The sequence below is a fragment of the Homalodisca vitripennis genome, chromosome 5 (assembly GCF_021130785.1).
Source record: "Homalodisca vitripennis isolate AUS2020 chromosome 5, UT_GWSS_2.1, whole genome shotgun sequence".
Classification (NCBI taxonomy): Eukaryota; Metazoa; Arthropoda; class Insecta; order Hemiptera; family Cicadellidae; genus Homalodisca; species Homalodisca vitripennis.
In genome coordinates this window covers 185,911,799-186,055,977 of record NC_060211.1, presented here as the reverse complement: position 1 = coordinate 186,055,977, position 144,179 = coordinate 185,911,799, and the positions used below count along the sequence as shown (strand labels likewise).

The 144,179-nt window shown below is 37.7% G+C and overlaps 3 protein-coding genes across 3 annotated transcripts; 1 reads left to right on the top strand and 2 right to left on the bottom strand.

Moving 5' to 3' along the window:
* Positions 1-67,501: 67,501 nt before the first annotated feature.
* LOC124363786 lies at positions 67,502-69,574 on the bottom strand. Its single transcript, XM_046819048.1, has 3 exons — positions 69,351-69,574; positions 67,827-67,963; positions 67,502-67,625 (listed from the first exon to the last, which is right to left on the bottom strand). The coding sequence occupies exons 1-3, from the start codon at positions 69,426-69,428 to the stop codon at positions 67,502-67,504; spliced, it is 339 nt and encodes a 112-aa protein (XP_046675004.1). The 5' UTR covers positions 69,429-69,574.
* Positions 69,467-104,085, bottom strand: LOC124363785 (rootletin-like). Its single transcript, XM_046819047.1, has 9 exons — positions 103,990-104,085; positions 97,093-97,266; positions 95,215-95,405; positions 93,357-93,522; positions 92,304-92,513; positions 91,666-91,812; positions 74,945-75,134; positions 71,000-71,114; positions 69,467-69,589 (listed from the first exon to the last, which is right to left on the bottom strand). Exons 1-9 carry the CDS (start codon positions 104,083-104,085, stop codon positions 69,586-69,588), a joined length of 1,293 nt encoding a protein of 430 aa, XP_046675003.1. The 3' UTR covers positions 69,467-69,585.
* A 14,247-nt stretch (positions 104,086-118,332) lies between these two features.
* LOC124363784 (isocitrate dehydrogenase [NAD] subunit gamma, mitochondrial-like) lies at positions 118,333-139,734 on the top strand. The gene is made up of 9 exons (XM_046819046.1): positions 118,333-118,617; positions 124,150-124,327; positions 125,363-125,481; positions 133,558-133,697; positions 133,866-133,985; positions 137,058-137,197; positions 138,022-138,038; positions 138,177-138,359; positions 139,480-139,734. The coding sequence occupies exons 1-9, from the start codon at positions 118,423-118,425 to the stop codon at positions 139,672-139,674; spliced, it is 1,287 nt and encodes a 428-aa protein (XP_046675002.1). The 5' UTR covers positions 118,333-118,422; the 3' UTR covers positions 139,675-139,734.
* The last annotated feature ends 4,445 nt before the right edge of the window (positions 139,735-144,179 follow it).

The window sequence follows — 144,179 nt, the reverse complement described above, 5'->3', positions numbered from 1 at the left end:
TACTAATCATTGTGCAGAAGGGCTCTATAGTGACCTATAGATATGGTAGAGGACAGGGCAAACAAATATTCATTTGCATTTGTAATTTAGCCAAATAAAATGTTTTCTAAATAAGGATTACATAGGGATTTACTAAAACTTATAGATGAATTAATGATTGTTTATGCCATTCTAGCTTCAGTCCTGATATAATAGTTCTGAGTGAGTGTTGGCCCGGCGAATGTGAGATCTGAGGAAGGGACGGGCTTTGACATTTACTTGACAGACCAGCAACAAAACAGGACTGACAGTCATTGCCACACAGACGTGCCATTACGCTGGGGCATTGGTCTAGGTCTAGAGAACAGTTTAGCCTTATTGTATTTTTCATAACTTTTCACAGCAATTTAGATTTTTAGATGAATAGACAATTATTATAAATAGTAATAAATCGTGTACCAAGATAGGTTGTAAAAAAGATTACCATTTAAAAACGACACGCTAACAAATAAATACTTACATACTTACTTAACCAGAATTATGCATTTCTATCACTTTAAACTAGCTAGCACAATAACTGGTTAGCCCAGTAGACCTCCCGCGGATCTGGCCGTAACATGGGCTCTTATGGAGTTATTCTGGACCAATGAGAGAGCAGCAATGGCGGCTAGGCCACGCCCCCTGCACCCCTTCCCACAACCACCATCGTCTCTGGATCAATGACAGGGCAGCAATGGCGGCTAGGCCATGCCCCTGCCCCCACCCACCCCCTCCTACACCCCCTGTCACCTCCTGGTCCCTCCCCTAGCCAATGGGAGATTGTCTCTTATGGGAGGTACATTTCGGTGTTTCCTAACCACAGACTTCCTGTTTTCCGACGACTTATCTCAACCTAGACTTCCTGTTTGTCACACACCTCTGACTTTCTGTACTGCTTAACCACCCGTCCACAGGTCCCGTGTCGAAGCCTATTGACACTCACCTTTTTGAGTACCTGAGAGTCTTAACACCCGCACCCGCGTATCTGATGGCTCCTACAGGAGTCCGACACAGTCCTACTGCCTCCCGCACTCCGAGCCTGGCGTAATGCCCATACCCGGATTTTGACCGCCTAACCTTTACCGGCCATGCACGACATATTCCGTCACCCATCTTTTTCGAGTACAGGAATGCATGAAAAACCGCACCCACATTTCTAACGGCCCTTGCCCAAACATTTCGAATGCCTCCAATACTCTTAACCACATATATTGCCCACACTGTTATTTATAACACTCCACTCCAGGACCTAGCCACCCATCTATACCCCCGGTCTCTTACAGACCCACACCTGAACAGTCCCTCACAGGGTTCCAACTTATACCCAAATCGGTACTCTGATCGCCTATCTTTTATCGGATGAATGATGATCTTTTAACCGTGTACTCGTACCCTACCGAGACCCTACACTTTTCGATTGCCTCCAGTACTCCTACCCGAGCGTATCGCTCATACCCGAATTTTGACCAATTTTACAGTCCAATGTACCACATAGGCCTGCAATCGCCCGTTTCCCGGACCTACACCTGTATTTCTAATGGTCGCTACAGAAAACTCACACTATGCTATTACCTCTCATACCTCGGCTCTTAACCACGGATATTGCACATACTACGATTTCTAAATCCCCGACCTTTACGTGTGTATACGCCTACAGCCTCCCACCTCTCTCGTGTACCCAAGCGTCTTCGGCCCTCATCCGCACCCTGCCGTGGCCCCACACTTTCCACTCCTAGTTAGGCATAAAGCCAATACCCAGATTTTTACCATTTTACCGATCAATGTACCACATAGGCCTGCAATAGCCCGTCTCCTGGACATGCTAAGACCTACTTTTCTAACGGATCCTGCAGAGGCTTCACACTTTCCTATTGTCTCCCATACCTCGGCTCTTAACTACGGATATTGCACATACTATGATTTCTCACTCCCTGACCTTTACGTGTGTATACACCTACAGCCTCCCACCTCTCTCTCTCTCTCTCTCGTGTACCCAAGCGTCTTCGGCCCTCATCCGCACCCTACCGAGGCCCCACACTTTCCACTCCTAGTCAGGCATAAAGCCTATACCCAGATTTTTACAATTTTACCGACCAATGTACCACATAGGCCTGCAATAGTCCGTCTCCTGTACATGCTAAGACCTACTTTTCTAACGGATCCTGCAGAGGCTTCACACTTTCCTATTGTCTCCCATACCTCGCTCTTAACTACGGATATTGCACATACTATGATTTCTAACTCCCCGAGCTTTACGTGTGTATGCGCCTATATCTCGTGTACCCTAGCGTCTTCAGGCCCTCACCCTCACACTGACGGGACAACAACACTTTCCAAATGCCTCCCGTACTCTTACCCAGGGGTATCACCCATACCCAATTTAGACCACCTACACATTACCGACTAGTATCCACAAAGTCAAACAGGCATCCATATAATATGTCGTACGCCACGTCTCTTAGCCCTTACACATACTCCACGACTCCACACTCTAAAGTGTTTACTACGCGTAGCGTCACATTCGAAAATTGTCTTCCCACCATTAATACCCTGTACTGGTTCCCACACATATAGTTAACACACCTTTACCGTATTAATCTCCATATACGAGTATTTACCGAGCACATCGCACAATCTTAGTTAGCCTTACCTTCGTAGGGTTCAAACTTGCATTTCGTTCAATTTCTAACATACCGAGGTCCCCATTAAAAAAAACCAGGCCTAACACGGGACTCTCATTTTACTGACAAATATTCATACATTACCTGAAAGTGTAATGCTAATATTTACCGAGTACTTTCCCAACAGGATATTCTCAGCCCGAGGTCCTAGTCTCAAGCTAACAGCTTATAACACGAGGCGTACCTTCTGAGCGACTACTATTTGCCGATCAATGCCCGTGCATATGTTTCAATACCTGGACACCTAATGTCTACGAAGTACTTCATATACTCTTATCCCACGCAAACCCATCACGGGACCCTAATTTCTGTTACCTTTCACTTGGATGTCTATCACTTCATTCCGGGACCCAACTCTCAAGCAGACTTAACCGGTAATTAAAAGAACCGTATTTCATTATTAACAAAGCACCATACATTTATTTCAACTACTGCTTAGACATTTAGTTTCCATATTAATCAAGTATTTTGTTTTCACTTAACCCACGCCTCCCTTTACGGCACTCCAACTTTTTATCCACGTTAAATCCACCATCACTTTCTAACGGCCAGGCTCTCATTTTCATAATATCAAGCGGGCGTAGCTTAATACGGAATACCATCCCATACAATTTAAGCTTTTACCGTGTGTAATTATATATGTCGCTTATACTTGGACATCTAAAGACCCATCATACCTCACTCTGGTTTCCTAGCTGTTCCCTTACTTTAATTTATTTATAAAGAGACGCAGTACAGAGGTATTAGTCCAATCGTCTCGAGACACCCGCGTTATACTAATGTTTATATTATAATCTATACTAGCACTTTATGAAATCTCGACCACAGTGACTTACCCATTGCACCGGCTCATGACACTGCTCGTAACGGACAGTTTGCGGTTTGCGGTTACCTGCATCCTCGGACTCTGATAATTCATTTTCTACAACAATATTAAAACTAATAACTATTATAACATCTTCAGTTACAACACGGGATATCTGCCATCCTGAATACAGTCGGAATAATACATAGGTACTGCATTCGGTGTGTAATAAGTTTTAATTTTTCTCCCGAGTGTGATGTAAAGAGCTTTAACTTATTTATAGTCTATTTTCAAAAACGTATACCGCTTCGTATACTTTGAATTTAGTTAATCATACAGGATGCGATGATTGAGGTTTGCGGTTACATGTAAAAAACCCAGACGAGTAACGGTACAGCTGCAACCGCAATTTTAAGAGACCTCATTGGTCAAAATAAGCGCGTCTCTGATTGGTCTAAAAATAGCCGCCAAGCACTCTGATTGGTCGGTGTTCTACACAGGCGGCAGAGATTTTCCCTGTCTCGCCAGTCTGGAGGTGGACGTCAAAGAGGTAAGACCTATGTCGCTCTGTTCCTTGATATTGCACAACATTGTGTATACAGAGTCGATATCAAGACAAGAAATTTTATAAAAGTAAATTAGCTTATAGGAGTTTTTATTACATTTTCAGTTTATTAAGTGCTTGTACTTTATTTAGCGATCACAGACATTAAACTCCTTTACACTGTGTGTGTTCTTAAAGTGTTTATACTATTGCTTCTTTAAATCTAATACAGTGTTATTGTGTTTTTATGAAAGTGAACAAGTTAATTCGTTGTGTTACTGTGTTTGTATCGTAGTGACAAATCCAACATAGATTTTCATTAATTTATTTGTGTCTCGTATTTATAATCAAGTTTTGTGTAATTTATTTCGGTTTATTACATCATAACCACAGTGCACTGTAAAAAAAGTTTACTGCGCCATGCGCACACTCCTACACACTTACTTAAAATGCGTGACGTGGTCTTCTTGTCATTCTTAGAACGTGACGTTGAACAGTCAACACCCATTCCAAAAGCTTGTATCAAAGCTGCTTGCTGTATTATTTTAGAGCTAATTACATACAACATGGATCCGTTAAAAGTTTTGCATACCGGTGAAACCTACTGTAGAAGGTTTAGAACATATGGGTCAGAAACAGTTTTTCAAGTTTAACCCAGTACCCAAAGGAGTGTCCGAACTTGATTGGATTAAAAAGGGTTTTGGGAGTATTCTCGAAAAGGCGAAAGCCGGTACTACCGAATATGACTACCTAGGCTTCACTTTAGATTCTCTGAATTTTTAGGACCAAAGATTCCGGATATATCGCTTAATAGACCTGCAAATCAAGTTCACGGGATATAATTATTTGGGATATATTTTGGAAAACTTAATCCAAAGTAATACGGAATTCGATTAAGTCCATGGACACATTTAGAGTTAAGTGCAACCCGCACCAATATTCCAGTAGGTAGTGGTGGCCTCAGAAGACCAGGTTTGTACAATAATTTCCAAGAAGAATGTAAAGCACGTAATGGTATCGTAGTCATTAAGAATAGTGATAATCTGTGTCTGCCCCGAGCTATAGTGGTAGCAAAAGCCTATGCCAAAAAAGATCCTCAGTTCAAAACAATAAGGCAGGACATGGGTAAGCGACAAACTTTTAGAGCCCAAAAAACTGATGACTAAAGCCGGGGTCCAAATTTCTGAACAGGGAGCGGGATCCCCGAACTTAATAAATTTCAAGAACCACCTCAAAAAGTACAATATTACAGTTTATAACTACGATAATAAGGGTCGAGATGTTTATTTTTCAGGTACTAACTCCGATGCTCAGTACAAAATAAACTTGCTGTATCACGAAAGCCATTACAACGTAATAACTAGCTTAACTGCAGCTTTTGCATGCCATTTCTATTGTGAAGCATGCCATGTCCCTTATGACCACAAAGCTGAACACAGATGTTCAAATATCTGTCCTGCATGTCAAAAACGTTTTCTCCACCCTGTAAAGAGGTGCATGGGGGAAATTTTATGCCCTGACTGTAACATGACCATGAAAAAAAAATCAGATCTGTTTTCGCAGCCCACAAGAGTCAAACGATGCAAGTCGGTAAAAAAATGTTTTTACAGTGCCAAAGGCTTGTCTTTCTCAACAGTCGTAAGTCAAAACACGTGTGCGGGAAGTTTTTTGTAAAATATGTAACGATTTCCATGCCCCCGAACCATCAATGTTACATGCGGGTCGACACAAACAAACCAAAAAACCAAAGACTTTCTTTTCATTTTCTTTGATTTAGAGACCCGTCAAGATGAAATTTTTAACGGAAGAATCTAGAGTTCATAAAGTTAACCTTTGTGATTTCTCAACAATTTTGTTGGAAATGTATTAATGGTAAATCTTGTGAAATGTGCAAAGACCGAACAAAGATCTTTGATAGTGATCCGCGTGAAATCAATTTATGAATTACGTAATGGAGGAGAGAAAAAAAATTCAAAAACGTATGTGTAAGGTGTCTCATCAACGGTCAGGGGGTTTTGTTTTTTCCAATGGGGGGTGGGGGGGGGGGGGGGTGGGGGGGGGGGGGGGTGGGGGGGGGGGGGGGTGGGGGGGGGGGGGGGTGGGGGGGGGGGGGGGTGGGGGGGGGGGGGAAAAATACTTTTATAAAAAATCGCATCATCGTTTAAAACGTGTAATATGGAAAAAATCTTCTTAAATTAAAAGTATTGTGTATTTTGTTACAAAATTTTGAAGGGTTTTTAAATCTTAGTACAAAAATGCTCATCGTTTTAAAACTGTAATAGTGGAAAATCTTTTAAATTAAAATGTAATTGTTAGTTTTTATTAAATATTAAAATGTTTCAAATTTTGTACGAAAGATCATCGTATTAAAACGTGAAATAGTGGAAAAATTTTTTAAATTAAATTTAATTTGGTTTTTTATCAAATTTGAATGTTTCTATTTTTAGTACGAAATGCTTTCCGTATAAAAGTTAATAGGGAACAATCTTCTAAAAATTAAAAATGTAATTTGTGTGTTTTTTTATCTAAATATTAAAATTTGGGTTAATACTTTAGTCGAAATGATATCGTTTAAAACGGAAAAAGGGGAACAATCTTCTTAAATTAAAATGTAATTTGTGTAGTTGTTTCTAAATATGAGATGTGTTCTATTTTTATACAAATCGCATCATGTTTTAAAAACTTTAATAGTGGAAAATTTTCTATAAATTAAAATGTAAGTTGTGTAGTTTTAAAAATATTGAGATGTGTTCTTTCTTTAGTAAAAATCGCATCATCTTTTTAAAAACGTGAAATAGGGGAAATTTTTCTATAAATTAAAATGTAATTTGTGTGTTTTATCAAAAATATTGAGGTTGTTTACAAACCTTTGTACAAATCGATCATCGTTTAAAAACGGTAATAGTGGAAAAATCTTCTATAAATTAAAATGAAATTGGAGTTGTTATTAATTTGGATGTGACTTCTTTAGTACAAATCGCATCATCGTATTAAAAGTGTAAAGTGGAAAATTTTCTATAAATAAAATTTAAAAGTTTGTATTTTATTAAATTTTGAATGTTTTCAACTTTATACGAAATCGCATCATCGTATTAAAACGTGTAATAGTGGAAAATTTTTATAAATTAAAATGAAATTTGTGTATTGTTATCTAAATTTTTGAGATGTGTGCTATCTTTAGTACGAAATCGCAATCGTATTAAAAGTGTAATAGGGGAAAAATTTTCATAAATTAAAATTAATTTTGGGGAGTTTTACTAATATTTGAGATGTGTTGCATATCTTTAGTACGAAATGCTCATCGTAAAAAAAGTGAAATAGGGGAAAACAATCTTTAAAAATTTTAAAATGTAAGTTGTGTAGTTGTTATCTAAATTTTGAATTGTTCTATTTTATACAAAATCGATCATCGTATTAAAACGTGTAATGGGGAACAATCTTTTTAAAAATTTAAAATTAATTTTGTGTATTTTATCAAAATAGAGATGGTTTTATCTTTAGTAAAAAAATGCATATCGTTTTAAAACGGAAAATAGGAAAACAATCTTCAAAAATTAAAATGTAATTGTGTATTTTTATCTAAATTTTGAGATGTGTTCTACTTTAGTACGAAATCGCATCATCGATTAAAAAGGAAATAGGGGGAACTCTTCTATAAATTAAAATGAAATTTGGGGTGTTGTTATCTAAATTGAGAGTGTTCTATTTTAGTACGAAATCAAAACATCGTATTAAAAGTGAATAGGGGAAAATCTTCTAAAATTAAAATGTAAGTTGTGTTTGTTATTAATATAGATGTGTTTCCCTTTAGTACGAAATCGCATCATCGTATTAAAACGGTAATAGTGGAAAATCTTTTTAAAAATTTAAAATTAAGTTGTGTGTTTTATCTAAATATTGAGATTTTTTAATTATTTAGTACAAATTTTATCACGTATTAAAACGGTAAAAGTGGAACATTCTTTTTAAAAATTTAAAATGTAATTTGTGTGTTGTTATCAAAATTTTGGAGGGTTTTGCATATTTTTTTAGTCGAAATCGCTCATCGTATAAAACGTGAAATAGTGGAAACAATTTCATAAAATTAAAAAAAGTTGTGTAGTTTTTTATTAAATATTGAGATGTTTCTACTTTAGTACAAATGCACATCGATTAAAACGTGTAATATTGGGAAACTTCTAAAAATTAAAATTTTAAGTTGTGTATTTTTTCTAAATATTGAGTGTTTCATATCTTTAGTACGAAATCGCACATCTTTTAAAACGTGTAATAGGGAAAATCTTCTAAAATTAAAATTTAAGTTGTTAGTTTTTATCTAAATATTGAGATTTTTGCATATTTTTAGTACGAAATCGCTCTCGTTTTAAAAGGGTTAATGTGAAAATTTCTTTTTAAAAAAATTTAAAATGTAAGTTGGTGTTGTTTTTAAAATTGGATGTTTCTATTTTTTAGTCAAATCGCATCATCGTTTTAAAAACCCAAATAGGGAAATCCAAAAAAATTTAAAAAATGAATTTGTAGGTTTCTAAATATTGAGATGTGTTAAACTTTAGTACAAACGCACCCTCGTTTTAAAAAACGTGTAATGTGGAAAATTTTTAAAATTTAAAAAATGTAATTGTGATTGTTATCAAATTTTGGAGATTTTCTACTTTAGTACGAAAGCTCATCGTTTTAAAAACTGTAATAGTGAAAACTTCTATAAATTAAAGTAAGTTGTGAGTTTTATCTAAATTTTGAATGTGTTGCATATTTTTAGTACAAATCGCTCCGATTTAAAATGTAATAGTGGAAATTCTTCTATAAAAAAAATGAAAGTTGGTATTTTGGTTACTAAATATTGAGATGTGTTGTACTTTAGTACGAAATGCATCATGATTAAAACGTAAAATAGGGGAAAAATCTTTTCTATAAATTAAAAATTAGTTGTTAGTTTTATCTAAAAATTGAGAGGGGTTTATTCTTAGTACAAATCCATCACGTTTTAAAAAAGTGTAATATGGAAAATTTTTTTAAAAAAAAAAATTTTTTCCCAAAATTATTTTTTTAAGTTATTTGTTTTAATTTAGTAAAAACCCCATTTAAAAAAAATTAAAATTTTTAAATTTTTAAAAAAAAAATTTTTTCAATTTAATTTTTAATACTTGGGTTTGCTAAATATTAAAATTTTATTTTAATAAAAAAAAAATTTTTTTTTTTTTTTTGGGGTTTTTTTACATTAATTTTTAAAAGGAATGGATTTCTTCTAAAAAAGTAAAATTTTTTTAAATAAAAAAAAATTTTTTAATTTAAAAAATTTGTCAATTAACTTTTTAAGGGAAATTTGTTACTTTTTAAAAATTTTTTCTTTTAAAAAATTCCATTTTTTAAAAAAAATTTTAATTTTTTTAAATTTTTTTTATTTTTAGAATTTAAAATTAAAAAAAAATTTAAAAACCCAAAATTTAAAATTTTTTTTAAAAAATTTTTTTTTTTAAATAAGGGTTTTTTTAAAATTTGTACAACCAAATTTTAAAACCCAAATAAAATTTTTTAATTTTAAAAAATTTTTTTTTTAAAATTGGTTTTTTTACTAAAGGTAACACATCTCAATATTTAGATAACAACTACACAACTTACATTTTAATTTATAGAAGATTGTTCCACTATTACACGTTTTTAATACGATGATGCGATTTCGTACTAAAGATAAGTAACACATCTCAATATTTAGATAACAACTACACAACTTACATTTTAATTTATAGAAGATTGTTCCACTATTACACGTTTTAATACGATGATGCGATTTCGTACTAAAGATATGTAACACATCTCAATATTTAGATAACAACTACACAACTTACATTTTAATTTATAGAAGATTGTTCCACTATTACACGTTTTTAATACGATGATGCGATTTCGTACTAAAGATAAGTAACACATCTCAATATTTAGATAACAACTACACAACTTACATTTTAATTTATAGAAGATTGTTCCACTATTACACGTTTTAATACGATGATGCGATTTCGTACTAAAGATATGTAACACATCTCAATATTTAGATAACAACTACACAACTTACATTTTAATTTATAGAAGATTGTTCCACTATTACACGTTTTAATACGATGATGCGATTTCGTACTAAAGATATGTAACACAATCTCAATATTTAGATAACAACTACACAACTTACATTTTAATTTATAGAAGATTGTTCCACTATTACACGTTTTAATACGATGATGCGATTTCGTACTAAAGATAAGTAACACATCTCAATATTTAGATAACAACTACACAACTTACATTTTAATTTATAGAAGATTGTTCCACTATTACACGTTTTAATACGATGATGCGATTTCGTACTAAAGATATGTAACACATCTCAATATTTAGATAACAACTACACAACTTACATTTTAATTTATAGAAGATTGTTCCACTATTACACGTTTTAATACGATGATGCGATTTCGTACTAAAGATATGTAACACATCTCAATATTTAGATAACAACTACACAACTTACATTTTAATTTATAGAAGATTGTTCCACTATTACACGTTTTAATACGATTGATGCGATTTCGTACTAAAGATATGCAACACATCTCAATATTTAGATAACAACTACACAAACTTACATTTTAATTTATAGAAGATTGTTCCACTATTACACGTTTTAATACGATGATGCGATTTCGTACTAAAGATATGTAACACATCTCAATATTTAGATAACAACTACACAACTTACATTTTAATTTATAGAAGATTGTTCCACTATTACACGTTTTTAATACGATGATGCGATTTCGTACTAAAGATATGCAAACACATCTCAATATTTAGATAACAACTACACAACTTACATTTTAATTTATAGAAGATTGTTCCACTATTACACGTTTTAATACGATGATGCGATTTCGTACTAAAGGTAAGTAACACATCTCAATATTTAGATAACAACTACACAACTTACATTTTAATTTATAGAAGATTGTTCCACTATTACACGTTTTAATACGATGATGCGATTTCGTACTAAAGATATGCAACACATCTCAATATTTAGATAACAACTACACAACTTACATTTTAATTTATAGAAGATTGTTCCACTATTACACGTTTTAATACGATGATGCGATTTCGTACTAAAGTTATGTAACACATCTCAATATTTAGATAACAACTACACAACTTACATTTTAATTTATAGAAGATTGTTCCACTATTACACGTTTTAATACGATGATGCGATTTCGTACTAAAGATATGTAACACATCTCAATATTTAGATAACAACTACACAACTTACATTTTAATTTATAGAAGATTGTTCCACTATTACACGTTTTAATACGATGATGCGATTTCGTACTAAAGATAAGTAACACATCTCAATATTTAGATAACAACTACACAACTTACATTTTAATTTATAGAAGATTGTTCCACTATTACACGTTTTAATACGATGATGCGATTTCGTACTAAAGATATGTAACACATCTCAATATTTAGATAACAACTACACAACTTACATTTTAATTTATAGAAGATTGTTCCACTATTACACGTTTTTAATACGATGATGCGATTTCGTACTAAAGATATGCAACACATCTCAATATTTAGATAACAACTACACAACTTACATTTTAATTTATAGAAGATTGTTCCACTATTACACGTTTTAATACGATGATGCGATTTCGTACTAAAGATATGTAACACATCTCAATATTTAGATAACAACTACACAACTTACATTTTAATTTATAGAAGATTGTTCCACTATTACACGTTTTAATACGATGATGCGATTTCGTACTAAAGGTATGTAAAAACACATCTCAGTATTTAGATAACAACTACACAACTTATATTTTAATTTATAGGAAGATTGTTCCACTATTACACTTTTTAATACGATGATGCGATTTCGTACTAAAGATATGTCACACATCTCAGTATTTAGATAACAACTACACAACTTACATTTTAATTTATAGAAGATTGTTCCACTATTACACGTTTTAATACGATGATGTGATTTAGTACTAATGATGTGTAACACATCTCAATATTTAGATAACAACTACACAACTTACATTTTAATTTATAGAAGATTGTTCCACTATTACACGTTTTAATACGATGATGCGATTTCGTACTAAAGATATGCAACACATCTCAATATTTAGATAACAACTACACAACTTACATTTTAATTTATAGAAGATTGTTCCACTATTACACGTTTTAATACGATGATGCGATTTCGTACTAAAGATATGCAACACATCTCAATATTTAGATAACAACTACACAACTTACATTTTAATTTATAGAAGATTGTTCCACTATTACACGTTTTAATACGATGATGCGATTTCGTACTAAAGATATGTAACACATCTCAATATTTAGATAACAACTACACAACTTACATTTTAATTTATAGAAGATTGTTCCACTATTACACGTTTTAATACGATGATGCGATTTCGTACTAAAGATATGCAACACATCTCAATATTTAGATAACAACTACACAACTTACATTTTAATTTATAGAAGATTATTCCACTATTACACGTTTTAATACGATGATGCGATTTCGTACTAAAGATATGCAACACATCTCAATATTTAGATAACAACTACACAACTTACATTTTAATTTATAGAAGATTATTCCACTATTACACGTTTTAATACGATGATGCGATTTCGTACTAAAGATAAGTAACACATCTCAATATTTAGATAACAACTACACAACTTACATTTTAATTTATAGAAGATTGTTCCACTATTACACGTTTTAATACGATGATGCGATTTCGTACTAAAGATATGTAACACATCTCAATATTTAGATAACAACTACACAACTTACATTTTAATTTATAGAAGATTGTTCCACTATTACACGTTTTAATACGATGATGCGATTTCGTACTAAAGATATGCAACACATCTCAATATTTAGATAACAACTACACAACTTACATTTTAATTTATAGAAGATTGTTCCACTATTACACGTTTTAATACGATGATGCGATTTCGTACTAAAGATATGTAACACATCTCAATATTTAGATAACAACTACACAACTTACATTTTAATTTATAGAAGATTGTTCCACTATTACACGTTTTAATACGATGATGCGATTTCGTACTAAAGATAAGTAACACATCTCAATATTTAGATAACAACTACACAACTTACATTTTAATTTATAGAAGATTGTTCCACTATTACACGTTTTAATACGATGATGCGATTTCGTACTAAAGGTATGTAACACATCTCAATATTTAGATAACAACTACACAACTTACATTTTAATTTATAGAAGATTGTTCCACTATTACACGTTTTAATACGATGATGCGATTTCGTACTAAAGATATGTAACACATCTCAATATTTAGATAACAACTACACAACTTACATTTTAATTTATAGAAGATTGTTTCCACTATTACACGTTTTAATACGATGATGCGATTTCGTACTAAAGATATGTAACACATCTCAATATTTTAGATAACAACTACACAACTTACATTTTTAATTTATAGAAGATTGTTCCACTATTACACGTTTTAATACGATGATGCGATTTCGTACTAAAGATATGTAACACATCTCAATATTTAGATAACAACTACACAACTTACATTTTAATTTATAGAAGATTGTTCCACTATTACACGTTTTAATACGATGATGCGATTTCGTACTAAAGATATGTAACACATCTCAATATTTAGATAACAACTACACAACTTACATTTTAATTTATAGAAGATTGTTCCACTATTACACGTTTTTAATACGATGATGCGATTTCGTACTAAAGATATGCAACACATCTCAATATTTAGATAACAACTACACAACTTACATTTTAATTTATAGAAGATTGTTCCACTATTACACGTTTTAATACGATGATGCGATTTCGTACTAAAGTTATGCAACACATCTCAATATTTAGATAACAACTACACAACTTACATTTTAATTTATAGAAGATTGTTCCACTACTACACGTTTTAATACGATGATGCGATTTCGTACTAAAGATATGTAACACATCTCAATATTTAGATAACAACTACACAACTTACATTTTAATTTATAGAAGATTGTTCCACTATTACACGTTTTAATACGATGATGCGATTTCGTACTAAAGGTAAGTAACACATCTCAATATCTAGATAACAACTACACAACTTACATTTTAATTTATAGAAGATTGTTCCACTATTACACGTTTTAATACGATGATGCGATTTCGTACTAAAGGTATGTAACAAATCTCAATATTTAGATAACAACTACACAACTTACATTTTAATTTATAGAAGATTGTTCCACTATTACACGTTTTTAATACGATGATGCGATTTCGTACTAAAGATATGTCACACATCTCAGTATTTAGATAACAACTACACAACTTACATTTTAATTTATAGAAGATTGTTCCACTATTACACGTTTTAATACGATGATGCGATTTCGTACTAAAGATATGTCACACATCTCAGTATTTAGATAACAACTACACAACTTATATTTTAATTTATAGGAGATTGTTTCACTATTACACTTTTTAATACGATGATGCGATTTCGTACTAAAGATATGTCACACATCTCAGTATTTAGATAACAACTACACAACTTACATTTTAATTTATAGAAGATTGTTCCACTATTACACGTTTTAATACGATGATGCGATTTAGTACTAATGATGTGTAACACATCTCAATATTTAGGTATCAACTACACAACTTACATTTTAATTTATAGAAGATTGTCCACTATTACACGTTTTAATACGATGATGCGATTTCGTACTAAAGATATGTAACACATCTCAATATTTAGATAACAAATACACAACTTACATTTTAATTTATAGAAGATCGTTCCACTATTACACGTTTTAATACGATGATGCGATTTCGTACTAAAGATCTGTAACACATCTCAATATTTAGATAACAACTACACAACTTACATTTTAATTTATAGAAGATTGTCCACTATTACACGTTTTAATACGATGATGCGATTTCGTACTAAAGATATGTAACACATCTCAATATTTAGATAACAACTACACAACTTACATTTTAATTTATAGAAGATTGTTCCACTATTACACGTTTTAATACGATGATGCGATTTAGTACTAATGATGTGTAACACATCTCAATATTTAGGTAACAACTACACAACTTACTTTTTAATTTATAGAAGATTGTCCACTATTGCACGTTTTAATACGATGATGCGATTTCGTACTAAAGATATGTAACACATCTCAATATTTAGATAACAAATACACAACTTACATTTTAATTTATAGAAGATCGTTCCACTATTACACGTTTTAATACGATGATGCGATTTCGTACTAAAGATCTGTAACACATCTCAATATTTAGATAACAACTACACAACTTACATTTTAATTTATAGAAGATTGTCCACTATTACACGTTTTAATACGATGATGCGATTTCGTACTAAAGATATGTAACACATCTCAATATTTAGATAACAACTACACAACTTACATTTTAATTTATAGAAGATTGTTCCACTACTACACGTTTTAATACGATGATGCGATTTCGTACTAAAGATATGTAACACATCTCAATATTTAGATAACAACTGCACAACTTACATTTTAATTTATAGAAGATCGTTCAACTATTACACGTTTTAATACGATGATGCGATTTCGTACTAAAGATAAGTAACATATCTCAACTTAGATAAAAGAGACTTTGAAATTCATTGAAGTAATTTTCAGGTCTTGGGTTCAGACCGGGGAGGAAAGCCAGGAGAGATGTATGAATAATGTATTATAGACTCAGGGGTAGCTTTCCCACAACCTTTTGAGATATTCTATTGACTTCTGGAATGCCTGGGCGTGAAGAGAGATTCTTCGTTTGAGGTGACTGATAAGACACAACAATGCCGCAGACACATACTTATGCACATATACGAGTACAGATTTGGTCTATCATATTAGCGCAAACGAATTGTTTACTCTTCTTAATAAAATTTGATCAATTTTCTCCCGTAAAACGTTGCTTTTCTGCTAGCCAAAGGATACACTTACAAAATTGTAACTCTTAGCGAAGTTTAATGTCATTTTATAATACTTTTTCGTTCAATCGTTGTATATAATATGTGTTATTCAAACTAAATATTTAATGTCATTTTGTACTACTAAACAATAAATGTAAAAAAAACAAATAATAAATTACAATTTAAAAATTGCTAATGTAGTATACTATTGCTAATATATGTGTTTCTATGTATCACGGTATCGATAGGAATAATTCTAATCAGTCAAAAAGTAGAAGTCTGAGTTTTTAACAACTGGAAAGATATATGGCACGAATACGAGTATTTGCAGTATGAATGTTAACTAATACTATATAGTACATGCTATAGTTTCTCTGAAAGCGATGGTAATACGAGGAATTTAGATTAACGCTTGTAACGATACGCACAACGTGTTTTATGTTTTTTCTTTTAGAATCATAAAATTGACTAATGATATCATTTAATTATATTACCGCTGGAGTTTAAAAATGTTTGATATGAGCTGTTTCACTTATTGTTCATGTAAAGATGTAGCCAATAAAATCATCGGCAAAGCTGTATATATATATATATATATATATATATACACACACACATATGGATAAAAAAATATAAACAATAAACAGATATTGGATTCCATAAAAATTGTATTATGTCCCCTAAATTAAATATCAGTGTTATTATTTTCAACGAGAACATTATAACTACAGTTCCCTTGAGTTGTAAGAGCAAAAACATAGAGAAGAATTCATATCGTGTACTGAGTATTGAGAGCGTATTACGGGTGGCGATGCTGAAGTAAAGTGGATTAATTTGTACCATAAATTACATTAATGTTTTGCCTCATACATGTTTATATTAATTTTATCAGCCGTCTTTACTAAACTTGTGCGTAATTAAAAGTTGGTTTGTATCAGAAAATACACATGCTGGAGAACCCGAGAATGAAAATTAGTATAATAAATAAGGATGTGATATAGACAACACTATACTTCTAAACTTTTTATTAAACTATTTAAATTTAGTTTTCTTTTAAATTTGCGAGCACTATAACTGTTTAACAACTATAACAACTGTAAAAACGGTTTATTAAGTTCTGATCACATGGAGTACCATGTAGATCTTCACCAGCAACTTATGTCAGGTTAGTATTGCATAATATCTCTGTTATTTAATGGGCTCTTTATACTGGTTTAGATAATATACTCCACGTTTTTGATGTTTATTCGTTACCTAAATTTATTGACCATACAATTTACATAAGCAATACACATTTACATCAAGAAAATACTCTTACATTTAAAAATAACGTGAAGATTTCATTTTGGAGCCAGTCCAGTATAAAAAACTAAAAACAAATGAAATTTGTACTGGAGACCTCTGGTAAACTGCCCCTCTTGCAATCGTTTGAGAATTTAACCGAATATGAGTGAGACCAAGAAAAGCTCAATAATTTATCGAGTTCACGGTACGGATCAGTGCGGTATAGTATACGGTATAGGTAATAGTATACGGTATAGTACCGTAGAAATAAAAATACCATTCCCGGTATAAATATAATACCATACACATACATTGTACGAGTAATAAAATGATCTGATTATCTGGTGAGGAGCGTGGCCTAGGCCCAGCAGCAAGTCATAGTCACAGTGCCATGCGGTTCTCTGCGACAACGAGTAATTAACCAGTAATTAAATATTCAACACTATTTATAGATCTTCGGGGTCACTGGTAGTCAGCGTCTATAAGCTGTGAGATGATTTCAATAGCTATTAAAGTAATTTGGAAGAACTTTGAAACATATGTAAGATTTAGTACTTCGAAGGAAACACGATTTTCCGGACATTTGCCCTAGTTAAGTGATACAATACAATTAGTAACACTACGTTTCGACACCTGTAATCTGATCTCTTCTTTAGTCAAATGACCAACTGAGATCTAGGTTAAAGTATACAGAACCTACTAGAGTGTTGGGACACGCATGGGTCGGTAACAACAACAGTAATGTTGTGTGTCTATTCCTTGCACACTTACTCTATAAAAACATGCACTTAACAATAACTACATTACTTATTTAAACTAAAGTACAGACAAGTAGATCAGTACTTACTGGCCAACCAAACAGAACTGACTAGAGGCCATTAGTAAATGGCGATCCTCACGGCAGAAACAACATGGTGACAAAAGAAGGAGGGACGGGAATGGACCCTTTTTTATTGCTGGTTCATGCTAGATGAACTTCTTAAAACTATAGTGTAACTCCGCATTGGTATATTACAAATCTCTAATCTGTGTGATACTTTAAGTTTTATTGTTAGTTCATTTTTGAAAATTGGCAACCAAAGACCTCTAATTTAAACCGATGGGTTGGTTAATCGGTTAATTTGCCAATTTAATGTATGAAGCCTCAATTAGTTTCCTTTAAAAAATGAGGTTTCCAATGTAATATTTTAACATTATTCCAATTCATGAGATGGTCGGATCAACAATGATGTGCAACTTTGGATTGTTCTGTCAAACCCTTTTGTGGCGTTTTCTTTCTTTTATTTCATTCTTAAATTTAATGGTATTTTCGTCTCGCCTACGCATTTCCTATTGAAACTACATTTTACACTGTAAACACAACCTTTGGAATCCTGAGTGCCATTTTTTTGGTTTTGTTTTAACGAGGCTTTGTCTAAGAGTATTGTGTGTTTTTAGCGCGGTTATAATGTTGAATTTTCTACCTACTTTCCTAATTGTCTCCAATAATCCCGCCACTTAAGGGATTGACATAGAGGCAAATTTATCACTGAACTGGATGCCTGAGTCAGAGATGTTTCTTCTTGTTCGTTTGCACTTGTTTATTACTGTTTGAGAGTACCCACTGCGTCTAAGACCCGATTCAACTTTCTGAAATTCCTCTTTTAATCTTTCTTTATATGATTATAAGCTTTTTTTGCTATATCAAATAATGAGCAGGCTACTCCTTGTTTGACAGATTTTTGATGGTTTGACTGATAATTGATATATTTTTCTGTGGATATTTTCTTTCGAAAAACTGTAGTCTTAAGGCCATCACTACCTCTTAATACACACATCCAAAAAAAGGAAGATTGTTTTGGACTTCCACTTCCATTGTGAGGCGGATGGAAGGAGACATACTATTAATATGATTCAAAAACTTATTCACTTCATAAGGAAAAAGAACAAAGGTGTCATCCAAATGCCTCCACCAAATCGCCTGCTTGAACTGAGCTAAAACCAAGTGGTTTTGCTCAAATTCCTCAAAAGAATATGTCGACTAAAATGGAAACAGAGGAGAACCCATTGCCATGCCTTCATCTTGACGATCAATTTTACTGTTTAGCTCAATAAATAATTGTATTGAGTTCATAATTCTAACAGTTCCGCAATTACTTGCACGTGAAGTTTAGTCCTTTATCTGTATGTTTGGTTTTGTTTGAAACGTGATATAATGATTAAGAGAGATTCTTGAACTGGTGCATTAGTGAATATAATTTCAACGTCAAAACTTTCTAGTTTGCCAGTTTTAATCAATTTAAGAGATTTTAACTTCTCTTAAAAATCCATAGAATATTTGATAAAAGAGTAAGTTTTTCCTACCAATGGCGTTAAAGTACCTAAAGGGACTTTAGACAATTCCCTGCAAGGTGAATTACGAGAACGGATTATAGGCCTGGGGATTTTGGGAAGGCCAAAAGGAATGACTGGTAAACCATCAGTGCGAAATTATAATAAGGAGAATCCTTAAAATATATCCCTTTTGTAATATACTTTGTTAATTATATAGTAATAAAATATGAAGTTTCTTATTAAATTGCAGGTGGGTGACACAAAATTTGTTTAATACACCAAGAAAGTCCTCCTGAGAATTGACAGCCTCTGTTTCACAGTGTGCTTGTTCCCATAGAGGATTGTACCCTTCAGATCCACACTGAGCTAACAAACTTTACAGCAGGGTGACAACGGAACACTTTCCTTCGTTTGTACAAATAAAAACTAACTTTATGTGAATAAAACGTGGACAATGTTCTCCTAGTTCCCATAGAGAATTCTACCCTTCAGATCCACATTGAGCTAACAAAATTTACAGCAGGTGATAACGGACAAATTCCTTCTTTGATATAAATAAAAAGTAACTTAATGTGTATACAAGGTAGATAGCGTTCACCTTGTTCCCATAGAGGATTGTACCCTTCAGATCCACATTGAGCTAACACACTTTACAGCAGGGTGACAACGGAACACTTTCCTTCGTTTGTACAAATAAAAACTAACTTTATGTGAATAAAACGTGGACAATGTTCTCCTAGTTCCCATAGAGGATTTTAACCTTCAGATCCACATTGAGCTAACAAACTTTACAGCAGGGTGACAACTGAACACATTCCTTCGTTTATAGAAATAAAAAATAACTTTATGTGTATAAAACGTGGACAATGTTCTCCTAGTTCCCATAGAGGATTGTACCCTTCAGATCCACATTGAGCTAACAAACTTTACAGCAGGGTGACAACGGAACACTTTCCTTCGTTTATAGAAATAAAAATAACTTTATGTGTATAAAAAGTGAACAATGTTCTCCTAGTTCCCATAGAGGATTATACCCTTCAGATTCACTTTGAGCTAACAAACTTTACAGCAGGGTGATAACGGACAACTTCCTTCGTTAATATAAATAAAAACCAACTTAAAAGGTAGATAGCGTTCTCCTTGTTCCCATAGAGGATAGTAACCTTCAGATCTACCCTGAGGTAACAAACTTAACAAACAAACAGAAAAGTGGTTAAGTGATACTTTTTTATTTATATAAAATAACATACAAGATAAAATAACATACAAGTTATGCTTCATTTTCACTCACTCACGTAAACATTTTCCCAAGAAATTAGTTTTATGCGTTCTTCAAGTACTCACGTATCTTGAGTGACCTCGTTCGAAGTTTTCATTGTACAATGTTACAATACCTAAGATAATATTCAGGCAAAATTAGTGGATCGGAATTTTTGCCTAGAAAGAGAGAGAAGGAGGTGAGTATATTAGGGTGGTCTAAAAATTACAAATAACTAAGTCGATTACTCGCAACATACATAAACAAGGTTTCAAATCAATCACACCCGTTTATATCAATCAATGATGTGGATGACAGGATGACGAATGGCAGACCGGATACGGATGTGAGAGCAGTTTGTGATGTTATACAACAGATGACAACGCTTATGACGCAATGTCGTGTATGACAGGATAACGAATAACAAACCAGATACGGATTTGAGGGCACTTTGAGTAGCGGTGTTATAGAACAGATGACAACGTTTATAGCACGCAATAACGTGTATGATACGATAACGAAAGATAGACCGGATACGGATATGAGAGTAGTTTGTGTAGAGATGTTATACAACAGATGACAACGTTTATAGATACAGGATGACGAATGACGGACCGGATACGGGTGTGAGAGTAGTTTTTGTAGCGATGTTATACAACAGATGACAACGTTTATAGATACAGGACGACGAATGACGGACCGGATACGGGTGTGAGAGTAGTTTTTGTAGCGATGCTATGCAACGGATGACAACGTTTATAGATACAGGATGACGAATGACGGACCGGATACGGGTGTGAGAGTAGTTTTTGTAGCGATGTTATACAAACGATGACAACGTTTATAGATACAGGATGACGAATGACGGACCGGATACGGGTGTGAGAGTAGTTTTTGTAGCGATGTTATGCAACAGATGACAACGTTTATAGATTCAGGATAACGAATGACGGACCGGATACGGGTGTGAGAGTAGTTTTTGTAGCGATGTTATACAACAGATGACAACGTTTATAGATACAGGATGACGAATGACAGACCGGATACGGATGTGAGAGCGGTTTTGGTAGCGACGTTATACAACAGATGACAACGTTTATAGATACAGGATGACGAATGACAGACCGGATACGGATGTGAGAGCGGTTTTGGTAGCGACGTTATACAACAGATGACAACGTTTATAGATACAGGATGACGAATGACAGACCGGATACGGATGTGAGAGCAGTTTTTGTAGCGACGTTATACAACAGATAACAACGTTTATAGATACAGGATGACGAATGACAGACCGGATACGGATGTGAGAGCGGTTTTGGTAGCGACGTTATACAACAGATGTCAACGTTTATAGATACAGGATGACGAATGACAGACCGGATACGGATGTGAGAGCAGTTTTTGTAGCGACGTTATACAACAGATAACAACGTTTATAGATACAGGATGACGAATGACAGACCGGATACGGATGTGAGAGCGGTTTTGGTAGCGACGTTATACAACAGATGACAACGTTTATAGATACAGGATGACGAATGACAGACCGGATACGGATGTGAGAGCGGTTTTTGTAGCGACGTAATACAACAGATGACAACGTTTATAGATACAGGATGACGAATGACAGACCGGATACGGATGTGAGAGCGGTTTTGGTAGCGACGTTATACAACAGATGACAACGTTTATAGATACAGGATGACGAATGACAGACCGGATACGGATGTGAGAGCGGTTTTGGTAGCGACGTTATACAACAGATGACAACGTTTATAGATACAGGATGACGAATGACAGACCGGATACGGATGTGAGAGCGGTTTTGGTAGCGACGTTATACAACAGATGACAACGTTTATAGATACAGGATGACGAATGACAGACCGGATACGGATGTGACAACAGTTTTTGTAGCGATGTTATATAACAGATGATAACGTTTATAGATACAGGATGACGAATGACAGACCGGATCCGGATGTGAGATCAGTTTTTGTAGCGATGTTATACAACAGATGACAACGTTTATAGATACAGGACGACGAATGACGGACCGGATACGGGTGTGAGAGTAGTTTTAGTAGCGATGCTATGCAACGGATGACAACGTTTATAGATACAGGATGACGAATGACGGACCGGATACGGGTGTGAGAGTAGTTTTTGCAGCGATGTTATACAAACGATGACAACGTTTATAGATACAGGATGACGAATGACGGACCGGATACGGGTGTGAGAGTAGTTTTTGTAGCGATGTTATGCAACAGATGACAACGTTTATAGATTCAGGATGACGAATGACGGACCGGATACGGGTGTGAGAGTAGTTTTTGTAGCGATGTTATACAACAGATGACAACGTTTATAGATACAGGATGACGAATGACAGACCGGATACGGATGTGAGAGCGGTTTTGGTAGCGACGTTATACAACAGATGACAACGTTTATAGATACAGGATGACGAATGACAGACCGGATACGGATGTGAGAGCGGTTTTGGTAGCGACGTTATACAACAGATGACAACGTTTATAGATACAGGATGACGAATGACAGACCGGATACGGATGTGAGAGCGGTTTTGGTAGCGACGTTATACAACAGATGACAACGTTTATAGATACAGGATGACGAATGACAGACCGGATACGGATGTGAGAGCGGTTTTGGTAGCGACGTTATACAACAGATGACAACGTTTATAGATACAGGATGACGAATGACAGACCGGATACGGATGTGAGAGCGGTTTTGGTAGCGACGTTATACAACAGATGACAACGTTTATAGATACAGGATGACGAATGACAGACCGGATACGGATGTGAGAGCGGTTTTGGTAGCGACGTTTATACAACAGATGACAACGTTTATAGATACAGGATGACGAATGACAGACCGGATACGGATGTGAGAGCGGTTTTGGTAGCGACGTTATACAACAGATGACAACGTTTATAGATACAGGATGACGAATGACAGACCGGATACGGATGTGAGAGCGGTTTTGGTAGCGACGTTATACAACAGATGACAACGTTTATAGATACAGGATGACGAATGACAGACCGGATACGGATGTGAGAGCGGTTTTGGTAGCGACGTTATACAACAAATGACAACGTTTATAGATACAGGATGACGAATGACAGACCGGATACGGATGTGAGAGCAGTTTTTGTAGCGACGTTATACAACAGATAACAACGTTTATAGATACAGGATGACGAATGACAGACCGGATACGGATGTGAGAGCGGTTTTGGTAGCGACGTTATACAACAGTTGACAACGTTTATAGATACAGGATGACGAATGACAGACCGGATACGGATGTGAGAGCGGTTTTGGTAGCGACGTTATACAACAGATGACAACGTTTATAGATACAGGATGACGAATGACAGACCGGATACGGATGTGAGAGCCGTTTTGGTAGCGACGTTATACAACAGATGACAACGTTTATAGCACGCAATGACGTGTATGACATGATGACAAATGACAGACTGGATACGGATGTGACGGCAGTTTGTGTAGCGATGGTATACATTAGTTAACAACATTCATAGAAAACGGAATTTTTATACCAATTAAATTATAGGTTCTCTATGTACTTTAAAAGAACCCGTGATCGTGTGTTCCCGACGCTCAATACGTTTAATGCAATTTTCATTATTTATTATTAAAGTGCTCCATTTTAAATTAATTTTTAGATAGTTGTTTACTAATATATACTGAAAATCATAGCCACAAGTTTTGAAATAAAATAATTAATGTAATAAGCAAAAATTTCAAAACGCAAATGCTTCTTTGGCAAACAGTTAATGTTTTTGCCTATCTGTCTGTCTGAATTTGTCTAAGCGTTATCAAATATATTTAAATTGGTGTTATTGGTAACCATGATAGAATAAATCGATTTGTTAACAAACTCTATATCCTTAAGAGATTTAAACATGTGATAAATTAATACATGTTTGAAACCAACATGTAAATGTAATGACTTTTTATTGAATCAAAGTGTGTTCATTAATAACTTGAGAAATCATTTCTTTAGTATGTGTTTAATATGTTGTAAATATCTAGAACTACTACTAATAGCGTTTACTAGCGAGAATTTGTTTAATATTTTGACTCAAACTGTTTGCCTAACGCATGAAGTTAAAATCGGGCTTGCATTTATCTAGTTTAAAACGGAAATAAATATTTTCGCCTGGTGAGCATAGAACAATTCTGCAGTTACATGAATGCAAACACGTATGATTATCTAACATGATAATGTATAAGCAACAATGGCCATAATGTATAACGGAGTTTAACGATATGAGTGTGTTGTTAAAGAAGGACGATGCACTAAACTGCTAGATTTCGAATATCAAGTCCACTAGTAGAATTTGTCCAAAACGCGATGAGTTTAGGATAATAGTTAATGAGACAGCAGAATTGAGGATAATCTACTTCTCTCAGACAAAGTCCTGCACTGAAAAGTTACACTTGGGAGGAAGTTTGCCAGACAAATGAGGAACTAAGTACGCCCCAGCGAGTCCAAAGAAATTAACGGGTTTAATTAGAGACAACATTAGGCTGGGCAAAGAGGAAAAGATTACTGCAAAGAAAACTTTTATACGTTCGATTGTAGCCGAGTTTATAATAGTATTAAAAATACAGTATCTTAGATTTGTTTAAGATACATTTATCGTCACATAAAATATCATATTAGCATTTTTAATTTGTGGGAATAAATTATTCCCACAAATTCCTTGATAACAGGATTTAGAATATTTGAGAACGTTACGGGTTATAAAAATATAAAACTGAGTTTTGAGGATTGAAATCTATGCTCTTCATCAAGTGTCAAAAAACCTTAATAAGTAAGGTTAAGAATCACAAAGTTTAATATGTAGCAACGATAGTCTCCAGAATCATGGATACGAACTGGAAAGTACACATACGAACTGTATGTAAGACTGAGAATCCAACGTGACTGGAGCAAGCGCCAACCTATCACCCCACAAAACATGCACACCGAACACCACGTCAGTAACCCACTAGCGTCGGTGAAAGACTGGAAAACCAATGTAGGCAATTCCTGTAGTAGCTCGGCACTGTCATTCAAAACCTGTGGATAGGATGGCGAAGATTGGAAAGGGAGTATTATAGTGCAGCCGTTCTTCGACTTTTATTTTAATGTTATCATTTGTTTAAGTTTTCCAGTTACTGTTGGTAGAAAAATTGCATAACTTTAACAGTGTTGACCGGTTTGTACCGGTTGAAAGCGCGAAAAGACAAATGCCTTTATCCCCACATTTTTTTCTTGATCTCAAGGTCATACTGTATTTTACATTTATATTGGATTATTCTTTGAACATTTACGATGCGATTAGGTTTCTAAGTTTTATTTATAAGAAGGTTGACGTTTTGTTTCATCTGCCAATTTTATGTACGAAGCCTCAATCAGGATTTGTATGAATAAACCTGTTCATGGTGAGTGAAGTTGGCTTCATGCCACTTCAGTGTTGATTTTCAAATCAGCAATACTAAGCAATTTTGGAATTTTCTGCGAACTCGTTTCTCGCATTATATTCATAGTAAATTCCACGTTTATGAGTCTTTTTTTTATCTAGAGAGCATGTTACACTGTATGGGAATACAGGTTTTTTTAGTTCTGTATTCTCTATACTCGTGTAAATCGTTGTAGAAATTACACTTAAGGGCAAATTGTGTATTACTACACACATATCTAGACAGATGGTTTGTTTTGGATATATACCTCCATGGTTAGGTGAATAGAAGGAGAAATGCTATTTAAGTTGGAAAATCATATTGTCTGTCCACCTGATCCTTGGTAAGAACTGAGTTGACGCTAGAGCTTTTTGCTCAAATTCTGGCAGGAGAGAAAGGCCTCTTTTTTAGACTTATTATCATGGGCTCTGACCTGTCCGAAGATCAAACATTATCAAACAAAAAGGGAAGAATATGAGGTGAGCACAGCTGATAAAATACGCTACACAGCCGGAGACTGTGCGCTGGGTTAGTACAATATTGGGGTTAGTATTAAATGACTTTAGACCGTCACCACCGAGAACAATTTTTCAAAATATAACAGATTTTAAATTTGAAAATATTAAAGTGCAGTTTCTTTAGTTTTTAAACCATTTCTCAAAACACTGTAACATGAAATAACTATATTTCAGGGTTGTAAAAGGATTCCTTCTCTTCATTATCTGCCCAATGATAAAAAAAAACTCCTTTTGATATGAAGTGTAGAGTGATATGTAGAGGGATTTGTCCCAATGTGATGTTTTACAGTGCGGATTCGGACAGTGTGATACAGGGAGTTTTAAATGTTATTGATAAAGGTATTTTATTTCCTACAATCGTTATATCAAAAACGTGTATTGGTGCAGGACTGAGCTCCCTACTGTTTGGTTTGTGCGAAATATGTTTAATTCACGATGAAGTGTTATTCGTGTGATACAGGGAGTTTTAAATGTTATTGCAAAAGGTATTTTATTTCCTACAATCGTTATATCAAAAACGTGTATTGCTGCAGGACTGAGCCCCCTTCTGTTTGGTTTTTGCGAAATATGTTTAATTCACGATGAAGTGTTATTCGTGTGATACAGGGGGTTTTATATGTTATTGAAAAAGGTATTTAATTTTCCTACAATCGTTATTTCAAAAACGTGTATTGGTGCAGGACTGAGCCCCCTTCTGTTTGGTTTGTGCGAAATATGTTTAATTCACGATGACGTGTTATTCGTGTGATACAGGGGGTTTTATATGTTATTGCAAAAGGTATTTAATTTTCCTACAATCGTTATATCAAAAACGTGTATTGGTGCAGGACTGAGCCCCCTTCTGTTTGGTTTGTGCGAAATATGTTTAATTCACGATGACGTGTTATTCGTTTTGATAAGAGTGTTATAGTAGCCTATTATTTGTACTCAGTTATATTTATCGCATTTATTGAATTTACTTAGCATCAGAAATGAAAGTAAATTCTATCAGTCCAGAAAGGAATAAAAGATGGCATGGATAATGTGATAAAATAATAACAAGTGCGTATTACGTGGCAGGTACACATCTGACTCATTGTGCCTATCATATCTCCGACTTCGACACTTAGATGGTCATACTTCGTGAGACAAGAACATCTTAATTATGTTAATTTATTATTAAAATGTGATATTCTGTCGGCTGTTTCAAAACTGTCTTAATATTAATATTATGATCATTAGATCTAATTTTTATACCACTTAATGAATAAATGAATAAAATAAATGAATAAAAGGTATGTTAAATAATCATAATAGATAACTATATAACTAGTGATAACATTTAGTACTACTTGACATTACACAGAAAACAACTGTAATAGTTAGGTTACAATAATTGAAGCACTAAGTTTTAATAATTAATATGTCTTCTTCTTTTGATGTAAAATTGAATACCCGAGAATCAGTATTTCCCAAAATAATAAAATCATTAAAACACACCAAAGTTATATTTACCCCAACTTTAAACAAAGATTTTAGAAATTTTTCTTTTTAATTTCATAATAAAAACAATAACAAAAAAAATATTTTTACGGTAAACGGTAGTTAAGTCGGATTGCGGATTAAACTTTTATCATACAGGTTCATAAACCTTTCAATCCTTCAATTTTTACTATAAATTTATGATAAATATAACCAAGAAAGTCAAATGCAAATAAAGTTTATAATCTAAAACGTTAGATTAAATAATTAATTGATATATTCATTAAAATCACTAATTAAATTTTTCCAAATTAAATGCTCTGATAAGTTGGTTTTAACTTATATTGAAAATAAATATATACTTTAGTATTATCCTAAAAAGTATAAAGTTAAATAAAATATTCCTCTGTTAATGCCATAAATTAAAATCTCAACAGTTAGTACAGTAAAATATAAATAAAAAAGAGTGAAAATCAAAGTTTGACTGGTAAAGATATTAAAATATATGAAGATTGAAGATGGTTTGCCTGGACTGTGTCAGTCAGGAGCTAAGAATGTTTTGTAATCGTGACTTAGAGTAATCAACTCCTAGCTCCACAACCCAGACGGCCCAAATCTTTTCAGTAGGCTCTCTTAAAAGAAATTATTGCTTTAAGCAGAAAACAATAAGACATAATAATAGTTTTTAAAATTTGCAATTCCAAAAACCTGCAAGCCAATGTATAAGTCCGTTGAAGGGAATCTTGTGGAATCGAGTTATTACAGTCGTAGTGAGGCAAGAAATAGACCAGGACCGATATGAGAGGAAAGAACTTCGGAAAGTTGCCACAGTTAGGTGTTACAAAATGTGTTAGCACATAAGAAATACAATTAGAACATAAAATCTGTGCTCATAAATATATATCCCTGTTAAAGAAATACGTAGTAGAGACAAAACTACCACTAAATGTGAGAGTTAAAGAACATAAAGACAAGACACGTATAATCTCACGAGATGTGTAGTGAAAGAAAATAAAAATGAAAAAATTGCGGTGTAAAAACATTCAAAACAAAGGGAGCCATTGAGGTAAACTTAATCTAATTGAGGCCTTATACATAATACTAGGAGATAAAACAAAACAGATATCAGCAATTAAGTTTGAAAAATAATCGTATTGTAATGTTCAAAGAATCTTCATCCTATATAAATATAATATAAATTCTGACCTTGAGATCGAGAACAAAGTATTCTCCACCGTTAATGTATGGTTTTTGTGTCAAATGTGCCGCACGTTATTGAATAAAAATAAAATATGATATTATTGCAAATAATATTATGTTCATTTGTCCAGTCTGTAAAGCATGTTTCAGATGCGCGCCTGACATGAGCTGTAATGTGGTTACTACCTCTTCTAGCAGCTATGGATTCTTAGGGACGTATAACATGTTTTTTTTGCTTTATTAAACTTTATTCTCTCACCTTTACATGTGTGTTGGTGCTGCACTCCTGAATTGAGTCGTGTGTTCGTAACTCTTGCAATATCTTCGGATTCTTAGGATTCCTGCGATTATACGGATTCTTATCCAGTAATTTTAGTTGTATTTAGTTCGCTCTTTAAATAAGTTTTTACAATTAGGTTTCCTGTATTTAGTAGTAAAAATTTAAATACTGCTATGATATTACTTAGGATATACATTAAAATCCACTATAAAGGTACGTACTAATATTTATATCTCACACAGGTGGAAAACGTTGTTTGTATTTTTTAGAATTTCACCACAATAAAATATAGCAAAATGTAACATTGCCTTCATCAGTTTTAATATATTAGGAAATATTTTATAAATTATAAAGAATTTTAAGAGATGGTATTTTTTAATATTTAGTATAAAAACATACAACACTGTATATTTTAAATAGTGGAATTGTTTTATATACACCAACGAAGAAGGAGCCAAATGAATTGTATATGCTCAATAGCCCTGTGAGGCAGTCACGCAATCCGGATGTATTGTTGTGTCTCAAAGTCTGTCAGAGGGAGTGTGAGTCTCATGTATCAGCCGCTGGCAATATTCTCAGTCTCGCAGACTTGAACATTCAGACCTGTAGGCTCTGTGTTCATGACTGTGCGATATGCAAAGCGATCCGTATAAACAGTAGTTAGCGTCTGGTCTGTCAGAGGGAGTGTGAGTCTCATGTATCAGCCGCTGGCAATATTCTCAGTCTCGCAGACTTGAACATTCAGACCTGTAGACTCTGTGTTCATGACTGTGCGATATGCAAAGCGATCCGTATAAACAGTGGTTAGCGTCTGGTCTGTCAGAGGGAGTGTGAGTCTCATGTATCAGCCGCTGGCAATATTCTCAGTCTCGCAGACTTGAACATTCAGACCTGTAGACTCTGTGTTCATGACTGTGCGATATGCAAAGCGATCCGTATAAACAGTGGTTAGCGTCTGGTCTGTCAGAGGGAGTGTGAGTCTCATGTATCAGCCGCTGGCAATATTCTCAGTCTCGCAGACTTGAACATTCAGACCTGTAGACTCTGTGTTCATGACTGTGCGATATGCAAAGCGATCCGTATAAACAGTAGTTAGCGTCTGGTCTGTCAGAGGGAGTGTGAGTCTCATGTATCAGCCGCTGGCAATATTCTCAGTCTCGCAGACTTGAACATTCAGACCTGTAGACTCTGTGTTCATGACTGTGCGATATGCAAAGCGATCCGTATAAACAGTAGTTAGCGTGTGGTCTGTCAGAGGGAGTGTGAGTCTCATGTATCAGCCGCTGGCAATATTCTCAGTCTCGCAGACTTGAACATTCAGACCTGTAGACTCTGTGTTCATGACTGTGCGATATGCAAAGCGATCCGTATAAACAGTGGTTAGCGTCTGGTCTGTCAGAGGGAGTGTGAGTCTCATGTATCAGCCGCTGGCAATATTCTCAGTCTCGCAGACTTGAACATTCAGACCTGTAGACTCTGTGTTCATGACTGTGCGATATGCAAAGCGATCCGTATAAACAGTGGTTAGCGTCTGGTCTGTCAGAGGGAGTGTGAGTCTCATGTATCAGCCGCTGGCAATATTCTCAGTCTCGCAGACTTGAACATTCAGACCTGTAGACTCTGTGTTCATGACTGTATGAACATATACATCCTTAGTATGTTCTTCAGACAGTAGGGATGGGCTTTTGGGGTGGATTACACAGGATTTAGACATGATTTCGGAATGGTTAATGCATAATAAACTTCTCATAAATACAGCTAAATCAAAATGTGTTTTATTTTTTGATCGGAATAAAGAGAGTAAAGAACTTCAAATCAGCTACAAAATTTATTGCCACACACATCAATGTCTATATAAGTATTCTTGCAAGGAAATAGAAATTGTAGATTATGTAAAGTATTTGGGATTAATAATTGACAGGAACTTAAAATGGGATCACTATATAAAATATTTAGTAGGAAAATTACGAAAAATTAATTATATTTTGTATTTTTTAAGAGATTATATAAAAAATGAACATTTGAAGCAGTTATTTACTTCCTGGGTTGAAGGCACCATTCGGTTTGGTATTTTACACTACGGAACATATGAGAGTATCCTAAAACCAATTATAACTAATCAGAGATTTGCAGTTAGAAACATTAACAATATAAAAAAATTTGAACCTGTCTCACATTTGTTTATAGAACAACGCAAAACCGAACATTAACCAATTGTATGTGTTATGTATTTTAAATTACATTCAACAACATATCTTTAATTACAGTGCTAAGCAAAAGTATACTAAATCTTAGATCATCTAGTCAAATATCATTAACTGTTCCTAATTTTACGAAAGAAATCTCCAGGCACCAATTTTGTTATAACGGTATTAAAAGTTATAATAAATTTTTGAAGGAATGTGGTAATGATCTGTTTTTTCAAGGTAAGCCCAAATTAAAAATGAAAGTCAAAGAATATGTTCATAACAATATTACGTGAATCTGTCCTAGTCTATAACTCTTCTTTCAATGAAAAATTCTTGAATTTTTTTATATTTCACGGTATTGGTGTATTTTCTGTTGATTTATAATGACTAAAATTTGTTGTAGTATTTATTACAGTTCGTTATTTGTTATATATCTATTTAAATGTTATTTGTATTTTTATTATAATTAGAAATTTTATAATGTTATCTGTTTATTTCTTGTAATTTATATGAAAAGTTATTTTGTTTGACATTTATTGTTGTTATCATAATATATAGATGTATATTGTTGTTATTTGTATTAATAGTTTAATATGTACTTATTATTGGCTTATGAATGTATGTGTGAATATGTAGACTTGTTGTTATGGTTGTCATATGTGAAAATTGGATCTGGTATGAGCTGGGAGTCATAAACATTGTATAATAATGGTAGTAGGATTGGTTTGTTAATTTAATGTGCAGTCGACAAAATTATATAAAAATTTTATGTGATAGGTGTAAAGATTTGTCACACGTGCATACTGCACTTGACAATATGTATATGCTACAATATATTATAAAAATAAAGATTTTTCAACTGTGAACTGTGCGATATGCAAAGCGATCCGTATAAACAGTAGTTAGCGTCTGGTCTGTCAGAGGGAGTGTGTGTCAGAAGGATATAGAGACAGGGTAAAATCAGCAATTCAAGTTCCCTAAAGGATTGTTTACACGAACCTCTGAATTTCAATTTTGAAACTATTCGGATCGCTTTCTTTTTTTTGAATTCTAAATACTCGATCGAATTTGTATTTAGAACAGCTGCCCCAAAGTCTCAGTTCGTATTTTATATGATGATATGAATGGCCAAAGTAGTCTTAGAGTATTCAGGGAACAAAACCTTGAGAGGTTTCGTATACCATAAATGAACGATGAAAGCTTTGAACACATAATAATAATAATAAATTATTCATTGCGTAAAACATAAAAACAATGTTATAGAAATCGTTAAGTGTTTTGAGCTAAATTTTCCATTCGTGCTAGCATCGAAGTCCCTTCCATACATAAAATTTTTGCTTTCACTCTGTCTCACTCATTCGAATTGATCCACCACTTCCCCGGTCAGTCAACCAATTGAGAGCCATAAACTCGTCTATGCTGTAGAATGCAAGTGTAATCAATGTTGTTTTATACGAGTTTTGAATGCCTTCAGCATGGGGACACTTTTAATCGAGTTCGGCAAGTTGTTGACAATTCGAACTCCTGCCTGAGAAGGCAAACGCTCGTGAGCTACCGTCCTGTGTCTCCCAGTTCGGTAGTCATCCCTGCCTCTAGTTGCATAAGAGTGTAAATAACTACCTCTTGTGTGTTCGCATATGGATTTGAAAAAAGATATGTTTCCAAGATTTAGAGGCAAGTTAATGTCAAAAGTTTTAGATTTTTGAAAGCTGGCCTGCATAACTGTCTTCATTGCAGTTTTGCAATTGCTCGAACTGCTTTTTTTAAAGGATGAAAATTCTGGAAAATTTTGCGGTGGTGCCACCTCCCCAAAATTCCAATCCCTAAGAAAGGTGTGGATAGATCAGTCCATAATATGCCGTCATCAGTACCTGCGTTGGGCAGCATTCGGACAGTTTCCTCAAGATATAAATGCCTGAGGATAACTTTGAACAAACATAGTCTACATGACAATTCCAAGTCAAACCTCTATCTAGGTGTATTCCAAGGAGTGTCATTGAGTATAATTCAGTGATTTCATTGAATGAATTTCGATTTAAAAGGATTTGTTTTGAGATTGAGCTCGTTGAAATGTTGAACTGCACTGTTGAGCTCAATGAACATAATTTTTTCAAGTTCTTCTTGTGATTTTGAGTTGAGACACAACTCGAGAGTCGTGTCATCTGCGTACTGGACGAATCGCCTTTGTTTTACTGATGAGCAACATGATGCCTTCTTTGTGATCGTCTCATGTCAGGCCTCGATCAAAGCACATCCCTAGGAACTTTGCATATTTATTCCCCTTTAGGAGGACATAATCCAACTTTACAGCAGCGCAATCCTCGGCTCATATTGACAAAAGCAAAAATTTATCACATTTTATTTGGAACTGTTTGCTCTCAGGATAAATTTTGAGAAATACCGAATACTTGAACTTAGTTCCAAAAATGTATTGGTTTCTAATTGGTTTTCGTTTTAAAACAGAGCGTTGTATCGTCGGCTTATTGAAACATTTTAAATGTTAAGAGCGAGGAATTGTATTGACGTACACAAGAAATATTAATGGTCCAAGGACAGATACCAGCGGGACACCATAGGCCATTTTATGCCATTTTTGGCAGGGAATTCAAAATCTGCACACGCTGGCTTCTATCACTGAGATAAGATGAAAGCCACTCGTGTGGCGGACCTCAAACACCAGAGGTCTTCAACTGGCACAACAATGTCTTATGATGTACACAGGTAGGTAGAGCCCAATTTATAAAACAAAGAACATCAAAACGTTCGCAAAAAGTTGAATTCGCCTGCTACTGTTAATAGATCTGTAATTAATTTGTTCCGTATTTCGAGTTTTGGAATTTTGTACTGTTTGGATTCATTGGGCTGCGTTGTTAAATTAGTATGATTGTCCAAGCAGTTTTGGGAACATTTTCAGAAATTGGTAGTTTCTTGTAGATTTCACGTACTTTTGCATTGTTCGTTCTCTGTTTCCACATAGATGGAATTGTAAAATTTAAAACGTGCACGTAATTTGAGGATATCCTGAGTCCTGAATTTGATTTTGTTTTTTTTGCTCTCTAAAGATTTTAAACGGGCAAGCTAAATTCGAAAGAATACAAAACGATCGTGAAATGCGGTAAATAGTTTATCAACACTTTCAATCTATTTAAAAGCTTCCATGACTCATTTTTTGTCATAGTTGTCAATCCTGAAATTTCCGACTGTTTCAGATCTGAAACCGTGCTAAACAATTATAAAAACATCAGAACTCAACTCGCCTACCATAAGTGACAACTCGTCATCTTTATTCGTGGCAGACTGTGCATTTTTTTGCACAACCGAGAAATGTTTGGTTAAATTTATAATTTGGTTAATTTAGTTTTTGTTTTGATTTTGACACTTTAGTTCTGCGTCTACCTTGTTTTTACATTTTTTGCAAACATGCACTTTTTTGTTCAGGAATGTCAGTGTTGTTATCTGTATGTTGGCTTTTTAGTGCCTGTCGGATATCACATCTAATAGTTTGGCTCCTGGCTTGGACATATCCTTCACCAATCCGTGAACAAACAGTTTCATTGTCGTCAAACAATGACATGAATTGTATAGCAAACGTAAATTAAAAATTTAAAATGAGCTAAAATGTATCACTTACTCATCCAGTCAAACATACATAATGGCATTCATTCAGCTCCCATCTGCTCGCCAATTATTTCCCTCTTTAACACCAGGTTATTATAATTATCCGAACTCATTGGCCTCCCAGTTATATGCCAGATCCCAGTTATATCACAGATCCCAATGCGCCTCACAGGGCGCGTGCGGGAATTGTAGTTGACAGTTAACATGTTACAAGTTTTGAAACATTTTGCAGTCGTCCAGTTTTATCTTCCACAACCATTTAATTTTCATCCAATAGAAAAAAGGGAATATTCAAACATTACTCAACTTCAACTTTCAGTTTGATTTGATTACAGCTTTGCATGCAACTATTCAAATTTTGAAAGGGTTGTATTTCGAGCTCATATTTTCACTGATGCAGAGAGTCGTGTTATCGGCGTACTTTAGAAGTGGCCCGTGTGTAGCGATGAGCCAATGTTGTTCACGTACATCAGAAAGAGAAGAGGGCTGAGTATTGATCCCTGAGGAACACTATAGTCAGATGTTTAGATGTTTAGACCAGAAACACTGAGGACCTGAGTTCGACCACACAGGAAAGAACTGAGCCACATCTGCGGTACACCCCGAACACTATGCGATTCCAATTTTTTAAGAAGTATGCTGTGATCTACGTAATCGAAGGCTTTAGCGAGGTCAAGAAACACACCTAAGATGTGCCTACTAGCCTCCAAACCTTCAACATCCATATCAACCAGATTCACTTCTAGTACTATGAAGTCGATTGTCCCTTCCTAAAACCAAACTGGTCTTCAAAGAGCAGGTTGTGCCTATCAAGAAAATTCATCATTCTTATAAAAAAAGTTTTTTAAAGATTTTTCTGAGAGCAGGTAAAATGAGATTGGTCGATAGTTCTTGACTGATAGCCTCTCTCCTTTTTTTGAAGATTGGGGTCACCTTGGCAACTTTTAGAGGTGGTGGAAAACCTTATTATTAATATTAAAACATTCTAAATAAGCAGTAATTACCGTCCGGTATGTCAGTGTAAGTTTCATGTATCAGCCCCTAGTAGCATCATATGTCTCACAGATACGCGCAATCCGATCTGTAAACTCTGGGTTCCTGACTGTGCGATGTAAACAACGTTCCGTATAATCATGAGATACTCAGATCTGTAAACCGTATGTTCCTGTCTTGGTATGTAAAAGGTTCCATATAAATATTGATTACCGTCAGGTCTTTTAGAGGGAGTGTGAGGCTTATACATCAGCCCCTGGCAACATCCTCTGTCTCACAGATACTCAGTTCTGTAAACCTTGTGTTCCTGCCTTGGTATGTAAAAGGTTCCATATAAATATTGATTACCGTCAGGTCTTTTAGAGGGAGTGTGAGGCTTATACATCAGCCCCTGGCAACATCCTCTGTCCCACAGATAATCAGTTCTGTAAACCTTGTGTTCCTGCCTTGGTATGTAAAACGTTCTATATAAATATTGATTACCGTCAGGTCTTTTAGAGGGAGTGTGAGGCTTATACATCAGCCCCTGGCAACATCCTCTGTCCCACAGATAATCAGTTCTGTAAACCTTGTGTTCCTGTCTTGGTATGTAAAAGGTTCCATATAAATATTGATTACCGTCAGGTCTTTTAGAGGGAGTGTGAGGCTTATACATCAGCCCCTGGCAACATCCTCTGTCCCACAGATAATCAGTTCTGTAAACCTTGTGTTCCTGCCTTGGTATGTAAAAGGTTCCATATAAATATTGATTACCGTCAGGTCTTTTAGAGGGAGTGTGAGGCTTATACATCAGCCCCTGGCAACATCCTCTGTCTCACAGATACTCAGTTCTGTAAACCGTGTGTTCCTGCCTTGGTATGTAAAACGTTCTATATAAATATTGATTACCGTCAGGTCTTTTAGAGAGAGTGTGAGGCTTATAAATCAGCCCCTGGCAACATCCTCTGTCTCACAGATACTCAGTTCTGTAAACCGTGTGTTCCTGCCTTGGTATGTAAAACGTTCTATATAAATATTGATTACCGTCAGGTCTTTTAGAGAGAGTGTGAGGCTTATACATCAGCCCCTGGCAACATCCTCTGTCTCACAGATACTTTCAATCATATATGCAAAGTCTGCATTTCTGACTGAGATTTGCAAAAACGTCTATTATATCAATTTACTGCTATCTAATTCAAATTCATACCTTTTAATACAGAAAAATACATACTAATTACTGTATATGGTACAAGTCAGCGATTTAAAATAACATTTTTCAATCATACCACAGTGTCACGTTCAAAAATACAAATTTTGCACTCATTCACTCCATCCACTTGCAAATTACACAATTTTCCAATGCCAGGGATGGTCTCCCAGTTACATGCCAAATACTCGCCGAATGCTATTGACACACCTAATGACGCATAATGGAAGCTGGCGATCTGTTGATAAAATGGACACCTGCTTGCGATAGCAAGTTTTAATAAACTACCGTTCTGTGATTTCCAGAACGGTAGTTTTTCTCTGCCTCTTGTCTCATATCCATGCACGTCACGGCCCCTCATCAGGGTACATTTGGATATACAGAATGAAACTGTTTCCGGGATGTTGTGATACTGAGACTTTGGAAGTATTGGACTCAGTTTTTCAGGCCAACAAAAGCTTGCTGTTCCAGTACTTCCTTTGATTTTCCATTAAAACAGAGAGTCGTATCATCAGTATACTGTACGAGTCTTCTTTGCAGTATTGATGACAGACCCGAAAAAGAATTGGACTAATAATGGAGCCCTGACGAACAACATACTTAATTTCTATTGGTGTTGAAAGTCGATTTTATATTTCAACCACTTGGGTTCCGTGGCTTATGAATGAACTGAGCCACGAAACAGGCACTCCTCGAATGCCATGCGATTCCAGTTTCTCAAGCAGTGTATTTTGGTCAACACAGTCAAATGCTTTGGATAAGTCTAGAAACACACTTAAGGTGGAGTTTCAACTTTATACAGTAATCCCTCTACAACTCTTTCGACTAGACTCACGACTGCGTCTACCGTCGGTTTGCCCTTTCTGAAGCCTCATTGGTCATCAGAGAGCTGGTTGTGACTATTAAGAAATCCAAGCATGCTTACCAAAAAGAGTTTTTCAAAAGTTTTGCTCAGAACTGGTAAAGTTAAAAAAAGGCCGATATTTATTGATGGAATATGGATTATTTTTTTTGAAAATAGGAGTTACTTTAGTCGTTTTCAGAACTGAGGGAAAAACTCCTGTCCTGAAAAAGATTCCATAATTGATTTAGGGGACTCACTATGTGTTAGGAAGACTTTTTTTATGAGCCACATAGACATTAAATTGAAATCGGTTGATTTTTAGCTCGGAGCTGTTGGATAAAGATTCTAATTTTGAAAAAAAAAAACATCATCGTGTCCATTAGAAGAGCTATAAATACAGACAACGGTTGTTCTTGAGTTGTCGATGTCGCCTTTGATTCCAGCTGCTTCGAAATATGCTTCCTCTTTTTCCTTGATTGAAAAAACTTTGAAACTTGGAGTTGTTTTTATTTTTATAAAAATAAAAACACCGACCTTTGGAGAGTTGTCTACAATAAGATGTACCCCAATATAAGTTTTGAATTTTGCAGAGTTCAATTTTTTTGTGGTTAAACCCGTTTTCGGTTACGAAAGGCATATCTGTGTTCTGTTCTTCACATGCGATTGCAATTCGTCGAGCGTGTTGGCTGCGAAATGTTTTGAGATATACCAGATCGATTTAAATATTTATAGCCGCAAACGCTTACACGTTCGTATAGACTAACCGATTATTATATTTGATGGAAGTCTATTTCAGTTGCTTCATGACCGAATTTCTGGAATATCTTTGGGTTTTCTCCGATCATGGCACCTGAACCTAAAATTTCCATTATTCAAAACATTCTATGTGTCATGCTTGTATGTATGGTCTTAGGCAATACAGCATAGAAGTAAACACGACAAATTCCATTATTTTCTATAGATCCACATTAAAATTAGTATAAATTCAGCTCATTAGAAAGTATTAAGCAAAAAATATATAGACCGAGGCTATTCGCATTTTGTACGAATATTTTAACTTTGCTATTTACCAACGTACACTCAATACGACACGTGTTTTAAAAAACAAGAAGTAGTTTTAAACGTCTTTTAACTTTTTTTTGATATCTTTAGATTTCAAGGCCACTCAGAGCTTAGAAAGGTAATACTTACTTCTCGATTGTGCGTCGTATATTAAAAGAGAGTTACTTAGGTAATCCGCAATAATGTTCGGTCTTATGTATGTTTGACATTTCGTAGTTTTCATATAGTGGCCGTACAAAGCTTTGAATAATATACAGTAACATTTTGAAAATGGAGGTAAACACTGTAATTGCCGTCTACTACCTGTCTTCTACCCCATTAACGCTAAACTTAGTAGTAACCTAGTAGTTACGTATTTACTTGGACAAGTTTATTAGCTATTATCAACTCATATAAGGTTTCAAGATAATTGAAACAAAACATTTCTCCAACCTAGACCAAAAATTGTATTTTTTCAAACTAGAACGGTATTGCAACTAAATTTTGATCTTTTGTATGTTTGGCTGTTAAACAGTTAGAAAAAGAATATTTATAAGACAGTTCTTACGCATCATAGATCAAAACTGATGATAGTTTAATAATTCTCAGGGTATTTTCAATAATGTATATACAACGTTTTTATATTCAATGAAATGTATAGAAAACGGCCGAACAAAGGTTTTATAACGATACAATAACATTGAATTGTTATAAATAAACTAGCAATTACTCACGGCTTCACTCGTAATTCCCTGCTCAATAGCAAGACCGTCATATGCATATATGTTTTAAATGTTCAGACATTGTTACATTTCTTAAAGAAAGCTCCTATATTATTATATAAGTAAATACGAAGGATCTATTTAATGTAATATTATATCGGGAGTCATTGATTCCATTATTTATCGACGTATTCATGTACTGAATACTGAAACGTATTGAAAGTTCTTTACATCTGTTTGTAGTGAACACAAATATTCAAGAATAATATGCATTTGCTGTGTTGCATTTCTCAATGAAATTTTCGCAAAGTTAAGGTCCAATAGGTCCAAAAATCCTTCCTTAGGACACAAGATAACCAGCCTTACCAAATACCACATTGTTTTCATGTTCAATCGATATCATAATGGCCATTATCTTTTATATATAGGCTGTTTACGAACTCTCCGGTGATATTTTGCGATTTTTTTAATTTTAAATATTAATAATATAATTGAAAAGAAATAATATTTTTAAAATTTCTCAACTTTTGTTAATGTTTAAGTTATACAATCGGAAATGTGTTATATTAGAAGTAAATTTAGCATCCTAACGTTAAGAAAGAGATGTGCACATTGAGCATATTGTTGAGTGTTTTTACACTTACTAGCCGGTGGGCAATGTAAATGATATGAATTACTTACTATGAAATTTTTTGACTGGAACTTTGTTGTTATTTCAAAAATGGAGAGGCAGTTGTCGGACTGACCGACAGAAGCGACTACTTCTTATAACGGGCTGTGAATAAATATCTCGAAAAGTACGCTTCCTAATTATAAATGGTTATTTTATATATTTTAAAATAATATGAGATACAAAATTATTTTAAATAAAAAATTGTTATAATTTCTATTATTTCTAAATTTGTTGTAATATTTTTTATATTTCATATCTTACAATGATCACTGATTTCTAAGTATTAAACTCATAAATATTTTCATTAATATCGTTTGTATTACTTTCTATAACTCGGTCAGTATCACATTCACTTCAATCTTGAATTTCCGAAATTATTACGTCATTTTCATTCTCATTGTGTTCTAAATATGCAATTATGGGTTAATGATAACTGAAATTATGAATAAATATTCTGAAATAAAATCTTGCCAAATATCTTGTAACCACAGCATCTACTTTTGTTCCATTTAGCATTTTACTTGTGTTTTTATCGTTTGACATTTTAAATTTAAATTTATCTTTTGAAACATATATTAGTGGTTTTGACGTTCCTTTAAGAAAATTTGTATAAAATCAGTTTTTACGTAATTTATTTTTTAAGTGAATAAAAGGTATGGCCCAAAGTAATTGAGTAAAGGTCGTAATTATAATTAACAGAAAGTCTAATTTTCTTCCATGATAAAATTACACTACGGCTTTGTTTGCTAGAAAAGATCTAATCAATTTATCCCTTCAGGAGGAACTAGTAGTGAAGTCGAATATTAAATAATACTATCCGTGCTGGAATTCGATTTAGAATCCGATGAGCTTTATAAACTGCAATTAAATGATAAAGTAAGTTAATCAATTGTACGTTGGATCCATTTAATAAATAAATTACTATTTCGTATATTCATTCAAACCAGTATTTTATAATATATTTTAGTCTCTTTCCAACAAGTGTTTTGCGTTAGAAGTTTTTAGTGTGTTAAAGTCAACATAGCTATTAATAATAGAGTATGAATTTATTTTGTAAATGTTGACAGTTTTCAACTGAAGCTTAAGTAACCTAACCTGAAACATTCTATAACCAAAGAAAGTCTACAGAAGCAGGGATAGATTCAGACGATGCGATATTTCGATGCGAACATTTATGTCAATAACAATATAAGTAATCTGATTGAACATTAAGAAAACAAATGATTAATAATGAGTTTCGTTGTTTTCCTTATCATATAATGTTTGTGGTTTCATCATATAATTGTTTTCCCCATTTGATCACTCCTAAGAAATAGTTCATTAATGTCAACTTTTGTTAGTTCAGATCAGATCAGATGTTTATATAACAATTTGTTTATGTCTCAGTAAAATTGTCATTCTACTTTGAAAACATAAACATACGTGACCTTCCGTGACGCGTGACGTACATCCATAGTTCACCAAAAGAAGTAGTACTTTAAAAGATAAATTCGAATAAAGATAATTGAATCGTGTTAAGAAAATATAATGATTGTTTAAATTGGACCACCAATAAATAAAGTATTTCAATAACAATCAAGTCACTTCATTGGGCTACAATGGGACTTCCAAAGAGAAGAAAGTACTTAAACTATTATAGGACTACAAGAAGTGTATTTATGTAAAGTTAGAGAGTTTGGATACAGAAAGTTGCCGCTTCACAATATCATTTCGTACGCCGTTGCTGCCTCAGTGTTATAGTTATTGCTGTAATATCGGTTATTTCACAGGTTTCATCTAACTTTCGTACGGTCGCTCTTTATTACATTTCTACTCCCCAAGTGCGCGGTTAGGAAAGAGTAGCCTTTGTCACTGTTACCATCATAACAAAATAAATATACCCAATCAACGTATTCATTGAAAAATGGCCAATTATCGGGTGACATATACATTAATTTTCTCGTTCGAACTATCAATTTCAATTCTGTATCCAACACCCTTGTCATAGTATACTTTCTTTCGCTCTGATACCCTCTTATCTGAAACTTGTCAATGATTTTTAAGTTGTGTGAAAGTTGAGATAAGCAAAGAAACAAATAGTTCTTGTTTATGAAATTGTTTATGTAAGAATAGTAGATTGATTGATAATCTCTATTGTCTGTTCCCTGAAAATGTAAACAGACATATTTAATGACTTTAACGTTAAGGCATTTAAATATTAAATGCCTTTAACTTTTTAAATCAATTTCTTTTAAAATATCCTTTATTTTCAAATGGGAAGAAAGAGGTTTCACATGCAATTACGAATATGTTGTTATAGATGGACCTGTTATAGATGGTTAGCCTTAAATGGTTATTTTCATAAAGTAATTGTAACGAATAATTCTAAAAGACTACGATACTAACATAATATCTTCTGAAGCCTTCCATCTAAACATTCATACACACGCTAGTGGTTCCTAAGATGTAAAGTTGTTCAAACACTTACAATATTAAAATAATCTTTATTGGCCTATAAAAACAAACGCTTTATGTATAACGCCATATTATAAACGAATTTTCAAACAACTTATATAAATTATATTAGAGCGAGTGAAAATAGGTTCACAAACCGGTATTTCCAAACAGCCAGATCTAATGTTTACCGCAACTTTCACATCAAAGGGAAAATAGGGGTAACTGGAAGGGTGGGAGTTATGTAGCCGCAAATTGCCGCCTGTCGATTTCAATGGCGGGATTTAGCGTATTGAAAATGAAACCTCCCCCAACCCGATCGTGCCGCTTAGCCGAAGGGGGATTGGATATTTTGCAACAGAAGGAAGTGATTCTGTTAAAAGGGAAACTTGGAAATGACATTGAAAACTCGAATGCTTTAAACGTAACCGATTGAAAGTCGCTTAGGTGTTGTCACAACGTTAATGGATTCACACACTTTAATGTACGTCACTATCTCTACGTAGATGTTCTTAAACATTGTGTCGCCAGGTAATTTGGTGTCAGACACATTAATTCTCATTTTTTTCAGCAATTTTTATCATTAGGATACATAAAACTTAATAAAACATTCCTTTCCGTCTGTATGTTATCAATTAGTTTAATGATTATAGAGCTGTATTACTATTACATATTTTATTTAAAAATACCCTAACAATGCGGACGAGCGTTTCTTATTTGCCTTGAACTGATCAGGTTTCGGCAGATTTGGCACAAATGTCACATAGATTTTATCATCAACACGATACAGTGATTACAGATAAAATAAAATAAATACCAAATAAAATTAGGAAATAATTGATCCCTGCGGTTAAGTGCGGTCTTGCTGCGCAAGGAAGTCTGATGTGCGTGAGGAAGTCATAATTGGTAATTAAATGTTCCACACATACTACACGTGTAGAATATTTTACTAAAATTTATCTACGCTTTTTAAACGACTTGACTAGGTAGGCTATTGAGTGCAAGTAGGGCCAGAACCGTGCAGTCAGTGTTGCAGTACGATGTCTTATGAAGACACCATGTAATTTGCTTTGTACGTTTAAGAGCAGAAAAAGCTAAATTTCGATGTAACTCCCATTATTGTAGTTCCACTTCAAGTTTGCCTGTGGTCAAGTTCCAAGCTCAGCTATCTCCACAGTAGTCCTCTCAGATATATCCACAGTAGTCCTCGTGTGAAGAAAGTAGCACCCTTACTGTCTGTCAGTATTGTACACCGAGCTTAGTAATAAGTGCTTAGTAGTGTAAGCTTAGTAATTACTGTTACTGTTAAATAAACAATTTCATATTAACAGTTTACATATGGTGTTTGAATATATTTCATGAGCAATTATTTGGTTTTACAGGCTTCCTTTATGAGATATGAAAACTTGTACCGAATGACGATAACACATGGGGGTGGTGGCTTCGGAGGTCGTAGTAATAAATACTCTAATTGCAAAGTTTACTTATAAGTTCAATTTAATCAGCGAAACTTACAAGCTCCACTTTTAGTTGGTAAATTAAATGTATACCTTGCCACGTTGCTGCCAATTAGAGTACAAGAACTAAAAATGTATATCTGATAGGTGGGCCTAAAATATCCAATGTTCTATGGAATTATGCCTACGATGTTTTACTTTATAAAACATTAAGATTTTACTTCCCTTCGCAATGTGTAGACTCACAACCCGGGTGTCGGCGTCTTGGCACGAGACATTGAAGCTGTAGTCTAAGAAGTATTTCTAGTCGGTAGTTACTAGAAGAAAGTGGTAGCCATCTACTTAAATAATGAGCTCGCCTAAAACAAATTGGCGACGGTATTAGCCATTTAATGAGACAAAAACTTATGACGACCATGTGCTCGTCAGAAGGACGACGCCACAACTTGTATCTATTTCAATCAAGCAAATAAAAGATCTTCAAGGGTAAGTTACTTTACTATTTACAACTTTACATTACATTCATTTTTATATGTTTGGCATCAAAGAGCTAATTTAATAATACGGAAAGATAAATTTTACTTGGCGAGATCAAATCGGTCACGTAGTTGGGCTGCTACAAAGGGTTAGAAAAAATATTTATATTCGTGCCAATTAGGTAGTTACTCCGCCGATAATTTAGTTCCGGAACATTGGATAAAAAAAACTTAAATTTTACTGGCTGCCTAGGTCGTGAAATGTTACATTATATAAAATCTAACTAACTAACGGTACAAAATTTATGCCATAAAGACATAATTACGATTCCTATATTTGTAGTGTGAAGAGGAAAGAGCACGCAATTGTGTTATGATAGACCCCTGGCTCATTAGGCGAGCCTGCATGTATTACGAAAATGAAATAACTTTTCCGTTAAAGTAACATTAAATCTGAAGATGACGCATGTTATTCCATGGAATTTGCCCGAGCGTTAGGTAATATTTTTACACTCGTTTTATAGGTAACCATGATGGTAACAAGGAAATAACCGAATAAAGGAATTCGTGGACGAGCTAAGCACAACTATATGAGATTTTAGTACACTTACCTTAGCACATGTAGCTTATTCGTACAGTTAAAAATAGAGAGGAAATTTTAAAATTGGGTGACAAGATTTGGTTTTAGTGCTAGTTTGCGTTGAACTAACTCAATGAAATAATGTGAATTTATCAAGGGGAAAGATATCTCGAGGAAATATCTGCATATTTTTTTATTTGAGCTTAATTAAAGGCTATTTACTGAGGAGGCTGACTCGATTTCGCTTGTTATCCGGGGAAAGTAATATTCCTTTTCTGCATAATGCATGTCTGTCAGCATGTCTGCAGGACATCTCGAGAGTGACACAGGCTACAGTGTTGAAAGTTTAAGTAACCTCAGCGAAACCTGTTGCGCGCCTCGTGGTGTGTGAAGAAGCTTGTATTATCTTAACACTTGAGGAATACAAATGATGAAAACGTACGAACTTGCTAAAATTGACGCAGGTCAATATGACAATAATTATAAAAGTATGGACGTTTGAATGCAGTGCAATGTGTTAAGTGTCTCATTAAATTTAATGACGCGAGTGTTAAAGTTTCACCAAGACACGGCTTGTGCCAAAAAGCTATTTTGAAACACTGTCACTGTGATACAGCTTGCGCCAAAAGCTATTTTGAAACACTGTCACTGTGATACCGCTTATGCCAAAAAGCTATTTTGAAACCGGTCACTATGATACCGCTTGTGCCAAAAAGCTATTTTGAAACCTGTCACTGCGATACAGCTTGCGCCAAAAAGCTATTTTGAAACCTGTCACTGTGATACAGCTTGCGCCAAAAAGCTATTTTGAAACACTGTCACTGTGATACCGCTTATGCCAAAAACCTATTTTGAAACCTGTCACTATGATACCGCTTGTGCCAAAAAGCTATTTTGAAACCTGTCACTGTGATACAGCTTGCGCCAAAAAGCTATTTTGAAACCTGTCACTGCGATACAGCTTGCGCCAAAAAGCTATTTTGAAACCTGTCACTGTGATACAGCTTGCGCCAAAAAGCTATTTTGAAACACTGTCACTGTGATACCGCTTATGTCAAAAAGCTATTTTGAAACCTGTCACTGTGATACAGCTTGTGCCAAAAACCTATTTTGAAAACACTTGTCACTGTGATACAGCTTGCGCCAAAAAGCTATTTTGAAAACCTGTCACTGCGATACAGCTTGCGCCAAAAAGCTATTTTGAAACCTGTCACTGTGATACAGCTTGCGCCAAAAAGCTATTTTGAAACACTGTCACTGCGATACAGCTTGCGCCAAAAAGCTATTTTGAAACCTGTCCACTGTGATACAGCTTGCGCCAAAAAGCTATTTTGAAACCTGTCACTGTGACACAGCTTGCGCCAAAAAGCTATTTTGAAACACTGTCACTGTGATACAGCTTGCGCCAAAAAGCTATTTTGAAACATTGTCAGTATGAAATAGCTTGTGCCACAAAGCTGTCTTGTAACATCGTCACCGCATGCATGTGCCACAAAGCTATCTTAAAGCATTACCGTGATACGCTTGTGTTACTAAGCTATTTTGAAGTACCGTCACTGTGATACAGCTTGTGCCACGAAGCTATCTTAAAGCATTACCGTGATACTGCTTGTGTTACTAAGCTATTTTGAAGTACCGTCACTGTGATACAGCTTGTGCCACAAAGCTATCTTAAAGTATTACCGTGATACTGCTTGTGTTACTAAGCTATTTTGAAGTACCGTCACTGTGATAATGCTTGTGCCAGAAAGAAAAATTCAACAAACAATAATAATTACACTTATTGAAACAGAAATATATACGTGTTAAATCTTATGTTACACTTCCACACATATGTATTAAACGTGTTAGAGGTTTGTCGAAATTTTGTAAAAATAGTGAATAAATTACCCATATAACGCTTTTAAAAATTACAATAAAATATCTTATAACACTTATATTTTACGATTACCATGTGCACATAGTCAGTGGTTTTGGAGGAAAGAAAAAAAAATAGCGTTTTCGTTTAGTTAAACACGTATAAAGGTTATTAAGCTATCTTTAATTAGTGTTTTACGTGTAGCTATATGTATCATTAAATGATTGATAGTGCCCACTAAATTAAACATTTTATATTGCCTGTGATGTCCTTCTATAAAGATTATAGAAAATTAGACCTTTCATATTGTGATGAAATATATTTTATAGTGTTTCATATGAGGTACGACGGAGGGTGACATCGCTTGGGGTCAGTTAAAGTCAGGTATGTATATTGTCTCCTACCGGCAGATTAATACAGGGACTGACGTGCTGAGTGATGATAATACTTGCAGTCATGACATCTATCATTAGGTAGGATGGAGGGAGGCATAGCTCGGGGTCAGTCGATGTCAGGTGTGTAATGATGTCACCTACCGGAAGATGAATACAGGAACTGACGTGCTGAGTGATGATAATAATTGCAGTCATGACACCTATCATTAGGTAGGACGGAGGGTAGCATAGCTCGGGTCAGTCGATGTCAGGTGTGTAATGATGTCTACTACCGGAAGATGAATACAGGAACTGACGTGCTGAGTGATGATAATAATTGCAGTCATGACACCTATCATTAGGTAGGATGGAGGGTGGCATAGCTCGGGTCAGTCGATGTCAGGTGTGTAATGATGTCAACTACCGGAAGATGAATACAGGACCTGACATGCTGAGTGATGATAATACTTGCAGTCATGACACCTATCATTAGGTAGGATGGAGGGTGGCATAGCTCGGGTCGGTCGATGTCAGGTGTGTAATGATGTCTACTACCGGAAGATAAATACAGGACCTGACATGCTGAGTGATGATAATACTTGCAGTCATGACACCTATCATTAGGTAGGATGGAGGGTGGCATAGCTCGGGTCAGTCGATGTCAGGTGTGTAATGATGTCAACTACCGGAAGATGAATACAGGACCTGACATGCTGAGTGATGATAATACTTGCAGTCATGACACCTATCATTAGGTAGGATGGAGGGTGGCATAGCTCGGGTCAGTCGATGTCAGGTGTGTAATGATGTCAACTACCGGAAGATGAATACAGGACCTGACATGCTGAGTGATGATAATAATTGCAGTCATGACACCTATCATTAGGTAGGATGGAGGGTGGCATAGCTCGGGTCAGTCGATGTCAGGTGTGTAATGATGTCAACTACCGGAAGATGAAATACAGGACCTGACATGCTGAGTGATGATAATACTTGCAGTCATGACACCTATCATTAGGTAGGATGGAGGGTGGCATAGCTCGGGTCAGTCGATGTCAGGTGTGTAATGATGTCAACTACCGGAAGATGAATACAGGACCTGACATGCTGAGTGATGATAATACTTGCAGTCATGACACCTATCATTAGGTAGGATGGAGGGTGGCATAGCTCGGGTCAGTCGATGTCAGGTGTGTAATGATGTCAACTACCGGAAGATGAATACAGGACCTGACATGCTAAGTGATGATAATACTTGCAGTCATGACACCTATCATTAGGTAGGATGGAGGTGGCATAGCTCGGGTCAGTCGATGTCAGGTGTGTAATGATGTCAACTACCGGAAGATGAATACAGGACCTGACATGCTGAGTGATGATAATACTTGCAGTCATGACACCTATCATTAGGTAGGATGGAGGTGGCATAGCTCGGGTCAGTCGATGTCAGGTGTGTAATGATGTCAACTACCGGAAGATGAATACAGGACCTGACATGCTGAGTGATGATAATACTTGCAGTCATGACACCTATCATTAGGTAGGATGGAGGGTGGCATAGCTCGGGTCAGTCGATGTCAGGTGTGTAATGATGTCAACTACCGGAAGATGAATACAGGACCTGACATGCTGAGTGATGATAATACTTGCAGTCATGACACCTATCATTAGGTAGGATGGAGGGTGGCATAGCTCGGGTCAGTCGATGTCAGGTGTGTAATGATGTCTACTACCGGAAGATAAATACAGGACCTGACATGCTGAGTGATGATAATACTTGCAGTCATGACACCTATCATTAGGTAGGATGGAGGGTGGCATAGCTCGGGTCAGTCGATGTCAGGTGTGTAATGATGTCAACTACCGGAAGATGAATACAGGACCTGACATGCTGAGTGATGATAATACTTGCAGTCATGACACCTATCATTAGGTAGGATGGAGGGTGGCATAGCTCGGGTCAGTCGATGTCAGGTGTGTAATGATGTCAACTACCGGAAGATGAATACAGGACCTGACATGCTAAGTGATGATAATACTTGCAGTCATGACACCTATCATTAGGTAGGATGGAGGGTGGCATAGCTCGGGTCAGTCGATGTCAGGTGTGTAATGATGTCAACTACCGGAAGATGAATACAGGACCTGACATGCTAAGTGATGATAATACTTGCAGTCATGACACCTATCATTAGATAGGCTGGAGGGTGGCATAGCTCGGGTCAGTCGATGTCAGGTGTGTAATGATGTCAACTACCGGAAGATGAATACAGGACCTAACATGCTAAGTGATGATAAAACTTGCAGTCATGACACCTATCATTAGGTAGGATGGAGGTGGCATAGGTCGGGTCAGTCGATGTCAGGTGTGTAATGATGTCAACTACCGGAAGATGAATACAGGACCTGACATGCTGAGTGATGATGTTATATTGCAGTCATGACACCTATCATTAGGTAGGATGGAGGGTGGCATAGCTCGGGTCAGTCGATGTCAGGTGTGTAATGATGTCAACTACCGGAAGATGAATACAGGACCTGACATGCTGAGTGATGATAATACTTGCAGTCATGACACCTATCATTAGGTAGGATGGAGGGTGGCATAGCTCGGGTCAGTCGATGTCAGGTGTGTAATGATGTCTACTACCGGAAGATAAATACAGGACCTGACATGCTAAGTGATGATAATACTTGCAGTCATAACACCTATCATTAGGTAGGATGGAGGTGGCATAGCTCGGGGTCAGTCGATGTCAGGTGTGTAATGATGTCAACTACCGGAAGATGAATACAGGACCTGACATGCTGAGTGATGATAATACTTGCAGTCATGACACCTATCATTAGATAGGCTGGAGGGTGGCATAGCTCGGGTCAGTCGATGTCAGGTGTGTAATGATGTCAACTACCGGAAGATGAATACAGGACCTGACATGCTGAGTGATGATAATAATTGCAGTCATGACACCTATCATTAGGTAGGATGGAGGGTGGCATAGCTCGGGTCAGTCGATGTCAGGTGTGTAATGATGTCAACTACCGGAAGATGAATACAGGACCTGACATGCTGAGTGATGATAATAATTGCAGTCATGACACCTATCATTAGATAGGCTGGAGGGTGGCATAGCTCGGGTCAGTCGATGTCAGGTGTGTAATGATGTCAACTACCGGAAGATGAATACAGGACCTGACATGCTGAGTGATGATAATACTTGCAGTCATGACACCTATCATTAGGTAGGATGGAGGGTGGCATAGCTCGGGTCAGTCGATGTCAGGTGTGTAATGATGTCAACTACCGGAAGATGAATACAGGACCTGACATGCTGAGTGATGATAATAATTGCAGTCATGACACCTATCATTAGGTAGGATGGAGGGTGGCATAGCTCGGGTCAGTCGATGTCAGGTGTGTAATGATGTCTACTACCGGAAGATAAATACAGGACCTGACATGCTGAGTGATGATAATACTTGCAGTCATGACACCTATCATTAGGTAGGATGGAGGGTGGCATAGCTCGGGTCAGTCGATGTCAGGTGTGTAATGATGTCAACTACCGGAAGATGAATACAGGACCTGACATGCTGAGTGATGATAATACTTGCAGTCATGACACCTATCATTAGGTAGGATGGAGGTGGCATAGCTCGGGTCAGTCGATGTCAGGTGTGTAATGATGTCAACTACCGGAAGATGAATACAGGACCTGACATGCTGAGTGATGATAATACTTGCAGTCATGACACCTATCATTAGGTAGGATGGAGGTGGCATAGCTCGGGTCAGTCGATGTCAGGTGTGTAATGATGTCAACTACCGGAAGATGAATACAGGACCTGACATGCTGAGTGATGATAATACTTGCAGTCATGACACCTATCATTAGGTAGGATGGAGGGTGGCATAGCTCGGGTCAGTCGATGTCAGGTGTGTAATGATGTCAACTACCGGAAGATGAATACAGGACCTGACATGCTGAGTGATGATAATACTTGCAGTCATGACACCTATCATTAGGTAGGATGGAGGTGGCATAGCTCGGGTCAGTCGATGTCAGGTGTGTAATGATGTCAACTACCGGAAGATGAATACAGGACCTGAACATGCTAAGTGATGATAATACTTGCAGTCATGACACCTATCATTAGGTAGGATGGAGGTGGCATAGCTCGGGTCAGTCGATGTCAGGTGTGTAATGATGTCAACTACCGGAAGATGAATACAGGACCTGACATGCTGAGTGATGATAATACTTGCAGTCATGACACCTATCATTAGGTAGGATGGAGGGTGGCATAGCTCGGGTCAGTCGATGTCAGGTGTGTAATGATGTCAACTACCGGAAGATGAATACAGGACCTGACATGCTGAGTGATGATAATACTTGCAGTCATGACACCTATCATTAGGTAGGATGGAGGGTGGCATAGCTCGGGTCAGTCGATGTCAGGTGTGTAATGATGTCAACTACCGGAAGATGAATACAGGACCTGACATGCTGAGTGATGATAATACTTGCAGTCATGACACCTATCATTAGGTAGGATGGAGGGTGGCATAGCTCGGGGTCAGTCGATGTCAGGTGTGTAATGATGTCAACTACCGGAAGATGAATACAGGACCTGACATGCTGAAGTGATGATAATACTTGCAGTCATGACACCTATCATTAGATAGGCTGGAGGGTGGCATAGCTCGGGTCAGTCGATGTCAGGTGTGTAATGATGTCAACTACCGGAAGATGAATACAGGACCTGACATGCTAAGTGATGATAATACTTGCAGTCATGACACCTATCATTAGGTAGGATGGAGGTGGCATAGCTCGGGTCAGTCGATGTCAGGTGTGTAATGATGTCAACTACCGGAAGATGAATACAGGACCTGACATGCTGAGTGATGATAATACTTGCAGTCATGACACCTATCATTAGGTAGGATGGAGGGTGGCATAGCTCGGGTCAGTCGATGTCAGGTGTGTAATGATGTCAACTACCGGAAGATGAATACAGGACCTGACATGCTGAGTGATGATAATACTTGCAGTCATGACACCTATCATTAGGTAGGATGGAGGGTGGCATAGCTCGGGTCAGTCGATGTCAGGTGTGTAATGATGTCTAACTACCGGAAGATAAATACAGGACCTGACATGCTAAGTGATGATAATACTTGCAGTCATAACACCTATCATTAGGTAGGATGGAGGTGGCATAGCTCGGGGTCAGTCGATGTCAGGTGTGTAATGATGTCAACTACCGGAAGATGAATACAGGACCTGACATGCTGAGTGATGATAATACTTGCAGTCATGACACCTATCATTAGGTAGGCTGGAGGGTGGCATAGCTCGGGTCAGTCGATGTCAGGTGTGTAATGATGTCAACTACCGGAAGATGAATACAGGACCTGACATGCTGAGTGATGATAATAATTGCAGTCATGACACCTATCATTAGGTAGGATGGAGGGTGGCATAGCTCGGGTCAGTCGATGTCAGGTGTGTAATGATGTCAACTACCGGAAGATGAATACAGGACCTGACATGCTGAGTGATGATAATACTTGCAGTCATGACACCTATCATTAGATAGGCTGGAGGGTGGCATAGCTCGGGTCAGTCGATGTCAGGTGTGTAATGATGTCAACTACCGGAAGATGAATACAGGACCTGACATGCTGAGTGATGATAATAATTGCAGTCATGACACCTATCATTAGATAGGCTGGAGGGTGGCATAGCTCGGGTCAGTCGATGTCAGGTGTGTAATGATGTCAACTACCGGAAGATGAATACAGGACCTGACATGCTAAGTGATGATAATACTTGCAGTCATGACACCTATCATTAGGTAGGATGGAGGGTGGCATAGCTCGGGTCAGTCGATGTCAGGTGTGTAATGATGTCAACTACCGGAAGATGAATACAGGACCTGACATGCTGAGTGATGATAATACTTGCAGTCATGACACCTATCATTAGGTAGGATGGAGGGTGGCATAGCTCGGGTCAGTCGATGTCAGGTGTGTAATGATGTCAACTACCGGAAGATGAATACAGGACCTGACATGCTGAGTGATGATAATACTTGCAGTCATGACACCTATCATTAGATAGGCTGGAGGGTGGCATAGCTCGGGTCAGTCGATGTCAGGTGTGTAATGATGTCAACTACCGGAAGATGAATACAGGACCTGACATGCTGAGTGATGATAATACTTGCAGTCATGACACCTATCATTAGATAGGCTGGAGGGTGGCATAGCTCGGGTCAGTCGATGTCAGGTGTGTAATGATGTCAACTACCGGAAGATGAAATACAGGACCTGACATGCTGAGTGATGATAATAATTGCAGTCATGACACCTATCATTAGATAGGCTGGAGGGTGGCATAGCTCGGGTCAGTCGATGTCAGGTGTGTAATGATGTCAACTACCGGAAGATGAATACAGGACCTGACATGCTGAGTGATGATAATACTTGCAGTCATGACACCTATCATTAGGTAGGATGGAGGGTGGCATAGCTCGGGTCAGTCGATGTCAGGTGTGTAATGATGTCAACTACCGGAAGATGAATACAGGACCTGACATGCTGAAGTGATGATAATACTTGCAGTCATGACACCTATCATTAGGTAGGATGGAGGGTGGCATAGCTCGGGTCAGTCGATGTCAGGTGTGTAATGATGTCAACTACCGGAAGATGAATACAGGACCTGACATGCTGAGTGATGATAATACTTGCAGTCATGACACCTATCATTAGATAGGCTGGAGGGTGGCATAGCTCGGGGTCAGTCGATGTCAGGTGTGTAATGATGTCAACTACCGGAAGATGAATACAGGACCTGACATGCTGAGTGATGATAATACTTGCAGTCATGACACCTATCATTAGATAGGCTGGAGGGTGGCATAGCTCGGGTCAGTCGATGTCAGGTGTGTAATGATGTCAACTACCGGAAGATGAATACAGGACCTGACATGCTGAGTGATGATAATACTTGCAGTCATGACACCTATCATTAGATAGGCTGGAGGGTGGCATAGCTCGGGTCAGTCGATGTCAGGTGTGTAATGATGTCTACTACCGGAAGATAAATACAGGACCTGACATGCTAAGTGATGATAATAACTTGCAGTCATGACACCTATCATTAGGTAGGATGGAGGTGGCATAGCTCGGGTCAGTCGATGTCAGGTGTGTAATGATGTCAACTACCGGAAGATGAATACAGGACCTGACATGCTGAGTGATGATAATACTTGCAGTCCATGACACCTATCATTAGATAGGCTGGAGGGTGGCATAGCTCGGGTCAGTCGATGTCAGGTGTGTAATGATGTCAACTACCGGAAGATGAATACAGGACCTGACATGCTGAGTGATGATAATAATTGCAGTCATGACACCTATCATTAGGTAGGATGGAGGGTGGCATAGCTCGGGTCAGTCGATGTCAGGTGTGTAATGATGTCTACTACCGGAAGATAAATACAGGACCTGACATGCTAAGTGATGATAATACTTGCAGTCATGACACCTATCATTAGATAGGATGGAGGTGGCATAGCTCGGGGTCAGTCGATGTCAGGTGTGTAATGATGTCAAACTACCGGAAGATGAATACAGGACCTGACATGCTGAGTGATGATAATACTTGCAGTCATGGACACCTATCATTAGGTAGGCTGGAGGGTGGCATAGCTCGGGTCAGTCGATGTCAGGTGTGTAATGATGTCAACTACCGGAAGATGAATACAGGACCTGACATGCTGAGTGATGATAATAATTGCAGTCATGACACACCTATCATTAGATAGGCTGGAGGGTGGCATAGCTCGGGTCAGTCGATGTCAGGTGTGTAATGATGTCAACTACCGGAAGATGAATACAGGACCTGACATGCTGAGTGATGATAATACTTGCAGTCATGACAACTATCATTAGGTAGGATGGAGGGTGGCATAGCTCGGGTCAGTCGATGTCAGGTGTGTAATGATGTCATGGGGGGGGGGGTGGGGGGGGGGGGGGGTGGGGGGGGGGGGGGGTGGGGGGGGGGGGGGGTGGGGGGGGGGGGGGGTGGGGGGGGGGGGGGGTGGGGGGGAAACCAATTTAAACACCTTATTTTATATTTGGGGTCAAAAAAGGGGGGGGTACTATTTACCAACTGTCACTCCAACGGAGGTTCCCACTACCATTACTTTTGCTAACCATCCACCGGCTCTTTCTTTCGAGCCTCCCAGAGTTACTATGTCTCCGATGGGTAGTGGGCCCTCCTGAAGCCGGCTGGTGAGGGCCATCATCTATAGTTGTGCCTTCCTTTTCTAGCTTTTGGCAAAACTGCCCCATCCTTTTGGGGAGTGTTTTACAACACTTCCCCAGAGTTGATGGGCTTGACACTAATTTACTTATCACATTTCCTTCTGGAAGTTTTTAAGCTAAGAGAATTTCCTGGTATGACAGATGCCATGCTTATGCAGATTTTAGCGCAGTTTTCCTTAAGGCCGCTTTTTGATCGCCTTCTAGACTGCCTTAAGAGAGGTGCCACCTTTGACCAGTTCCACGCCGAGATCTTGGAAGTTTCTTTGTACCTGCTCGGGTTAGGGAGCGCTTGCGGGTGGAACGCGTTTACCGTCCTCAGGCACCAGACGAGACGTTGAGGTTCCATTTTGTCGGGGAGATACGGGATGTAGCCCGGGTGTTGCGCTTGAGCTTGAGCGAAACGGAGTTGGTGAGCCTTATTTTGGGAGGGCAATTAAACCTGAAGAACGCTCCCGTTTGATTTTTTGTATGCCGTCCCGCATCTTTTTGCGGATTTTGGACCGCCTCTCCATCATCTCTAGAGGGGGTTCAGGAGCATGCGGGATGATCAAAGGGAGGGGGCACATGTCGAGGCCATCTTCCTCACTTGCCTCCGGGGCCGGTCCATGCTCCGGTGCAGTCTGAGCCAGCAGCCTGCTCCTTCCCGTAGGCAGCCTCCTACCTGTTAATGGCTGCAAGCAAGTGGGACATATTAGACCGTTTTGTCCACTTAATAAAAAAAACTAGTAAGCTTGCGGACGAGTAAGACGCCCGACTCGTGCCGTAAAGGTAATTTTGAGGGCAAATATGTAACCTAATTTTGATGGTAAAAAGGTAGCTGGTTTAATACAGAACAGAAAGAAAACAGAAAGAAATAGACTTGGGGACAGTTATCATCGTTGGCCGAGAGGGGAGGTTGCTGCTCTGGCTGCGCAGGGTAGTAAGGGCTGCCCGCTCAACCTGCCCACAACTGGATGTGCTTGTGTGGGAATGTGGTGCAGAAGGCCTGGTTGATTCTGGGTCAGCACGCAGCCTGATTTCTTTGTCGTTTTTTGAAGATCTAAAATCCTCTGGGCTAATACGGCAAGGTTGAGCCTAGTTCACTTATCTGCTGGGACTGCTTTCACGCACACACCTTTACCTATTATCTGTAGTGCCCAGATTCACATCAAAATTAATTATTTCTCTTGGGATTGGAGCTTTTTGGTGGCTAAGGACCTGACTTTTCCCTTTTCATCTTGGGAGCAGATTTTTATCTGGAAAAAAACTGGCATGATTTTTGGATTTGGCCTCCAGTCATGTTTTCTTTGCTTTCGTCAGGCGGGTGCTCGTTCCCTTTTCAGATGTCGAGTCTCGTGGGACTGCTGCCTTAGAGATGGAAGATAAGAGCTTGACTCCTCCTGACCAACTAGGACATCTTACGCCGAAAGAGGCTGAGGACATAAGGCAGATTTGTTCCAGTTTTCCTGAAGTCCTAACTGACAAACTGGGCACGACCAATCTCTTTGGAATACGAGATTCGTCTTACAGACACACCGTCCTGTAACGTTCCCATCCTTATAAGCATTGCTCCGCCCAAGATGGAAATTCTGAGGAAATATGATTGATGATTTACTTAAGGAGTGGGGTAATCGAGCCGTCTTGCTCAATATTTTTCCAGTCCAGCGTTTCTAGTGCCGAAACCTAATGGGAAGTCCAGATTGGTCCTGGATTATCGAAAGCTCAATGCTCAGATAGAAATTGACTCCGTGCCTCTCCCCGATTTGCATTCTGCTTTCGACTGGTTTGGTAAGGCCAGCCAAGTATTTCTCCATTTTATGATCTTAATCAGGCATACCATCAGATTCCTCTAAAACACGAGTCTCGACCTCTCACTGCCTTTTTGTGTGCCTTGGAATTTGTACCAGTTCACCCCGAGTGCCAATGGGCTTGGCTGTGGGGGCCCAAAACACTCACCAGACTCCTGGATTCCTATCTTTCATGATGTCAAATTTAAGTTCGTGTTCAACTATCTGGATGACCTGCTTGTGTACAGTGAGAGTTATGAGGAGCACTTGACTCATCTAGAGGAAGTTCTAACTGAGGCTGCGAGAGTCTGGCCTTACCGTCAATCCTGAAAAGGTGAGTTTTGCTCGGCCTGAAATATCGTTTCTGGGTCATCTTGTCTCTTCTCGAGGTGTTTGTATTGATCCAGAGAGAACCCAGGCAATCAGGGAGTTTCCTCCTCCTAAGGATGCCCAAGGGGATTGCCCGTTTTTGTGGGAATGATAAATTTTTATCGTCGTTTCATCCCCAATGTTGCTGAAGTGGCGGCCCCTCTGAACTCTCTTTAGGAAAAAGGGTGCCAAGTTTGAGTGGGGTGAAGCGCAACAGACTGCTTTTGAGCTAGCCTGAAAGAGGCAGTGCAGTGATGCAGCCTCCAGTCTTGGCTATGCCTGATTTTGGTCGTAAGTTCGTCTTGCAAACTGATGCTTCCTCCTTGGCCGTTGCTGCTGTTTTATCGCAAGAAGTAGATGGTATCCGGCAGCCCATAGCTTATGCTTCACGGCACGTTAACCCCTTGTGAGAAGAAGAGTTGTTCTGTTTATGAGCTGGAATGTTTGGCTGTCGTGTTTGGAATTAACAAGTTCAGGGCGTTACCTAGAACATAAAGAAATTTTGTTGGAAACCGACAACCAGGCACTTTCTTGGCTCCTTGCCCACCCCCCGTCAGCTTTGGGAAGAATTGGTCGCTGGGTAGTCCAAATTTCTGCCCTTAAGTTCACAGTGCAGCACGTGCGAGGGCACCCAAAATATCATAGCGGACACTCTGTCACGCATGTATCACTTACCCAAACGACCACCAGAATTTATCAGAGCCGCCATGTTGTGGCGTGCTCCTAGACTTTCCTCTGGCATTTTCGGACATTGTTCCACACCAACTTAAGGATCCCGAGCTGACTGCTATCATCAATGAGCTTAAAAACAGGAGGTGCCCACCCTCCTTATTTTCTGTACCGAGGTGCTCTATGCTGCTGCCGTGACAAGCAGCGGAGAAAACCTAAGTTAGTGCTGCCAAGCTTTCTTGTACCGATGGTCTTTCAGTATTTTCATTCTTCTCCTGTGGGCGGACATCTAGGAATTCATAAGACCATCGCGAAGATTAGGGATCAGTTCATCTGGAAAGGTATGGACCGGGATATTGCAACTCGAGTACGTTCTTGTGAACTGTGCTCGCTTAAGCAAACCCGCTCAAAATAACCAAGTTGGGTCTTTTGTCATCTGAAGGTGGCGGAAAAAAAAAACCTTTGGAGAAGGTTTTCATTGACTATGTTGGGGCCTCTCCCGCGTAGCAAGTCCGGAAATAAGTTCCTACTTGTTTGTGTGGATTGCCATCTCCAAGTTTGTTTGGTTGTTTCCCATTGCGGAGTGCTACCGCGCAGCTCACGGTGGTGTGCAAGCACTTCGTAACCATTTTTTTCAACACTTTGGAATCCCCGCCACCTTAGTTTCCGATAATGATTCACAGTTTGTCTCCAATATCTTTAAAAGAATGTGCTTTGGGCACGGAATCCGCCATGTGACTACTTCCCCTTTCTATCCTCAGCCTTCTCACGCCGAACGGTTTAATCGCAATCTTCGATCTGCTCTCATTGCCTTTCATGCGGAAAATCAGACCATCTGGGATCAACAACTACCTTGGATCCAATTTGCCTTTAATACGGCCCAGCATGAAAGTCACAAGGCGGTACCTTTCGAGTTATTATTTGGCTTTCCGCCAAACAACCCTTTGGCGAACCTTTGGAAAATTAGCGATCTTCTGCCACCTCCTGGTACTCCCAATGTGAAAGCCACTTGGGAGGGCAGCCAGGCGGAATCTCATTCGGGCTAGGGAGTTAGTAAGGAGGAAGTACAACCGAGGTCGTATTGCCAATCCCTTCCAGGTGGGGGATCTAGTTTACTGCAAGGCTCACCCAGTCAGTTCGGCTGTGGATAAAAGAGCTGCTAAACTTTGCTACAGGTGGACTGGTCCCCACCGCATCTTGAAGTTTCTGACTCCGGTGACTGCCCGACTGGGAGATCCTCAGTCCGGGAAGATTTTCAGGAAGGCGCACATATCCCATCTGAAGCCTTGCCGGAGTCATCCCGTGATTTCTCTTTAGTCTGTGCGGGAGGGTTTTAGGTCCAGAGGCCTGATCACCTCTGCTCCTTCTTCCTGATCAAGGTTCCTGTTTTCTTCTTTGTACCCACGCAACTCTTGGAGGGATTTCTTGCCTCCAACTGGATTTTCTTGGTTTTCCCTTCTGCAGACTTCAGGGTTTCCGGTTTATAATTCTTCAACCATTGGGGGGAGAGGCATTTCGTTTGGTTCTTCATTTTGAAGAAATTAACAGAGGGGAGTTCCTCCTTTTGGGGGGGGAGTCTGAGCCGGTTCAATACCTATATCTCCCCGGCTCATGTGTGTTTTATATAGTGTATGTGTGTGTGGTTTTTTGGCTGCAGAGGCCACTGACCATTTGAAGGCGTTTGGCCTTTCCGGTAGAGTGGCGTCAAGACTCCGAGCCGTGGTGATACAAGTTAGGAGTAGCTCCAGTTTTTAAAATTTTTGTTTTAATAATTAAGTTGTTTTTGTTAGTTTTTGCTGAGCTGTTTTCCTTCTGACATGTGCGGCTAAGTTTACGGCCCCTCACTGATGAGGTCCAAGAGATGAGTTGATTTCTCTCCTGTCATCTCTCCATCATGCGTGGTCGGTCGCAGAGAACCTTCGCTTTTGCGCTCTGCTGATGGGGGACGGCCACCCATGATGGACATTTCTTCTAGTCAACATCTGTGATACCCTGCTCATATTCTTTATTTATTTGTTATTGTTATTGTTGCCATTTATATAGTTTATATTTTGTTATTTAATTTTAAGTTAGTTTTAGATATTATTTAGTTATTTCTTGGATTTCATTAGGAAGCCCGCCCTTAGCCGAAGGATACCGGGTGGAATTGGCATTTCTTGTTTCAAATTATGGCGTTTCTAATTTTTGTATGCAGGTGCACCTGACAAGGATTGTTTTGAGGTATATACTACTGCAGGCACTTTTTATTTTTTTTTTATTTTTTTTTTTATTTATAGTATATATATATATATTTATATTGACTGGATAGGCCTATGTTATGTCTTAGTAAATGAACCTGAGTATACTGACCACGGTGTTTTTTTTTTTACCTAGTTTAGTTTTGATCCGGCATCCCGTTCGCCACCATGGGTGCGCGCGCTTCCCTGTTGGTTTGCTGTGGGTGTGCGAGCGGCGATGTACGGTTTCAATTATCCAATAATTTTAATTCTTTCACTCAAAGTCTTTTGCCATCAAATATCCTATTCTCAGATGTGAATCACCAATTAGAAATATTTATAAAATATTTTTACAATTTAAGCTTTATTCATCTTGTTTATTGTGAAATATTTATACTATTTTAAATTGTTTATTCACACCTGACGAAGGCATCTTTGTTGTCGAAATGCCTTGTGTGAAAAAATTAAAATTATTGTATAATTGTGACTTTTCTTTAATAAAAATAATAGAAAAATAGTTTTTTCCAATAAGGAAGAGCTCCTCCTTCAAAGCAATAAAATATGTTATCTGTGTTCATAATGAAACAAACTGTTATTGGCAATTATTTATGTTTCATATAAATTATTTTATTTCAAAGTATAAATTTAGTTGTATACTTCATGCCAAATCCCCCATGCATACAACTCAAAATTATAGTTTTCGTCACTAAGAGGAAAAGCGGATGAATAAGAATAAGAATATGTTTTATTCTCGTTCAGGCTTACAAAAGCATTGACATTTATATTGAGGAGTATTTCCACGTCCACTAACCTACTTAAATAAATAATATAAGAATATTTAAAGTTACAACAAATAAATCAATAAATCAAAAACAGTAAAAAAATTTATTGCTTAATAAAATCTTAAACAAAACAACAATAGAAACAATATAAGTTATACATACGCAAACAAAACATAAATATATTTATTAATAAAATTAGACACACATATTATAAAACGTTAATAAATAATTAAGTACAGTTGCACAATATAAAAATGTTTACAAAGGAGGCGATAGCCGACGGAGGGTTGGAAATACGATCAAGTACCTAAACACAATTCTTTTCCTTGTGATAAACGACGGTTTATTATTACACGGAAATCGATCAACAAACTTAAATACTTCTTATTTAATTTTTATTGCATTATAACTAAACATAGTAATACTAATAAGTTCAAACGTCAAAAACAGCTGTGTTTTTTTAATTTATTTCTACTGTAAAACAGTAACAAAGTTTGAGGTTAGAGCACTAAAATTACCTGAATTGTGAACCAGCTGATTTTTCACATCTATGTTATAAGGTAATGAAAAAGCAATCACCTTATAGACCAACTTAGGTATTAAAAACAACTGTAATTTGTACAGTATGAGAAAAACTTGTTGTATTATTGCTGGTAAAATTGCTAAAAAAAAATATTAACCTAATTATGTAATTTTCAAGTAAAACTTCACTTTCAAGTCAATTTTATACTCATTTTTAATCCACTCGTCCCTTACTTTCTGATTATGTAATTTATGAACATCCCCTTATCCTTTTTTAAATAAAAAATATAAGGTCTGCTGGATTAATCCTTTCTCTTTTTACAAAGAAAAGTTTTGGATCTAGGTCAAACCATAAACGATTCACGATGTCGGGACATACAATTAAAATAAACTTGATTATACCTGTTTTTTCCTCACAGTCCTTCACGAGGTCTTCGAGGTTTCTGTTGATTCGTGAGTTGGTCTCATTGGCCTGCTCGAGTCTCTGGCGAATCCTCATCAGTTCCTCGTTCAGAGCTTCCTTCTTCCTCGCCATGATGGACAGCTGGTTGCTGAGGTCCTCCTCCCCTTTCTCTGGATACTTGTGCTAGCTCTAACTCTACCTGCAGGAATACGATTTGTCAGGTTGGCTCTACACCAGGGTTCAGACAAGTTAGAAAGAACAGTTAAAAATAGGCTGGCTTTACATCAGCACTCATAACATTTGAAGAGATAAAAACTTATTTAAATTCTTGACTGAAATTCCACAGTTGTGCATTTAACTGAAATATTGAGCAATACTGAGATTGACTTAAGAGAACCAACAACAAAAACAAAAATGTCACATCAGCTCCTTCATCAATAATAAAGTTACATTCTTCTTCTGAATCAACCCTTCTATCAGTTGGCTGAACTTTAAAGAGTTATGATCATGGTTTCTCATATTAGCTGTGTTCTAAAATTCCTAATAATAGATAACAATTCTAATTTTGCTTTACACAGTTTTATAAATATACTCAGCAATTCTCAATCAAATTAGCAAATAATAAACATTTAAAGATTATTAAGCTTTCCAAAGGTAAGTAGACTGAGATTGGTTCTTCTCAGGGATGTATATAGAAACTTATTTCTGGGGGGGGAGGCTGTCACACTAGATGGTTTATAAATTACCCCCCAAAACAGGAGCTAAGAATTTTCCCTTCAGAAGTTGTTGAGCTTTAAGACCTCATAAATTTGTTCTAGCTTAAAAAAATTGCTTAGTGCAATTTTAATGTTTGTCTTTGAAAACCGTGGGGGGTTTTAGCTTTTAAAAACGCTCATGGGTTTTCTCTGTGGCAAAATTTAGAACTTCTTTCCAAAAATTGGTGTACATATCAAGACAATTTCCAGAAGTGCTCATCTATGCAAAAATCTATCCTGAAGTGAATTAAAAACAATGGGATAACTTTAAAAAAAGTTAATTGACTCAAAACTACTCAGGTTAATAACTGATATTATAAAAAATACAGGTCTTGCAGGAAGATCAACAAAAAGCCAATGTAGAGATTTCTTGGAACTTACTTTCTCTTTCTCAATCTCCAGGAACTTGAGTTTTTCGTGGAGTGAGACTTTGTCAGAGTCGAGGTCTAGCCTGACTTGCTCAGCCTGCAACAGCTCCTTGCGCAGAGAACCCAGGTCGTTGTTCTGGTCAACCACCTGACTCTGCAGAGCTGCCTTTTCTTGCTCCAGCTGTCAAAACACAGAGATACAAGATTAGTCAGTATTTATAACACCATGTAAGAATCCTATCTATTAGCACCAACAGCATTATGGACGATTTGGATGGTAAACAATAATTTGTTATCATCATAGCTGATTTTTAGTACAGCTTTTAAGCATTCTCTATTCCATGCGGATTTCAAACTGAGATTATTGTTTACATACCCGTCTGATGTCTTCGAGCAGTCGTTTCTTATCATGTTCGAGGGCAGCAGCAAGACCTTCTGCCTTGGACAGTGAATCGTGGACATCAGACCTTTCCAGCAGCACTCTTTCCAGTTCCAATTCCACATCTCCTATCCTCACATACATACAACTATTAAATAGCTGAAAATTCTAGACTTGTAAGAGTTATTATTAATCCAATGAAGTTTTATGGCAACCTCAGTAAATACATAACATAGCTTTAGTGGGAAGTTTGATTTAATGCGAATGTTTGGTTCAGCTCAATTTCAATTTCAAACTTGACTCCTAGAATCTGAAATACACATATGAAAAGATCTAAAAAAAGTCAATGACAAAGAAGCTCAAGATAAATTTTTTTGCATTGTTTCAACATAAGAGACACCTAGACTACAAAATCAGGTGTAACCTAGATAAAGAGGTGTTATTATCTCATCAGCTGCATACTTGACAATGCACTATGAGAACACCTCTTCGTCTAGATTTACTGGCAATTTCAAGTTTTTTCTTAGTGGGTTTTATGAGGTCTTTTTTAGCATTTTTGAAAAAGTTAACATTTGATATTTGTTCATATTAATTTACATATCAAAGAAAAATGTACATGTACGCCATAAATATTTTCAAGACCGTCAAGTATTGGAAAAATAATTTTTGTGTGGCAACATTTCTTTAATTTGATCTTGAGTTAAAAGTTAATATTAAAAAGTTCCAAAACATTTTTGTGTTGTAGTTTTAGACAGGTAATTCAAAGATGGTTTCAATAATTTAAAGAAAATGTGCTAACTAATTATTGTGAGCAGTCTCAATTAAAAAATTTAAAAAACAAAAAATTAAATTTTTTTATTGAACACTGAAATGATTGAACAGGGAATGAATGATTTTATAAACCTGATTTGTCTGAATGAGGAGTGATTGCAACAAATGTGTTTGAAGAGCTTGACGCTGAAGAGTTTTATAAAAGCTACACTAACCACTGCTCATCTCCACCTGAGCAAGCAGAATCTCCGCCTCCGCCTTGTGCTGCTCCAGCATGTCCTTGGCCAGATACGCTTTCTGAGTTGAGCAAATGTGATGAAGAACTTTATGCTGAAGAGTTTTATAAAAGCTACACTAACCTCTGCTCTTCTCCACCTCAGCAAGCAGAATCTCCGCCTCAGCCTTATGCTGCTCCAGCATGACCTTGGCCAGGTAACACTTTCTGAGTTGAGCAAATGTGATAAAAACCTTGACACTGAAGAGTTGACAAAAGCTACACTAACCTCTGCTCTTCTCCACCTGAGCGAGCAGAATCTCCGCCTCAGCCTTATGCTGCTCCAGCATGCCCTTGGCCAGGTACACCTTGTGAGTTGCAGCAAAATGTGATAAAAACCTTGACACTGAAGAGTTGACAAAAGCTACACTAACCTCTGCTCTTCTCCACCTGAGCGAGCAGAATCTCCGCCTCAGCCTTATGCTGCTCCAGCATGTCCTTGGCCAGGTACACCTTGTGAGTTGCAGCAAATGTGATAAAAACCTTGACACTGAAGAGTTGACAAAAGCTACACTAACCTCTGCTCTTCTCCACCTGAGCGAGCAGAATCTCCGCCTCAGCCTTATGCTGCTCCAGCATGCCCTTGGCCAGGTACACCTTGTGAGTTGCAGCAAATGTGATAAAAACCTTGACACTGAAGAGTTGACAAAAGCTACACTAACCTCTGCTCTTCTCCACCTGAGCGAGCAGAATCTCCGCCTCAGCCTTATGCTGCTCCAGCATGTCCTTGGCCAGGTACACCTTGTGAGTTGCAGCAAATGTGATAAAAACCTTGACACTGAAGAGTTGACAAAAGCTACACTAACCTCTGCTCTTCTCCACCTGAGCGAGCAGAATCTCCGCCTCAGCCTTATGCTGCTCCAGCATGCCCTTGGCCAGGTACACCTTGTGAGTTTGCAGCAAATGTGATAAAAACCTTGACACTGAAGAGTTGACAAAAGCTACACTAACCTCTGCTCTTCTCCACCTGAGCGAGCAGAATCTCCGCCTCAGCCTTATGCTGCTCCAGCATGCCCTTGGCCAGGTACACCTTGTGAGTTGCAGCAAATGTGATAAAAACCTTGACACTGAAGAGTTGACAAAAAGCTACACTAACCTCTGCTCTTCTCCACCTGAGCGAGCAGAATCTCCGCCTCAGCCTTATGCTGCTCCAGCATGCCCTTGGCCAGGTACACCTTGTGAGTTGCAGCAAATGTGATAAAAACCTTGACACTGAAGAGTTGACAAAAGCTACACTAACCTCTGCTCTTCTCCACCTGAGCGAGCAGAATCTCCGCCTCAGCCTTATGCTGCTCCAGCATGTCCTTGGCCAGGTACACCTTGTGAGTTGCAGCAAATGTGATAAAAACCTTGACACTGAAGAGTTGACAAAAGCTACACTAACCTCTGCTCTTCTCCACCTGAGCGAGCAGAATCTCCGCCTCAGCCTTGTGCTGCTCCAGCATGTCCTTGGCCAGGTACGCCTTTGTTGAGGTCCTCCCTGACTGTGAGCAACTCCTCCCGGAGTCTGCTACAGCGGTCCTCTTCTGTCCTCAGAGACATCTCCCTGGCACACCAATAGAAATGTCTACACTCTCTTGGTCAGTTGATGAGACAACACTTATAACAGTACTAAGCGCTAAAGCTCATAAACTCATGTTAGTTAGTACTGTTGAAAACATGTAGTTAGTACTTTTAATCCTTGCAACTTTTATTCTGAAACAAATAAATAATTAACAGTTTATATTATAATAAGTTAAGAACTGACCTCATCTCTGCGTCCTTGTTCAGTCGATCGACCTCGTTTTGCAAGTAAACTTTCTCATCCTCCAGAGTGTCCACCATCTTCTGAAGCCGACTGTTGGCCTTCTGAACCTTCTCATAGTCAGCACTCAGAGTCTCTAGCTGTAACATGAATATTGTAATATTCTGTTTTTATTTATACAATACTTTAGCTCAAGATATGACACAAGTTGTTTTGCTGTAAACCAATTATGTGACTAAGGGAAGGATAAGAGGATAGAAAAAATACATAGAACGACAATCTAACTTGTTTCAACTACAGCGGGTTTACTTAGAATTAGGCCTGTATAAATTTAGATTTATTCCACACACCCTGTGTGGTGTGCTCTTCAATTCAGAATCATCCCCCCAAAGCCAATTCCTAGTTTACACCACTGCTAGACACATATTACATAATTTGGTGACATTGCATGATCACTAGATATAAATCAAACCAAAAGCCTGCAATTTCTTGTATAAAATGTGAATCATGACAGCTTTTCAATATAGAGAAGCATAGTTTAGGGACAGGATTCCAAGATCTTGAGGAATGGAAACGCTCTCAGTATCGTAATGTTGACCAATAATTAAATATGGCGGAGACTAACTTGTAAGAATCAAAAATAAGGCTACATTAACTTTCTCAATGGCAATGCCTGGGTAAACAAACATTTTAAAAACATAACTGGAATTCATTATTTTGGGAGTGCCAAGCTTTATATTTTTATTTTTATTTTTAGCTTTATATTAGATGGCCAAGCATACTAAGGACATCGGACTATGGATCAGAGTTAGAGATAGCGCAGGTTCAAATCCTGTCTGTGACCGTAGCACTTTTTATCAGTACCAACGACCTTGTACTGTATCGACTCTCCCCCTTATTCTGTTTGATAAGACCCTCGAACAGGCCAGTGGCCCATGAGGACAGGTAAAATAAAGATTAAAAGGAAAACAGCCGCTCCTTTAAAAAAATAGTTTTTTTCATAATAATTCACATGAAAGATTAACATTTTTTCTATTAAACGTGCAAACGCAGCTGATCAATCAGTAGAACTAACAAAAGTCAATAATCAAAATGGCACATCATTTATAAAATATTATATGTTATTTTTGGAGAAAATTTGTAGGTATTTAAAAGAAGTGTTCTTTAGTGTGCTTGGTTTCATTGAGTGTGTAACTTTGTATGTACTTTGGATGATAACTCTCAAAATGTCTTAAAAATCAAGATAGTATTTTATATTTTTGTTTTTTTATTTTATTATATTTTAAGAAACGTTTGACTATAAAAAATGTTACCACATATATTTTTGCACCAAAACGAAAAAATTGACGGATAAATATAAAGTTAAGCCGTTTTTATAAGTACGTTAATTGCTAAAAATAGGGGACTCTTGACTAATATACCAAAAAATTCAGGTACTGAAAATTTTAATCAAATACTATTTCTTAACTGTTGGATTTTTAAAAGTCTATTCTCTAACCTTGATGATTCTATAGAAATCCAACATACCATTGTATTAATTTCCAGTCGGTTCTTGTCCAAAGCGTTCTTCTCCGCACGAGCAGAGTCCAGAGACTTGACGAGCATCTCCCTCTCAGTGGCCAGCTGAGAGTGGCCTGTGCCCTGGCAGTGTCCAGCTGAGTGGTCAACTCTGCCACTCTAGACTCCAGAGAGTGAGTGGTCTCCTCACAGTTCTCTGTCTGTCTCCTTGCCACCGACAGTTGCTCCTTGCTGGCTTGTAACTTCACCTACACAATGTATGACATCAAGAATAGAATAATTGTTAAAACAGGGATAGGATAAAAAGCATAAATATTTATTATTATTATTATTTGTTATTACTATTATTATTCATTATTATTTTATTTATTTATTTTTTATTAATAGTAGGTCAGAGTACAGGATAATGTGCTGGAGAGGAACTTTTATACGAGCTTTAAACCACTTGTACATTGCAAAAAGTATTTGTGAGATTGATTTTAAAGGACAAATTCAATTCGCCTTTTCCATGTTTTCAACAGTTAAAGATTTTACCACTAAGATCCTCTATTTCTATATAAAGTACTAAAAATGTTTTTTTTTATTAATTGCAGATTCTTAGTTGAGGAAAATATTTACACATTAAGATTAAGAAATGCAAATCAATTAATTTTAAGTTTTGAAACCTAATTCAACATTTTATACTAGAACATTTAATTTTATAGCCTCTAGATTATTTAACAAATTGCCAAACAAACATAAGCAATGAGACAAATTGTGCAAAGTTTTTAAAATTATTAAGAGAATGGTTAGTGTTTCAACAAAACACGGAGACACTTTAACAAATAATAAGTTAGTTATAATCTAGTATTGTTCAATTTATATTTTCAAAGCTGTTGGTTGGTTAATTAGTTGTTAGCAAAAAGTTTATGTATTTTTGTTTTTCATTCGTAATACAGTAGTTTATTTTGTTGTTGTCTTAAACTATCATAATAGGCAGTAAGCACACTTATTAATTGTGATGTTAGCTGATTTTAAATGTGTATAAATAAACAGTTTTGCTCGAAGCTCTGACAACTTTAAGTTTTTATTTCCGATTAATGAAGGAACCACTAATCAGGTTAATAGTAATCTTAGGGGCCATATATTTTTCTCAATTTGTGTATTATTATTTTTATGTAATAAATGTCTTATAATGAGTTTAAAAATAAATTAGTTATATAGGACAGCCTGGATAAAATTAATATTTTTTGAAAAGTATTAATTTTTGACATGTTATACATAACATGTTTTAGAATGTGTTCTTGAGAAAAATAAAAAATTTGATTGATTGATTGATTTACTTTGTAGCTCCAAACTATCCAGCACATGAGAACATATACTACCACGTTGTAACGGTTTATTTTCTGTAAATGTTTGTATTTTTATTTAATTACTTGTGATTGTGTTGTGTACCTGTTTGTGGTTTTAATTTAACTTACAACAAAACGCTAAAACGTGAATACTTAAAGATGTCTGAGTGTTGACAAAATGCCTCATAATATCACAGTATTAAGGAACATCAGACAGCAAATTCATTAATATTATGGACGTTCCAGTAGTATGAAATTATATTAACTGCAAAAAAATACTAAAAGGATTTAGAGATAGTGATGTTATTATCATATGGTATTTCTGACCTGTAGTTCGTGTATGTGCAGCTGGTATTTGTGCAGTGCTGCCTGAACAGCTGAGATAGTGCTCTCTGCGAATGCTGGGGACGTTGGAGTTCGCAGTGGGCCTCGCTTGGGGGATCTAATTTAAAAGAAAAATTTAATAAACCAACCAATATACAATTCTTTGTTTAAAGTTTGTTATTGACGATGGAAGGTTTGATAGGATAACAGCATTTCTGACATTTTCCATTGTGGTTATGGTTACAAAAGGTATAACACACCGTGAAGAGAAATTTTTTAAATGAAAACTTATTGAGGCTTCATACATCAAATTAGCAAATCAACCGCTAAGCCAACCTTCGGTTGAAGTTAGACCACTTTGAGTATCAATATTAAATAATAACTAACTAGGAACCCTAAAAAGATAATACCAATTAAAGAAACCTCAATCAACAAAATTCGTACACACACTGTGACACTAAGGTTTAGAACCAAAACATAGGGCGAGAAGCAGTTTGCCTTTTCCCTTCCCCTCCTGACCATCGCCTTCCTGTCTCATTATTTTAGATGACACAACACGGTGCCAAAGAAAGAGCCGACATCGATTTTCGTGTTAGTATCCCACTTTCAACTGTGCTGGTGTGATGTGTGATTGTGTTTCTCGTACTTGTGTTGTGCTCGGAACGTGCATTCTCTGCAGTGACAACGCCTGGACTAGACTACAAGCAGCTTTTGGGTATTTTTAAACCATTTTCTTTTCATTCTTTTCTTCTTTCTGTTCTCTATTTTTTTCAAGTACTAATACCCCACCTGACGAAGAAGATAGATTCCAATCCTCGAAACGTTATTTTATACCTTTTATAACCATAACGATGGCAAATATCCAAAATCCTGTTATCCTGTCAATATACAGTTGATAATAATCACTATAGTTTTGAAAATTTTTACAAGACAAAAAATATGGCAAGTGATTATGTCTAGAGGGAAAAAACAAAACAGTAATATTTGGATTCTTAAAATAAAATATTTTTCTTGAACTGTGAAATTGCCTGCCAATTTTTTCACACTTAAAAAGAGTTGTTCTCTAATATCACAACTGAGGGCCCTTCTGACTCAAGCAAATCATCTCCAAACCTAGTAAAACACGAAATTGCTGTAATGACCACGGATGATCTCATACAAGTTTTGCTATTTACCGAGCATAAAACCAGTGATAATGAGAACTAGAGAGGTAACACCAAGTCCACCATTATGTTACTGTAGGGTGGAAAAAGTTCATGGGTACATCTTTGTCAGCTGCAGTTATTATAAAAATAAAGTTCAAACAAAGCGATTTAGGAATCAACTCAATTTTACTAAGCGTAAAAATGTAATTAATACAAAGAGTAAAACTGTAGAAATTGTTTAAATGTTGGTATGGTTTCAAAGTGGTTTTTGTTATCCGATCAAGATACAACTTGTCCCCATGTGTTTTCTTTGGTTCAAAATTGATACTTCAAGTCTGTACGTGGAAATGTCATCTCCCACAAGCAACATGTGGAAAGTAACACACCTTATGCTAAGAACACACAGGTTCGCCCACCTAGTCTCACACAACATGCTTGTATAGAAGGTAAATCAGCTACCACCGCTCTCCACAGCCATTGAAGGAGAACACCTTCAATGAAAAGGAAGCCCTAGTCAGTGTCTTTATGGACACTGAAGGAGCTTTCGACCAAGTTGCATATCAATCCATGGTGACTGCTACGGAACGTTTTGGAGTTCCCTCAGATGTGAAATGAAATGAAATATAAATTTGTTTCCACAATCTTCATATAGGTACAGAGATTACAAATGGGTTTGCAAATAAATTTTTGTTAACAATGAAATTTTAAACATTGTAAACATGTAGTCAAATGGACAGTAGCCCTCCTAAAAAGCAGACATGTGAAGGCAGAGTACGGAGACAAATCTGCCACAACTACGGCCTGGAAAGGCTGCCCCCAGGGGGCCAGGGAGGAGTTTCTGTCTCCTCTCCTGTGGGCAATTGGTGGTAGACGATCTTCTTAGCAAAGCAGAGAAGAGGGGGAACAAGGCTACTATGCTATGTGGACAAGCTAGTGCTTATGGTCAAAGGAAAAAACAAAGGCATGCTGGAACGCCTAATCAAGAAGATTTAAACCTCATAAGCAACTGGTGTCATGGGGAAGGTCTACGGATCAACCCATCTAAAACAAATATGATAACCTTTGCCAGGAAAATAAAGTTCCAGCTAACACAACCTGTCCTGGAAGGAATCAGAATAAAAACAAACAAAGGAAGTGAAATATCTGGGGTCTAATCCTGGATGAGAGAGGCTTACTTGGAACTCACATAATGAGAACATAATATCCAAAGCAACAATGGCCCTTGGGGCCTGTAAGAGACTATTTGGATTTAAATGAGGATTGAAACCCAAAATGATGTACTGGATCTATGAAACTATAATAAAACCGATGGTCAAATATGCTGCTTTAGTGTGGTGGCCGAAAGTAGAACAAACAACAGCCAGCTGCTAAGAGGCTACAGAGTCTTCAAAGGCTAGCTTGCTTAAGCATTACAGGATCGATTAGCTCCTGCCCAACACTAGCAATTGAAGCGGTCCTGGGATATACACTTCTCTGGGGCAGGAGGTGGTGAGAACAGCCGCTCTAAGTGCAATAAAGTTTCTAGGAAAAAAGGTAATAAATACTAACCTGCGTAGAAGGTTACATGAAGATAATGCAGCAATTTCCTGAGGCTGAAATGCTAACCAATGTGTCAGAAGCAATGGTTAAGAAATACTCCTTTGAAAAAACCAATATACTTTCTCTATCGATGGAAGGGAGAAGTTGATTAAAAAGGAGGCCTATCCTACCAAAGGAGTCCTGAAGTTTTACACAGATGGTTCACACCTTGACTCTAGGGCAGGATACGGAATATACAGACCAGGAGTAAACATGGCAGTGCCCCTGGGAAAACATGGCAGGGCCCCTGGGAAAATATGCCACGGTCTTCCAAGCGTAAGTCATGGCAATAGACTCTTTCTCCAGAAGACTCATAAAAATGAAGACAAAAGGAGTAAAATACTTGATACTATCTGATAGTCAGGCTGCACTAAAGGCACTTGATACCTGTTCGTTTGACTTTAAAGCAGTCTGGGAATGTAAGAATGCTCTAGCTGAGCTGGCTACGAATAACAGAGAAACACTCGGTTGGGTGCCGGATCAAGAGGGCATTCATGGAAATGAAAAAGCAGACATCCTTGCCAAAAAAAGGAGCGGAGTCCATAATAGTGGGGGCCTGAACCAGGCTCCGGGATAGCTTTCTCCAACCACAGCAAAGCTCTTGTAAAAGATTGGGAAAAAAGAGGAAAAGAAATATTAATTGGAGTAGAGCCTCAGGATTAAAAATATACAAAAATGTTTATCTCTCCTTACGCTAAAGGGTGGGGTAGCTCTCCTAGATCAGAGTAAAGAGGGATATTAGACTGATGTTAGGGATTTTGACAGGACATGGCCTCCTAAGGAATCATCTTATGAGGGTGGGCCTTAGCCATACTGACAAATGTAGACTCTGTGGAGAAGAGGAGGAATCAGCAGAGCATATTTGGTTCGATTGTTCTGCCATCTCAACAATTCTGAAAAGATTCCTGGGAGTATATCTCCTCAGCCCCCAAATATATCAGAGAACAAGAGCTCTCAAATTCATAGGCTTCTGTAAAAGACTCGCACTTTGAGCACACAAATTTTAAGTAGGGGAGGCGCAAAGGTCTTTTTAGGACTAAGCGCGGGGTACAAACCGTCCTTTTCCCTCAGGACAAATAAAAAACAATGAAAACTAAGGAAAAATCTTGGTTAAAAATGTTTTAGTTTTAGAATTAACTGAAATATCAGAATCACTGAGAAGGCATCCCCAAATTGATATCTTCATCTTGTAGCCACAGCCTGACTCAGTTCATTGGTCAGTTACCTAGGAGGGACTGCTTGTGACGGGGTGAGATGTACATGAGGAGTGGGCTGCGGCTCAGGGTCTCTCTACCCTCAGAGTCCTGGATGACAGCATGTGCGATGTCACGTAGTGCGCTCTGCAGAAGCTCTATCTCCTCCTGCAGCCGAGTCACTTGCGATACTCCAGTTTCCGCTTGCGAGCACCTCTCCTCCTGCACAGAACCATTAGTATACACTCTTTTAATTGTATTAAGAGATGAATGATGAAACTGTTTTTTTTTGGTATTGTCCAGAGGCCACTCTGTCCCTATCTACTATTTGTTGGTAGGTTACTAAATAAAATTATTAGATAAATTCATGAGCACGTATTAAAAATAGAAAAAAACTTAAGTTATCATTTAATATCGCTCACGTGATCTAAGCTTGATTTGAGTACTATCTTGAGGGATGCTTTTCTTTTTTCACCATAAGTGCAGAGTGGCACCGAAGTTTGCACTGATGGCCCAATGGCATTTCCGATCGCTACTTTCCCAACCTCATATCACGTCCCAACTTTTCTGATGTCAGATTACCTTGGACAATCTGGCACGTGATTTGAGGTACAGAAAGTACCGACAGGAAAACGCCCTCAGTCAACAGTGCAAGCTTCGGTGCCACTCTGCACTTATGGTGAAAAAAGAAAAAGCATCCCTCAAGATAGTACCCAAATTCAAGCTTAGGTCACTTGAGCACTTCTAAAGGTAACTTCAACTTTGGTACTAATAGTAATTAATTATGATAACTATTTTAAAACCTACTTAAAATCGTGTGATAAAAAGTAGTATATAGGGACAGAGTGGCCTCTGGATAATACCAAAGTACCAGACAAAATAAAGAAGTAATTTAAAATTATACTCAAAGATTTGAATTACTTTCTGATAAAAAAAACAAACGCTACCAGTTTAATAAGTATTATTCAATCTTGAATCTTACTCTACCACAATGAACATGAATAAAAACTGACACTATTCACTTCCGCTTCTTTCAGTATTGTTGTTAGTATTACTACAGTATTTATTATTTGTTACTTACTACTCATTGTTACCTATTATTATTGTTACATGTTGCTCTTGTTATAGTTGATTCTATGTTGTTAAATAATGTACATATTGTCCACATACATTCATACATAAATACAACTCTGTTATTTATGTTTGATACTGTAGTTATTACTATTATCTGAGCCACTACTACAGTATGCCTATTATTGTTATTGCTGATACTGCTATACTTATATTTTAATAATTGTTATTTTCCTCTTTTTTTGAACTTATTTTCACTAGTATTTATTTTGCATTGTATAGCCTATACTGCATTTACATGTTTTGGTGGATTGTTTAGCTATCTTGGAAAATACATAATTTTTGTGCTGATATTGTGTAAAAACGTGTGTTGCCATTGTAATTAATGAATAAATAAATTACCCGAGGATGTTACCTAGACTTAAGGCTCTGTTAATAATGGGAATTAACATACTTTGTAAATTACAACTAAAATAGTTACAAAATTGTATGTAGTCATGAAACTTGCCCAACCATACTATATTCCTTTTTTTTAATTAATTTATTTTGTATGATAGCTACAGAAATATTATCCCAAACAGCTATATTGACAATACAAGTTAATAATAATAATAGATAATACAATATATAAGTACACACACGAAAGTACTCAATTTACCAAATCAATATTAGGCTAAGTAAAAAATTAACTCTTTCTACTGCAGCACGAGAAAAAATACAAATACAATACAATACATGATAATAATTCAAAACTTTAACAACACTCGGTTACTACCTTAAGTTGTAAAAATAATATTAAATTTAATTACAAATGAATTAAAATTATCTATATACAGTATATAAAAATGAAACTGTTCGTGTGTAACAGCATCACTCAAAAACGGCTGGACGGATTCGCCTAATTTTTTTTTTAATTTGTTTCGTCCTTGATCTGTAGAAGGTTATAGGATACTTTTTATCCCTTTCCCGATTCAGGATTCCGCCCCACTGGTTACAGAAATACCCGTAAGAAATGCCATTGCAGCAAAACATATGTTATTAAGTGAAAGAGTCTTTTCAAAATTTTTAATCAGCTTTGTTCAATATTTAATTTAATATAGATAAGCATAATCTAGCCCAGCCGCATTTAGGTATAAGGAGAGAGAGGGAGCGTGGTCCCAAATCAGTCGTCCGCTGTTTCCAATCAGCGCCACAACCCCCTGATATCTTAAAGGGTCCTGTCCTTGAAGTATTCTGGGCGCTCTTCCGCTTTTGCGACTGCTGCCCGTTCGGCGAATAGCAGATAACCCCTCTAACCAACCAGGGCGATAGCGTTCCCCTGGAGCGAGCCGCTTCCCGGCATTCTGAGTGGAATCATCGGCCGGAGACCATGTAGCTCTACAGTTCGTGGGTCACTCTTTGTGCTCGACCCTTTCGTATTGACTTTGTTTTCAAGTGTTTTTCTTTAATGTGCATTACCATCCTCCTCCCACACTCCTTTGGAGGTAATTTCAGGGTATTAGTGGAGAAGACAGTGTCCAGTGCGGATTATTCGTCGTTCTACCGCGGCCGCCAGCGGTGACGCCCGTTCGCTACGCGCCAAATTACGTCGCGCCTAAGCACTACCTGTCGTTGCTGCTTCCCCCTGTGGATCTCTACACACAGCGAGTTTTCCAAGGTACTGTTAAAACTCCATCACTTGTGTTGTATTCTCCTCTCACACCTCTTGTTACCTGCCCACTTTCCCGCCATTCTGCACATTGTTTTATTTTTATTCTCATAATTGGTCCTCCGATTAATTAATTTTTAACTTCTGCCCCGTACATTTTTGGTCCTTCGAGCCGGATTATTGTGAATCAGTCTCCTGTAGATTACAGTAATTTGTGTTGTAATTAATTAATTGTAACAGGCGTCGTTACGCCATTTTGAATCTGCCGTACCGACGCTACCGGCTTGTATGGTGGCGCTGCGAACGTGTTGTACTGGTAAACATTGTTTTCTTCTCTCGCGCAACTGGATCGTTGACGTCAAACAACTATTACGTAATTGTCCGTAGGCAGTCTAATTTTACGACCGCCCCTCAACAGCTGATGGCCCGATCGATACTTGAATGCACGGCCTCCGCTGCAGTCAGCTGTACCGGTTTTTGATACTGCATTTCTCTCGCCCGTAACGGAACTCTGTTTATATCTCTGAATAGAGACTCGGACACGAGTCCACCCATACTCTCTCTCACATTAGTAATATACTAGTAATGTATTTTAGTTAACAACCAGGGCAATATCTGGTTTTAGTTAATTGACCACTCTTTCTTTGATAGTATTAAATTTAACTCACAATAATTCTCCATTCCATTAATGTAACTTTGTGCTAGTGGAAATTTAATTGTTCCTTGTAATTGTTTCCTAAAGCAATATATTGCTCACTATTCAATTTGCCTATTGAATAAACATTTCGCTTTGTTCCATTGTAATTTACTTGTTAAAATAAGCAACCAATTAATTTGCCATTCTAAGTTCTCATGTCAATTTAAGATTTAACTTGAACTGATTTGCTCTCCTTTTCATTTCAATTTATATCATTGTGGTTTCATGTTCTAGCGTAAATTATGTTAAGAAAGTGTTAGATTAACTCCTCTGATCGATAGTATTGGTGATTGTAGGTCAATTCTATGGTGTACTCTTGCCAAAATTATTGAAAGCAACATTTCTTATCTCTAACCTACATATTAGCTACTTATTTCTCTACACTCCATTGTATTTTGTCAATTTATAATTTTAAAAGGTTCATTCACCGTTTCTCTACATTGTGTCTCTTTATCAAACCTGATTAACTTAGGATATCTCTCACGGGTTACTTAATTGGTTTAATAACAATTATCACTGTCTCTCTTATATTATTTTTACTAATAATTGCTCCATTTAAAATATTTTCCTCGCCTTAGGGTTACATAACATTGGTACTTAGATTAGCTATTAAGGTAGCTTAGGTGGACATACCGCACTTAATGTAATCTAATTTTGTCTTATCTCAACTTAACTTGTTCCCCCCTTTCGCTTACATTGATTTGTTTACATTAACGGTATCCCTCCATTGTTTTTTAAATTATCTTTGTTAATTGTCTCATTTTTATTGTTTTGTGGCACTATCGGGAAAACTTTGGGTAATTCTCATTTGTAAAACTGCTTTGCCCACCTTTCGATATTCACAATGGCTTCCCAAGGAATTCAAATACGAAAATTTTTAAAAAAAAAATTTTAAAATTTTTTTTCTTTTTAAAAAAAAAAAAAAAACCCCCCCCCCTTTCCCCTTTTTAAAAAAAAAAAATTTTCCAAAAAGGGGGGAAAAAAAACCCCCCTTTTCCCCCCCCCCCCCCAAGGGTTTAAAATTTCAAAAGGAAGGGTTTTTTTTCCTTTTTAAAAAAGGATTGGGGGGGAAAAAAAATTTTTTTTGGGGTTTTTCCCCCCCCAAAACCCCGGGTCCTTCCCTTTAAAAATTCCCCTTTTTTCCCCCCCCCTTTGGGTTTTTTAAATTTTAAAAAATTTTGGGCCCCCCCTTTTTTTTTAAAATTTTTTTTTAAATTTCCCCCCCCTTTTTTTAAGTTTTCCCCCCTTTTTTTTTTTTAAGGGGGGGAAAAAATTTTTCCCCCCCTTTTCAACCCCCCCCAAAATTTTCCCCCTTTCCCCCCCTTTTTTCCCCCTTTTTTTTTTTTTAAAAAAACATTAAAACCCCCCCCCCCTTAAATTTTTTTTTTTTAAACCCCTTTTTTCAAAACAAAAAAACCCAAAAAAAAAAAAAATTTTTGGAAAAAAACCCCCCCCCCCCCCCCCCCCCACCCCCCAAAATTTAAAATTTTTAAAAAAGCTCCAAAATTTTGGGGGCCCCCCCCCCAAAAAAAAACCCCCCCCGGGGGGAAAGGGGGGGGGGTTTTTTTTCCCCCCCCGGGGTTTTTTTTAAAAATTTTAAATTTTTTGGTTTTTTCCCGGGTTGGGGGCCAAAATTTACCCCTTTTTTTAAAAAAAAAAACCCCCCCCCCAAAAAAAATTTTGGGGCCTTTTTTTAAAAAAAAATTTTTTTTTTTAAAAAAAAATTAAATTTTTGGCCCCCCTTTTTTTTTCCCCAAAAATTTCCCCCCAAAAAACCTTTCCCCCCGGGAAAAAACCCCCCCCCCCCCCAAAAAACCCGTTTTGGGGCCCCCCCCTTTTTAAAAAACCCCGGGAAAAAAAAAAAAAAACCCCCCCGGGGAAAAAATTTTTTCCCTTTTTTTCAGTAAAATTTTTTTTGGGGGGCCCCCGGGCCCCCCCCCCCCCCCCCAAAAAAAGGGGGGGCCCCCCCCCAAAAAACCCCCCCTTTTTTTTCCCCCCCCCCCAAAACCCCCCCAAAAGGAAAAACCCCCCCCCCCCCCCCCCCCCCCCCAGGGGGCCCCCCTTTTTTTGGGGGTTTTTTTTTTGGGGGCCCCCCAAAAATTTTCCCCCCCCCCTTTAAACCCTTTTTGGGGGAAAAATTTTTTCCCCCAATTTTTTTTTTTAAAAAGGGGGGGGGGGAAAAAAAATTTCCCCCCCTTTAAAAATTTTTCCCCCCCCCAAAAGAAAGGAAAAAACCCCCTTTTTTTCCCCCCCCTTTTTTTTTTTTGGAAATTTCCCCCCGGCCCAATTTTTAAAATTTTTTTTTGGGAAACCCCCCCCCAAAAAAGGGGGGCCCCCCCCCCCCCCGGGTGTTTTGGGAAGGGGCCCCCCCCCCCCCTTTTCCCCCCTTTGCCCCCAAAAAACCAAAATTTTCCCCCCCTTTTTTTTTTTTAAAAACCCCCCGGGGGGGGGAAAAAATTTTTTAAAATTTTTTTTCCCGGAAACCCCCAAAAAAAAAAACCCCCCCCCCCCCCAAAAAAAAAAATTTTTTTTAAAACCCCCCCCCCCCCCCCCCCTTTTTTTTTTTTTTTTTGGGGCCCCCCCCAAAAAAATTTAAAAACCCCCCAAAAAAACCCCCCCCCCAAAACCCCCCCCCCCCCCCTTTTTTTCCCCCCGGTTTTGGGAAAACCCCCCCAAAAAACCCCCCCTTTAAAAATTTTTTTTTCCCCCCCTTTGCCCTTTTTTCCCCCCAACTTTGGGGGGGGGAAAGGGGGGGGCCCCCCAAAAAATTTTTTTTTTCCCCTGGGGCCCCCCCCCTTTTAAAAGGGAATTTTTAAAACCCCCCAAAAAAAAATTCCTTTTTTTTCCCCCCCCTTTTTTTTTTTTGTTTTTTTTTTGGGGGGGGCCCCCAAAAATTTTTTTTTAAACCCCCCCTTTCCCCCGGGGGAAAAACCCCCCGCTCCTTTTCCCCCCTTTTTTTTAAAAAAAAACCCCCCTTTAAAAAATTTTTTCCCCCCAAAGGGTGAAAATTTTTTTTCCCCCCCCCCAAAACCGGGGAAAAATTTCAAAAAATTTTTTAACCCCCCCCAAAAAAAACCCCCCTTTTAATTTCCCTTTTGGGTTTTTTGGGGGGGTTTGGGGGGGTTTTTTTTTTAAAAAAAAATTTTCCCCCCTTTTTAAAAACCCCCCCCTTTTTAAAAAATTTTTTCCCTTTTTTCCCCGGGCCCCCCCCTTTTTTTTTTTTTTTTAAAAAATTTTTAAAATTTTCCCCAAAAGGGGGTTTTTTTGACCCCTTTTTTTTTTTTTTTCCCCCTTTTTTTTTTTTTTTTTTTTTTTTTTTTTTTTTTCCCCCCGGGGGGTTTTTCCCCCCCAAAAAAAACCGGGGGGCCCAAAATTTTTTAAAACCCTTTTTTCCGGGGAAAATTTTTTTCCCAATTGGCCCCCCTTCCCTTTTTTTTTTTTTTTTTTCCCCCCCCCCCCCCCCCCCCCCCCCTCCCCCCCGGGGGTTTTTGGGCCCTTGGGGGCCCCCCAAGGGGGGTTTTTTCCCCCCAAAACCCCCGGGGGGGGGGGCCCCTTTTTTAAAACCCCCCCCTTTCCCTTTTTTAAAAATTTTTTTTCCCCCCCCCCCCCCAAAAATTTTTTTTCAATTTCCCGGTTTTTTTTTTTTTCCCCGGGGGGGGGTTTTTAATTTTTTAAAAAATTTTTTCCCCCCCCCAAAGTTTAAAAATTTTTTTTTTTTTAAAAACCCATTTTCCCCCCCTTTTTTTTTGGGGTTTTTCCCCCTTCCCCGGGGGGGTTTTTTTTTTTCGGGCCTTTTTTCCCCTTTCCCCCCTTTTTTTTTTTTTGGGGGGGGGAAAACCCCCCCCCCCTTTTTTTTTCCCCCCCAAACCCCCCTTTTTTTTTTGGGTTTTTTTTTTTTTAAAAAATTTTTTCCCTCCTTTCCCCCCCCCAATTTCCCTTTTTTTTGGGGGGTTTCTTTCCTTGGTTTTTCCCCCCCCCCAAAAATTTTGGGGGCCCCCCCCTTTTTTTTTCCCCGGGGGGAATTTTTTTTTTTAAAAAAAATTTTTTGGGGGGGCCCCCCCAACCAAAAAAAAAAAATTTTTTTTACCCTTTTCCCCCCAAAAATTAAATTTTTTTTTGCCCCCGAAAAAACCCCAAAAAAAAAAAAGGGGGCAAAAAAATTTTTCCCCAAATTTTTTCCCCTTTTTTTTTCCCCCCCCCCCCCCCCCCCAATTTAAACCCCCCCCAAACCCCCCCTTTTTTTCCCCAAAAAACCCCCCCCTTTTTGGGGCCCCCGGGGGGGGCCCCCCCCAATTTTTCCCTTTTTAAAAAAAATTTTTTTTCCCCAGGGTGGGAAAAAAAGGGGGGGGTTTCCCCCCCCCCAAAAGGGGGGGGTTTAACCTTTTTTTTTGGGGGGGGGAACCAAAAAAAAGGGTTTCCCCCCTTTTTTTTTTTTGGGGAAATTAAAGGGGGGGAAAAACCCCCCCAAAAAATACCCCCCAAAATTTTTTTTAAAAAGGGTTTTTGGGGGGCCCGGGGGGGGGTTTGGGTGGGGGGCGGGGGTTTTAAAAAAAAAAGGGGGGGGGGGGGGGGTTTTTTTTGGGGGGGGGAAAAAATTTTTTTTTTTGGGGCCCCAAAAGGGGGGGGCCCGGGGGGGGGGGTTTGGGGGGGTTTTGGGGGGGGGGGGGAGGGGGGGGGAAAGGGGGGGGGTTTTTTTTAAAAAGGGGGGGGGGGGGGGAAAGGGGGGGCTTGGGGGGGGGGGCCCCCCCAAAAAAATTTTTTTTTTTTTGGGGGGGGGGCCCCCCCCCCCGGGGGGGGGAAGGGGGGGGGGGAAAAAGGGGTTTGGGAGGGGGCCCCCCGGGGGGGGGGGGGGGGGGGGGAAAAATTTTTGGAAAGGGGGGGGGGGGGGGGGCCCCCGGGGGGGGGGGGGGTTTTGGGGGGGGAAAAACCCCCGGGGGGGGGGCCCCCCCAAAAAAATTTTTTTTCCCCCCCCCCGGGGGGGGGGGCAAAAACTTTTAAAACCCCCCCCCCCCCCCCCAAAAAAACCTTCCCGGGCCCCCCCCCTTTTTTCCCCCTTTTAAAATTTTTTTAAGATTTTTTTTTATTTTAATTTTTTCCCCCCTTTTTGGGGAAAAAACCCCCCCCCTTTTTTTTTTTTTTTAAAAAAAACCCCCCCAACCCTTTTTTTATTTAAAAAAAAAAAAAAGGGGGGGGGTTTGGGGAAAAAGGGGGGCCCCCCCCCAAAAACCCCTCCTTGGTTTTGGGGGCCCCCCCTTTTTGGGTTCCCCTTTTTTAAAAACCCCCCCTTTGGGGGTTTTTTCCCCCGGGGGGGCCCTTCCCGGCCCCTTAAAACCCGGGGGGGCCCCCCCGGGGGGCCCCCTTTTTTTTCCCCCCTTTTTTTTTTTTTTTGGGCCCCCCCCCCCAAACCCCCGGGGTTTTTTTTTTAAATGGGGAAAAAAACCCCCTTTTCCCCCCCCGGGGGGGGTTTGGGGGTTTTTGGGGGGGAAAAAACCCCGGGGGGTTTTTTTTACCCCCCAACTTTCCCCCCCCCCCCTTTTTCCCCCCCTTTTTTTTTTTCCCCCCCCTTTTCCCCCCCCCAAAAATTTTTTAAAAATTTTTTTTTTTTTCCCTTTTTTTGGGGGGTTTTTTTTTTTTTCCCCCCCCCCCCCCCCCCAAAAAAAAAAATTTTTTTTTTTAAAATTTTTCCAATTAAAATTTTTTTTTGGGGAAAAAAAAAAATTTTTTTTTGGAAAAAACCCCCCTTTTTTAAAAATAAATTTTTTTTCGGGGGAAAAAAAAAAAAAAAAAAAATTTTTTTTTTTCTGAAAATTTTAAAAAAAAAAGGGGGGGGGTTGGGGGGAAAAAAAAAAATTTTTTTCAAAAGGGGGGAAAAAAAAGGGTTTAAAAAAACAAAAGGGGGGAGAAAGGGGGGGGGGGGGGGGGTTTTGGGGGGGGGGGGGGGGCCCCCCCCCCGGGGGGGAAAAACCCCCGGAAAATTTCTTTTTCCCCCCCCCCAAAACCCCCGGGGGGGGGGGGGGGGGGGAAAAAAAAAAAAATTGGGGAAAAACCCAAAAATTTTTCCCCCCCGAAAACCCCCCCCCCAATTTCCCTCGGGGGGAAGGGGCCCCCGCCACCCCCGGGGGAAAGGGGCCCCCTTCCCCAAACCCCCAAAAAAAAAAGGAAGGGGGGGGAAAAAAAAAAAAAAAAAAAAAAGGGGGGGGAAAAAAAAAAAAAATTTTAAAAAAACCCCCCCTTTTAAAAAAAAACCCCTTCCAAAAATTAAAAATTTTTAAAAAAATTTTTAAAACCCCCGGGAAAAAAATAATTTTCCCGGGGGGAAAAAAAAAAGGGGGAAAAAAAGGGGTAAAAAAACCCTTTCCCCGGGTTTTCTTTAACCAAAAAAATTTTAAAAAAGTTTGGGGCCCAAACCCCCCCAAAAAAAAAGGGGGGGGGGGGGGGTTTGAATTTTCCCCCCCCCCCCCAAAAAAAAAAACCCTTTTTTGGGGGGGAAAAAAGGGGCCCCCCCCTTTTCCAAAACCCAAAGGCCAAAATTTTTTTTTTTTTAAAAAAAATTTTTTTAAAAAGGGGGGGGTTTTTGGGGGGCCCCCCTTTGGGGGGTGGAAAAAAAAGGGTTTCCCAAACCAAAATTTTTTAAAAAAGGGGTTTGGGTTTTCCCCAAAAAAAAAATTTTTGGGGGGGGGGGAAAGGGGGAAAAAAATTTTTTTTTTGGGGGGGGGGGGGTTTAAAAAAAAAAGGGGGGGGAAAAAAAAAAATTTTTTTGGGGGGGGCCCCCGGGGGGGGTTTTTTTTTAAAAAAAAATTTTTTTTTTTTGGGGGGGGGGGGCCCCCCCCGGGGGGGGGGGTTTTTTTTTTCCCCCCCCAAAGGGTTTTACCCCCCAAAATTTTAAGGGGCCCCCCGGGGCCCCCGGGGGAAAGGGGGTTAAAAATTCCTTGGGGGGGGCCCCGGGGCCCCCCCAAAAACCCCAAAAAAATTTTTTAAGGGGTTTGGGGGGGGGGTTTGGGGGAAAAAAGGGGGGGGAAAAAATTCCCCCCCAAAAAAAAAGGGGGGGGGGGGGGGAAAAAAAAAGGGGGCCCCCCCCTTTTTTTAAAAAGGGGGGGGCCCCCCGGGGGCCCCCCCCAGGGCCCCCTTTTGGGGGGGGGGGGGGGGAAATTTTTTAAAAAAGGGGGGGTTTTTTTATTTGGGTGGCCGGGAAAAAAAATGGTTAGTTTAAAAAAAGGGGGGGGCCCCCCCCCAAGGTTTTTAACCCCCCAAAAAAAGGGTTTTTGGAAAAAAAGGGGGGGGGGTTTTTTCCCCCCTTTTTTTTCCGGGGGGGAAATTAAAAATTTTCTTCCAAAAAAGGGGGGAAGGGAACCCTTTTAATTTGGGGGAGGGGAAAAAACCCAAGGGCCCCCCGGGGGAAAGAAAGGGGGGAAAGGGGAAAAAGGGGGTTTTTGGGGGGGGAAAAAAATGGGAAAAAAGGGGGGGGAAAAAAGGGGGCCAAAAATTCCCGGGGGGGAAAAAAAAAGGGGGAAAAAAAAGGGGTTTTTGGGGGAAAAGGGGGAAAAAAAAAAGTTTTTAGGGGTTTAAAAAAAAAAAGGGGGGGGAAAAAGGGGGCCCCCCCCCAAAAAAAGGGGTTTTTTAAAAAAAAACCGGGGTTCCTTTAAAGGGGGGGGGGAGAAGGGCCCGGGTTTTTGGGAAAAAAAAAAATTTTTTTTTCCTTTTGGAAAAACCCCTTTTTTTAAAAAAAAAAGGGGGGAAAAAAAAAGGGGCCCCCCAAAATTTTTTTTGGGGGGGGGGGGGAAAATTTGGGTTTCCCCCCCCGGGGGGAAAAAAAATTTTGGGGGGGCGGGGGCCCCCCGGGGGGGGGGGTTTTAAAAAAAAAAAAAAAAATTTTTAAAACCCAAACCCCCGGGAATTTTGGGAGGCCCGGGGGGCCCCCCCAAAAGGGCCAAGGGGCCAAACCCCGGGGCCTTTTTAAAAAAAAAAAGGGGTCCCCCCCCCCGGGGGGGGGGCCGGGGGGTTTTTAAAAAAAATTTTTTTAAAAAAGGGAAAGGGCCGGGGGGAAAAAAAAAGGGGGGGAAAAAAAAAAAAGGGGTTTGGAAAAAAAAAAAATTTTTTTTTTAAAATTTTTCCCCCCCCCGGGGGGGGGGAAAAAAAAAACCCCGGTTTTTTTGGGGTTTTTGGGGGTTTTGGAAAAAAATTTTTCCCAAATTTTTTTTTTTTTTAAAAAAACCCCCCTTTTTTTTTTTTTTTTTAAAAAACCCGGGGGGGGGGGGGGGGGGGTTTTTTCCCAAAAAGGGCCCCTTTTTTGGGGGTTTTTTGGGGGGGGGTTTTTCCCCCCCCAAAAAAAAATTTTTGGGGGGGGGGAAAAAAAAAAAAAAAAAAGGGCCGGGGGGAAAAAAGGGGGGAAAAAAGGGGGGGGGCCCAAAAAAAAAGTTTGGGGCCTTTTTTTTCCCCTTTCCCCCCTTTTAAAAGGAAAAAAGGGGGAAAAAAGGGGGGGGGGAAAAAAAATTTTTTTTTGGGGGGGTTGGGGGTTTTGGGGGGGGAAATTTTTTCCCTTTTCCCCCCCCAAAAAAGGGGGGTTTTTGGGGGGTTTTTTTTGGCCCCCAAAAAAAAAACCCCCCCCCCCTAAAAGGGTTTTAAAATTTTTTTTTTTTTTAAAATTTTTTCCCCCCAAAAAAAAAAAAACCCCCGTTTTGGTTGGGGGAAAAAGGGGGAAGGGGAAGGGGGGGTTTTTCCCCCAAAAAGGGGGGCCCCCCTTCCAAAAAAACCCCCCAAAAAGGAATTCCCCCGGGGTTTTTTCCCAAAAAAAAAAGGGAATTTTAAAAAATTTAAAAATTTTTTTAATTTTTTCCCCCCCCAAAAAAATTTTTCCCGGGGGTTTTTTTCCCGGGGGGGGGAGGGAAAAAAAAAAAAGGGGGTTTTTTTTAATTCCCCCAAAGTTTTAAAAAAAAAGGGGGGGTTTTTTTTGGGCCCCCAAAAAACAAAGGGGCCCCCCCCGGGAAAGTTCCCCCAAAAAAGGGGGTTTTTGGGGCCAAACCCCCCCTTTTTTGGGGGGGTTTGGGGGGGGGTTTTACCTTTTTTTTTGGGGGGGGGTTTTAAAAAAAAAAAACCCCAAAAAAATTTTGGGGGGGGGGGGGGGGCCCCCCCCGGGGGTTTTTTTTTTTCCCCCTTTAAAAAAAAGGGGGGTTTTTTTTTCCCGGGGGGGGGGGGTTTGGGGTTTCTTTTAAATGAAAAAGAAGGGGAAAAAAGGGGGGTTTTCCCCCTTTTTTTTTGGGGGGCCCCAAAAACAATTTAAATTCCCAAATTTAAAAAAAACAAAACCCCCCCCTTTTTTTTAGGCCCCCAAAAAAAGGGGGGGGGGGAAAAACCCCAACCCCCGGGGGGGGCCCAAAAAAAAAATTGGGGGAAACCTTTTTAAAATTTTTTAAAAAAAATTTAAAAAAGGGGGGGGGGGGAAGGGGGGCCCTTTTTTTTCCCTAATGTTTTTTTGGGGTTTCCCCCGGGGTTTTTTTTGGGGGGTTTTAAAAAAATTTTGGGGGGGCCCCCCCCCCAAAAACCCCCCTGGCAAAAATTTTTTTTTTTTAAAAAAATTTTTTGGGGGTTTTTAAGGGCGGGGGGAAAAAATTTTAAAAAAGGGGGAAGGGGGAAATTTTTTTTGGGAAAAGGGGGGGGGGTTTTGGGGGGTGAAAAGGGGGGCCCCCCAAAAAAAGGGGGTTTTTTTAAAAACGGGGGGGGGGGGAGGGGGGCGGGAAAGGGTTTTTTTAAAAAAAATTTTTAAAAAAAACCCCCAAAAAGGAAAAAAATTTTAAAAAATTTTTTTTTTTTAAAAAAACCCAAAAAAAAAGGGGGCCGGGGGGGGGGGTTTTTTGGGGGCCCAAAAGGGAAAACCCCTTTTTTTTAAAAATTTTGGGGGGGAAAAAAAACCGGGGGAAAAATTTAATTAAATTTTTTTTTAAAAAATTTTTTTTTTAAGGGTTTAAATTTTTTCCCCGGGGTTTGGGGGGGGGAATTTTTGGGGTTTTTTTAAAAAAAAAAATTTTTTTGGGGGGTTTTTTTTTTTTTTTTTTTTCCAAAAAATAAAGGGGAAACCCCCGGGGGGTTTTTTTTTTGGCCCAAAAAAAATTTTAAAAAAAAAATTTTTTAATTTAAAAAAAGGAAAAATTTTTAAAAAAATTTGGGGGGGGCCCCCCCTTTTAAAAACTTAAAAATTTAAAAAAATTTTTGGGGTTTTTAAAGGGGTTTTTAAAATTTTTTTAACCAAAATTTTTTCCCCCCAAAAAAAAAAAAAAGGGAATTTTTTTGGGGAAAAAAATTTTTTTAAAACCCCCAAAATTTTTTAAAAAAAGGGGGGGGGGGGGGGGGGTTAAAAAGGGTTAAACCCAAAAGCCCCCCCAAAAAAATTTTAAAAAAAAAAGGGTTGGGAAAATTTTTCCCGGGGTAAAAAATTTTTTTTAAATTTCCCCCCCCCCAAAAAAAAACCCCCAAAAAAATTAACCAAATTTTCCCCCCCCAAAAAAAAACCCCCCCCCCCCCCCCCCCCCCCCCCCCCAAACCCTTCCCCCCCCTTTTTCCCCCCCCCCCCCCCCCCCCCCCCCCCCCCCCCCAAAATTTTTTTGGGGGGGGGGGTTTCCCTTTAAAAAAAGGAAAAAAATTTGCTTTAAAAAGGAAAAAAAAAAAAATTAAATTTTTTAAAAAATTTTTTGGGGGTTTTTTGGGGGGTTTTTTAAAAAAAGAAAAAATTTCCCCCTTTTTTTTTTAAAAAAAAATTTTTTTTTTTTTAAAAATTTTTTTTGGGGGGGGGGGGGGGTTTTTTTTTTTTTTTTTCCCCCAAAAGAAAAAAAAAGGTAAAAAGGGGTTTTTTTTTCCCCCCGGGGGGGGGTTTGAAAAAAAGCCCAAAAAATTGGAATTTTGGGGGGGGGGGGAAAAAAAAAAAAAAATTTTAAAAAAAAATTTCCCCCCCCCAAGGGGGGGGGAAAAAAAAAAAAAGGGCCCGGGGGAAAAAAAAAATTTTCCCCCAAAAAAAATTTTTTTTAAGGCCGGTTTTAAAAACCCCCTTTTTTAAAAAAATTTTTGGGGCCCTTTTAAAAAATTTTAAGGGGGGGAAAAAAAAAAAAAAACAATTTTAAAAAAAAAAGGGGAAATTTAAAAAAAGGGGGGGGGAAAAAAGTTTAAATTTTTCCCCCCCGGAAAAAAAAATTTTTTAGGTTTAAAAGGGGGGGGAAAAAAAAAAAGGGGGAAAAAAAATTTTTGGGGGGAAAAAAAAAGGGGGGGGGGGAAAATTTTTTGGGGGGGGGAAAAAAAAAATTTTTGCCTTTAAAATTTTTTTCCCCCCCCCCCAAAAAAAAAAAATTTTAAAGGGGAAAAAAAGCAAAAAATTTAAACCCAAAAAAAAAAAAAAATTTAAAAAAAAAGGAAAACCCCCCCCCCCCAAAAAGGGGGGGGGGGGCCCCCCCACACAAGTGATGGAGTTTTAAACAGTACCTTGGAAAACTCGCTGTGTGTAGAGATCCACAGGGGGAAGCAGCAACGACAGGAGTGCTTAGGCGCGACGTAATTGGCGCGTAGCGAACGGGCGTCACCGCTGGCGGCCGCGGGTAGAACGACGAATAATCCGCACTGGACACTGTCTTCTCCACTAATACCCTGAAATTACCTCCAAAGGAGTGTGGGAGGAGGATGGTAATGCACATTAAAGAAAAACACTTGAAAACAAAGTCAATACGAAAGGGTCGGAGCACAAAGAGTGACCCACGAACTGTAGAGCTACATGGTCTCCGGCCGATGATTCCACTCAGAATGCCGGGAAGCGGCTCGCTCCAGGGGACGCTATCGCCCTGGTTGGTTAGAGGGTAAATCTGCTATTCGCCGAACGGGCAGCAGTCGCAAAGCGGAAGAGCGCCCAGAATACTTCAAGGACAGGACCCTTTAAGATATCAGGGGGGTGTGGCGCTGATTGGAACAGCGGAACGACTGATTTGGGACCACGCTCCCTCTCTCTCTTATACCTAAATGCGTCTGGGGCTAGATTATGCTTATCTATATTAAATTAAATATTGAACAGTGTGTTTGTCCTTTATAGACTCAGAAACTATTGGACCGATCACTATGAAAATTTGTATTTTTTCTATGTAGAAGGTTTATACGCAATGCCCATTGATGTAACTAACCACCAGGCTGTACTGCAAGATATAAAAGTTATCAAAGCGCCTGAACATTATAAACTGCAATTACAACACAGTAGTTACGTATATTAAAATATCCAAACACTATTTGAAGGCAAAGAAATATACGGGCAAAGCTTAAGAGACGCGTGCGAAGCCGCGGGAAACAGCTAGTTATTAAATATATCCAATTCATTGTTATACATGTTTAACAACCTAATACCTTTAAAAATGAAAAGTTATAAAACTGCACTGTATTAGAACGTGGTGTAAAAAAACCAAGAAGGGCCTCAGATTACTTCTTGGAACATGCAGAAAAACTTTTTCAACTAAAAGAGAGCTATCAACTAAGTTATGTAAAATGTTATAAATGTATAAAAATAATAGATAGGTCTTGTCTTGTTAACAAAGTCTCAAAAGAAAAAATACTTCTTAAGACAGTTGTTGACAAGTTTTCGTTCACAAGAAACATAATATATTTTAAAATATAAAAACTTGTTTTTGAATTAGCTCCATAGAAGCAATGCTATGTAATGAAAATGGGCTCCAAATTATTGCACAATATTTCAGCCTACTTCTCACGAATGCATTATACAGCTTAACATAGAACCAATTGAATGGAAAAAACTTTGTGTTTATAATTACAAAACCCAACATCCTATGGCATCCATTTATGATAAAATTAAGGTGATTGTCAAACATAAAAGCCGAGTCAAATATTACGCCAATTGCTTTAATATGAGTCACTAATTGTAGCTTGGTGCCATTAATAGAGTATTTTGGTAGAGTTAAAACATTTTCCTAGCATATTTCATCGCAAAACACTTCTTTACATTTAAAAATAAGTTGTTGTCTAAGCACCAAAGATTTAGAGTTGATTGCAGTTCAGCAAACATTGTTATTGTCTCGAATTTCTCTATATAGTTTCCAATTATTATCAGCATACAAAAGGCATTTAGACCGTGTTAAATAATTAGGAAGATCATTAATATATATTAAGAATAGTAATGGGCCTAAGTTAGATCCCTGGGGAACACCTGAAATGCTATATTAAAGTTCTTGACAAATAATGCTAACTTACAAGCTTCAAAAATTTTCAGCTAAAGAAGATTAACTTATACCTAAACACAAAAGGTCAATGTTATCTAAATCATTAGTAGTACAGTATCCGAGCAGACGCACTAGTCTACATACCAGAGTGTGGAGTTCCCTGGTCAGTTGTTGAATCCGGTCCTCTTTGCTGCGAACCTGACTGAGCGCACTGTCATGCTCTGAGCGCAGGGCCTGCACCTGCGCTCGCAGCTCTGCACACTCCATCGCCGTCTGCTGCTGCTGTTTCTCCTGAACATCACATGAAGATATGTTTAGTTGTATGTGAAGAAAAGAAACTCTGTTACAAACATAAATAATGACCTATGGTTATGAATACTTACATTCTTAATTGTTTTTATTTTTATTATTGTGCCACATTACAAATAGTTTATCACATTGTTTAAAAAATGTTTTGTATTTTAAGATTTTTTTTTACAATATGTCTACAGTTTGAGCTGTTATTGTTGAAAATTGTTTGTTAGATCTATGTATTGTTGCATTTGTTACTGTTGTATATATTTTATATTAAATCCTGTTTTGTTCAACTTCTATTGAACTTGGTGGACCTTGGATTTGTTAAATTCAAGAATCTTTGAATATGCTTTGCCAACTGTAGTATATAATGGCAATATAATAAAAAAGAAATTGTTTGTCTCTTCCACACGTGCTTTGTATAAAACATGGAACTGTATTATTTGGAAAATAAAATTTTTGTGTGAACTGTGAAAAAAAATACGTACCCCGGCCACACTTGTGAGACTGGCTCTGCTGCTGATACCACTGGCTGCTACAAGCATTTCCCGGGAAGTGGATGACATCTCTCCCCTCATCTTCGTTAGGTCCCGTTCCGTGGCCGTCTGCATCTCTGAGAACATCCGTCTCACAGCCACCACCTCCCGCCAGAGACTCAGCAGTCGGTTGTGTTCCGTGGAGTAATACTCGTTGAAGTACTGTACATGAACGATGTTAGATCAAATCTAATAACATACTGTATAGTAGGCTAATCCCTTGTTATTATCAACCAATCTTCTTTCAGCACGATTTAACTTTATCACCTTTTTTCAACAGTAAATGGAGTGCTATCATATTGTGTGTTTGGCATACATCCATTCTTTAACTTTAAACCAGTTTTTAGGTCAAAATAAATAAAAGTAAAGGGATTTTCTAGGTGGAACCTGTGATTTTATTATTCAGGCCCTTGAGCTGACTAAAGATGAGAAAAAAAATAAAAGTGAGTAGAAAGATATGATGGGGAATCCAACTATAAAACATAATCATGTTGAATCGATTCATATTTTAGAAAGTAACAAATGTTATAACTGCAATGATAAGAATGTTTCCCACTTCCAGAGTAATTAGATATAGGAATTTAAAACATAGGTGGTTCTTTAGTTAAAAACATTTTAAAACTTTTTAATTTTAAGACTTAAAAATGTTTTATAAGACAAGAAATACGAATACAAAAGATGCTCCTCTAACCAATATTATATATCGTAACAAGGTACCTGGAACAAATTTTTAACAAACAATTTTTTACCAACTGAAGCACATTGGTGGATAGATCAAGTTATCATTTGAGTTTCCCGGTTCACACCGCATCAAAAATATTGCTTGCACAGTCAAATTCTTGAAAAATTTCAGCTTGGAGACCCATATTCTGTGACCAGTGATGTTAAATCAAAACTGAGTTTTGGTCTAAGATCTTTTCACTGAAGATAAGTATCAATTTAGAATGGCTTATCTAAAATGTTACAACAGAAGAGCACGTTTTGAATTTATATGAAAGTACCAACCTGTTCCTCTTCCTTCCACTCTTCCTCTTTAGACAGCACCTCCTCCCGCATCTGGTCCCAGTCCATGGTGAGCTTCTGCAGATCATTGGTCAGCGCTTCGTTGCTCTCATGCGCCTCTCGCAGCTGCTCTCGGAGAGTCTCATTCACCGACAACAGTTTCTCACATCTGGCACGATACAATACACGATGCAGAGACACATGAGATGGTGTAAATAACGATGAAGCCAACTTACCGCAAAAACTCTTTATACAAGTTACACCTGGCATGATTGATTTGCTATAGAGACTTCCTTAATGATCAGCCACTTTCTATAGGCTTTGAGGCAAGATTTGGAGTTGAAAAATCTCGGTTGGGCGATCTATGCTTAAAAAATCCCTTATTATAAAAGCTTGGTCAAATCATTCCCCTTTCAATATCTGAGGCCATCCCTTATTCTAAATTTCAAAAGATATATATAAAATACCTATAACAGATTTTTTTTTATACAGATTTGAATTTTTTGTTTTAAACTAGTTTTTTTTTTAAGTGCTGTGTAACTAAACCAATTCCTACACAGAGACAACTGACCATTCTATCCAATTACACTGTGAACTGAACTTCTCTATTCAAGCAAATCTTCTCCCTTCCTCACCTGTTATACTGCACAAAAGCTCACCTGTTAGCTAAGAGCATTGTATGTCCTGCAGCCATCAAAATTAGTTTCCAGAAAATGCTCAAAGAGGGGAATAACATTCCCGTCAACCCGCCTGGAGACACTTCCGCAAAATAACTATCACACGTTATTATAAAAACTTCAAAAAAAATTTAATGTAAGTTGTTTGTTTACTATGTGTTGATTCCGTGTGTTTTCTGCCAACATGGTTACCCTTAAGCTCATTGTTAAAACTCTACGATTTTACAGTTTAGTATTACTAAAAACAAGTTTTCCTCAAGTGAAGGATTAAAATTTATTGTGAACTAGCTGATTCCCACGGCTTCGCACGCTCTACGTAAGCTTTGCCCGTGTATGTGCACTTCTGGTACGAGTCACTTACATTTCCAACACCAACGTAGAGTTTGCCTTGTTGCCACAACCAAGAAAGTGTCTGTATATTTATAGCTATTGTACATGTACCTTTACTTTATTATAAAGTAGTCTAACACTCAAGCTTTAAGTTCAACCAGAAATTTATCTTAAAGAGAAATTCCCCATCTTTTCTTAGCGCCTTCAAATAGTATTTGGTTATTTAATATACATAACTGTAAGGTAATTGCAGTTAATAATGTGCAGGCGCTTTAAAGACTATTATCTTTTGCAGCGTCACTTGGTGGCGAGTTACATCAATGGGCATAGCATATAAACCTTCTCCGTGGAAAAATAAATATACATACAAATTTTCATAATGATCGTTCAAATAGTTCACGATTCCATAAAAGACAAACACACAAACATTCATTTATATATATATATATATATATATATATATATATATATATATATTGCCCAGTTTGGTTTTAATTACTTAAAACATTAGGTTTAATGACTTTTAGTGTCTAACATGAAGATGCTACAACTACATTGAAATTTTTGGCAGTACACTATATGAAAATAAAATTTGTAAGTCAATTAAAGATTACGCCAATCAATTTCTGAGTTCCAAATACCATAGTATTACTATTTTAAGTAAGATCCTTTGGCTGGATTTAAAAATTAATTGATATTCGGTATAGAAATTTAATAAAATTCAACACTTTTGAAGGAGGTTGTTAGTGTACACACTTAAAGGAAGCACACTGAAAAATTAATAATGCTGTGAAAGTGAAAGTAGGTCAACAGCTCCCGAGACATCATATTTTAATAAACATTTTTACACTAACTTCTTGCGTTCGTCCTCCAGTCGCCGCAGGGCCGTATCTAGGTCGTGTATGCGGTCGTCCCGCTCCCTCAGTTCCCGCAAGTGTTGCTGGGCCGTGTCCAGGGCGGACCCCGGGGCCCCATACACGCTGCCGACCGGCACCTCCTCCACCTGACTCTCCAGCTCTGCACATCGCTTCTTGTACTGCAGCACCTGCATCACAGACAAGCAGCATTCTCAATATATTTCAATTACTGACTTCAGGCGCTATAAAGGTTGCATTTAAGGTTGATATAAATGAAGATATATTACTCGTTTTCAGTCATTAGGAAATTAGGTGCTGTATGACATTTGCACGATTCTTTACATGGTGTGGAAAATTTTGTCCATGTTCTAGCTGGTGTAAATTAAAATTGATCTGAAAAAAATTTTATTTTATGTGCTGTGAGATTAGGTGCTATGGAATCCCACCAAATGCAAAATTAGTGTATTGGGAGATTAGGTGCTGTGTGACATTTGCACGATTCTTTACATGATGTGGAACATTTTGTCCATTTTTTAGCTGGTGTACATTAAAATTGATGTGTACAAATTGTATTTTATGTGCTGTGAGATTAGGTGCTATGGATCCCACTAAATTCAAAATTAGTGTATTGGAAAAATTAGGTGCTGTATGAAATTTGCAAGATTCTTTACATGATGTGGAACATTTCGTCCATTTTTTAGCTGGTGTACATTAAAATTGATCTGTACAAATTGTATTTTATGTGCTGTGAGATTAGGTGCTATGGGATCCCACTACAACAAAATTATTGTAATGGATGAATGAGGTATAGCCTTACTGTCCGAGACTTTGTCTCATCAATAGCTAAGTAACCACTAACAAGAAACAACACTAACAAGGAATATTAAATTATATGTGGAGTTTGAACCACAAGGATTCCGGTTTTGACAATAAAAAACACCTGAAACAATTTTAAGTGAGTTTTTATAGTTTTTCATTAATAAGAATAGTTCGTTCTTATTAGTATTATCGTAATTAATAAGGAAACAGCAGTAACTTCATAACGTTGTCCGTACGTCTACCCATCTGTGCAATAATTTTACATAGGATATACCTAAACATTTGAGACTTGGTACATAGGTTCCTCTTGGTTTAAGGAAAGAAATGTATTATTTTGGGATGAAAAGGTGTGTAAGGAAGATCCAACTATCTGCCTATCCATCTGTGCTCTAAACTTTGGTTACGTTCTGTCACTTCCTTCAGTACTCTGCTGCATCGGTTGATTGAAGTGTAATAACTGTGTTAACAAGGAACACACAGATCAACGCCATATACGCTGAGTATGTAAACGTACAAAATTGAAAATCTGTTGATCTGATTAGTTCGTGCATTTTTTATTCCTCCATTTAAATAATAAATGTATGACAGACTTTTGATCAGTAAATTAAACACGAGTATCCTGTCTGCAAATGAAAATGTTTTTTATTTGCATCCATTCGTAAGTTTTTTATGAAGTTTAACTGATCTTTGATCGAAAATTGACTGACGGTCAAAGATATTTTAAATAGAGGTGCGTAGGGCACTATGAGACAAAACAATGAAAAAGTGTTCCCAGTTTTCTTCTCTCCCCTCTTCTTAAACAAAGCCAATGTCCCCCACTTGGTGATTTTGTCTTCCTCCATCATTGGTGAGCTAAATCTCACTTTTATTTCAACTAGCATAACTAATTATAAAATAAAAATATAATTATACATACAACTGCCTGTGGCTGTAGCACTTCTTTAATAGTACCATCGACCTTGTTCTGTTCGATAAAATCCTCGTACAGGCCAGTGAGAACAAGGTGAAAATAGACCTCTCTTTTTAAAAAAGGAAGGAAACAAGTTTGACACAAACCTTGGCCTGGAGCCGACTCACGAGGGTAGCCTGGTGTCTCTGCGCCTGCCGGTATGTGTCCAGGCGCCGGCGGTAGTTGGAGGACTCCTCCTCCAGCCGGCGGCGCAGGTCCTGGTTCTGGCGCTGCAGCGAGTCCTGCCCGGGATCCTCCATCCTGACGCTTGATCTACTCGTCTGCAACAATATCGTCCTTTAAGTAAAGTAAAGTAAAGATGTCTTATTTTACCAAGCGAAGTTAGGACTAAGAAGCCCTCTCTAACACAACCTGGGGATCAACGGCTTAAAGGTGACTACCACCAACGGCCGGGCAGGCGGGCTGCTTGCAGGGACAGGATCGCTCAGCGGTCACCCATCCAAGCAGCAGCCACGCTCGACGTTGCTCGATCCCGCTATCTTGCGATAACCGTTGTACCCGCTACACTGCGCCATTAGCATTGGATAGATATTTCAATCTCTGGAAGCAACTGTAGTGCTACTGAAATTTGTACAGAAACTTCTGGTTGATTCTCTTTAGGAAACAGGGTGATATAAGTACTGTACCACAAGGATGCAAATGGTTCAGAATAATTATCGCTTAGTAATAGGGTTCAACTCAGATAACCAAAAACAAATGATTAAGTTATTTGAATGTAATGTTAGTGAACAACATTCAATACACATAGCGCAGCTTCAGACGCAGCGACGTAACTAGGGGGGGGCACGCGGGGCATGTGCCCCGGGCGCAAGTTGTTGGGGGGGCGCCAACACGGCCACAGATTTTTTTCTAATAAAAATTGTTGAAAATATTTTTTAATGCGAGGTGTGTTGCAAAAGAAAAATCATTATATTTATTATTTTTATTTGATTTAAGTCTAAGAAAATGCAAAGTGAAATGATGAATGCTATCTGACTATTTACGAATCATGTTTACGGTCTGCATGAACTTGTACAGAACGAGTATGGGCACACTGTGTTATCTGTGGAATGACTCACTAGGACGGCGCGGCGTCAGACACTTCCTTCCCCTCCCGGCTCCCACCCGCAGCTCCCCCCATCCCTCTCACCGCACCACACATGCCACATGCCACAAACACACAACACATCGATGCTCGCTGGCCTGACCTTGACTAACAGACTAACTGCGTATGTTGTGCAGTTTGTGCACTACTATTGTTGACATAGTTCATACTTCTACTTCATTATATACATCATCAGTGGTTCGGTTCACGTAAAGTGGTTGCGGATCTGTTTCTTTGAGTGTTACTAGCAATATTATTTTCGTGTTTGTGAATATTAGTCATGTCGAAAAAACTGTCTGGTGCGGAAAATCGCAAAAGAGCTAAAGAGAGAAAAAAAGAAGCACATCAATCCTCGTCTCTTCTATCATCATGGCTAAATGAAACAAACAGTAAAGGTAGGTTAAGATAGATATACAGTACTTTGTTACTTTGTATTTATTAACTAATACAGATTAATGATTAACTTATTGAAACCTTAAAAATATATCATAATTAACTTTTCTGTAACTGTAGCAGCGTACTATAGATATGAATCTGTGTTTAAAAAATATATAATTGAACACAGGGTTTAAGCTTTCTTCTTCTTAAGCTATTTCTTAGAAACGCTAACAAGCAGCAAATCTAGTCATCGTCACACTTGAAGACGACATTTCGCTTTAAACCAAGAACTAAGAACGTCATAATTTATTTAAAAAAAATAGTATAGTAGGAGATGCTTTGTCGGCAGTATTGTTTAATTTAGCGTTAAACTATGCTTTTAGATAAATACGGCACAATTTAAACAGCTAAGTTTCTACCACAAATTGACAAATATACCAATAATATTATTTTATCGAATGAAGGTAACTCGAATTTTTTATTTTTTCAGATGAAATCACTGTAGTACAAGTACGACTTTTGAAGATGGAGGGTCATCAGCTGATGCAGTCCAAGACGGTGTTTTCAACTAATGCTAATCTTGGTACGGAAAATCTTCAGCTGGAAGAACTTCCAGTTGTACCAACGGTCACCCAGGATGACGTCGAGGGTGAAGAGATCGAGATGTTTCAACCGGAGCAAAAGTATAATAATGGTACGTCTACGAGTTTGACAACTGATCCAACCCATTGGTGAGTCTACTAAATCTATTGATCTAAAAGATCCGGGGAAGTGGCCTAATACCATTTCGGATGCAGACAGATGTTTTCTCGTATCGAGATTATTGAATGAAGGGAAAATAGAACCTGATCTTAACAATACTTTAAAGAGATGGGAGACAGTTGACTAAAGAGTGGTTTACAAAAATTATGCCTAATGGCTTAAAAGTACATCGAACCATGGCTAGTCTATAGCAAATCAAACAATTCCTTAGTATTGTATCCCATGCAAACTTTTTTCGCACACTGAACATCAAACATCCACATAAGATTTCTGCTTTAGCCAAAGATGAAGGGTTCACTCAGTGGAAGAAATTGAGTGAACGGATTCCTGAGCATGAGAACTCCTTAAATCACAAAACAGTGCTTTTGTGCTTGGAAAAATTTAGAATCTAGTTTAAGTAAACGTTCTGGCATTGACAAAGAACTACAAGACATGATTGCACTTGAAAGAGGCACACTGGAAGGGTGTTTTGTATGCTATCATTGATGTAATCTACACCTAGCAAAAGATGGCAGCCCATTACGAGGCTCCCAATGAAAACCTGGATTTCAGTGAACCCTAGATGCGGTAGGTTTTTTGAACACTATTGAACTAGTATCTCATTACCATGCACCTCTGAAAGAGCACATTCTTCGCCATAAAAAAAGGCCAAGTCAGTTACTTTTCGCCGCTCATCCCAGAATGAATTTTTAGACATTATTGCAGGAAAAGTCAGAGAAAACATATTTTGTGACATCAAGGCTTCAAAATACTTTTTCAATTATGTTTGACTGTACTCCCGACGTAAAGTCATTTGGAGCAAATGTCTCAAGTCCTTCGTTATGTGAAAATCACCGAACAGGGTCCGGAGGTAGTGGAGAGTTTTATTGATTTTGTAAAAGTTGGTGAAAAAACTGGATTGGGTCTTTCGCAAGAAATTTCAGAGAAAATCAAAAAAGATGGCTTAGATTTGAAGAACTGCCGGGGCCAGTGCTATGACAATGGTTCGAATATGGCTGGCAAATACAAAGGCGTCCAATCTAGGATTCTTGCCGAAAACAACCTGGCTTATTTTGTGCCTTGCGCGGCTCATTCCTTAAATTTAGTAGGTGCAAATGCTGCTAGTATGTCAGGGGAGGTACAGTCATACTTTGGAACTCTTAACTGCTTGTACAATTTTTTTGCTTCCTCGACCAATAGATGGGAGGTTTTATTAAAACATGTCCCTCTATCTCTAAAACTACAAAGTAACACCAGATGGTCGACTAAGAGGGAAGCTGTACAAGTTATATACAAGCATCTAGGTAAAATTATAAATGCTTTAAATGACCTCAGAACCAGCCTAACTACCTCAGATGAAACAAAAACTGAAGCAGCTAATCTTTGAAAAATGTCAAGCAGTTTGAGTTTATAGTTCTCTCCTGTTTTTGGTACAAGCAATTGACCCGCATTGACATTGTGAAACAAGCTCCTACAAGTGGAGAATATCACCATACATAGATCGGCCAAACACATCAGTCGATTGATCTCTGAACTAGACTCGGAAAAGGGCAAACTATTCAAACGCTGCAATGAAAGAAGCCAAAGAAATGGCAACAAATCTTGGCCTTGATCCTCATTTCAAAGTAGTTCGAAAGAGAAGAAAAAAGCGCATGTTTGATGAGAATGCCCGAAAGATGAAGCACCTGAATTTCTCAGAAGAGAAGAAATTTCAACAGCAGCTATTAGAAATCGTCGATCGCATTCTTTGTGAACTCAGAGAAAGATTCAACTCTATTCAAAACATAAATCATTTGTTTGGTTTTCTCAACGGAGCTAGCTTTGGAACAATGAGTGGGGATGACCTAAAGGCTAAAGCAATTGAATTAGCCTCCAAAATTATAAAGAAGACTTGGACAAAGACGAATTGGCAACTGAAGTGGAAAGTTTCAAATACCATGGTTTGGATTTAGTACCAAATATCCAAACAGCCAATTCGATTGATCTTCTGAAATTTTTGTGTGTGAACAAAATGGAGGATGTATATCCAAACATAATGACTGCCTTACGGATCTTCTTGACAATTCCGGTTTCAGTGGCTTCGAATGAAAGAAGTTTTAGTAAACTTAAAATAATAAAAAATTATTTACGGAATTTGACAGGGCAACAGAGGCTGACAAACCTAGGGATTATTTCCATTGAGCACCAGGTAGCCTCAAAAACTATGCTTCAGTGAGATTGTCAGTACATTTGCTGCAAGAAAAAGCCCGAAAAGTTAAATTCTAAGAACAATTAAATGTTTAAATCAATATTTTACATAATTTACTATCATTAAGTGTTTTAGTATAAATGGTGTTGTTTTGAAATAAACTATTTGTTTTTGAAAATACGTATTCTATTATTTTACCAAATATATTTAGGCCTATATACTTTGAACTTGAGGTTGAGTATTTTTAAGATCAAGATTCAAGATAGTATTAATGTAGCGTACCCGGTACCGATGGACACACCACACTTTTTAAGAGGAGTTATAAGGAATTTATTTTCAGTCAATTGGTGGGGGGGAGGGCGCCAAAATAGGTGTTTGCCCCGGGTGCTGAATAACCTAGTTACGTCGCTGCCTTCGTCTTAGTGCAGCGTCTGGAATCTGACACTGTTACAGACTTCACTCCTGGAACTTAGAGTTATTTCGTCTGAAGAGATAAACAAAGAAAAACAATAAGAATACTACGCGTTCCCCAAAGTTAAAATGTCGGTGAACCTCGCTTTTCCACGAGTCCTGAATATTGTTCAACGACGACTTTGAGAATGTGTACTGTGTACTCGTATGTGTTTTGTAGTGCAGTACCTTATTTCACAAAATTATACTGAGAACTTGAAATGTTCATATGACTCCCTTATAACACTTTTAATATAATTAAGTGCAACTGGATTCTATATATTGGACAGAGTGCACATGCCCATTACAAAGGCAAAGGTTTTGTAATAAAAATCGCAATTAAAGTATAGAAAAAGTCAGTTTGTTTGCAGTTAATTGGCTGAGAAAAGAAAAAAAGTAGAAATTCAGTATCTCGATGAATTGAGGAAATTCCAGTATCAATAAAGCGTTTATTTAATAATAATAATAATTTCTTTATTCTCTTTCATCACCTGACTCCAATATAAAAATCACAACCCAAACTCATGCCATAAAGTATAAAGGAAAAAAAATAGATGAATATAAAACATATTCCATGAAGTATAAAGCAAAATATATATATATATACTGTAACAAAACTATGAACAAAATATATTACTTGCTTAAAATTAAACACTACTAGATTCCTATAGGCCTAATGATATATAATAATAATTTATATTTTTACAGTACAATATGAAAAAACAAAAATAATTAATTTTTTATGAAAAATGTGTTGGAATGTTAATATATGATTTAAAAAACACCCATGAATGACTCAAGAGAACAAATACATTTATCTAAATTCTTTCAATAAATTATACTACTTACAGTGTTTTCGATGTCCCATCCATTAAAAAAATTATACTCATTCATGTTTTCTGGGTGGCAATATAATCTGAGTACAATGTAAATCGTAAATAACTAATCTATTTTCAATTATCTAACAAATTATATAAAACCTGTATAATTTATAACTATGTATTCTACACAACACAATAAATATTCTCTACACAAAGATGATAATAATTCGAGTCAAGCTGTACCGTACAAGAAATTATTGATAATGTTGATTGTTGATTCACACGGGTTATCAAGAATTGACCGAAGAAGGTTGTTTTTGTTTTATTAAACTCTTTTTTAGAATACTAAATATTTATTTTGTAAGCAGTTTTTGACTATATATAAAATTATAGTATAATTGATTACAATACGAGCCTAGTAATCTATTTTATGTTTAAGCATTAGCCACTTTTAGTGCTATGAACCAACAGTTTAACTAATACTGTGATAGTAACAAGTTCAAAGTTCAAAAATGACAAATGTTTATGTCAATGTTTCCAGGACCTCATCTATTTTTCCATCTTTTTCATTGCATTAAAAGTGTGGTTTTATATGTTTTTTTTTCACCATACACACGTACCTATGTTGCTGATACATTTTTCATGTTTATTTGTATAAGTAGTTATTATCAAAATTAGATTAAATAATCTCTACTCTCCGCGCTGCCTGAATCTTTTTGTTGACTTTTACTTGTTAGGTTTTTTTGTTCTACAACAATTTGTTAATAGCTATTTCTAGGTACAGTTATAATTGTTATTGAGTAATCGTTCGAATCAAGGTTTACACAACTAGTAGTAGATTTCTACTACATGACCTACTATTTATCAGTTTGCCTTTGTTTTAATATATAAGATTGCTGTTGCTTTAATGTTGCTCAGTCCCATATTTTACCAGTTTGACTTTTAATGTTGTCGTCTTAGAAAAATATTGCAAATTAAATTTGGACTTTTATCGACAGCAAATTAACCACAGAAGAACTATTTTCTAAACTTTATGACAAGTTTTCTTTTTATTTTATTATTCATGTCCGACTAAAAATTTTTAAAGTAATCTCAACCAGAGGAACCTTCTTTGGTTAACGGAAGTTATTTCAGCGTCAACAGAAGAATTGAAAATGCATGTAGTGTACCATGTACAAAATTCGAACAGCTTGGAGCATCATTGACGAAAACAAAACTTCAGTTAATCCCCAACCAATGAAAATTAAGATACAATAAATCACCGACCGGTACACCTTGATCTGTCGTTTTTGTCTGATCATAAACGTCAAAATATACTCACATCTCTGGACTTGGGGTGGGAGCGAAGGAAGGCCGGTCGGCGACGCTCCATCAGCCCCTCTGGCTCTTTGGCCCGCGGCCCCTGAAAAGACGACATACGTGAAACACGTGTAAGCATAGTGAAAATGTTTTCAACCGTAAAGAATGTAAACAATAAATATATGAGTACAAAAGATACACTATTACATTCATGGACAAATTCAAAGATACAAGTCATTATATGAATTACATTATATGTATGGAATACCCCAGGGCTTCATTTTGGGATCTTTGATGTTAGATTTGTATTACCACGATAGTATCACGAAAATGCAAGTAATTCTTGGCCTATAGCACTACTTCCCATGTTTTAAAAAATCACTCAAAAAGTTATGAATATTCGTTCGGTAAAATTTTGTAGTAAAAAAGGGGTTTTCAGCAAAAACCAGTTTAAATTTCAAAAAAATTACTTTTATCTGGATTCCTTGGATTATTTCTTGAAGGAATGAATGAAGGCGATTTTTGTGCGGGATTTTTTGTTGACGTCATGAAAGCTGTCGATACTGTGGATCATTCAACCCTTCTGGATAAAATGTTTAATGCCGGAATCAGAGGAGTCGCCTGTGGTTTCGATCTTATCTCACTGGGCGGAAGCAACGAGTAAGGGTAGGAGACGGCCTTAGCGAAGAAGTCGAGATGATTTATGGCATTCCGCAAGGGTCCGTGTTGTCTGGGCCTTTATTCCTCGTTTATGTGACAGTAAATTCGAAGGTTTGTTGACAGCTTTCGCTGATGACACTTATTTATTCTAAAGAGCAAATTCAGTCCTGCAATTAAATACTATAATGCAAAAAATATGAATCGACTCAAAGCATGGTTTACTTATCACTACTTAGTAATGAGTTCTTAAACTCTAGTTTGTTACATTAGTGTTTAACTTAAGAACAAAAAATAAAATAGATTTATTTTTAAAATACCATGAAATGAATTGATTGTTATAAAATAATTTTAGTTACCTGGCATGGAGATAGTGGATAGTATTCAATATGTAGGTTTATTTTTTTTTAGTAAATTCTTGGAAAACTCGTTAACTTATGTAAATAATGGGCTATTGAAATACAAGAGGAGTTTCTATCTAATCAGACATCTTTGCGATGCTGATGTACTAAAAAAGTTATATTTTGCCTTTATTATTTCTAAAATAGAACATGCTACAACTTGATGGGGCGGAACGTGTAATGTTACCCTGAAAACAATTAAATAACCCATCAAAAACGATTTGTGCGAATAATCGACAATAGCCGAAAAACTGTCCATGCGGTGCCCATTTTTAGAAAGCTCAGTAATTATAGCCTACAAATGCATTTATATGTTTCGGTGGATTGTTAACCATCTTAGCATAAACATAATGTTTTGCTGATATTTTGCAAAAATATTGTGTTTTGCCGTTGGAATTATCAAGTAAATACAGTTTTTTGTTACATCATCGAGGACATAAAGAAAAAGGAACCATTTAATTTCGATCACCAAACACACTTCATTGCGTATCACGTAGTTCAAGAAATCTTTTAAGAATACATTTGTTCTTGAATATTGTTATCCTCTATGGTGGCTGAGATCGGTGATGGCGAGCTAGTATTTTGGGAATTTTTTTCCTCTCTACAGCTACTTAGAGTGCAAGGGTCACAGACAGGATTCGAACCTGCGCTATCTCTAACTCGGACTAAAGTCCAACGTCTTAGACCACTCGGCCATCGGCACTCCCGGGTTTAAGTGTATGGGTCTTCTTTGCCTTCGAACCAATTTCGTGAAGACTAAGTTTTAATTGAGTTCTTTAACTAAAATAAAATAAAAAACATACTAAAGTAATACACATGACAAATAAAAACAGTCCAGGCTAAAATACTGCGTAAATATTTTTCACAACCAATTTGAAATTAAAAAATTAGTCTGTTCAGTCAAAGACCATATTATTTATTGGAGGTTTTATTAAATCGGTATTATTACCACTAAACCACTATAATCTTTACTAATGGACGGTAAATTTTGTTTATCTGTAGTTGTACTTGGTAGTGAAAAATGTATGGATTACATTTGTAGCCAATAAATTTGTTTTACTACTATCAGAACGCCACAACTCCATTTTTTCTAGCTTCCAAAAGGATTTCGAGCGGTAAAGGCGGAAGTGCGGGACTATTTACTTAGTTTCTTCCTGAGACAGTGTGCAGAGCGGCCAGAGCCAGTGAGTCGCGTGACCGTGTAGTTCGGTTGTAAGGGAAAGTAGCCGGATCGAAGGGGTAAGAGGACATAGCCGCTGACAGTGAAACATCTTGCTCCTGGTACCAGTCACCGAGCTCGCCGCCCCCGACCGCCCCCGGTAGCCGCGTGCCTTGGCGTGTTCCCCCTCAATATGCCTCACTCCTGCTCGCATTTGTGAGTTATTAGCCCTCTCTAAATTGCCTACAAGATACGTGGCTCCGGTTTTTGGTTTAACTGCCTGGGGGTGAATCACGTAACCATTACAGGATCGTTTGACCGACATCGTCCTCTGAGCGGTGGGAGGATCGTTTGACCGACATCCTCCCCTGAGAGGTTGAAAGATCGTTTGACCGACATCCTCCCCTGAGAGGTGGAAGGATCGTTTGACCGACATCCTCCCCTGAGAGGTGGAAGGGTCGTTTGATCGACATCCTCCCTCCCGTGAGCGGTGGAAGGATCGTTTGACCGACATCCACCCTCCCGTGAGCGGTGGAAGGATCGTTTGACCGATATCCTCCCCTGAGCGGTGGAAGGATCGTTTGACCGACATCCTCCCTCCCCTGAGCGGTGGAAGGATCGTTTGACCGACATCCTCCTCCCCTGAGCGGTGGAAGGATCATTTGACCGACATCCTCCTCCCCTGCGCGGTGGAAGGATCATTTGGTGGATGTTACTCACTACACTCGGGAGAACTGTTGATCCTCCACTCAGTTACAGCCTGGAAACTGCGTAATTCCACAGTTAATTTACGCAGTACTTTTGTAAACATACGGAAAAACGCTATCAAAACCAATCCAAAGTACAAAGTAATTAAAATTTTGCTGACAGCGTCTCGAATTATTGAACTTTACAACGCACAATTCTTGGGTGACGAATTAATTTTTAGTAGTAAAAGATTTAACTGATTTAGCACTTACAATTAAAAATATAATATTGACGTAACCTTATATGCTGACTGACGAAATCCAATAATCTGACAAATATTTGGTAAAGTATTCAATTTCAGTAAATATCTCAAATTAAATAGTTCTGGATAAATAGATTCTTAGTTGACTGTCATGCGAACTTGTTTTACATTATATTTAGTTCATTTAATTCTGTATTTTTTCTCGTTTACTTCATTTCTGGGTAAATTATTTCAATCTAAATGTTTTATTTTTAATTCCTTTTCTTGTTTATACTGTTATTTTTCTGTTATGTGTCTAATAAACACTTAACTAAATATCTTCATCTCAGACAATTACCTTTTCATCTATTACAACACAATTAAATATATAAAATACCCCATTTTTAACACGTTTCATAGCACTGGTTTGTCATGGCTTTTTCGTTTGATATTTTACTCCGTACGCTGATCAGCTTTTGCTAATTTAAACAAATGAATGTAGCCTCAAAACAGGCACAGCCTTTGAGGTTCTAAACTTCCTTTTCAGTTATAATGGTACGCATTATCATTTAAATTTTTTATTATTAATTAATCTCAATCGAGCCTGGCACTGACACGAAATTTCCAAATACATTATATTTTAAGATAAGGTAGTTTCTGACTTAATGTTTGAAAATGTATTGCTTTTAACGTGTATTTTATTTCATTCTTGAAGTGAAAATATCTGAACTTTTGTAAACGTTGTACATTATTGAAAGATAAAATAAAACATTCCTGTTCTTCTTACATATTTAATAATGAAATAAACTCACACAATCACGTAGTTTCCTATGTAACACACAATACTGTTCAACACGCAATATAACCGAGATAAACCATTGTACAGTTGCCATTTTGGAATCGTAAAACATATAACAAATGTGTAAGATTAATTGGATTTATTCCAAAATAACCTTAATATATTTTGTCTATACAGCGTACTAGCTGGAATATCACTTTGTAGCAAAAGTGACGAACACCTGCTTACAACCTTTAGATAAATAAAGCTGGTCAAAGAATTCGTCCAGGAAAATGTTGGCACTACTCGACTATATCAATGATATGAATCAGGATGAAAGTTTTGAAAAGATAATAGGATTTCGGAACATTTGCATCGTTATATGGTATCTACAATGTTTAACACTACGTTTCGAGGATTTTAATGTACCTTATTCGTCAAGTGCAAAGAGATTAATACATAAACATGTACTGAAAACATACAACATGCCGCGTTCTTTTCTATTTCAGTGGCAGTCCATTACCACACGTTGTAAGTATTAAGTACATTTGTATGTATTAACTTTCGTCACACCTGACGAAGAGGGTGGATTTCATTTCCCGAAACGTTGTGTTATACATTTTATTACCCATAACGATGGATAATTTTCAAATCCTATTAACCTATCTGACCTTCTTTTTATAAAATCCCTAAGAAAATTTACGAGAAACGTATGAAGTTTCTCGATATATCAGAAATGTGGGAAAGTAGACCGACTATTGGTGGACAGTGCTACGTTGCCACGTTGCCATTACATTCTTAACGGCTTAGTCCATACTAATCGGACACGACTCATCAATGGGGGAAAATGTGCAATGTACAAATCTCTTATCTATTGCTCGTGGCCTCCCACTTTTTGCCTGTCTAGACAAAATAATCTTTAGCACTGTGTCCAACCGGTTTCCACGCCTCCAACTTGTTAAGGTCCCTCGTAAATGTGATTACTGTTTGGGTCAGTTGTGCTCACATGCAGATGAGTTCTTCTACAATGTCAGTATCACAATGTTCAAATTCAAACTTTTTATTGCCAAAAATATACACAATATGGCAAAAGTTGTGATTGATATTAGAATATCGACATGCAGTCCACTGCCACATTCGCACATACTTTTGTACATTCATGCATTATATTTCGCCAATCCCCTGCACTGGCACAACGCCAGTTTTCCAGATAGGTGGTCCCCCAATTATATTTCAAGAACTCGCCGACATTATATATTGCCTTTGACGATACTAAACGTTTGAAATGAGTCTTTTTGCGTTGATGCATTTTAATGAAATCTGGCAACTTGTTGATAAAGTGGAAACCTGCCTGGGAAGGTGCTCTGTGTCTCCCAGTTCGATAGCTGTCTCTGCCTCTTGTCTCATACTCCTTTACGTCTCAGCCTATTGTTAGGGCACATTTAGATAAGCAGAATGAAACTGTCTCCAAGATGTATATACAGAATAATGAACAGTTGCAACTTTTTAAAGCTAGCCTACAAGACTCTAATATTTATGTTAGCAATTATTCTAACCGCTTTTTTTAAGCTTGAATACTCTTTAAAATGTATTTTTTGCGCAAGCTCCCCACAAAACCACTCCATAGGTAAGATGTGGGAATTTTAGACCATAATACACCGTCATAAATATCTGAATCGGGCATTATTTTGCTAATTACCTCAATACACAAATGCCTGAGATTAATTTGGTGGAAATTAAATCAATGAGACCATTCCAAATCAACCATATATCAAGGTATATTTCCCAGATGGCCAAAAGAGGTGATCCCCACAACCTTTTTTGATGCGAAAAACGATCAGCTACTGTGCCTTTTTAAAACTTATCGCGACAATAACGACAACGATATCGGTCTTGGACGCAACGAGGACGTTCCTTTCGAGCAACTCGGTATTGGTCTGCAACTGCTATATCCTTGGCCCATGGAGCCTGAAATAGTTACGAATCACCGACAAGAGATGTATTAAAAGCTCTGATAAGGCAAGTAGTGAGTCAGGTCACCTGGATGAACCGAATAATAAGTCAACCACGTGCTACCTGATGGATTAGTAACTTCTAACATATGATATACTTCTAACAGTTTTTTTTCCAATATGGAGCATCCTATTAGTAAAGTAAAAAATGTCTTATATACCAGGCGAAGTTAGGGCTGAAAAGACCTCTCTAACACTTTTAACCTGGGGACCAACGGCTTAAAGGTGACTTCCGAACCACCACCAATGGCCGGGCAGGCGGGCTGCTTTCAATGACAGGATCGCTAGCGGTCACCCATCCAAGCAGCAGCCACGCTCGACGTTGCTTGATTCGGCTATCTCGCGATAACCGCCGTACCCGCTACACTACGCCGTTGACAATTTGAGTGCTTATTCAGTGCGGATTGGCTCTCGACTCCAAGTCTACTAAACTCATAACAAAATGGTAGTCGTTGGCCACAAGCACACAGGATATCGTCTCAGAACCTTGAGCCTGACTGCTTATAGGTATGGTATGTTTTGATGGATTGGCAGCCATGTGAACTTTAGTGCGTTTCTATGGTATGTAAAATGGCCGCCAAATCTGCAGGAGAGCCTCGAGGGGCAGAAGTTGTGGGTCAGATAAGGAAGAGTGTGCGTAAATTTGAGCATTCATATCAAATCGCTTAATCTTAATTTCTTTTTACTGTTAATTTGTTATTGTTTTAGCTGTTTTGTTGATCTGATTAATTTATAGTATGTTATGATGTGGATGTAATTTTGTTGAATTTATTGATGTAAAGAGCAAATGGTAGTCATCAAGAAATCAAATATTGTAAAAAGGTGTATTGCCGTTCATTGTAATAAATAAGTAATAAATAAATCCCAATCGCAATTTCTTAAGCCTGTTTCGTTCTTATTTAATTCCGCCTGAATGTTTTAAAACGCTTCACAAAAGTAACGCCCTTCAAAGAATAAAATTGAATATCACATCAAGTCCATGATTTCATTATTAGTATGAAGTTATTATCATTCACTCTTTTATGTCAGCGATATCGGTGTATGACGTTATTGCTTCTATTTTATCTATATAGAGTTCATTTACCCCAAACATGAGGTTATTAATGTTAGCGTTATCTAAAAATAACCCGATTCACAGAATTAGTTAACGCTATATAATTACTTTTTAACTGTACTAATATTTGGTTAGTCAATATATCTCACTTAGATGCCATACAGTTTGTTCAAGAGGAGAAATCTTGAAGGCAGATCGCTGCTCTGATGAGGTTGTAACATGTCAAGTTGAGGCCCAGATCTTGTGGGACTGGTGCCACGACATTGGAAGGGGGAAATTTCACTATTGAGGTAAATACGCACGACGATAACAGATGAGGTTGTAATATGTTACTCAAGTTGGGGCACAGATCTTGTGGGACTGGTGCCACGACATTGGAAGGGGGAAATTTCACTATTGAGGTAAATACGCACGACGATAACAGATGAGGTTGTAATATGTTACTCAAGTTGAGGCCCAGATTTTGTGGGACTGGTGCCACGACATTGGAAGGGGGAAATTTCACTATTGAGGTATATACGCACGACGATAACAGATGAGGTTGTAATATGTTACTCAAGTTGAGGCACAGATTTTGTGGGACTGGTGCCACGACATTGGAAGGGGGAAATTTCACTATTGAGGTAAATACGCACGACGATAACAGATGAGGTTGTAATATGTTACTCAAGTTGAGGCCCAGATCCTTGTGGGACTGGTGCCACGACATTGGAAGGGGGAAAGTTCACTATTGAGGTAAATACGCACGACGATAACAGATGAGGTTGTAATATGTTACTCAAGTTGAGGCCCAGATCCTGTGGGACTGGTGCCACGACATTGGAAGGGGGAAAGTTCACTATTGAGGTAAATACGCACGACGATAACAGATGAGGTTGTAACATGCAGCTCAAGTTGAGATTTATATCTTGTGGGACTTGTGCCATGACATTGGAAGGGGGAAAGTTCACTATTGAGGTAAATACGCACGACGATAACAGATGAGGTTGTAATATGTTACTCAAGTTGAGATTCCCAGATCTTGTGGGACTGGTGCCACGACATTGGAAGGGGGAAAGTTCACTATTGAGGTAAATACGCACGACGATAACAGATGAGGTTGTAATATGTTACTCAAGTTGAGATCCAGATCTTGTGGGACTGGTGCCACGACATTGGAAGGGGGAAAGTTCACTATTGAGGTAAATACGCACGACGATAACAGATGAGGTTGTAATATGTTACTCAAGTTGAGATTCAGATCTTGTGGGACTACTGCAACCAAATAGTAAGAGGGAATTTCCCTACTGAGGTAAAGATACACGGTACACAGATCAAGTCCACGATGTTTCGGGCCTTATAAAGCCAGAAAGTAATCGGTGAAGATCAAGATAAGGGTTTGTTATACACAAAATACATTGTGACTGAAACCGGTTATGCTTAGTCATGGACAAGGTGGTGAGTAAAACGTTTTTTTTTTTCAGTCAGTCAACCGCACGTAATGATATATCAATTTATTAACGGTATTATAAATTTACTTATCACCGTTTACTGCAATAAAATTAATGTAAATAAATTGTACTTTAAAATAGTATAATATTTGGCATATATTTTGAGTACAGTAATACTTTATTCGTAAAACATCTCATACTTTTTAAATTTGTGATAGCTTATGATCTAAAAAATATATGGTAAGAGAACAGTTTATGGTCTATATTTTAAGGTTTGAAAATAGATATGGTGGGTTAAAGATGACGATTTCAAATTGTCTATCAAGACAAAAACAAACCATTGGCAAGACATTGTCTTGAACACAATCAAGACGAAATTGAACAGTGTCTTACGTTAAAAGGAAACCACTACATACCACCATATCTTAGTCAAAACTATAATAAAATAAAATTAAAGCACATGGAGTAAGGTCATAAAATTATGTTAAAACCAAAGAAATCTATTTAAGATAATTTTGTTAATTATTTTAAAGTCTTGCCAGTATTGAAGAAATTATTAGTACCATTCCACCCTTTACTTATTTAAAACTAAAATTTAACATCATCTGGACTTTGCCAAATGTTTTGTACTGTGTTTACATTAATTTACGTGTTCCTGGTCCTTGTTTATTATTTACAAGAACCTATTTTGTTAAAATGTGTTAATTTATATTTGATACTTACTTAGGTGTACTAAAACCTCCGAAATATGGAAGTGAAACCGTTTTTCTTTTCTTTTCGTCTGTTTAAAAAGAGATTACTAAACCATGTAATTAGTTTCATGTTTCTAAATGACTTCATATTTATGGAAAACTATAAAAGGTTAAATTAAATCTGACTTCTTTCCATCTGACAATCGTGCCTAGATATCCTGTAGCACGTAGTTATATATCTAGTAATTTAACATGTTGAGCTCAGTTGGTGATCGACATAGGCCTCAGTGACTACGAATTTAAATGAAACACAATAATCTGAAAGTTCTTTTAAATTAGACAAAACATGTTTCAAGCAATAACATTTACGAGATACTGAAAGTTACTTGAGCTTTTTTCATATGAAATAACATATCTGTATAAATACCATGAATTGATCGATCATACCATCACAACTGTGTTGCAAAACAAACTTGAAGGATTTACGTCATGAGTCATACCTATTGTTACTACAAATAATAATCATCCAGGTTTAAAAAAGATATTTAATCGTATCCTTGAACTTACTTTACTTAATGCAATTTATTTATGAAAATTTAAGGTATACAAAACACACGTAGCCTATCTGCACAACTATTCTTCAGCCTGAAGGACAATGTATGTTTATATATTTCTTACGTTTGAATCAGCTACAGGGGAATACGGGAAATTCCGCAACACAACACTTCTGCATCTAGCATACTCATAATTGCCGGTTCCCTCTATATGTCACACTAACATACATATAATTCTGTGCAGCTGTATTTTGTTTATTTTACTCCCAATCATCCCTTAATTATTAAATAAAGTACGCAAACTTGAACAAACTATCAGGGGGTATGAAATTATTAAACTTTAATATTTTAACAACATTAAAGTCATAAATAAAGTCTCTCTGTATGGAATATTGGGCGATTAACTGTTAGAACGGTACCTGGGGATGTGATGAAGCGGACCGCCATCTCTGCTCTGAGGTGCCGCCGCCACCGCCTGTACCAGCCGTGCGACTCTCACTCCGGTCGATACTAGTTAACACTTGTAACTCTGTGGCCGAGTTTCCTGCCACACTGTATACAGGGTCCGAACTGAGACATTGGCAAGTCTAAGTGCCCGTACTGTGAAGCTCTGCTCTAGGGAACTGAGGTGCCGCCGCCACCGCCTGTACCAGCCGTGCGACTCTCACTCCGGTCGATACTAGTTAACACTTGTAACTCTGTGGCCGAGTTTCCTGCCTCACTTAACACGGGGTCCGAACTGAGACATTGGCAAGTCTAAGTGCCCGTACTGTGAAGCTCTGCTCTAGGGAACTGAGGTGCCGCCGCCACCGCCTGTACCAGCCGTGCGACTCTCACTCCGGTCGATACTAGTTAACACTTGTAACTCTGTGGCCGAGTTTCCTGCCACACTGTATACAGGGTCCGAACCGAGACATTGGCAAGTCTAAGTGCCCGTACTGTGAAGTTCTGCTCTAGGGAACTGAGGTGCCGCCACCACCGCCTGTACCAGCCGTGCGACTCTCACTCCGGTCGATACTAGTTAACACTTGTAACTCTGTGGCCGAGTTTCCTGCCTCACTTAACACGGGGTCCGAACCGAGACATTGGCAAGTCTAAGTGCCCGTACTGTGAAGTTCTGCTCTAGGGAACTGAGGTGCCGCCGCCACCGCCTGTACCAGCCGTGCGACTCTCACTCCGGTCGATACTAGTTAACACTTGTAACTCTGTGGCCGAGTTTCCTGCCTCACTTAACACGGGGTCCGAACCGAGACATTGGCAAGTCTAAGTGCCCGTACTGTGAAGTTCTGCTCTAGGGAACTGAGGTGCCGCCGCCACCGCCTGTACCAGCCGTGCGACTCTTCACTCCGGTCGATACTAGTTAACACTTGTAACTCTGTGGCCGAGTTTCCTGCCACACTGTATACAGGGTCCGAACCGAGACATTGGCAAGTCTAAGTGCCCGTACTGTGAAGTTCTGCTCTAGGGAACTGAGGTGCCGCCACCACCGCCTGTACCAGCCGTGCGACTCTCACTCCGGTCGATACTAGTTAACACTTGTAACTCTGTGGCCGAGTTTCCTGCCACACTTTATACAGGGTCCGAACCGAGACATTGGCAAGTCTAAGTGCCCGTACTGTGAAGCTCTGCTCTAGGGAACTGAGGTGCCGCCGCCACCGCCTGTACCAGCCGTGCGACTCTCACTCCGGTCGATACTAGTTAACACTTGTAACTCTGTGGCCGAGTTTCCTGCCTCACTTAACACGGGGTCCGAACCGAGACATTGGCAAGTCTAAGTGCCCGTACTGTGAAGCTCTGCTCTAGGGAACTGAGGTGCCGCCACCACCGCCTGTACCAGCCGTGCGACTCTCACTCCGGTCGATACTAGTTAACACTTGTAACTCTGTGGCCGAGTTTCCTGCCACACTTAACACGGGGTCCGAACCGAGACATTGGCAAGTCTAAGTGCCCGTATCTTGATTTATTTTTTAAACCAGCCTCGGCGCAAATCAAAAGACTCATGGAGGTCTAAACGATTTTCCAAATGATTGGAACTTGAAGAAGATCCAATCATGCAGCCGGACAAATTGCCCCCTCTCAGTTGATTCTCCTGTGCATTTTGGACATGGGAGATGCAGAGTCGTTGTACTTTCAATCCTTGGATGTTGAGTTAGAAACAGCGCAGGTTCAAATCCGGTCCATGGGCGTAGCACTGTTTACCAGTACCAACAACTCTTGTACTGTATCGAGTATCCACTTATTCTGCTTAGTAAGCCCATGAAGTCCTTTGACAGTAAAGAAAAACAAAAAAGTTTATTTTGGTAATTTCAACTGTGGCAGTTGTGCAAGACCTTATTATGAAAAGAAGACAGGACTTAGGTCTGGACCTCCGACTACTAGATTTCGCCTACAATGCCTTAAAATTGAGATGATGTTCTGTTCAATACATATAAACCACACAGAATTCCAATTATGAGAGGCTACAATAGTCCAGAGAATATCTGGGCGAGGGTATATATATATATATATATATATATATATATATATATATATATATATATATATATATATATAATAACTCGGAAGGAGACTGAACAAATCGTGGTGAAGTAAAGACAAATAAGCTCACAGGATATGCTGAGGGGAGCCTATAATTGGTGGATCTAAATAGTGTTCTAGATTAGTCACCTAGTGAATGTAATCGATCCAAATTCCTAAAATGTTAGGCAAAATCTCATAATTTTGTGTTTATTAAAGCAAAATCCAAAAATAACTACAAAATCGTTGAAAATAATCTTACATGGTGGGACCGTCTGATCGTATGTGTCCCAGATATAAATCTGGGACATATAAGATCTTTGTCAAAACTGGTGGGGGGGAGGAAAGTTTCTTACGTGCTTGGCGATTTTCAAGATGTCCCTCAACATTATACACGATGACGTCACCAGTAAGTAAATCTTTAACGGGTGCTTACAGCCTTTATTAAGTTCACCATTATTGTACCGTACTGCAGGGGATGTATTGGCACAGCGTTTTGTAAAATTTCTCTTCCTCCTGTTTGTTGTAAGAGACACTGTCTCTTAGCTTCTCTTTGCGTGAGCTGATGTATTAAGCAATAAGTGTTTATTGTCATGTATTTATAGTTACAAATTACATCATTGTTCTATTCTTTTATAAGGTGGTCACGTTTTAGAAAGATTTTATAGACAAAATTAGCCTATTACGATTGTTCTGATGTAGCACTTAACGAAAATGTCTGCATAACTTCTCTGAACAAAAAAGGTTTTCTGGAATGCTCATAACATTTACTAAATATTTTTTTATCAAGAATCTTATGGATCTCGAACCTTTTTCGATATATTTAGCACACTTAGAATAGATTAATAAAAGGTCAGTTGCCACACAATCTACCCATATCTTCCGACTGAGCAGGAAGGACTATTTGTATCGTAATAGCATTTTAATTCTCTTGACATGAAGGTGTAGTGCGTTACCTGAGTCATAAATGAACAAGAAACTCCGTATTTGTGGAGAAAAACGCGTAGCACCAAGTTACTATGGCCAGTCAGATCAAGGAAACTTTTATGATCAAATTTCCTAAACCCGAGATCAGAGTGAATAGAATACAGACCAAACTATCACTGACGTAAGTCAGTTATGAGTTTGAGATTAAAAAATTCAGTTGGTCCAAAGTACTTGTGCAAGGACAACAAAACAGAAGTCTCATTTAGGTTAGGCAACTAGGTCGGTGAACAGAAATCGCTAGTGATGTGTTACATTACTCCAATGATAGTCCTAGGTCTGGCCGTCGGATGGTGCACTGTGAATAAATAAATATTTTATTGCGTAAACAATTTAAAAAATTGTATTGCAATTGTCAGTTTTATATGTAGGCTAAAATGTATCATTCATTCTCGACAATTGGACTGATTCATACATACAATAGTTTTCCAGTTAATTCGAATTTGTCCATTCTAGCCGCAGTGTCAGTCAGCCAATTCAGCGGTCTCTTAATCGTGTGTTAAAAACTCGTCTGTATTATAAAATGCTGCTTGAATCAAGGCTGATTTCAGACGAGCTTTAAATGCCTTTGGCATATTTGCACTTTTAATGGAATTTGGCAGCTGTTGACAAATTAAGCGCCTGCCTGTGAAGGCAAGCGTGCATGACCTACTGCCCTGTGTCTCGCAGTGCGGTAGTTGTCCCTGCCTCTGAGTGAACAATACTACCTCTTAAATGTTCGCATTTGTACTTAAAAAACAGACACACTTCCAAAATATAGAGGCAGGGAAGAGTCGACACCTACAAATTTTTGCAATTATTCTCACTGCTTTTTTTGTGAAAACAATCTGGAAAAGTTTGTGTTTGTGCAACCTCCCCACAAAACCAATCCGTAGGAGAGGTGTGGGTAGATTACTCCATAATATGCGTCATCAGCACCCGGGCTGGGCAATATTTGGATAGTTGTTTCAATATATAGATTCCTGTGGATAACTTTGAGCAAACACTGTCTACATGGAAATCCCATGTCAACCCCCGATTTAGGTGTATTCCAAGAAATTTCGTTGAGTAGATTTCGTGAACAATGTTTAAGTGAGGCATCCATGTTTTTATCTGCGAAGACCATGATACAAAGTGAAAGAAAACTTTGTCTTATTAATTTCTCTATGGCGTACTTCTTATTTATTTTGTGTTACACAGTCACCATATGATTCAATAAATAAGACATTGTTTCCAAACTGGTAGTGTTTCAAAACACGCTGTAAATAATAAACAGAAATATTAAGATTGATACTGAGCTTCAAATTACTATGTATTTGCTGCCAAAGGTCGCAAGACTCCGGAGAGCGCTGTGCCCTGGGGTCGTACCACGGCGTTTCCGGTTCACAGACACAGCAGGGCATGTCGAGTGCAGGGAGCGACCCAAGAACCCTTTCTACGACCCTTACTACGAGAACTCCGTTTGGGGTCCTCGCCCACGATGTCTGATCGGCAGGAAGAGTCAGGTGAGAGATTAGGGAGAGATTTGTATTTGACATCTTCGGTATCCACGGTTACATTTTACCAAGTGGACAACTTTTGTAGTACGAACGTCCTAGAAGCGGTGAAAGACTTGTGATGTCATCTCTATAACCCTCAAGTTTAAGTTCACAAATCTTTATTCAAGCCAAAATGTCAGTACATAAATCTCACAGATCCCAATGCGCTTCACAGGGCGCGTGCGGGAGAAGTAGTTGACAGTAACATCGCTTCACATGGCGCGTGCGGGAGAAGTAGTTGACAGTAACATCGCTTCACAGGGCGCGTGCGGGAGAAGTAGTTGACAGTAACATCGCTTCACAGGGCGCGTGCGGGAGAAGTAGTTGACAGTAACATCGCTTCACAGGGCGCGTGCGGGAGAAGTAGTTGACAGTAACATCGCTTCACAGGGCGCGTGCGGGAGAAGTAGTTGACAGTAACATCGCTTCACAGGGCGCGTGCGGGAGAAGTAGTTGACAGTAACATCGCTTCACAGGGCGCGTGCGGGAGAAGTAGTTGACAGTAACATCGCTTCACAGGGCGCGTGCGGGAGAAGTAGTTGACAGTAACATCGCTTCACAGGGCGCGTGCGGGAGAAGTAGTTGACAGTAACATCGCTTCACAGGGCGCGTGCGGGAGAAGTAGTTGACAGTAACATCGCTTCACAGGGCGCGTGCGGGAGAAGTAGTTGACAGTAACATCGCTTCACAGGGCGCGTGCGGGAGAAGTAGTTGACAGTAACATCGCTTCACAGGGCGCGTGCGGGAGAAGTAGTTGACAGTAACATCGCTTCACAGGGCGCGTGCGGGAGAAGTAGTTGACAGTAACATCGCTTCACAGGGCGCGTGCGGGAGAAGTAGTTGACAGTAACATCGCTTCACAGGGCGCGTGCGGGAGAAGTAGTTGACAGTAACATGTTTACAAGTTTTGAGACATTTTGCAGTCGTCCATTTCTATCTTCCACCACCATTAATTTTTCATCACAGTTTAAAAAAGAGAAAATTAAATTTCAAAAATTACACTATTTTCAGTTTAACCCTTTGAGTGCCACAGCGTCGCTAATTTTGACGCTACGAAAAGTGCATAAAGTGCCAGCGTCGCCAATTTTGACGTTTCGTATTTTTCGATAGTATTTTATATAGTACAAGATTATTTGGGCCAAATAATCAGACGGCTGTATTCAATAGGTTCCAAACTATCAATAAATACGAGTTTTATGTTGTTTCTCTACTATTTTATCTGTGAAACTTATGTTGTTTGGGTACTTATCAAGAAGCCACTATTTTTGGACGAGTTTTCCTTATCGGGGACAAAATAAATTACATTGTTAAAAACAACTGACTTTATTTAACCTATTTTGGAATGTACAAGTTATTACGACAATCAATTAAATCAAAAACTATAAGAACAACGTTTCATTATTCGGAAATGTCAGGTCATTCGTGTGTCTATTTGGAGACGATTTGGAGATAAGAAGTATGACTCATCGAGTATTTTTCTATTCATTATGGAAGAAGGAACGTATAATGAAGTTTATTTTGATCTCTGATAAGGAAAACTCGTCCAAAAATAGTGGGCTGTGATAAGTACCTGTACGATGATTCTGTCTTACAGTCACGCGACGTAGCGGACGAGTACCGTGTTGCGTAACGGCCTTTCTTGTTGTTTATGTGCCGATAACCAAGCATTTGAGTTAATACAAAATAAAAATAGTAACTTATATAGTATTTTACTGTATTTCTTTACAAAAGTAATGTATGATTTGAGTTGTGTTCAAGCGAAAAACGTGAATTTTCAGTGTAAATATTATTAGGGTTATTATTTAGTAAATGTAAACTTTTATGTAAATATGTTAGCAAGTATTAGTTTCTAAATTTACTAATCATAATTATTTGTGTTGTATTAATGTTTTATTAGATTTATTGGGAAAACTACATCATTACTAAGTAATTTCTAAACTCTGACAAATGAAGTACAGTTTATAAAATGTCGGTACCGGGCAGCATTTTGTTAATACATATAATGCCATGTTTTTAAAATTCTATAATAAGATATTACACATGGGTTTTATTTATAATCATATGGCCTTTATCATGGTATAAAGAAAAAAAAATCTTAAAAATACCGTATACACACAAATTAGGTCGAAACTTAACTTTTTATACAAAAGTAAAAAACTTTTTTTATAAATACTGAAATTTTTTATTTTTTTAAATCAAATTTTATTTGTAACGATATGTATCATATTCTGCATTTAATAAGAAAAAAAAACAACAACAAAATGATGGAAATCTGTTTGGTAGTTATTTTACAACAGCTTTTTTCCCAAAAGCTTACAAATATGCGAAAAACATCGTGGCACTTTATGCATATGCCTTCGGAAAGTACCGTGGCACTCAAAGGGTTAATCATTATATACCAAAATTGTGAGCAGAAAGCGACATTTAACAACAATAAATAAAAAATTATATGTTTGCCATGCCAAGTAATAACAATTTAGAACTATGAACTAGGAACATTTATAGAGGTAAATTAACTATGAAAAATACCAATAAAAGTAAAAGTAACAATAACATTGATATAATAATAACAAGTTTATCATTTTATAAATTTTGAAGCAAATAAGGCCTATAACAATAATATTAAATATAAATCATTAACAATAAAAATAACAATAACAATTAAATAATAATAACAGGTACTTTGGGATTATACCGACCACACTAGTATGAAGAACACAAAAATAGAAATTTATAGAAACAAACATGATAGAACGAAAAAAACAACTCTTCAATTACAAAATTACAAACTTACAAGCATTTCCAGGTATTGTGATCGGTATTGTTGTCGTTGTTATCTTATCTTTCTCGAGAATCCTGATTACGGCAGGCCGCGCGGCATCACGTGATTTGCACGGTACATAATTGCCTTTCCATTACAATTCAATTTATATTTCTGATTAGCCCCTCTAGAATTTGATATTTTACTGATAGGTACTATCTCGAGGGATGTTTTTCTTTCGAATGCGTGGAGGCACTCGCATTTTGGGTGGCGGAATGTGATCAAGAATAAAAACAAGTTTTTAGTGTTTTTTTAATAAAGAGTTTAGTTTGGTAAATGTTTGTTTTTGTTGAATTTTTGTGTTTGGAGAAATGTAGAGGTAAAACACGGAAGTACAACAAAGCGATGCACCAGCTGAACGGGCGGCGAAACTCTGCAATCACGTTATCTACTAGACGCTCGACTTTGACCTCTGTCTGAGGATGGGGAGGGGTTTGCGATAAGACAATTCCTGTTTTATATTGACGAAATATTGTTCTACGCTAATCTAGTAATCAGTAGAAACGAAATGTGAAATAACGATTCATGTCTGGGTGTGGTCGGTATAATCCCAAAGTACCTAATAACAATTTCATTAACTCTATAAAGTAACTATAGAAGTAAACTATAAACTATAAAGTATAAAAGGCCTATAACAAGAAAAATCCTATGAAGAATTAACAATAAATTAATATAACTAAAGCAATGTAACAAATAAACATTATAAATTAAAAACATATAAATAAAAATGTTAAACTAAAACAACGACAATGACTTCCCATCAGTTATATCAATCTTTGGTGACTTTGTAGATACTAATGTCATTAAATTGTGTATCCGTACAATATTGCCTTCCTTAAGTGAGAGGCAATATCTACAGCACATTTGTCCACGGTGCCTGAAGATAGTGGTGAGTGACTTTTTTTAAGTTTTAAAACGAAGGTTAACGACTTCGATCGTTAATCATCATTCCATGTATTCTCTGACTAATTTTAAGAATTTTACGGTAGACTACGACAGTTCTATTCAATATACATTCTATAGAAGTCCTGTAATGAGAGAATATAATAAATAGAGGGGAGACTTTAATAAGCGTCTTACACTCATTCGGTTGTTTTTATTGAACAATTCGATATCCAACTTCCGATATGTAAAAATCGTACAAAATAGGAGTTATAATAAATTGCCGTAACAGGAAGAATCTGGTTCATTACAATTTTAAAACATAAATTTAAAACTAACATTACAAAACAACAGAACCAACTATGGCCTAGACTTAGATATCAAAGAAACCTTACAATATTTATAACTTGCCCAGCTTGATATCAATGAGTAACCGCTTTTGTGAAATGTAATTCAACCCACAAGTTGAAGCCACTTATACAAAGCTCTTCACTTGTGAGAAATATCTCACACATTTTTCTCATATTCATCGCCATTTTCAAAGCCTCAAAAATACTAGTTACTTCTTGCTGTTTATTGTTTACAGTAAAACTGCTATAAAATAGTCTAATAAGTAGAAATCACGCGCAAAGTTAAATAAATTGTTATATTGAATTATTACTTCGGATGAAAATATCGAACCGTTCGATAAAATCAACCGAATAACGAGTGTAGGCCGCTTAAATAGATATGGGCACAAGTAGATGGTTCTAATCAAGCATCACGTATAGAACACCAGGCCAAACGTAATATAAATCCATCGACTATAAACGTAACACTTTAGTAATAGAGCTTTTAGATGTCCCTTTAGTAATCCACAAACAAATAAATAATCCACGAAACAGAATAAAAGCTATAATTAATAGAGTATGAAATGAAATGAAAATATGTGTATTCCTTCTAAAATATTACACTTCATGCATCGTATGAAATGGTACGAATATACTCGACCATCCGACACAGTTTTGATGGCCTGCGGTCAAACAAAATACACTATTATCAGTCACTACTTTTATGACACTGAGAATTGGCATTCGGCCTCTGTAGTGTTATCACTTTATTAGCTTACAAACTAATGTGGACAATCTTAAACCTTACTTATTAACATAAAATTAAGCAACCAAAACATAATTACTCGAATGATTATACACACTTCTTATCAAATACTGCTAGTTTCGTAGTTTATTTATTTTATTGTAACCCATGAAACTTAAATTTCCCTATACTCTATGTACAACTTTTTCGGCACTCACATATATACATTAAGAAATATTTTATTCAATTATATCTGTTAATTGTTTGGTTTCCTCAGAGGTCATCAGCCATTTTCTTCAGGTAAGCTTTAAATGTTTTATTAGATTTACACTTTTTTATAACAATTGATAACATATTAAAAAACTTTGGGCCTAAAAAACAAACGATTAAAAATAATTTTTAACTTTTGGTCTTATAACTCCTTCGTTTTTTATGTTCCGCGTCATGTACACATGCTTATATAAATGTTCTGTTCATTTGAAAAAATTGTAATACCTACTTTATAAATAAATAAATGTTGGAGTGGTAAAATATTCAGCCTTTGATAAAGAGGAAAAGATTATTCTCTCTTGTTCTTATATACAATTATACGCAAAAAATTGTTTTTTGTTGCTTTAAGTTTTCCTATTGAATTTTGTAAAGCCCCTCCGCAGCAATGAATACAATATTAACAGTATTACTGATGCAGCTGTAGGCTCAAAACTATGCCTCTTGTGTTGCAGGTCACGGTGGCAAGTGGGGTGGGAGTTGGGCCTGAACTGATGAGGCACGTCAAGAGGATCTTACTGGCCGCCAACGCTCCGGTCGACTTTGAGAACATGAGCTGTAATAGTAACAACGGTTACGAAGACATGGATAACATCATATATTCTGTCGAACGCAATGGAGTGGCTATCAAAGGTATAATAATGTTGTTCCTCGAGTATTGAGTTGGCAACATAGAAAAGAACCCTGCGCAGTTTGGCGTATCTTAGAATAGTCCATAAACCTTATACTTATTCTATTGGTAGTTTCACAAGACCCGTCAGCATAATTTGTAAATGCTCTATTTGGAATTAAACAAATACATTATTGAGTTGGCAACATAGAAAAGAACCCTGCGCAGTTTGGCGTATCTTAGAATAGTCCATAAACCTTATACTTATTCTATTGGTAGTTTCACAAGACCAAGTCAGCATAATTTGTAAATGCTCTATTTGGAATTAAACAAATACATTATTGAGTTGGCAACATAAAAAAGAACCCTGCGCAGTTTGGCGTATCTTAGAATAGTCCGTAATATCTTTACTTGTTGTATTATTAGTTCCACAATATTCGTCAGCATAATTTTTAATTGCTCTATTTGAAATTATTACAAATACAGTTAATATTAAGCCTAATAACTATAGAATGTATATTTGATCCGAACCCTACGATATTGTCTTCCACTTTTGTTTGGTTGAATTTACAGGTAAACTATGATGTGACAAAAAATGTATTGGTGGATTTATAGAAGTGAATTCATTGTGATTATTTAAATAGAACTGCTAAATATACACAATGAAACCTGGAGAGCGCGAATAGAAAGATAGGCATGAGACTTTAAAAGTTAATGTGTATGCACGAGAAAATAGTTTCTAAAATAGAAAACTAATTAGTTTAGTACAGTATTAACACCATAAATAATACAATATGGTTCTATAAATACCATTGTTATAAAGTACGATATTATATAAGCATGTTATAAATTTTCTATTATTAAAAGGATCAGTATAAGAATAATTAAAGTATTTATTTATAATATATATATATTATATTTAAATTTATTTCAATAATATTATACAGATTTATAAAAATTGTATAAAAAATGTTGTATTTATTTTGAAACTTTCTCTTTTATTGACTTCTCATATACTAGTTCAAGCGATTTCACAAACTAATGATATTTGTTGACAGGTAATTTAGAGAAGCGACTGGAACCCCTGGAAATCTCCAGAAACATGCAGCTCCGTCGGTCTCTTGACTTATTCGTCCAGCTCATTGAGATCAAGAGTTATCCGGCACTCGTGGAGAAGGTATTAACTTAATATTTTGAAATGCAACAATATTCGATAAAAACCTTTATTAAAGTTTGATACGTTATCTGGCACACGTGAGAAGGTATTAACTTAATCTTTTTTCAATGCAACATTAATCGATTATAACATCTTTAGGTTTGATAAGTTATCCCGCACTCCCGGAGAAGGTATTAACTTAATATTTTGAAATGCAACAATATTCGATAAAAACCTTTATTAAAGTTTGATAAGTTATCTGGCACACGTGAGAAGGTATTAACTTAATCTTTTTTCAATGCAACATTAATCGATTAGAACATCTTTAGGTTTGATAAGTTATCCCGCTACTTCCGGAGAAGGTATTAACTTAATATTTTGAAATGCAACAATATTCGATAAAAACCTTTATTAAAGTTTGATAAGTTATCTGGCACACGTGAGAAGGTATTAACTTAATCTTTTTTCAATGCAACATTAATCGATTAGAACATCTTTAGGTTTGATAAGTTATCCCGCACTTCCGGAGAAGGTATTAACTTAATATTTTGAAATGCAACAATATTCGATAAAAACCTTTATTAAAGTTTGATAAGTTATCTGGCACACGTGAGAAGGTATTAACTTAATCTTTTTGCAATGCAACATTAATCGATTAGAACATCTTTAGGTTTGATAAGTTATCCCGCACTCCCGGAGAAGGTATTAACTTAATATTTTGAAATGCAACAATATTCGATAAAAACCTTTATTAAAGTTTGATAAGTTATCTGGCACACGTGAGAAGGTATTAACTTAATCTTTTTGCAATGCAACATTAATCGATTAGAACATCTTTAGGTTTGATAAGTTATCCCGCACTCCCGGAGAAGGTATTAACTTAATATTTTGAAATGCAACAATATTCGATAAAAACCTTTATTAAAGTTTGATAAGTTATCTGGCACACATGAGAAGGTATTAACTTAATCTTTTGCAATGCAACATTAAACGATTAGAACATTGTTTTAAGTTTGATAAGTTATCCCGCCCTCGAGTGAAAATTGTATAATGAGACATTCTCCTAAGATATGTCAGTGTGTACGAGAGCTTGTTTCAGATGAGATACAAACACAACGTGGACGTCGTCATTGTGCGGCAGAACGTAGAGAATAAGACGCAATACTCGAGTGAACTGTTGTACAATGAGACATTCTCCTAAGATATGTCAGTGTGTACGAGAGATTGTTTCAGATGAGATACAAACACAACGTGGACGTCGTCATTGTGCGGCAGAACGTAGAGAATAAGACGCAATACTCGAGTGAACTGTTGTACAATGAGACATTCTCCTAAGATATGTCAGTGTGTACGAGAGATTGTTTCAGATGAGATACAAACACAACGTGGACGTCGTCATTGTGCGGCAGAACGTAGAGAATAAGACGCAATACTCGAGTGAACTGTTGTACAATGAGACATTCTCCTAAGATATGTCAGAGTGTACGAGAGATTGTTTCAGACGAGATACAAACACAACGTGGACGTCGTCATTGTGCGGCAGAACGTAGAGAATAAGACGCAATACTCGAGTGAACTGTTGTACAATGAGACATTCTCCTAAGATATGTCAGTGTGTACGAGAGATTGTTTCAGACGAGATACAAACACAACGTGGACGTCGTCATTGTGCGGCAGAACGTAGAGAATAAGACGCAATACTCGAGTGAACTGTTGTACAATGAGACATTCTCCTAAGATATGTCAGTGTGTACGAGAGATTGTTTCAGATGAGATACAAACACAACGTGGACGTCGTCATTGTGCGGCAGAACGTAGAGAATAAGACGCAATACTCGAGTGAACTGTTGTACAATGAGACATTCTCCTAAGATATGTCAGAGTGTACGAGAGATTGTTTCAGACGAGATACAAACACAACGTGGACGTCGTCATTGTGCGGCAGAACGTAGAGAATAAGACGCAATACTCGAGTGAACTGTTGTACAATGAGACATTCTCCTAAGATATGTCAGAGTGTACGAGAGATTGTTTCAGATGAGATACAAACACAACGTGGACGTCGTCATTGTGCGGCAGAACGTAGAGAATAAGACGCAATACTCGAGTGAACTGTTGTACAATGAGACATTCTCCTAAGATATGTCAGTGTGTACGAGAGATTGTTTCAGATGAGATACAAACACAACGTGGACGTCGTCATTGTGCGGCAGAACGTGGAGGGTGAGTTCGCATTGCTCGAGTAAACTGTTGTACAATGAGACATTCTCCTAAGATATGTCAGTGTGTACGAGAGATTGTTTCAGATGAGATACAAACACAACGTGGACGTGGTCATTGTGCGGCAGAACGTAGAGAATAAGACGCAATACTCGAGTGAACTGTTGTACAATGAGACATTCTCCTAAGATATGTCAGTGTGTACGAGAGATTGTTTCAGATGAGATACAAACACAACGTGGACGTGGTCATTGTGCGGCAGAACGTAGGAGAATTAGACGCAATACTCGAGTGAACTGTTGTACAATGAGACATTCTCCTAAGATATGTCAGTGTGTACGAGAGATCTTTTCAGATGAGATACAAACACAACGTGGACGTCGTCATTGTGCGGCAGAACGTAGAGAATAAGACGCAATACTCGAGTGAACTGTTGTACAATGAGACATTCTCCTAAGATATGTCAGAGTGTACGAGAGATTGTTTCAGATGAGATACAAACACAACGTGGACGTCGTCATTGTGCGGCAGAACGTAGAGAATAAGACGCAATACTCGAGTGAACTGTTGTACAATGAGACATTCTCCTAAGATATGTCAGTGTGTACGAGAGGTTGTTTCAGATGAGATACAAACACAACGTGGACGTCGGTCATTGTGCGGCAGAACGTGGAGGGTGAGTTCGCATTGCTCGAGTAAACTGTTGTACAATGAGACATTCTCCTAAGATATGTCAGTGTGTACGAGAGATCTTTTTAGATGAGGGTCGAAACACAACGTGGACGTGGTCATTGTGCGGCAGAACGTGGAGGGTGAGTTCGCATTGCTCGAGTAAACTGTTGTACAATGAGACATTCTCCTAAGATATGTCAGTGTGTACGAGAGATTGTTTCAGATGAGATACAAACACAACGTGGACGTCGTCATTGTGCGGCAGAACGTGGAGGGTGAGTTCGCATTGCTCGAGTAAACTGTTGTACAATGAGACATTCTCCTAAGATATGTCAGTGTGTACGAGAGATCTTTTTCAGATGAGATACAAACACAACGTGGACGTCGTCATTGTGCGGCAGAACGTAGAGAATAAGACGCAATACTCGAGTGAACTGTTGTACAATGAGACATTCTCCTAAGATATGTCAGAGTGTACGAGAGATTGTTTCAGATGAGATACAAACACAACGTGGACGTCGTCATTGTGCGGCAGAACGTAGAGAATAAGACGCAATACTCGAGTGAACTGTTGTACAATGAGACATTCTCCTAAGATATGTCAGAGTGTACGAGAGATTGTTTCAGACGAGATACAAACACAACGTGGACGTCGTCATTGTGCGGCAGAACGTAGAGAATAAGACGCAATACTCGAGTGAACTGTTGTACAATGAGACATTCTCCTAAGATATGTCAGAGTGTACGAGAGATTGTTTCAGATGAGATACAAACACAACGTGGACGTCGTCATTGTGCGGCAGAACGTAGAGAATAAGACGCAATACTCGAGTGAACTGTTGTACAATGAGACATTCTCCTAAGATATGTCAGTGTGTACGAGAGATTGTTTCAGATGAGATACAAACACAACGTGGACGTCGTCATTGTGCGGCAGAACGTAGAGAATAAGACGCAATACTCGAGTGAACTGTTGTACAATGAGACATTCTCCTAAGATATGTCAGAGTGTACGAGAGATTGTTTCAGACGAGATACAAACACAACGTGGACGTCGTCATTGTGCGGCAGAACGTAGAGAATAAGACGCAATACTCGAGTGAACTGTTGTACAATGAGACATTCTCCTAAGATATGTCAGAGTGTACGAGAGATTGTTTCAGATGAGATACAAACACAACGTGGACGTCGTCATTGTGCGGCAGAACGTAGAGAATAAGACGCAATACTCGAGTGAACTGTTGTACAATGAGACATTCTCCTAAGATATGTCAGTGTGTACGAGAGATTGTTTCAGATGAGGTTCAAACACAACGTGGACGTGGTCATTGTGCGGCAGAACGTGGAGGGTGAGTTCGCATTGCTCGAGTAAACTGTTGTACAATGAGACATTCTCCTAAGATATGTCAGTCAGTGTGTACGAGAGATCTTTTTCAGATGAGATACAAACACAACGTGGACGTGGTCATTGTGCGGCAGAACGTAGAGAATAAGACGCAATACTCGAGTGAACTGTTGTACAATGAGACATTCTCCTAAGATATGTCAGTGTGTACGAGAGATTGTTTCAGATGAGATACAAACACAACGTGGACGTCGTCATTGTGCGGCAGAACGTAGAGAATAAGACGCAATACTCGAGTGAACTGTTGTACAATGAGACATTCTCCTAAGATATGTCAGAGTGTACGAGAGATTGTTTCAGATGAGATACAAACACAACGTGGACGTCGTCATTGTGCGGCAGAACGTAGAGAATAAGACGCAATACTCGAGTGAACTGTTGTACAATGAGACATTCTCCTAAGATATGTCAGAGTGTACGAGAGATTGTTTCAGATGAGATACAAACACAACGTGGACGTCGTCATTGTGCGGCAGAACGTAGAGAATAAGACGCAATACTCGAGTGAAACTGTTGTACAATGAGACATTCTCCTAAGATATGTCAGAGTGTACGAGAGATTGTTTCAGATGAGATACAAACACAACGTGGACGTCGTCATTGTGCGGCAGAACGTAGAGAATAAGACGCAATACTCGAGTGAACTGTTGTACAATGAGACATTCTCCTAAGATATGTCAGTGTGTACGAGAGATTGTTTCAGATGAGATACAAACACAACGTGGACGTCGTCATTGTGCGGCAGAACGTAGAGAATAAGACGCAATACTCGAGTGAACTGTTGTACAATGAGACATTCTCCTAAGATATGTCAGTGTGTACGAGAGATTGTTTCAGATGAGATACAAACACAACGTGGACGTCGTCATTGTGCGGCAGAACGTAGAGAATAAGACGCAATACTCGAGTGAACTGTTGTACAATGAGACATTCTCCTAAGATATGTCAGAGTGTACGAGAGATTGTTTCAGATGAGATACAAACACAACGTGGACGTCGTCATTGTGCGGCAGAACGTAGAGAATAAGACGCAATACTCGAGTGAACTGTTGTACAATGAGACATTCTCCTAAGATATGTCAGAGTGTACGAGAGATTGTTTCAGACGAGATACAAACACAACGTGGACGTCGTCATTGTGCGGCAGAACGTAGAGAATAAGACGCAATACTCGAGTGAACTGTTGTACAATGAGACATTCTCCTAAGATATGTCAGAGTGTACGAGAGATTGTTTCAGATGAGATACAAACACAACGTGGACGTCGTCATTGTGCGGCAGAACGTAGAGAATAAGACGCAATACTCGAGTGAACTGTTGTACAATGAGACATTCTCCTAAGATATGTCAGTGTGTACGAGAGATTGTTTCAGATGAGATACAAACACAACGTGGACGTCGTCATTGTGCGGCAGAACGTAGAGAATAAGACGCAATACTCGAGTGAACTGTTGTACAATGAGACATTCTCCTAAGATATGTCAGAGTGTACGAGAGATTGTTTCAGACGAGATACAAACACAACGTGGACGTCGTCATTGTGCGGCAGAACGTAGAGAATAAGACGCAATACTCGAGTGAACTGTTGTACAATGAGACATTCTCCTAAGATATGTCAGAGTGTACGAGAGATTGTTTCAGATGAGATACAAACACAACGTGGACGTCGTCATTGTGCGGCAGAACGTAGAGAATAAGACGCAATACTCGAGTGAACTGTTGTACAATGAGACATTCTCCTAAGATATGTCAGTGTGTACGAGAGATTGTTTCAGATGAGATACAAACACAACGTGGACGTCGTCATTGTGCGGCAGAACGTAGAGAATAAGACGCAATACTCGAGTGAACTGTTGTACAATGAGACATTCTCCTAAGATATGTCAGTGTGTACGAGAGATTGTTTCAGATGAGATACAAACACAACGTGGACGTGGTCATTGTGCGGCAGAACGTAGAGAATAAGACGCAATACTCGAGTAAACTGTTGTACAATGAGACATTCTCCTAAGATATGTCAGTGTGTACGAGAGATTGTTTCAGATGAGATACAAACACAACGTGGACGTGGTCATTGTGCGGCAGAACGTGGAGGGTGAGTTCGCATTGCTCGAGTAAACTGTTGTACAATGAGACATTCTCCTAAGATATGTCAGTGTGTACGAGAGATCTTTTCAGATGAGGGTACAAACACAACGTGGACGTGGTCATTGTGCGGCAGAACGTAGAGAATAAGACGCAATACTCGAGTAAACTGTTGTACAATGAGACATTCTCCTAAGATATGTCAGTGTGTACGAGAGATTGTTTCAGATGAGATACAAACACAACGTGGACGTGGTCATTGTGCGGCAGAACGTGGAGGGTGAGTTCGCATTGCTCGAGTAAACTGTTGTACAATGAGACATTCTCCTAAGATATGTCAGTGTGTACGAGAGATTGTTTCAGATGAGATACAAACACAACGTGGACGTGGTCATTGTGCGGCAGAACGTAGAGAATAAGACGCAATACTCGAGTGAACTGTTGTACAATGAGACATTCTCCTAAGATATGTCAGTGTGTACGAGAGATTGTTTCAGATGAGATACAAACACAACGTGGACGTCGTCATTGTGCGGCAGAACGTAGAGAATAAGACGCAATACTCGAGTGAACTGTTGTACAATGAGACATTCTCCTAAGATATGTCAGTGTGTACGAGAGATTGTTTCAGATGAGGTTCAAACACAACGTGGACGTGGTCATTGTGCGGCAGAACGTGGAGGGTGAGTTCGCATTGCTCGAGTAAACTGTTGTACAATGAGACATTCTCCTAAGATATGTCAGTGTGTACGAGAGATCTTTTCAGATGAGGGTCAAACACAACGTGGACGTGGTCATTGTGCGGCAGAACGTGGAGGGTGAGTTCGCATTGCTCGAGTAAACTGTTGTACAATGAGACATTCTCCTAAGATATGTCAGTGTGTACGAGAGATTGTTTCAGATGAGGTTCAAACACAACGTGGACGTGGTCAATGTGCGGCAGAACGTGGAGGGTGAGTTCGCATTGCTCGAGTAAACTGTTGTACAATGAGACATTCTCCTAAGATATGTCAGTGTGTACGAGAGATCTTTTTAGATGAGGGTCAAACACAACGTGGACGTGGTCATTGTGCGGCAGAACGTGGAGGGTGAGTTCGCATTGCTCGAGTAAACTGTTGTACAATGAGACATTCTCCTAATATATGTCAGTGTCGATGAGATTAGAGCTTGTTATAGATGAGGTTCAAACACAACGTGGACGTTGTTATTGTGCGGCAGAACGTGGAGAATAAGACGCAATACTCGAGTGAACTGTAGTACAATGAGACATTTTCCTAAGATATGTCAGAGTGTACGAGAGCTTGTTTCAGGCGACGTTCAAACACAACGTGGACGTGGTCATTGTGCGGCAGAACGTGGAGGGTGAGTTCGCATTGCTCGAGTAAACTGTTGTACAATGAGACATTCTCCTAAGATATGTCAGTGTGTACGAGAGATTGTTTCAGATGAGATACAAACACAACGTGGACGTGGTCATTGTGCGGCAGAACGTGGAGGGTGAGTTCGCATTGCTCGAGTAAACTGTTGTACAATGAGACATTCTCCTAAGATATGTCAGTGTGTACGAGAGATTGTTTCAGATGAGGTGCAAACACAACGTGGACGTGGTCATTGTGCGGCAGAACGTGGAGGGTGAGTTCGCATTGCTCGAGTAAACTGTTGTACAATGAGACATTCTCCTAAGATATGTCAGTGTGTACGAGAGATTGTTTCAGATGAGGTGCAAACACAACGTGGACGTGGTCATTGTGCGGCAGAACGTGGAGGGTGAGTTCGCATTGCTCGAGCACCACAACGGCAAGGGTATCGAGAACCTCAAGATCACGACTGAATACAACACCAGGCGCCTTGCAGAGTAAGTGTGAGCACCAATTCCATTATCCTTGAGATTTTTTCCAGCTCTTCCAATAGTAGTAATTAGAATTCAATTTAGTTCTGATCGGAATATAGTTCGTACAGTGTATATTGTTAGCCTCGATTTTGATGTTTCTGGTGCAACTTAATAATTGATGTGGTTCCACAGGTTCGCCTTCCAGTACGCCATAAAGCACAAGCGCCGCAAGGTCACTGTTGTCTACAACAAGGGCTTCATGAACTCGTCCGAGGGCCTCTTTGTTAATACCATATCTGATGTGGCGGAGAAGTAAGGAAAACAACAATAATACATACAAGTGTTACTGTTCTAGTACAAAGTCTTGCTTGACGAAATACAAAACTATATGAGTATCAACTTATGAGCACGATTCTTCGTTAGGTCAATTGTCCTTGACCTATGAACTATCGTGCAGTAGACGTTTGTGTCGAGAAGGTAAAGACAGTCGGTAATATTATTCAACACTCGTTTAATCTTACCTATGGAAACGATCCCAACTAATAAATGAAAACTTTACGTTATTATCTGAAGAGTAATCGGGAAGGATGAGGTAGACCAATACCAGATGATAAAATAAACTAGAGGGAGTTTCCAATTCCAAGGAGCAAATTTACGATTCAGCAGTGCCTCACACTTCCTTCAATACTACTACCCAATATTGTTTGAGAAATACTTCCAGTGAAATCCAGAATTTAAATGGGGGAGACCAAAATGATCATCCTATTTATCACTGAAGAAAGAAAGGGAGTTCAATTTCTTACAATTTTAAGAGTTTATATATATATATATATATATATATATATATATATATATATATATATAAAGGTTCAGGGTGTTGTTAAAATAGGAACCAACACTTGCAGAACAACAAAAGTTTCCTTTAATTTACAACGTGTTTCATGTATCTCATTATTCTGCCTTGGTGTACTGAGTAGCGGTAATAAAACACCAGAACAATGACATAATTTCTCAACTCCAACAGAAACGTATTTTTAATATTGGATATTGTAATTTCACCGGATCTGTATACAGTTTTGATCTAAGAACACTCTATTATTCAGGAGCTTTCATTTGATGTGTTTGGCTGTTCAAGAGTTTTATTCATTAAATAATCTACAAATCTTATATTTTCGGGTAATATGTTTTTCTAAACTTTCTTTTGGGCATATACTTGTAGCGCTCTGCCCGTGAATCGTTTTATACTATCGTTTATTTTAGTCTTATCGTTAGGTTAAACAGCCGCTTTTTATAAGATGATGCAACTTATTTTAAGTTTCACATGTCCCGTTGTAGGAAAGCAGATACAACGGACTGCAGATGTTTGGGGTTTTCTAATCGCTGCAACTTAAATCAATTGTCAATTGTCATTTTCGGTTCATCAGCCGAAACTTAGTAACACACATAAGCTTAGACATGTGAGTTAAAGAAGGTGGAACTATACTGGAATTAGTTGAACCTTATCCTATCATTGATCAATCGGCGATCACTGTGGGTTCTTTATCAGTCTGCCAGCTTTTTAATAAAGAGCCATATTGATAGCTGATTGAACATATTAATTGCTGATTGAACATTTTGATAGCTGGTTGGACATACTGATAGCTGATTGGACATATTGAGTGCTGATTGATCATACTGATAGCTGATTATACATATTGATAGCTGATTGAACCTACTGATTGCTGATTAGACATATTGGTTGCGGATTGAAAATATCTATCGCTGATTGGTCATATTGATTGGTCATATTGATAGCTGATTGGGCATATTGATAGCGGATTGGACATACTAATAGCTGATTGGTCATATTGAGTGCTGATTGATCATACTGATAGATTGATTATACATATTGATAGCTGATTGAACCTACTGATTGCTGATTAGACATATTGGTTGCGGATTTAAAATATCTATCGCTGATTGGTCATATTGATAGGTGATTGGGCATATTGACAGCGGATTGGACATATTTATAGCTGATTGAAAATACGAGTACTGATAGCTGATTATACATATTGGTTGCGGATTGAAAATATCTATCGCTGATTGGTCATATTGATAGGTGATTGGGCATATTGACAGCGGATTGGACATATTAATAGCTGATTGGTCATATTGATAGCTGATTGAACATACGAGTACTGATAGCTGATTATACATATTGGTTGCGGATTGTATCTATCGCTGATTGGTCATATTGATAGGTGATTGGGCATATTGACAGCGGATTGGACATATTAATAGCTGATTGGTCATATTGATAGCTGATTGAACATACGAGTACTGATAGCTGATTATACATATTGTTTGCGGATTGAAAATATCTATCGCTGATTGGTCATATTGATAGGTGATTGGGCATATTGACAGCGGATTGGACATATTAATAGCTGATTGGTCATATTGATAGGTGATTGGGCATATTGACAGCGGATTGGACATATTAATAGCTGATTGGTCATATTAATAGCTGATTGAACATACGAGTACTGATAGCTGATTATACATATTGGTTGCGGATTGAAAATATCTATCGCTGATTGGTCATATTGATAGTGATTGGGCATATTGACAGCGGATTGGTCATATTAATAGCTGATTGAACATACGAGTACTGATAGCTGATTATACATATTGGTTGCGGATTGAAAATATCTATCGCTGATTGGTCATAATTGATAGGTGATTGGGCATATTGACAGCGGATTGGACATATTAATAGCTGATTGGTCATATTGATAGCTGATTGGAACATACGAGTACTGATAGCTGATTATACATATTGGTTGCGGATTGAAAATATCTATCGCTGATTGGTCATATTGATAGGTGATTGGGCATATTGACAGCGGATTGGACATATTAATAGCTGATTGGTCATATTGATAGCTGATTGGACATATTAATAGCTGATTGGTCATATTAATAGCTGATTGACCACATTTATATCTGATTGGACATATTTATTGCTGATTTAATTGAGGATGATTGTCAAACGAGGGGTTTATTTTTTAATTTAAAATATTAGTTAATTATAGTTTATCTAGTTAAATTGTGTAAATAAAACCTACAAATTTGCTCTTTCCAGATCCGTATTTCCTAGATCGAAAGACTATCATTTCCACATATTGGATCGGTGGGAAGGGCTTAATTCATTGTGAATATTGAGTTTAGTTCCTGTTCACCTTCCTCTTAGTTATAAAAATTCACATTGAGCTTCTTCACCACCGACTTTTTAAAATTAAATCACATTGAATCAGCTCTTCCCACTATAGTTACGCTATGCATTGGACTTTGTTTTACTACTATTTAGAAGTCAGTAACTAATGGTGGTTGTATCTGCAGGTATCCGGATGTCACCTTCACGAAGCAGTCGATGAGAGGCTTCGCGTTCCGCATGACCGACTTCAACTTCAACGGTGATGTGTTGATAACAGGAGTCCTGTACGGCGGCCTCATCATGTACCTCATGTTCGGACTCATGCGTGAGTCCTGGACTTCTCACCTAGTTTTTTGGAAATTTGCCAAAGTTCAGTGGTACAAGAAATCAGTAACACTACGTCTCGAGATCTGCAATCTAACCTCTTGCTCGGGTGAATAATTAACCTGACACATAACTACAATTTATGTTAAAATAAACCAATCATACTAGAACAACAACAGAACCAGTTGTGCGTGACTCCATGCACAGTTCATGTCTGCACTGACCGACCAATCACTGAAAACCGGGGCCAATGGCGATCGTCACGGCAGATACAAAATGGCGGGAAATCTAAAGACGAAATTGGGATTTATTTCTACACAACCTGATTTGGTGTCTGGTATATATTGTTTTAACCTAGTTTGTAAATATGTGTTGGGTTAATTATTCACCTGAAGAAGAGATCAGATAGCATATCTCAAAACGTAGTGTTACTGATCTCTTGTATCACTGAACTACAGTATGTATGGCAAATGATCGGAAAAACACTGAATTTCAAAATTAGAATACAAAAGTACGAGACTAAATATAGTGACTACCATCGAATTTTTTTACGAAAAGATTCATTGGAGATCCAAACAATGCAATCACAGCTGTCTATTAGCGTGTCTATAAATATAAACATAAATATTTAAGTCGAAAAGGTGTATTAGCACTCAACGTCTGAATAGAGTTAAACTTTGACTAAACATCCAAACTTCCAGTAATTCAGCTGTTTCAAAAGGAACGTATATGTTTACATTATAGCAGAGGAGTAAAGTGAGCTGCTACCTTGGAAAACATTGTTTTTCAGTATAGATAAAAACCGCATGAATGGGTTTATTGCAGTACCTCTGCACAGACAGGTGATTGCTTAGTATTATTGCTTAGTATTGCAGAGTATCATAGCTATTGCTTAGTATTATAGCAGAAGCTAGTTAACAACATCGTAGAAGGTAGTACAATCTTGGATTTGGAATAATTTCCTCTTTTTCTCTGAGCAGATGGCGCAGGGATGTTCTGCGGACAGAAACCTAGGGCCGAGGTATGCGGTATTCGAACCGGCTGTAAGACACAAGGGTTTCAAGCAGATGGGCAAGGACATAGCTAACCCCGTATCCACACTGGACTGTGCCGTCAAGATGCTGCATTACCTCGGTCATCACGAAGCTGCTCGCAGGATAGAGGTGACGTGGTACACCATTATCAATATAACCTTGCAGCTAGATTCGGTTTTAGATGAAGGTAATCCCTCCAAATTTTACTGATGATTGCAACCGCTACTTCTGACACTGTACAATGGCAGGAAGGAATAACTGGATTTGCTTGCAACTATAACATGTGAAATTATTATTTTGTATGACAACAGCATTTGAACTAAAGAAATTCCAGCTTTTTTAAGGATCTAAAGCTCTTTTTGAGCTTCCACCAAATTTTAATCCGAGAACTTCAATGATTACTCGGAAAATAACAATTAGATGAGACATGCTGTAACAAGTTAGTTAAGAGCCAATTGACTTCTCCAGCGTCTGTATTCTTTAACGGTTAAGAGCTCTGACGTGCTCAAGTAGCGATTTGGAATATTTTGGAGACATTAACTATAGTCCTTGCTTCCTGGCGGGAAAGTACTAAATGTAATACTGTATTTGTTAACTTTGCTTACCGGACTAGGATTTGTTATCTGCAATTGGCGGTCTAACCTCCTTAACTTAATACTTAGTGGTAGCTTTGACAAATTCTTTTCACTTTGTTGACTCTTTCAGTGATTGCAGAATTCTGTTAAGTTAAATTGCTAGCAATGACCTTCAATTCATACCAACGCGATGCGTAAACTCCAAAAGGATAATATCTTGTTGAAAGAAAGATTAGTGAATTTCCTTCATTTGGTTACAAAGTAGTAGAAAGAAAACTTTACACAAGTAAAGATCGCCGAGCTTGTGATTTATCGAAGCCAATGGGCTAATAAGGTCCAATAAGTTGAGAGTTCATACGCCAAGATATTTCAGAGCAAATTTTGAGAAGTATAGAAACGTTTCCTAATAAAACTCTATACGTGTTAATACACCAAAATGCATTTAAGACCAGATAATTAAGATGCGGATATATTAAGCATTAATCCCAGCCAATATTTTTCTTGAATGGCCCTTAAGAACACATATAACGGTTTTAACTTTTGAACGCAGACATAACGACTGTTATAACTACGAATTACGATTAGAGGTTTAATATAAATTGAGTAAATTATAAATTTATACCAGTAGGATGAAATAATACTTAACCACCTACACCTATAAACTGTGTCTACAGAGGGCGATCGATTTAACTATCAACGAGGACCTAGTGCACACTCGAGACATGTTGGGGGTGGCCTCCACCAGCACCATGGTGCACAACATAGAACGTCGAATCCGGGAGTCGATGCCCGTCGGCTACAGCGATGACGAAACTCACCCTCCACCGTTACCTCCGACTCCACCCTCCGTCCCACCCTACAAGCCTTGACACCCCTATGTATCAGCTGTGTACACAGTAAACTCCACAAAATAAACTGTTATTTTCTTTTATCGTATAACACAGTTAACACACGATACCGAGGTGCAAAGTAAAGTAAATATGTCTTATTTTACCAGGCGAAGTTAGGGCTAAGAAGCCCTCTCTGACACTTAACCTGGGGACCAACGGCTTAAAGGTGACTTCCGAACCACCACCAATGATTGGGCTGCTTGCAAGGACAGGATCGCTCAGCGGTCACCCATCCAAGCAGCAGCCACGCTCGACGTTGTTTGATCCGGTTATCTTGGGATAACCGTTGTACCCGCTACACTGCGCCATTGGCAAGGTGACAGATGTCGATGTACAGTAGGACAATGCAGGTTAAACCGTTGTCATCAAGGTCAAGTACACTCAAAATGTCCCAAAAGTGCCTTACTAGAGTTTAAGTTTTATATAATTAACATACAGTATTTATTTTCTCAATCAAGCATTACAAGAGTACACAACAATAGTACAAACTTGACTTAACCTAAATGCCAGGTCTGACCAGTACAATGTAGCCGAATATACTAATATAACAATATAAAAACACATAAAAAACTTGAAGATAAAATAAAGCTGTACCTCCAAGGTCAAAGCCTATTTAGAGGGGCAATTTAAATGAAAAATATTGAAATAGACAGTGACACACTTATAAAACAATTTTATTATAAAAGAAAAGACCCAATCTCTCAAACATTAAACAAGTATGTTGAAATTTATATTGCATTACTCATTATTTTGTTTGTCATTAACAAAGAGCCACTAGGCCTACATACAAAGTGTCTTAAAACAATGAATACAATCCGAATGAAAAATACAAAATACATGTGAGAATACATAGCAAGCAAGGCTTAAAACTTCATACAACGCTTGTTTAGTAATTCAAGAAATCTTCTACACTGATCTTAGAAAATAAGAAATTTCTCATTGGTTTGCAAAAAATAAGAACATTTTTTACAGTGTCTGATTTTCAAAGGAATTTTATTGAATAGATGAGGTGCTAAGTAATTATAAGACTTTTTAAACGCAGTACTTATTAACATCTTTGGTCTAGGTACATTAACATTTTTGGAATTTCTTAGTTTAGATTTGTTTTCATTACTGTAATTGCAGCCCTGACTTCTTAAAAATATATATATAATTAGCATATTAAATTTTTTAATCGAATAAATTATTTATTCCAAAGATTAATTACAATTACAGAAAATAATTTAATATTATGGAATTCACCAACCACTCTATCAGTAATGTGACATAAAAGTAATAAATAAACGAAACAAGAACTATAATAAATAATAATTGGAGTCCAGTCCTTGGTAAGTGAGCACTATCACTTAGCAGCTTACTGCAGCGAATGGTGAACTTATTGACAAACTTAAACAATATTTCACATTTACAAATACACCATGATAATGTAACAATTTCATATATCTTATCTTTCAAACCAATATCTGCTTAAAACAATATACATTTTTAAAACTAAATGACCATTTTTTTTATCTCAAGACAGAAAACTTTTACATTTACAGGTATTTTTTTATTTAACTAGTAATTTTTGAAATAATTCAGACCAAAGTAAGGAAAAGATTGTTAAATTATGTGTTTTCTCACTTTAGGCTTACAAAAAAAAACATTGTAAATTGCTTCTTACCGCTTACTGACTGCGAATTGTACCCTTATTCCCACTTCTGATGTAGAACAACCTTAAAAGTTTGAAAACAAACAAAAATTGGGTAGGAAAAATGCTCAGGAATTACTTCTTATCCTCCCAAAATTCTTGGGATACATTTAAATGTGTATTGGGAGAGCAGACCTGGGGGTTAGTGACAAGAATCAGCAATAACAACATTCGTTATTAATTTGTAGAGCCGATCCCTTATTAGGCCTTGTTCTGCCCATCCTAACGGGCCTAATGGCCAGTGCGAGGGTCTTATCGAACAGAATAAGTGGGGGAGTCGATACAGTTCAAGGTCGATGATCTGATAAAAGAAGTTACGGTCACAGACAGACCCGAACTATCTCCAACCCAGACCCAAAGTCCAGCGTCTTAGACCGCGCGGCCATCGGCACTCAATGGCATCTTTACATTACTTATATTACAAATTTGTCTTTCAAGTGAGACTTGAATTTAATTTTAAAAATTTGAAACTTCTCTCACTCTCTCTTTCTAATGTTTCTACGACAATAGTGTTAAACACGTTAATCTTTGAACACGATGTGTTCAACTTCAAAGTAAAGCCTAAATCACACGCTGGGCTAATTTCTACAAAGATGAGTCAGGGCTTTGAATAACACTGTTGTGAAAATAATACACTTCGATCTCCATTGCAATGACTCCACTCCACTCAGAACACAGAAGTCAGTAGTGGGGGAAACTTGTGAAATATTCACGAGCAAAGTCTATAAGGTTACCATCTTATAAGGATACTATATAACTTGTGTTTGCTCCAGGATGAGGCCTTTGATGGATTAAAAGACTGTTCGAATACCTGTTGATATTTAATCACTATTGAATCTAATTGAAGGAATGGAAATTTGGCTCAGAATTAACATTCCAGATAGTTATCAGACAAAGTACACCACTTCAGGATCACTGATCTTGAAAATTCCGATTTTTAAAGGCGGTTGTTTTCTGGCACGCTGTAGAAAATAACTGCCGCAATAATTATAAACCATACTTGGTGTTTTTAGTTCCAGTTGTCCAGTAAATTCCTTTATTTGTAGTATGAACATTCTGTAATGAACTCTGAGAAGCCTCTATCACATGATTAAGCTCTGAGAATAAACCTGACACCATCTCAGATCCTGATAACATCTCAGATTATGATAACATCTCAGATCCTGATAACATCTCAGATTATGATACCATCTCAGATCCTGAAAACATATCAGATTATGATACCATCTCAGATTCTGATAACATCTCAGATTATAATACCATCTCAGATCCTGATAACATCTCAGATTATACTCTCTCAGATTCTGATAACATCTCAGATTATGATACCATCTCAGATCCTGATAACATCTCAGATTCTGATACCATCTCAGAAATTTGCTCTCTCAACAAGACCAAGAATAGTTTGAAGTGTCATTCAAGAGCTGGTATATACATGATCACCATGTACATAGACATATCGTTCTTAAGCTCTTAAGCTACGTATAAACCGTCTTTCATTTTACAAAAAATGGAGCAATAAAGGTTTTGACTTAAACCGGTCAAACGAACCTGACAAGGTTGTTATCAAAACTGCTAAACATGTGTAACTCTTATGGCCTTTGACGCAACCCGTATAAGCCAAATAATGTCCACACATTGAAATTGCGTACATAATACTAGGTAAAAATTTAACCTGATTATCTTAGATGAGGTTACTTATATTATAATACTTATATTAGGTTTCCCACGATTCTCAACGTACAGTGTTGAAATGAATGTTTCATAGGAACTTCACCAAAATTCATTTGCCAGATGTTATATAGCTTAAGTCCTCCCTTAGTCCACATTGATATTTAAACTAATTTTGGAATGTAGACTTAATATTTCATTGCCAGGTTGTGGCCTTCAAAAGATAAATTTATCAGTAGAATGGTATTAAACATGGTGATGCAATTCTGCGACTAATTTCTATGTACTAGTTTTCCTCAGACTTAGATGGGCGAAGTCTGGTGAGTACAGGTTGTAAGATTACTTCCAACAATCCCATCGGATGTGTAAGCCGGATAAGACCTTGGGTGTTAACCCGTAATAACACCGTTAAGACTCAAACGTCTTTTATGATATTTAATTTTAATCATATAATCATTAAAATGAAAAGTAAAGTAAAGAATGTCTTATTTTACCAGGCAAAGTTAGAGCTAAGAAGACCTCTCTAACACTTAACCTGGGGACCAACGGCTTAAAGGTGACTTCCGAACCACCACCAATGGCCGGGCAGGCGGGCTGCTTGCAAGGCTAGGATCGCTCAGCAGTCACTCATCCAAGCAGCAGCCACGCTCGACGTTGCTTGATCTGGTTACCTTGCGATAACCGCCGTACCCGTTACACTGCGCCTACACATTGGCAATCATTGGGTAGTTTTGTTCAAAAAGAGGACAAATCAAGAGGTAGAGACAATTGACGGTTTCCTTTTCAAGTAATCAAAACGCGATACGAGGCTGGTTACAAATAACAAAATATCCAATGCATTAGTACATCTAGTGGCATAATTATTACAAAAAAATGTTTAAAGAAGAATATCTCTAAATTAACGCTATTTTGAGAACTATATACGATACAGACTAAAACACGACAACGAATTGGGCCAAGACGTTATCATACTAATAAATTAAACTTAACTTACATAACTAAATATAAACCAGTGGTATACCTAAACATTATTGTGCATGATCGTCCTAGCGACTAGTCTTTGTAAGAGGGGACAAAGCGTTCATATGGAGGTACTCTTCTTTTCTGTGCAGTGACAACGTCT

What these genes read in the sequence shown, in the direction of transcription:
- LOC124363785 (XM_046819047.1), bottom strand. Translation starts at nt 104,085, where the DNA reads ATGTCGTCTTTTCAGGGGCCGCGGGCCAAAGAGCCAGAGGGGCTGATG. An exon ending in CCCACCCCAAGTCCAGAGAT is followed by an intron (nt 97,267 to 103,989) that starts GTGAGTATATTT and finishes ATATTGTTGCAG; the next exon opens with ACGAGTAGATCAAGCGTCAG. An exon ending in CTGGAGGACGAACGCAAGAA is followed by an intron (nt 93,523 to 95,214) that starts GTTAGTGTAAAA and finishes GTATCGTGCCAG; the next exon opens with ATGTGAGAAACTGTTGTCGG.
- LOC124363784 (XM_046819046.1), top strand. Translation starts at nt 118,423, where the DNA reads ATGTATTTGCTGCCAAAGGTCGCAAGACTCCGGAGAGCGCTGTGCCCT. An exon ending in ATCCGGCACTCGTGGAGAAG is followed by an intron (nt 125,482 to 133,557) that starts GTATTAACTTAA and finishes AGATTGTTTCAG; the next exon opens with ATGAGGTGCAAACACAACGT. An exon ending in ATATCTGATGTGGCGGAGAA is followed by an intron (nt 133,986 to 137,057) that starts GTAAGGAAAACA and finishes TTGTATCTGCAG; the next exon opens with GTATCCGGATGTCACCTTCA.
- LOC124363786 (XM_046819048.1), bottom strand. Translation starts at nt 69,428, where the DNA reads ATGCTCGTCAAGTCTCTGGACTCTGCTCGTGCGGAGAAGAACGCTTTG. An exon ending in GACTGGAAATTAATACAATG is followed by an intron (nt 67,964 to 69,350) that starts GTATGTTGGATT and finishes TTCATGTTACAG; the next exon opens with CTAGAGACTCTGAGTGCTGA. An exon ending in AACAAGGACGCAGAGATGAG is followed by an intron (nt 67,626 to 67,826) that starts GTCAGTTCTTAA and finishes TTGGTGTGCCAG; the next exon opens with GGAGATGTCTCTGAGGACAG.